The 137,406-nt window shown below is 57.1% G+C and overlaps 5 protein-coding genes across 7 annotated transcripts in view; 1 reads left to right on the top strand and 4 right to left on the bottom strand.

Annotated features, from left to right (window-relative positions):
• The window catches only part of Map1s (microtubule associated protein 1S), a 10,683-nt gene extending 9 nt beyond the window's left edge, over positions 1 to 10,674 (bottom strand). The window contains exons 1-7 of the mRNA XM_078037802.1: positions 10,516 to 10,674; positions 9,168 to 9,269; positions 7,648 to 7,730; positions 6,318 to 6,458; positions 3,457 to 5,806; positions 950 to 1,185; positions 1 to 235 (exon numbers count right to left, since the gene is read on the bottom strand). The exon at positions 1 to 235 is cut by the window's left edge and continues 9 nt beyond it. Of these exons, the coding sequence (XP_077893928.1) occupies positions 80 to 235; positions 950 to 1,185; positions 3,457 to 5,806; positions 6,318 to 6,458; positions 7,648 to 7,730; positions 9,168 to 9,269; positions 10,516 to 10,630 (3,183 nt within the window). The 5' untranslated portion in view covers positions 10,631 to 10,674 and the 3' untranslated portion in view covers positions 1 to 79. The remainder of the gene's footprint in view (positions 236 to 949; positions 1,186 to 3,456; positions 5,807 to 6,317; positions 6,459 to 7,647; positions 7,731 to 9,167; positions 9,270 to 10,515) is intronic.
• A 15,727-nt stretch (positions 10,675 to 26,401) lies between these two features.
• Positions 26,402 to 85,895, top strand: Unc13a (unc-13 homolog A). 3 transcript variants are annotated; one of them, XM_021731508.3, is made up of 45 exons: positions 26,402 to 26,588; positions 34,894 to 34,923; positions 35,767 to 35,866; positions 36,882 to 36,999; positions 38,489 to 38,612; positions 38,904 to 38,977; positions 39,317 to 39,371; positions 40,811 to 40,843; positions 42,574 to 42,781; positions 47,475 to 48,017; positions 48,440 to 48,548; positions 50,589 to 50,635; positions 52,839 to 52,917; positions 53,068 to 53,073; positions 53,501 to 53,572; positions 53,820 to 54,039; positions 55,097 to 55,324; positions 56,116 to 56,257; positions 56,382 to 56,551; positions 57,714 to 57,829; positions 59,000 to 59,163; positions 59,549 to 59,699; positions 60,020 to 60,088; positions 60,338 to 60,427; positions 61,410 to 61,544; positions 63,057 to 63,190; positions 64,482 to 64,567; positions 64,742 to 64,868; positions 65,947 to 66,043; positions 66,359 to 66,502; positions 67,402 to 67,485; positions 68,067 to 68,144; positions 68,347 to 68,435; positions 68,843 to 68,995; positions 69,868 to 69,991; positions 70,874 to 70,879; positions 72,358 to 72,396; positions 73,476 to 73,505; positions 74,782 to 74,838; positions 75,196 to 75,276; positions 75,904 to 76,051; positions 77,141 to 77,197; positions 79,617 to 79,709; positions 80,482 to 80,641; positions 82,102 to 85,895. In XM_021731508.3, exons 1-45 carry the CDS (start codon positions 26,567 to 26,569, stop codon positions 82,400 to 82,402), a joined length of 5,193 nt encoding a protein of 1,730 aa, XP_021587183.2. In that variant the 5' UTR covers positions 26,402 to 26,566; the 3' UTR covers positions 82,403 to 85,895. The 3 variants fall into 3 exon arrangements, with proteins under 3 accessions (XP_021587183.2, XP_077893927.1, XP_077893926.1); XM_078037801.1 differs by lacking the exons at positions 53,068 to 53,073; positions 70,874 to 70,879; positions 77,141 to 77,197 and having other exon boundaries at positions 67,402 to 67,482; XM_078037800.1 differs by lacking the exons at positions 53,068 to 53,073; positions 70,874 to 70,879; positions 77,141 to 77,197.
• A 5,396-nt stretch (positions 85,896 to 91,291) lies between these two features.
• Colgalt1 (collagen beta(1-O)galactosyltransferase 1) lies at positions 91,292 to 110,253 on the bottom strand. The gene is made up of 12 exons (XM_078037798.1): positions 109,871 to 110,253; positions 108,700 to 108,810; positions 107,798 to 107,915; positions 102,111 to 102,245; positions 100,689 to 100,893; positions 99,599 to 99,718; positions 95,931 to 96,007; positions 95,756 to 95,862; positions 95,341 to 95,473; positions 94,131 to 94,258; positions 93,006 to 93,212; positions 91,292 to 92,894 (listed from the first exon to the last, which is right to left on the bottom strand). Exons 1-12 carry the CDS (start codon positions 110,149 to 110,151, stop codon positions 92,627 to 92,629), a joined length of 1,890 nt encoding a protein of 629 aa, XP_077893924.1. The 5' UTR covers positions 110,152 to 110,253; the 3' UTR covers positions 91,292 to 92,626.
• An 884-nt stretch (positions 110,254 to 111,137) lies between these two features.
• Niban3 (niban apoptosis regulator 3) lies at positions 111,138 to 125,301 on the bottom strand. The gene is given in 15 exon segments (XM_078037799.1): positions 111,138 to 112,090; positions 112,092 to 112,150; positions 114,494 to 114,565; positions 115,828 to 115,945; positions 116,579 to 116,686; positions 116,764 to 116,880; positions 117,225 to 117,383; positions 118,215 to 118,405; positions 118,696 to 118,858; positions 118,974 to 119,269; positions 119,831 to 119,998; positions 121,831 to 121,945; positions 122,376 to 122,501; positions 123,092 to 123,222; positions 124,791 to 125,301. Coding segments are annotated over 15 exon segments (2,355 nt in total). The 5' UTR covers positions 125,155 to 125,301; the 3' UTR covers positions 111,138 to 111,922.
• A 2,271-nt stretch (positions 125,302 to 127,572) lies between these two features.
• On the bottom strand, positions 127,573 to 135,510 carry Pgls (6-phosphogluconolactonase). Its single transcript, XM_005333009.5, has 5 exons — positions 135,163 to 135,510; positions 132,114 to 132,221; positions 131,365 to 131,466; positions 130,826 to 130,966; positions 127,573 to 127,922 (listed from the first exon to the last, which is right to left on the bottom strand). Exons 1-5 carry the CDS (start codon positions 135,448 to 135,450, stop codon positions 127,785 to 127,787), a joined length of 777 nt encoding a protein of 258 aa, XP_005333066.2. The 5' UTR covers positions 135,451 to 135,510; the 3' UTR covers positions 127,573 to 127,784.
• Positions 135,511 to 137,406: the final 1,896 nt, after the last annotated feature.

The following is a 137,406-nucleotide window of genomic DNA, read 5'->3' as shown; positions in this document are numbered from 1 at the left end:
TTAGTGGTTTATTTCTGGTGCAGGTCACTTTCAGGACAGAGGCTGACTGGGGGAGAGTGCAGAGGTGCTGGGGACGGGGCTAGAACTCCACCTTGCAGGCCGGGAAGGCCTCGTCCTGCATGGACACCATGCTGTTGCTGCCCAGCACGGTGATGCCCAGCGCCTGGTGCCGGGCGTGTGTCTCCTCGTACCACTTGTGCATCGCCACTGAGTCGAAGGTGGGGATCAAGGTCACCTGGGGGCAGGAGACGGACCACAGGTGATGGGGTGCCCTTGCCCTTCAGGCCCAGCCCCCGAGCTCCTGCCTTTCCCGGCATTCAAGACCATCTGGCCTTGTGGCTGACCGTCTTCAGAGGCCAGTCTGTCCTCAGGCCCCTTCTCTTAGCACCCATGGGCCCTCTGGGCGCCGCAGCCCTCGGCTCTGCTCAGCCCTTCTGGCACACCTGCCCCCACTCCCAGGCCCTGCAATTCCCTCCTGCCAGCTGTGCCCTCTGCCTAGGAGGCTCCTAGAAGCTGCTAGAGCACCAGGGCCACATGCCTGGCTGCTCAGTGTGACATTGTGCGTGCACTGTCCCCATACAGACACCCTCAGACTTTGGGGGTGACCCCAGCCCCATGGCCGGGTCTCGCTGCAGGGCCCTGCACAGCCCCTCCCCCACCCCGCTGGTCATCACCAGGGAGCCAGGGAGCCAGGGTGCCAGGACAGAGGCTGAGCTCACTCAGGCCTGTGCCCCACCCCAGGTGACCACATGGGAACAGAGTCTGAGGGGCCATCTCGGGTGGAGCAGATGGACTCCTACTTGCCCTCATCCCCGTCTAACCTCAGGGACACAGCGTGGTCCCTTTGAACCCTGCTGACCTCCAGGGACTGGGAGTGGAGCAGGTCTGCCCCCACAGACTGAGGGTGTTCACCGTCACCAGGACAATCTGAGGTCCTAGAGGCACGCACCTGGAGGTCCCGGTCCCACTGCTGCTTGCTGGCCAGCAGGGCGTCCAGGACAGCCCGCATGCCCTCCTCCTTGCGCTGGTCTTGGCCGCTGATGACGTAGCAGAGCGCGCGCACACGCCGGAAGAACTCCTCATCCACTAGGCGGGCGCTGCTCCCGCTGGGCAGGTAGGCCAGGTCCAGGTAGACAGGGGAGCCGGGCGGGGTGGCTGGCCTGCCTGGCCGGCTGCCAGCTGCCCCTGTGGGAAGGAGGGACAGGTCAGTGGCGAGCTCTGGTGACTGAGGAGGGATCAAACCCAGAACCCGGAGAGTCCCAGATGGGGACCTTGCCCGTAGCACCAGGCCAGCAGATGGTCGCCTGACCGACAGACACAGCTGGACCTGGCAACGGGAAGCCCGCCTGGTGCCCCTGGGCATCTGGGATCACTCAGGCTGCCCAGCTCAGGCGTGAGCCCCAGGGAGTGTTGCTGCGCATTTGCAGAGTGATCAAGGTCCCCAACTCTGGGCAGCAGCAGTCCCGCCCCGAGCCTTGGAGTCCCTTGTGCGACGGCCAGGATCCTGAGCCTAGGCCAGAGCGCCAGCGTGGCTGCGGTTGGCAGGAGGGGGCTGTCTGGGACGGGGCAGAGGCTGGATGACAAAAAGAAGGGGGACCATGGGCAGCAGGAGGGACGTGGGGAGGTGGGCAGGCCACGGCTCTTGGCGGGCCACCAGCCGCCAGCTGTGGTAGGCAAGTTTCTGTGGAGGCTGGTCTGGCCTTGCGGGGTGCAGGGCGGGTGTAGGGCGGGGACAGCTCAGTGAGCCTGAGGCTGGGACAAGACCCGCCTGCAAAGGTGGGAATGCACCTCTTCTGGCTGAGCCCAGCGTGCAAGTGGGGTGTCTGCTCTGTCCCTGAAGGCTCGCGTGTTGGGAGCCTGAGCTATGCATGGCGACATGAGGGCCGTGGGAGCGCACAAGGTGGGGCCAGCGGGGAAGTGGCAGGTCATGGAGATGTGCCCTGGGTAGGGACCCAGGTGGAGAGCAAGCCTGGCCCCTCCTGTCCCTGGTGTCCATTTCTTCTCTTAGGGAGCCAACAGCTAAGGAGTAGGACTGTCACAAGCAACCCCACCACAGGGAGTTAGAAAGCCACCATGCAGGCACAGGAAAGCCACGGTCTCTGGAAAGACCAGACTTTAAATTTACAGCTCAGGCCAATCCTGGGTCCAGAGTGACCACGTCATTCAATTCAAACACCCGGTTTCCAACAGCACGACAGAGGCACGCGGAGAAGCCCTGACTGCGGCCACCTTAGACACGGGCACAGCCACGGGCAGAGCCCTCGGCCAACTGTGGAGTGGAGGCCGTCTGGATGTCCCCCTAAAGCAACATGGCTCAGAGGGGGAGTGACTGGGTTGAGGGCGCCTTCACCTCATCGGCAAGTCAATCCGCCCGGCTGGCCTGGAGGAACGGGAACCGGGCCGCCCCCTCGGCCACAGCCCTGCGCCATGAGGCCTTGTAGTCACAGCAGTGGAAAAGGTGACTAAGACAGGGACCCTGACACAAACGGGCCCAGTAAAATATACTCTGCTCACCCCTCAGTACCCACAGGGGATCGGTCCAGGACCCCGGGGAACCAAACTCCACAGACCAAGTCCTCCTGTAACACGGACCAGCGCCTGCGCAGAGCCCGCCGCGTCCTGCAGGCTGCACGTCACCTGAGTGATTCCCAGAAAACGGATCCAAAGGAAATGTGATGCTGTGACTATGACAACTGAGATGCTCTGGCACATGCCTTCAGGGCCAGCTACTGGGGGGCAGTGGCAGGAGGATCACCTGAGCCCAGGAGCGTGAGACCAGCCTGGGTAGCACAGCAGGCCCCATGTCTCTCCGTCCCTCCCTCTCCCCGCCCCTCCCACGGCACATTTGCAGTACAGGTGGATTTTTCTTTTTAACAAATATTTCTGACCCGTTCTAATTGAAACCTCAGCTGCAGGACCCGTGCCCAAGGGGGTGAGCCCTATGAAACCGACTTCCCCAGGCCCGGGTGCAGCCGGGGTAGAGCACTCCCCAGCACGTGAGAGGCCCTGGTTCTGTGTCTAGAACCACACAATAAGAAAACAAGTTTGACTCTGTCTTTTTACTTATTGTGGCCACTAGAGAAGCCACAACAGCAGATCTGCTAACAGCACTCTGCAGAACCAGGGGTTGAACCCAGAAGCGCTCCGCCGCTGAGCCACAGCCCCTGCCCTTCTTAATTTTGAGATGAGGTCTCACCAAGTTGCCCAGCCTGGCCTCAAACTCGAAACCCTCCTGCCTCAGCCTCCTGAGCTGCTGGAACCACAGGCCTGTGCTCCTGCTGACGGACGCTCCTACTGCGGCATGGCAGGTGCCTCAACAGCGAGGGCCAAGTTTTTCTTTTCCAGGAGAAACTGAGCCCCCGAGAGAGGGGGGAGTGGCTGAAAGCCCTCAGCCCGCAGGCACAAAAGGGCTGCGCTCGCTCAGCTCAGCACCGGGCTTCAGCCCCAGGTACTCACCAGATGCGCCCTGAGTGGCAGTCTTGGTGACCGAGGACTTTCTGATCAGGGACGCGCGGCCTCCCTTGTCCATGGGCTCACTCCGGGCGCTGAGGGGTCGGCCTGCCCGGTCCCCGCTGGCCAGCCCCTTGCCTCTGGCAGTGGCAGCTGCTGTGGACTTGGGGGCGGCCGGGCCAGAGCTGGGCCGGGCCAGGGGCTTCCGGGTGCGGCCAGGGTTCTCGTTCTGCCGGGTGGACTTGGGGGGCAGCATCTCGGGGTCCACCATGCAGATGCTGGGCGGGTCCGGCAGTGGCAGGGGAACTTTGAGGGGTTCAGGCAGTGGGTCATGGCGAGGGACCCCAAAGCCCACCGTGTCATCGTCTGAGTCCACAGCCCCAGAAGCAGCAGGCAGGGGGTCTGAGTCAGACAGCGTTGGCAGGGACTCGCTGACGGACGTGGGGGGCGTCTCTTCAGCACCGGGGGCCCCTGCCCGCTCCTGGGACCGGGCACTACTGTCATTGGAGCTGCCGGGGGAAGCAGGTGCCGGCGCTGTGGGCACAGCCTTGCGGTGCTCAAACTCACAGGGTGACACCAAGCACAGGTCCACGTCGTGCGGGGACACAGAGCGTCGCGCCCGGGGGCCACGCAGGGGGAGGCTCAGTCCAGCCTCACCGGAGGCTGCTGGTGGCAGTACTTGCTCAAAGGACACGGAGAGGGACTCGTCCACCTCTGTGGAGTGCGGGGAGCCCACCTCGGCAGGCAGTGAAGGAGTAGTCAGGGTGGGTGTGGTGACGGTGGGCGAGGCGTCGGGCCCAGTCTCACCACCCCGCAGCGGGCTCAGTGACAGCGGCCCGCTGCCCTCGGCTGGACTCCGGCGGCTCTCGGTGGGCGAAGGTGTGGGTGGACGGGGTGTGCTTGTGGCCAGTAGCAGCTCCAGTGTTTTGTCCTCAAAGCGGCCACCCTCCTCCCCGGCTGGGCTCAGCCCCAGCTCCAGGCTGCTCCCCAGGCTGGGCGTGGCCACCAACTGGGGTGCAGGGGAGCCCCGGGCTGCAGCAGAGGGGCTGGGTGGGCTGCAGGGCCCATTCTCCATGGGTACAGCACCTGCCTGGGGCACAGCAGGTGCCCTGCGGGCTTTGGGGGCCCCCTGGGTGCCCGCCTTCTTGAGGCTGGGTGCCGCATTAGTTGTGCGGCGCACTTCCCGGGGCTGGGCCCGGGGTGCCACGGGCTTGGGGTCTTTCTTCACCTCCCGGGAGGGCCTGGCCTCTTTCTCGGTCTTTCGTGGGGGCTCAGCCCGGACTGGCTCCTTCCGGGCCACACCAGGTCGCTCTTGGCCAGGTCTGGGGGCTGTCCCTGTCCGACTCTCTCTCTTTGAACTGTCCCGGGAGCCCACGCTCTCTTTGCTTTCAGCTCTTCGGGGTCCTTCTAGATCCTGGGGGGTCACCACGGGCTCCCGCAGGAAACCCAGATGCTGCAGTCGGACTAGCCCGTCCAGGAGGCGAGCGGGCGGTGTGCAGCCCGGGAAGAGAACACGCACCACCTTGTCGGCAGGGCCCGCAGGGTGCCACACAAGCAGGGCACACACAGAGGCCAGAGTGCGGTCGCCAGAGGAGGGCGGGTGCAGCACGTACATGTCCAGGCGGCCCACGCCCATCTTCTCCAGGAGCACCGTGGGCTTGGCGGGCAGTGGCCCGCGGCTCAGGGGCAGGGGCGTGATGCCCAGCTGGGCCAGGAGGCTCAGCGCCAGCTCCGCCTCATCCTCACCGCGCATCAGCCGCGACACGGCCTCGCGGGCGTTGAGGAACACGACCCCCAGGTTGGGGGAGATGAGGCGGCGCAGCCTGTCATCCCAGGAGCCCCCGCCGGCCGTGGCCACCTCGTGACGCTCAGCCAGCTTGCGTCGCAGCAGACTGTTAAGGCCCGGGAGGCTATCGGCACCCGCGTGCGTCACCAGCACGGCGTCCACTCGGTCCAGGTGCCGCACCAGCTTCCAAAAGCTGGACTTGGGGTTTGAGCCACCGTTGACCAACATGGTGAAGCCGTTGACGGCAAAGAAGGCGGCATCCCCCAGGCCTCCAGGGAAGATGTAGCAGCAGGGCCGCGGGAGCCTGAGGAAGCCCCCAGAGGACGGTGGCTCGAGCAGCTCAAAAGGGGACGGCAGCTCCAAGGACTCGGCCACGTACTCCAGGAACTCCCGCAGGCCCTCGGCAGCCGGCAGCCGCACAGGGGGGTTCAGCCGCAGCTGCAGCCGGAGCGGGCCCTGCAGGTTGGGCACATCGGGGGCCAGCCGCGCCCAGTCTCCAAAGGTCGGGCAGGTGATGGTGAGTGTGGGCAGGTCTGCAGGCGGAGGCGAGGAGGCCAGGGTGTCATGGATCTGCAGGGGCAGCGGGTAAGGGCGAGCTGGAGCAGGCAACAGCCAGCCCCATGGAAACCGAGAGAACACCAAGCCCCGCCTCCTGGGGCCAGGAGGGTCCCCCGCCTCCTGGGGCCAGGAGGGTCCCCCGCCCTGCAGCTGCTCCCCTCAGGCCCACCCTACCTCGGTGCCTTTTCCCACCATCTTCAGGTCACTCACTACGGTGTGAACAGCGAGCGGCCAGTGCTTGTGGCCCACTGACCCCGCCCCGAACCAGGGCTCCAGAAAGGACTCTATTGGGGTCTATCCTAGCTGGACCTGAAATCTGGGGGCCCTGCAACAGGCCTCTGGGATACCCGCTGAGTGCCAGGCCCAGCCTCACACCACAGCCTGTCCCAGAAGGTGGCACACCGCTCCCTGGCCACAAGGTGCACACAGGTAGTCCTATAGGAGGGGAGATGGGTCAGGCAGGAGGGCACTGGGGCCCTGTAGCCCCATAGGGACAAGTCAGGATGGCAAGGGGGCAGCTTACCTCTTTGTCCCCCAGGACCTGGAGGAAGTGGTGGGGCGAGAAGCCCCCTGTCTGAAGCAGAAGTTCCCCGGTCTCCTCTAGGCAGGGCCCGGCCAGTACCAGCAGCTTGTGAGGGGCAGGATCCAGCAGGAGGTTCCGGAGCTGGGACAAGCATCAAAGGTCCTTCCTATGCAGCAACACGGCCAGCACCCACCCGCTCCACAGGTCGCTACTCAACTTCTCAGCCCCAACCCACAGGCAGGCTGACTGAGGCTGGGAGGAGGAGTGGCCCTGTCCCTGGCAAGCTCCAGCTCCTCCTACAAGGCTGGACTCTCAGGACCCTCCTCCTGGGAGCCCCCTCCCCAGCCCAGCTCTGAAATGACAGGCTGACTGCTATCTGCATCTGGCTCTGGCTCCTCCAGTCTGAGTCCCTTAAGGGAGCAAAACAGAACTTTTTTTTTAAATATTTATTTTTTTAATTGTAGGTGGACACTATACCTTTTATTTTTATGTGGTGCTGAGGATCAAACCCAGTGCCTCACGCATGCTAGGCGAGCGCTCTACCTCTGAGCCACAATCCCAGCCCCAAGAACATTTCTTTTTTAAAACATTTATTTTTCAGAAGTAGTTGGAGACAATACTTTTATTTTACTTACATATTTTTATGTGGTGCTGAGGCTCGAACCCAGGGCCTCGCATGTGCTAGAGGAGCGCTCTACCGCTGAGCCACAACCCCAGCCCCCAAAGGAGCACATTTTTTAAAAAATTTTTTCTTAGATGTAGATGGACACAATATCTTTATTTTTTTATCTTTATTTATTTATTTTTATGTGGTGCTGGGGATTGAACCCAGGGCCTCAGACGTGCGAGGTAAGCGCTCTACCACTGAGCTACAACCCCAGCCCAGGAGCACATTTTTGATCAAAGGAATCAGCTTGTAAGGTGGTCTCTAGCAGGGTGCCCCCGGGCTCTGTACTGTTCATCGTTCCGACATGCAGTTGGGAGAGGGGTGCAGACAGACACAGGCCAGGAGTATTACTAAGTCGTGTCAGACAACTGCTGGGCCCAGCTGGAGGGAACTCACAGGACAAAGACATCATGTAGGACTTGCCCTCCCCCACCCAGGCCTCTGCTGCTCTGGGACCAGGGCTGGGAATCCTGACCCACTCCCCTTCCTCCCAAACCCCAGCCTCCCCTGCTCCTGCCCTGGAGGAGGCAGTGAGCTGAGCTGGACCCTGGAGAGGGTGCCTGTGTGTGGAGAGGGCTGTGAGGCATGGAGACGGGCACAGGATAAGGGGAGGGACAGTAGCCCCAGCAACCCACTCCCTCCAGGAGGTCGCCTGCTCCCTACCTCATCACAAAGGGACTTGTCTGAGGGGTTCAGGAGGACCAGCGTCTCCAGGGTGTCTCCACGGTGGTGCAGGCTCCGCTGGCCTGGGAGGGGATCAAGCCAGGCCACCCATCAGTGTCAGGCTGTCCTGGAGATAAATCCTGCCTCCCTGCATGGCCTTCAGGTACCTCGATCCCCAGGGAACACACCCAGGGGTCACATGGGACCCGGTAGGGCTGTGGGTCAGGATGAAGGGAGACCAGGAAACCCAAGGAGGTCATCCTGGAAACGGGCAAGAGGCCCATGTGCGCTGGGCCTGATGGGCAGCTGTAACCCAGTGGGCAAAGCCACCATCGCTTCCAGTTTATAGTCAAGGAGCCCAAGTCCAAGGAGGGCCATCAAGGACACGCCCAGGAGAGGGTACAACATGGGCAATGGCCCAGAAGCAGGACAGAGCCGAGTGCAGGAAGGGCGGGGAGTGGAGATGCTTTTGTGATCCCAACCCTGGAGGGTTCCCCAGAGCCCAGATGTGTTTTGATTTATTTTAATTTTTGGTACCAGGGGTTGAACCCAGGGGTGTTACACTACTAAGGCACATCCCCAGTACCTTTTATTTTTTTATTTTGAGAGAGGGCCTAAGTTGCTGAGGCTGATTTGAACTTAGGAACCTCCTGCCTCAGCCTCCAGAGCCACTGGGATTACAGGTGTGTGTCACGGTGCCCAGCCCAGATGGTAAAGCACAGGCCTTGAGTCTGGAGAGCCAATGACCCTCTAGCTCTGTCAACCCTTATCATGCTGTCACAGATATTGCCCCATTCAGGGGGGAGATTAAGGCATAGAGCGGAAGTGGTCATTGAGGTCACAGAGTGCAGACAGGATTTCCAGCCCAGCCCCCCGCCCACCCCACCCCCCACCACCTGCTGCACGAAGGGTCAGGAAGCCACCAGGACCTGCTGGGACAATGAGACGAGGGACATTTCCTTCCCTTCCTCTAGCAGTCAGGAGGTGACTCAACAGGCCAGCCCAGGCAGGGACAGTAGTCAATACCCAAGTCCCACCCAGGGGCTGGTCTGTTCACTCTGGGTCACCCCAGAATCCCCAAAGAGCCTTGTGCCAGGTGAATCTCGCTCCTTAGCTCCCTCACTACGTGGGTAGTAGTAGAACGCCCACTGTGTCCAGGCCACGGCTGCCATCCAGACTCAGACCCTCCGCGCTCCAGCCTCCCAGACCTGCCCAGTGACCCCGAACCCTTCCTACCCACACTCCAACCTCAGCAGTTCTCATTCCGAAAGCCTCACCCTTGGAGTCTTCTGGCCACCCTGCCCACAACACCATGGTCTCCTCTGGTAAATGGAGACAAAACCACTAGGTCCTGTCTTTGGGTTGCTGAGGCCTGGGGTCAGGGCTGCCTGGCTCAGCCACTCGCAGGCCTGGTCTGGATTACTCCTCTGTTTGGTTTTGGTTTTTTTAAACAGCTGCACCCTGCCCCCCGACTGGCATTCTTCCAGCACTTGCCTGGTGAACAAGAGACCCAACCTCACCTTTCACGATGCTGGAGAAGGTGGCTGAGTGCCGGGACACGAAGATCTTGAGCTGTTCATCCAGGCTGCAGACTCTAGGATCAATGTCCCAGGACCGGACACCTGGTTGGGGTGGGCATGGTTCAGCCTGGCCACCCAGCTCCCAGAAACTAGCACCTGACAGTCGATGGCTGTGCTAGCACCCTTCCCCTTCTCAATCATCAAAGCCTGGAGACTCAGAACCACTTAAGACCTACAGATGAGGCATCTGAGTGGAGACCCACCCAGGGTGCACGTGGACAGTAACTCAGGATATCAGCGACGAGGGTGCCCACTTTCTGGATGGTGATCTCATTTCTCCCTCTCCCCCTCCTCACTGCTCCTCTTCCGGGCCAGCCAGGTTGGGTCCACTCTGGACCTTGTCACCAGTTGTTCCCACACCTGGAAGCCCGTCCCCCTGCCTCTCCACCTGTTGCCGCTATCCAGTGGCCCTTCCCTATGTATAACCTTTAGGTGCCAACAGTGACTGTCCTTTCAGCCATTCCCACCTGGTGTACTTGAGACACCATGGGAACTTAAACTTGTTCATCTCCTCATTCTCCTGGGTCCATCCCCACAGGACAGCATGAGCCCCATGAAGTCATGGCTGGGCCTGTCCACCATCCAGGCCGGGTCCCAGTGCCTGAAAGCCTGGCACACAGCAGGTGCTCAGGGAACATCCTCCAAGCACAGAAACTGAGCTGCGTGCGGAGGCCCCATTTTGCAGAGAGGGGACACAGGCCTGAGAGCTCCGACCAATGGGATGTGAACGTTCTCCTGACCCACGGGGTCAGCACGCCAGTCCATCCTACCGTGCCAAGTAGCTGCAGGTGAACCTTGCAGGTGCACCTGTGAGTCACCTCCCCAAGTGCCAAATCGCCCAGGGAAGGCCGCACCCACCCACACCCCAATTAGCTGGTCTTCGGATAGCGAAAGAAAGCGAGCCCCGAGGCTGCAGGCCCTCCCTCCAGCACGTCGAGGCTGCAGAGACCCAGGGACCCGCGGCGACCCGGCCTCTTCCTCGGAGCAGGAAGCCGAGGGGTTGCCCAATCCAGCGGGTCCCGAAATCAAGGGCCGCGTCCCCTCCGCAGTCCACACCCAGGCTGGGCGGGGCAGCCAGGCCCAGGCGCCGCTTCCTCCCCGGGCGCCCTCGGCTGCCCCGCCAAAGCCCGCGCCACGCGCCCGGCAGGAGGGGGAGCCCCGCGCCCCGGGCCCCGCCGCGACCCCGCCGCCCCCGCCCGGCTGCAGGCCGAGCCGCCCCACCCCCGGCCCCGGGAGGAGACGCGGCCGCGCCCGCCTCCCCGGCTCCCGCGCCGCCGGCCGGCCCGACCTCGTTCGAGCTCCTCCAGGACGTAGGCCAGCAGCCCCGGGGAGCCGCACTCGCCGCCCACCACCAGCAGCAACGAGCTCGGCACCTCGGCCGCCACGGGCACCGCAGCCGCCATCTTCGCGCCGCCCTGACGCTCTGGGTGCCCGCCCCGCTGGCCCCGCCCCTTAAAGGGGCCGCACCGGAAGGGCTGAAGACCCTCCCGGAAGCTCCCTCTCCCCCCTTTGTTAGCTCCCTCCAGGTCCTTCCAGGTCTAGGAGAGCCTGGGGTGCGAGTGTTGAAAGGTTTGGCGCACACTCAGGTCTCCGCTTTGTTATGCTCCTCCCAAATAACCAGTTATTTGTTTATTCATTCATTCATTGAGCAAGCTTTTCCGGAGGCCGAGGCAGGAGGATTGCAAGCTTGAAGCCAGCCCAGCACTTGGAAAGACCCTGTCTCAAAATTTACAAACAGAAGAAAGGCCTGGGATGTTGCACAGTGGTGGAGCACTTGCCTAGCATGCACAAGGTCCTGGGTTTAATAAAACAAAACTAAAATAAGCTTTGACCAGAAGCCGACTACCTGTGGATCAGAATTTCTGCTGGGGCGGAGCTCCATTCACAGTGAGCCCAGTCAGAACCAGCTGCAGATGAATGCTCATAGCTTCCTAGCCGGAATTTGAATAGGAAGGAGAAATGTATCTTGTAGGTGGGGCTTGGAGGGATGTGTAGGAGTTTGCTAGGTACAGGCAAGAGCAAGGGAGGCAGCAGTTAAAGCTCAGTTTTAGACATAGGCAAGTAAGTTCGTTTGTGTTTGGGTTTCATCCAGAGCACTCTGGGCCTGGAGCACTGCCACACATTTACTCTGAACCTACTGGGTGACAGGCATTTTACTTGATTAGCTCATGGAGGACATACACAAAGCTATGAGCCAGACACTGTTATTGTCATTTCAGAGGAAAGGAGAGCACACCAAAGTCTGGAGGGCAGACGTCACCAGGCCTGTGTGCGTTACAGCAGATCTGAACCCAAGTGGTGTGACTCCAGATGTAGTCTTTGGCACGGACTCCCTGGGTGTTTCCCTTTGGTACCCCTAACCCACTCAGGACATTCTCATTCGGCTCTTTTGCCTTTGGTGGGCCCTATTTGAAAAGCCATGTTGCCCTGAACTTCTGGGCAGTCACCCAGGGACGAGAAGGATTGGGCTGTTTCCCTCAGGACTGGGTTCCCTGTTTCCGGAGATATATAAGGCAGAACAAATCAGGACAGAATTGAGAAAGGTCCAGAAAGTAGAATCAGCCTCCTATTACTATTCAGTAATTGACTTGTTCAACCCAACTTCCCCCCGATCAGTGTGTAATAGCTGCCAGCCACGTGTGGCTGTCACGCTCCTGCTCTGGGCTTCCTCTTTCTCTTTTCAGCCAGCATCCTTCCTCTGGCCTGGCCCCTCCCACCTGGCTCTCTTCCCTGTGTCCTGGCTGCCTGTGATTTCCTCTGTTATTGCTCTGAGCAATAGTGGTGGCTAGCGTGGCTGTGACAAGCTCTATCTCCCTAAACTGTGGGAACCCAATGACCAGATAGGACTAGGTTGGGAAGGTCATGATAAAAATTAAAAAAAAAAAAAAAAAGCCTGAATGAGTGGGGGAAATGTCCATTCATCCACCATTCATTCATTCACTCCACACATGTCCGTTGATTGGCACAGGATTCAAGCCTGCAAGCTTCCGACGGAAGTCCATGCTCTTCTTTCTGCCCAAGACTGTGAGTTATGCTTATTGGTATTAATTCTCATTGTTCTTAAAGGGCCTGAAGTACCAAGATGTGTCTCCAAAAGGGAGTCTGATTTGAGAGAAAGGTCCCCCCTTAGGCTCTTGGGGGCCAATGTCCTGAGTGTTGTGGTGGTCCATGGGTTTCCTGTCCCAGAGTATCCCCCAGGATGGGAATCCTGATGTGGAGAGTGTGGGGAACATCTCCCAAAGGACTGAGAAGCATTTGGGGGTCATTTATGGAATCCCAGGCCCTGGATTCAGGTCACTGACCTCCTGCATTTATCCATCCCCAGCTCCACGCCTGTTTCCAGGTCAAAAGTCCCCAAGTGGGTCAGGTGACAGCATTTGTGGGGAAAACAGAATCCTGGGCCCTTAGGACTGCTGCATGCTCTCATCTTCTTCCCCTAGCAATTCTCCAGTTCCTCTCTCTCTCCCTATCCCCCCTCCTCTCCACTGCTGCAGGTGGAACCTGAGCTTCACACATGCTAGGCAAGTGCTCCACCACCCAGCCAGACCCCCAGCCACACCCCACTTTTCCATCATTTTTGTCAAGGTTTGCCACTGACATGCGAAAGTTCCCAGACATCGGGAGTGGAGCTGGATGAGGGGAACAGCTTTTGGACTGGAATCTAGTTCCGCTCCAGTTCCTGGTGGTTCCTTGGACCCTCAAGTTGATTCTCTCCCACCCTAAGGTGACCACTTCCCCGACCATCAGTGCAATGGGGGAATTTTACCTGGTTTTGAGCTTCACACAAACAGGATTGCACATAGTTTTCACACCTGCTTCTGATTTTTCTTGCTCCTCATGTTAGTATCATGTCATTCATTTTCACAGCTGTGTAGTATTCCTGGGTAACAATTTCCCCTTTCTTTTTTATTGTGGTAAAGTACATATGACATGTAATTTACCATTTCAACCCTTTTAAAGTGTACTCTTAGTGCTGTGCATTCACAATCTCTAGTTTCAGATGTAGCCATCCCTCGATATTCCAAGGGAATGGGTTCCAGGACACCCTAAGGATACTTGAATCTGAGGATGCTCCAGTCTCTTTGATAAAATGGCAGAGTATTTGCATGGCCCCTACACACATCCTCTCATGGACTCAACTGCCTCTAGATGACTTGGAGCATCTAATACAATGTCAACACTCTGTAATCGTGGCTACTCTGTACTGTTTAAGGGATGACAAGAAAAACTGTGTACGTGTCAAGTACAAGTGCAATTTTTTTCCCAATTTTTCTTTACCTAGGACAGTTGAATCTGTGGGTGTAGAACCCACAGATGCAGAAGGCCCTGCCCCTCTTCTCAGCAGGTACTCCCTTCCCCCAGCCCCTGGGTTAAATCCCACTGATTTACCTCCTGTCTCTAGGGATCCACCTGCTCTGGACATGCATCTGAGGGATGCGTGTCAGGGGCATCCCTCCATGTGGCCTTTTGTCTGGCTTCTGTCACTCAGTCTCATGTTTCAGGTTGTCTGGGTTGTGGCCTAGGTCCGTGCTTCCTTCCCTTTCTGACTGAGTAGCATCCTTGATAGTTATTGTGATTATTATTATTATTGCCTTTTAGACTATTTTTTCCCTGTGGACATTTGTGTACCAATCTGACTACCCACTTTCAGTTCTTATGGGTCTCTACCTAAAAGTGGCACTGCTGGACTGTATGGGGATTCTAGGTTCGGTTTTGGAGGAGCTACCACACTGTTCTATACACGGCAGTACAACTCTCACATCCGCATGGCTTTTCCCCCCATTAAAAAAAATCTTATCAGCTGGGCACAGTGGCATGCTCCTGTAGTCCCAGCTACTCAGGAGCCTGAGGCAGGAGGGTTGTGTGAATCAGGAGTTTAAGGGTAGCCTTAGTAACAAGGTGACCCCATCTTAAAAAACAAATAAACAACAACAACAACAACAACAAAAAACTATACCCACTGGGTACCAATTTTTTGCTATTGATTTACTTATTTATATTTGGGTACTGGGGATTGAATTCAGAGGCATTCAACCACTGAGCCACGTCCCCAGCCATATTTTGTATTTTATTTAGAATCAAGGTCTCCTTGAGTGCTTAGGGCCTCCTAAGTTACTTAGATTACTGAGGAAGACTTTGAACTCACGATGCTACCGCCTCAGCCTCTGAACCCCTGGGATTCCAGGTGTGTGCTACCACACTAGGCTTATGTTGTATTTTTTTTTTTAATCTATTTATTTATTTATTTTTGATGCAAGGCAAGCACTCTACCAACTGAGCTATATCCCCAGTCCTTATGTTTTATTTTGAGACAGGGTCTCTCTAAATTGCTAAGCCTGGCATGGAACTTGTGATCCTCCTGCCTGGGCCTCCCACGTAGCTGGATTACAGGTGTGGGCCAGGGCACCTGGCTGAGCTGCTCTCCTTCTTGGGTCCCTCTCCCCTCCCACGAAGCCCGCTCCTATTTCTCTGCATTCCTTTGCCGCACATACTGATAACATTCCTGTTCTGGGCGCTGGGGAGGGGAAACAAAGCTACCAGTCCCTGGTGTGAATCACTCTCCATCAGAGACTGGAGGGGACCTGAGGTAGGGTCATCACTTTGATGTGCGAGTTCGTTTTTATCTTTGCAAGAACTGAGTTAACATTTGTGTACCAACGTGTGTACCAATTGGGGCACTGAGTAAGCACGTTTCATAGACTGGTTTCCCAGAGGTCAAGAGGCAGATTCAGTGACCAGCGCTCCAGAATGTGAACAGGGCATCTGAGTCCAGGCCCTTGGACAGGTCCATTCCTTGATTCGCTGAACACGTTGTGGCCGACGGACTGCCCGGGGTAGGACTGCCGGCATGATAGATCCTGGATGGCGCAGGGAACTCAGAAGTGTGCTGCAAGCCGCCACTGAACATGCGCTTTGTGTCATCCTCAGAGGTGAGGTCAGAGTTTTTCCCTCGGTGTATTGAGCACTCACCGTGGGCCAGACCCTGTGCCCCGCCCTGCTCTCCAGAGTCGCAAGCTCAGGTCTTCCTAATTTCCTAATCTTAGTCACCCATGAATGCATTAATTATTCCCCTTGACATATGTCTTGAATATGAACGCCGCTCCAGGCGATGGGGGAACAAAGGCTTTCTGAAGCCCAGTCCCGGCTCACTGAGGAGCTCTTAGTCTGCTCTGGAGACAGCAATAAAATCAGATCACAGGATGCGGAGGTCCCCAAGGCGCCGCCACCCAGTGGTGGGAATCAGCGAAGGCTTTCCCGAGGAGGGGATATTTCAGGTAAAAGTGGGAGAGGAAGCAGAGTGTACCGTGGAAAAGAGAAGGCAAGGTGCTTCTGCCCGCGGCCTGGAGCGGGGAGGTACGTGGGAGAAATCAGACTTCCAAAGAGTCTATGGCCCAAAGGAAGGTGGGGAAAGAGGGAGATCGGAAGGGCCAATCACTCCTCAAGGAAGGCTTTGTGGGCGGAGCTTACAACGTGCGTCCTCTCATTGGCCGCTCGCCTACGGCACTAGTCTAATCAGCGGTGACCACAGGGGCATGGTCGGAGCTGCATCCAGACAGTGTGGTCCAGATCCTGAGCAGGATGCGACTTTCTCTGGTGGATTTTAGTGTTTGAGGGACAGATGGGGCCAGGCCGGATCTCGATCCGGTTTCCACCTCTGGCCAGGTCTGAGCTCCTTGGCAGCACCGTGTGTCGACATCCAGACTCACATCAAATTAAACTGGTACAAAGGTTCCCGCATCCCCCATCCCACTAATGACCTCAAGGCCAAACAAAGGTTGAAGGAGTTAGGAGTCAGGGCACAGGTATCACAGATGGCGGGGTTTAAATCCCAGCTCTCTTTGTGGGTCTCCCCTCAGCGGTATGACGTCTCTGCCTCAGATTCCTCGTTGCTTGAGCTGGTGTAATGATAACTCCTATTTAGAGTGATCATGGGGATTAAACAAGTTTTAGGAAGTATGCAGCCCAACGCCAGCAGGCTAAGCGTCTAACACTTCCCAATGTTAGTTATTCTTGTATTTTCTCATTTTGCTTTGGAAACCGACAAGCCACAAGTAGCTCTTTGAGTGGCCAGTTGGCTGCGATCTGACTGGGATCTTCCTAGGGAGAGCATATCCAATCCCAGCCCTGTTTCCAGATACACCAAAGGAAGTCCTGAACATAACGAACCATCGGTTCATTTGGACTTTGCACTTCCTTTCTTGCACTTTATAGCCAAAGCGTGCGTGCATCTGGGTCTCAAATATTTTCATAAGACCCTGGAGCATTTGCCAGGGCACCCAGCATTTGCCACCTATGTTCAAAGTTCTGCCACTCACTAGTTCTGTAATCTTGGGCAAACAACTTCAAGATTTTGTTCTCAATTACCTTATCTGTAACATAGATTCCAGGGTTAAACAAGTGAACATTTGTAGAGCTCTGCACAGGACTTTGCAGGCACTTGCCAAGTCACTTTTCTCAGGGGATTCATGAATCCTGGCAGCCCCTGTCCGGGATCTCCCACAAGCCTACCGCTGCCCCCTGCTGGCCACCCAGGGAACGTGGGAACTGAGCCTCCATCTCCGGGCCCATAGCCCCGCCCTCATTTAAAGTGGACCTATCATATTCCTTCGCTTCCTTATAGTTCCCGCCCCGTCTCGTTCCCCTGACCAATCCAGACGCCCCTTTTTGCTCTCAGTTCTCATCAGGCTAATGCAATCCCTTCGCTTCCTTGGCTTGATTCCAGCCTGCAGCTTTCAGGGAAGGGCCAGGAATTTTCAGTCACTACTGCCCAAGTCTCCTTCGATTTCCTGGAAACCAGTGATTCTTTTTTTTTTTTTTTAATTTTTTAAATTAGTTACACATGACAGTACAATGAAAACCAGTGATTCTTTATCCCCACTTATTTATCCCCCATACTTGACTTCATCGATTTCTCTTTGTCACAGCGGATCTGACGGTCACAGTGAAGTTCAGTAGGAAGTCCAGCCTGAGAAACAATTGCCCCCTGCCAGGAATGAGCATCCTTCAATTCCCACGATGCTGAGTGAATGAGACTGTCCTGCCTCTCAGCGTCCCCTCTTCCAGAAAGCCTTTGGCAACATCCCAATCAGAGCCTCCTTCCGTCCTAGTTCCTTTCCTTTGTCCCAGTCTTGACCTTAGAGATTGACTTCTTTTGCCCCTCTCTCTCAGACTTAAGTCAGAACCCCGGACTTTGGACACAGCCTGGGCATGCATATAGAGCCAGGTTGAGTTCACTGAATGACTAACCGATTACATGGACATCTGCTTTACGCGAATGGTCGGTGCTCTGAGCGTTGGTTCACCCTCACATCACATCTCAGCCTTGCTCCTCCAATCTCTCAGAAGCTCAGGCTTCCTGTTTCTAAAATGAGCCAAATATATCCCCCTCCTCCGATGGTAGAAGATTAAGGGAAACTATCTGTCAGGCACGGAGAACACTGCCAAGGCACAGTGTGCCTCGCGAACTCCATGCTCTCCCTTCCCGCCTCCACCAGCAAGAACTGCCACCCTGGGACTCATGCTCCACTTTTCCTCCATCAATACAGCCTGCCTCTGCCTTTGCCCAGGACCACTGACAATAGAACTGTCAGTAGAAGAAGAGGAGAGCAATAGCAGTCCTAGAGACATGAAGTCCATGTGCCTGCACACACCGTCACCTGCTGATCTGATAACAGGGCCTTGAGTGGCCAGTGGACCAAAGTGTGGAAGGTGAACTCCTGGATTCAATGTCCTGGGTTTGGTTGGTTCTGGAAGCCAGGGAGGCCCTTTGCACTCTTCAATCTTCTTGTCCAGCATGGCCATTCGTCACCTCATGTTGATGATTATTCTATTTGTGTCTCCAGTCCCACCCCTCCCTGAGAGCCCCACTGAATGACCCAACTGCCTGGGTACAGTAGTCCACCTTGTCCATGGGGGATGCATCCCAGAATGTTCTGCAGATGCCTGAAAATGGGGAAAGCAACTTCCATGTGTACAGTGGTCCCTTATTAGTGGGGAATTGGTTCTGGGACTTCTAGAAGACACCAGAATACCATTATGCCCAAGTGCCTTCTATAGAAATTGTTCAACATTTGCATAGAACCTACACATACTCCTGTAGACTTTAAATGGTCTCTAGATGACTTTTAGTACCCAATACCAAGAAAATGTTGGATACATAGCTGTACATTGTTTAGGGAATGATGACAAGAAGAAAAAAAAAAACGAAACCAAGCATGGTGTGCACGCCTGTATTCACAGAAACCTGGGATCACAAGTTCGAGGCCAGCCTCAGCAACTTAGTGAAACCCTCTCTCAAAATAAAATTGAAAAAAAGGACTGGGGATATAGCTCAGTGGTAGAATGCTGGTTACCAAAAAGAAGATTAAAAGTCTATACATGTTCAGTACTGATGCAATTTCCCCCCCAAACATTTTCCATCTGTGGTTGGTTGAATCCATGGACTCGGAACCCACGGATATGGAGGGAAGACTCTATTGTGCTTTTTCTTCTACTTATGATAAAGCTTCATTTAAGAATTTTGGCCCAGTAAGTGATTAACAATACTAACTAATAAAATACTACACATCATACTAGAAGTTATTAAAACTTGTGAATTGCTTACTTCTGGAATTTTCTGTTTAATATTTTTGTAACTCAGTTGACTGCAGGTACCTGAAACTGCGCAGGAGGGAAGCTCTATGTTCCTATTTGATATTGCTTGGGGTGTTGGGGGTGCTGGAGGTGGATACAGAGCCTTGAGCCTGCTAAGCCAGGCTCTGCCATTGAGCCGCAGCCTGCACCCTTGGGTGTCTAGTAGACAACTCAGACCTATGAGCCCAAAACACGGCTCTCAGTTCCTCACTCTGAGACCTGCTGCTTCTGCATCTTGTTAACAGCCCCATTTCCAACATCCGGGCATCCAAGCCCCGGCCCTGACTCTCCTTTCTTCCCCTCCCATCACCACGCCTGCGCACTCAGGCTCCAGACAGACCCGGACTCCCGGGCACTCGCACGCACGAGCCCTGCTGCCTCCCACCTGGGTGCTCCCCTGTCCTTGTCACATCTATGCTCCTGACTGTCCTGGCTCCCTTCTCCAGTCACAAACACGTCCCTGAAACCATAAAGTGGCTCTGAGGCCGACGCCTTGGGAGACGGAGGCAGGAGGATCGCAGGTTCAAAGCCAGCTTCAGTAACTTAGTGAGGTTGTCAGGGACCTAGCGAGTCCCTGTCTCAAAATAAAGAAATAAAAAAATAAAAAAGGCTGGGGAGGTGGCTCAGTGGTAAAGCACCCCTGGGTCCAGTCCTTGGCACCAATTAAAAAAAAAAAAAACCATGAAGCAGAACAAATCCCTCCTCTGCTCAAAGCCTCCCGCAGCTCCATATTGTCCTCGAGTATCAGCGCACTGCCCCTTGCAGCAGGACCAAGGCAGCCTGTGCCCTCCTGTGCTGCCCACCCTTCTCCCGCTCCGCCCCGCTCTTCCCCCTCCGATGTGTGCTCCCTTCTCAGTACTCAGAACTGCCCCTTCCAGAGCAGGGGATCAGAGAGATGAGTTTGCAGGAGAGACGTGGGTAAGAATAAAACCTCAGCAACCACCTGGGTTTGGGCTGGAGTCTTGGGGCCTGCAGGGGCCTGTCCTGATCCATAAGGCTGAGACTCTCTCTCTCCCTCCTGCTTTCAGTGTTTCTCCCTCTATGTCTCCTTCTTTCTATCTATCTCTCTGTCTCTCCATGTCAGAAAGTCTCACATCCCTCCTCCATGCCCCCCAAAGCTTCTGCCCATTCCCCCCTCTCTTTTCCTCTCTCCCTTCTCATTCTGCTCCAGGCAGAATGTCTACTTCAGTTCCTCCAACCTCAGGGCCTTTGTACCTGCTCTGCCTCTGTCTAGAGCGCCCCTCCCCCATTTCTCTCCAAGCAAGACGCAAGGGCTCCTTCTCTCCCTCTCATCTCCTGCATGAGTTCCTCTAGAAAGCAGCTCTTCCCTCCCCTGCTGTTCCTCTCTATCAAGGGACCCTCTTTGTTTTCCTCCCAATTTCGCTTGATTTCCTTTGTGTGTGCTTATGTGTTTCCACCTCCCATGACGCGGACCATGTCACTCTGTATACAATCTGATGACAAGCTTACTTCTCAGCATCCAGATGGTGCCAACAAATGTTTCCTGAACAAGTTGACTGACATTTCATTCACATCCTTCCCCTTGGCGGAGCTTCACACGGAGCCAGGAACATCAAATGTACCCAGCCAGGACCGGGAGTGTATTTGAAGACCAAGCGGCTTGGCCCGGGCAGAGCCTGCTTACAAAAGCTTTCTCTTTCCCCATGAAAAAGCTGAGCTTGGCAGATGCCGTGGGGGGCCCTTCTCATCTGAAGCCCAGCTGTGTCCATAGCTGCTCTTGGCACCGGGGATGGGCCATGTTAATAAAAGCAGGGTACCTGGGGCTGGCGGCCGGGAGGGGGGTGGGTGCGCATGCGCGTGCTGCACGTGTGCACAGGCGTTGGGTTAGTGGGGTGTGTTCCCGAGGAGCTGGGCTGCGGGGCGGGGGTTGCGCTTTTCCCCAGTCCCTGCTCCGTCTCCCACCTCTCTTCTTCTTGCAAAGATTTCTCTTCGTGGGTTTCACTCGGTGGCGAGGAGATACATCAGAAGAGAGAGAAGAGAGGTGGGAGCGGGGGAGAGGGCTGCGCATTGCAGACCAATGAGCAGCGAGGATGGAAGGGGGGAGGTGTGGGGGGGAGAGGGGGCTGGAAAAAAGAGGGCAAGGCCAGACCGAGGCAGCTGGAGGAGAGCGGGAGCAGACGGCGCCAATCAATAGCCCTGGAATTCGCTGAGCTGCTAGGGGAGCGCCAGGGCTTCGAAATTAATTGGATCCAAGTGATCAATGGTGAAGGTTGAAATGTTCCCTTTAATACTGAGAACGAGGCAAGGATGCCTGTCACCACGGAGCCTGGCATTTTAGTGGGGAAAAAATATATATAAAAAGAAGTGAAAGCTAAAGGACTGGCAAGAAATGCAGAGTATGTTTGTTTGCCCAAGGCAGGCAGCCTCGTGTACCACGAACCCCAAAGAATGTGCAAATATAATTGCTGGATTTATGAAAAGTGGAGAAAGCCTGCCAGATGCTCGAACCAATTGCAGTCCACACTTCTGCAACAACAGGCAAAACATGTCATTTTAAAAGCCCATTGATCGCCAGGCGCAGTGTCGCATGCCCATAATTTCACCGGCTTGGGAGGCTGAGGAAGAAAGATCATGAGTTCAAAGCCAGCCTCAGCACAAGGGAGGCCCTAAGCAACTCAGGGAGACCCTGTCTCCAAATAAAATACAAAATAGGGCTGGGGATGGGGCTCAGTGGCCGAGTGCCCCTGAGTTCAATCCCCTATATCTAAATAAATAAATAAATGCTCATGTACTCATAGCTTCACATACACCAAGGATCTGGAAATAAATCTAACAGTTACAAGCTTTATTGAAAGATAGAGGGCTGGGGATGTGGCTCAAGCGGTAGCGCGCTCGCCTGGCATGCGTGCGGCCAGGTTGGATCCTCAGCATCACATACAAACAAAGATGTTGTGTCCACCGAGAACTAAAAAATAAATATTAAAAAAAAATTTAAAAAAAGAAAGATAAGTAGAAAGATTCGACATGCTTGAACCTCGGAAGGTGCAGGATTGTATAATACACTGACGCTCTGATTTGTCTGTGGATTCACTGCGGTCAAGGTCCCCACCGGCCTGTGCTCGTCTTTTCCCACAGACTCCAACCAGCTGAGATAAAGGCAAAGACTAACTCAGAGGTCCTGACCGGGAACAAGATGGGAGCTGGTAGAGATGAAGGACCCATTTGAGAACTGATGGCCACTGGGATACAAGAGAGCCCAGAACAGACCCCCAGCTAGGAGGGACCCGGTGGCAGTGTCCGAATTAGTCGCGCTCGCTGAGAACTGCACCCCGGCAAGAGAACTTGCCTTGGGACCCTTTCATTAAAGGGCACTGGGAGGGTGGATCACCCTTACTGGATCCTACCTCACTTCACTCTCTGACATCAGTTCCCAGAGAAGCCAGGACTTGACCGCCGGGGACAAAAGCCCAGCCATACAGGACACGCTGGGAACGTGTGGCAGGTGTGGCAATTCCAGGGCGCTGTCCACTGCGCCACACAGCCGGTCACCCAGAAGACACTGAGAGGACCTTTAAGATACCTGGGCAGGGAAGGAGTCCTTGAACAAGACAGTGTGCCCACGGCAAAGGCGGAAGACTCTGGAATTAAATCCTGACAGACCAGATTGAGTGACTGAGGGGGCTGGGGGAGGGGAAAGGGAGCAGCTGCTAATGGGGAGGCATCAGCCTTGGGGTGATGCAGAGGTTCTGGAACTAGATAGAAGTGGTGGCTGTGACTCTGGGAATGTGCTAAGCACTGCTGAGTTGTAAATTTTAAAATGGTAAATGAGGTCATGTGGTTGGGTTGGTTGGTTGGTTGGTTTGAGCACCAAGGATTGAACTCAGGGGCACCCGACCACGGAGCCACATCCCAGCACTATTTCCCATTTTACTTAGAGACAGGGTCTCACTGACTTGTTTAGGGCTCGCTGTTGCCGAGCCTGGTTTTGAACTCACGATCCTCCTGCCTCAGCCTCCCATGCCCCTGGGATGACAGGCGTGGGCCACCACTCCCAGCTGTAATGTGGATTTTATGACAGTTTAAAAAAAAAAGAACTTAAAATTAAGAGCTTTGTAGACACACCACCTTCCAGATACAACCCCCCCCCCAAATAATACAGTAAGAAAAGGGAAACTACAACTTCACAGTGGGTAAGCCTGCAGTCGCCACCTTAACCAGGTCCCCAAGGCTCACATCACTGATGATGTCGTGGGGTATTTGGCACAGCTGGTATGATGTAATGAAGAAGGTGTCCCCCCCACCCCCCATCCCCCACCCCCGTTTCGGGTTTTCCCTCAAAACTGCACCTAATCTTAAGTAAACATCACACAAACTCCAGTTGAGGAACTTCCTGTGAAATAACTGACCAGCCTGCCCCCAATCTGTCAAGGTCAATGCCATGTAAGAAAGACTAGGAAGAGTCTGGGGTGGCGGCTCAGTGGCAGAGTGCTGACCTAGCACATGTGAGACACTGGGTTTCATCCTCAGCACCACATAAAAATAAATTTAAAAAACCAAAGATACTGTGTTCATCTACAACCAAACACCCATGTGTGTGTGTGTGTGTGTGTGTGTGTGTGTGTGTGAAAGACTAAGAAAATGTCACAGATCAGAGGAGGCCAAGGACACAGTGAGGGGTTCCTGGGGCAGAAGGAGAACACTGGTGGGAAGCCCAGTGAAATCAAAATAAGGGGCTGGGGATGTGGCTCAAGCGGTAGCGCGCTCGCCTGGCATGCGTGCGGCCCGGGTTCGATCCTCAGCACCACATACCAACAAAGATGTTGTGTCCGCCGAGAACTAAAAAATAAATATTAAAAAAAAATTCTCTCTCTCCCCCTTTCTCTTACTGTCTCTCATTCTCTCTTTAATAAAATAAAATAAAACCTGCAATTTATTTGCTAATGAGCACCAGTGAGACTGTTTTAGTTTTGACATCTGCACCCTGTAGCCATTTGTTACATGTTAATTGGGTGGAGGCTAAGGTGCCCAACAGCTTTGGCAGCTCTGTGCCTCTATCATAGTATTTACATTTTTTCATAAATTTTTTTTTTTAGAAAATTAAGAGATTCAGGGGCTGGGGTTGTGGCTCAGCGGTAGAGCGCTCACCTAGCATGTGTGAGGCCCTGGGTTCGATCCTCAGCACCACATAAAAATAAAGATATTGTGTCCATCTACGACTAAAAAATAGAATATGATTTTTTAAAAAAAAGAAAATTAAGAGATTCTGCTGGGCATGGTGGCACACACCTGTAATCCCAGAGCTCAGGAGGCTGAGGCAGGAGGATCACAAGTTCAAAGCCAGCCTCAGCAACTTAGCAAGGCCCTAAGCAACTCGGTGAGACACTGTCTCAAAATAAAAAATAAAAAGGGGCTGGGGACATGGCTCAGTGGTTGAGTGCCCCTGGGTTCAATCCCTGGTACAAAGAAAAAATCAAGAGAGATTCTGTTGAGAAAATGATGCAATAAATAGCAAAGACAAGGCACAAAATTGGAGATTTTACAACACATGAAACAACAAAGGATTCATAACTAATAAGAAAAACTCTTACAATTCAACAGGAAAAGATAAACAGCCAAAGTTTTAGAAATGAATGAAAGGCTTGAACAGGCATCTCACCTGAAGAAGCAGCCAGCCATCACATACAAATTCAGCTGCGTGAGCAATCAGAGAGGAATCCACTCCAACCCTCTGCATGGGTGCAACCCCAAATCCTGGCAATTCAAACATTAGCAAGGAAATGCAGCCACTGATGCTTCCCCCCCCCCTTGGTACTGGGGATTAAACTCAGAGGCACTCAACCACTCAGCCCTTATTTATTTATTTATTTATTTATTTATTTATTTATTTATTTATTTATTTATTTATTTTTGGTACCAGAGATTGAACTCAGGGACACTTGACCACTGAGCCATATCCCCATCCATGTTTTGCATTTTATTAAGAGACAGGGTCTCACTGAGTTGCTTAGGGTCTTGCTGTTGCTGAGGGTGGCTTTGAATTGCAATCCTCTTGCCTCAGCCTCCCCAGCTGCTAGGATTACAGGCATGTGCCACTGCACCCAGCATCACCTCTTTGATGCGAGTATGATGAAAATTGCTGGAGTCACTATAAAATTGTTTTTACATTATCCAGTGAAAGTGAGCATACATGGGTTTTATGACTTAGCCATTGTCATCCATGTGAACCAGCACACAATACTGAGCATGGTCATAAATTTGTGTGTGTGTGTGTGTGTGTGTGTGTCTTTGCAATAAATCCAAATTTAAAATAACCCAAAGACCCACTAAGTGAAAAAAAAAATAGGTCAATTACTACTGTTGTACTCATTAAAGGAATATTATATAACAGTGTAAAAGGACTGCATTACAACCAGCATTGATACAGAGGAACATCAGCAGAATTATGTTGAGCAAACAAAACAGGTTGGTAAAGAATGTGAATATTAGTGTCAGCTACATAAAGGTCATAAATAATCAAAATTCAAACGTTTGCTGTCAAGCATGTGTAAGGAAAAGCATGTAAGTGAAAAAATTGGGGGAAATTCTCCTTTCTGACCTGAGGGATGAGATTGGGGAGGCACCTAGGAGCCTCCCACTGTGTGGTGATGCTTTTCACCCAAGCCTGTGGCTCTACTGCTCATCCCTCTCCTATGCACATCTAGTTGAGATGCAGTGTGGCCAACAGGAGACTACAGTGCCCAGCACCTTCAGGTGTTCACTCATATGACAGCTCCTGCCACCTGAGAGGCGGGTCTGTTGTCATCCCCTTTCACAGGGAAACTGAGGCACAGAGAAGTCATGTGACTTGGCCAAGACCATGCTGGCAATGAGAGGCAGAGCTGGGTTTTAAACACAGGCCTCCCCCACTGTGAACTCCGTACACATTCTGCATTTATGAAGGTCTTTCCTGTGTGTCGGGGACAGGCTGCCCTGTGGGGCTCGGCCTCTGGTGCCATTCCAGACACTGGCACACACGTGGACAGGTGTGTAGGGTAGGGGCCATATGGAGGCTCCCAGCTAGGTGCATGCAGAGGAGTTCGAATCAGGGCCCAACTAGAGGAAGGGCTGGGAGCAGGGGACCCAGAGAGGTCAGTGCAAGGGAAGTCAAGGAAGGCTTGCCGGAGGAGGAGGAGTGGGCATTGACGGATGAATAGATTTCTAGTTACACAGGGAAAGAAGGATGGGTGGCTTAGAGAAAGTGAAACGGGTCATTGAGACCTAGATGGGACCTAACAGAGCACAGAAAAGGAACAGAGAGGGGTTCAGAGGAAGACATGATTAAGAAAGGCCTGGAGAGAACAGGAGCAGAGAGCGGGGAAGAGAGTGTTGGAGAGACCGAGACCCAGAGCCTGAGGAGCGGAGATCCTCCGGGCAGAGCCGGCAGGCGACATGCGTGGGGGCCGCCCAGTCCCCGTGCGGGGGAGGCCTGGAGGCGGGGATCCGGGGCTCCACGCGGGGCTCTTTAATGCACCCCCAGGCTGCGGCGCCCCCGCCCCATCAGGCGTTCCGGCCCCGCCTGCCGCGCGCCGGCGCCACGTCAGGAGCTGTCCGCCCCCCGGTGCTGAACCAAGATGGCTGGCGGCGGCCGGGCCCGGGCGTGAGCAGAGCGCGGGCTGCAGCCGCGAGATGCACGGAGCCGGCGGCCGCTGAGCCCGACCCCACCGAGCCGGCCTGGCCACCCCCGGCCCGCCGGCGACTCCGGAGCCATGTCCCTGCTCTGCGTTGGAGGTAGGCGGGAGGCTGCGGGTCGGCACCCGTGCGGGCGCGGGCTGCTCCCGGGGTCCGCGTGGATGCGGCTGGGCTCCTCCGGGGGTGACCTGAGCACACGCGGCCGGATCGCCGAGGGGCGAGCGCTGGGCGCTGCGGCAGGCCGCCTCGGGGGGTGACCCGTGTAGACGCGGCTCGGTTCTTCGGGGGTCCCCGATCGCCTCTGTTGGGGGTCGTGTGGACGCGGGTGGGGATCTCGGGTTCTGTCCCGAAGCGGTCCAGACTCGGGCGACGGTGTAGACCGGGTTGTTGGTGTAGGGGTCCGTGTGGAGCGGGCTGGCTGGGTAGTCCGAGTCCTGCGGGGCGCTCGGAAGGAGTCCCGTCCTGTGCGCTGGGCTGTGGACCCTCGGGGACGCGGACCCGGCTGGGCATTCGAAGGGGCGCGGGTCCCCAAGCCCCGGAAATGGAAGGTCTGGGTGGGCGGGCGTCTAGGCCCTCAGGACGGCGGAGAGTTCTAGGACCCCCTAGAAGAGGGGGAAGAGGACTAGGGGGAGGGGGCCAGGGAGACCCCCAGCGTCCAGAGAGCGCGATGACTGGGGGTGTGGGGCTGCTTCTCCCAGGAACTCTTTGGCCTCCCAGATGGGGACTGGGAGGACAGCGGGAGGGACTTTCCCCCGCCCCCTCCAGACCCCCTGAAGACGCACCCAGCCTTCTCTGTAGGGAGCAGACCCTTTTGGAAGAGCAGTGACCCCCGCACGACCCCCCGCCCTCGACCCCGACCCCTGTGGGTCCATCCTCACCTCACCCACTTTGGGCTGCAGGGAGGGAAGGGGGAGCTATTTTGGGGCCAGAGCGCCATCTGCACTGAGGCCCACGCCCAGGCCCACGCTCTGCGTTGGGGTGGGGGGAGGGAGAGGAACGTGGGAGACGCATGACCCCCCAACACACCTTTGAGCCTAGGGTTGGGAGAGGCCAGCTCACCAGGGCCCCGGCGTCCGAGGCACTCCCGCAGAGAACTCAGGCTCTGGGAGACCTTGGGCGGGGAGCGGGCTGGCGGTGGGTGGGCTCGAGGCCCACAGAATTCTGAACCCTGACTTTTAAGGATTGGGGTTCGCGGCTCCCCGCGCCCACTTCATGAAGACTGCGGTGGTGGAAGGAGGGTGTCGACCGAGTGTGAGAGGCCAGGCTTCGGGAGACCTTGGGCGGCGGGGAGTGTGAGAGTGTGTGCGCGCGCGTGTGTACGAGCGCGCGCGTGCGTGCCGAACTCCAGCGGCCGCCTGGACCCGGGTGGGCAGGCCCGAGCCGGGCCCCGCCCCCGCCCCTCCCCCGCCCCTCCCCCCGCCGCTCCATTCACAAACCCAGCCCCGCCCGCCCGCTCCCCGCCGCGGCTTCCCGTGTGCAAATAGGGTCCGGCCGGCGGCGTGGACGCGGGTGTTCTTAAAGGGACAGGAGCCCCCTTTCTCTGAGCTTATTTCGGTCTGACGAGGCTGGGGGTGGTGGGAGAAGGGTCCCTAATGTCAAAGGTCACACCTCGAGCCCCTGACCTCCAGGCCTGTGGAGCTGGTGTTGTCGGGAAATCCAGGGGACCCCCGTCCTATCCCCACGGTTACGCCTGAGGAAGGATGGAGGGGAAGTTGGCTCTTCCCTGGCACTCCAGGAAGCGGCGCCGGAGCCGGGGGTCGTGGGGTGCTCCTGCTGACCCCCGTCCTCTCCCTGGCCCCCTCCCCGCCCCCACACCCCTCGCGGGGCTCCTGGGGAAGGCCCGCCTAGTGCAGGGGGCGGGATCTCACGCTTAGCTCTGACGCAAACGGGAGGCTCGGCTGCGGGGGTGGTGTGTGGGGGGGTGTGCAGTAAGAGGGAGGAGGCTTCCAGAAAGGGAGGCCCGGGGGCAGGATTGTGCTGGATTCTGTGGACTTTGTGGGAAGGAGTCCCGGGCAGAGTGGAGGGCTGATGGGCGGGGCGAGGCTGGGGCTGCGGTGGGGGCAGGGAGACCTGGTGAGGAGGGGGCTCCTGGTCCCTGGAGCAGGAAGGGGGGGCGGTAAGAGCTGGAGGCGGGTAAAGCCCCGTGGTGAGGGGTGGGCCAGGAGGATGGTGGGGAGAGTTGGGGTGTGAGGAGGGCTGGGCGGGAGGGAAACTAGGCTGGGAGGGGTGGCCCTGGGGTGTGAGCTCATCTCTGGAGTTGGAGCACCTGCCCCTCCTCACCCAGGCTCCACCGCCCTACACACATTCCCACCAGGCTTGCTGCTGTGCAGTAAGCCAAAGTTTGAAATACAGATGGGTGTGTCTGCGGGTGCACAACTGGAAGTATCCATACTTGTGCAGAATACACAAGATCTCCTCACCACCTCACACCCAGACATGCACCCGTTTGTACCCGTTAAGGTACTAAGTCTCATGAAGTAACTTATATACACATAAGCACATACAAAGACCATATGTATACACACAGGACAATGCTTGCTCCAACATTCGAAGCAGTCTTTTTGAATGGACGAAGGATGTTACATACATTCACTTAGATACGCAGGTACACATGAGTGTGCGTGTATGCAAATACACAAATACATGGGTCATGGAACTGCATGGCATGCACACATGTGCCAACATGTGTGTGCTACTAACTCATTGTCCACAAGATTGCACATGCCAGTACATCTTCATCTCTAGGCACATATGTGCAGACCCTCACCTGCACACAAACAGTCCCATGTCCCTCTATACATGCACACACATCCGCCTGCCCTGGTTATGCAAGTGAACTCCTCCCTGCAGACATCCAAGCAAACAGGCCGATGCAAGTGCTCAACCGTGCCCCCCAAGCCAGCAAACGGGAGCCCGTCTGCAGAGGCCCCAGAGGCTCTGGGCTCCTGCTTCCTTACCTGTGTGGAAACACATGGCCTCCTCTTAATCGGCCTGCCAGCTGTTGGCAGTGTCCTGAGGTTGCCAATGGTAAATGCACCTGGTTCCTTTATGAAGTTGCTCATATTTACGTGATAAGCAGTCATTGAGCACCTGCTGTGTACCAGGCACTGTTCTTGGTTCTGGGGACCCAGTCCTACCCCTGGCCACTCTCCTAATTGTGTTAGGGTAAAAGAGATGGGGAAAGGCTGAGGAGCGGGGGAGGGGTCCAGGACACTCTTCCTCTAGAAGCCTGCCTTGAACGTGGCCCTGCCATTTGCCTGAGTGTCAGAAGATGAGGGGAAAGATAATCGGAGGGAAGACAGTGGTCCAGGCAAAGGAACAGCATGGTCCAAGGCGCGGCGGTCAGGATCAATTCCAGGCTTTCCTGTGCTCTCGGCATTTTGCATAGACCATCAGGTTTTAAAGGGTCCATAAATATTTGATGGGCGAATAAGGCAAACACATCAGTGAATGTGTGCGAGGAAAAAATTTGCCTCACGACCAATAATAACATCCACAAGTCCCACCCATCCAGCATGCTGCAGGCACGGTTTCGAGGATTTTTGTGCCCACTGCCCTCTTGAATCCTCAGAGCAGCCCCATTTTGCAGATGAGCAAAACTGAGGCTCAGAGAGGTCTAGCAACTTGTCTACTGCCACAGAGCCAGAGGTGAAACTAACGACTCCCGAGCCTGCTGTGGGCAAGGGAAGGCCGTTGAGCCTCCTCTCAGCCTCAGAACCTGGGAGACAGCCAAGTTCCCTCCATGGGTGAGAGTCTGTCCTGATTGCCTTCTTCCCGTATCCACTCAGTAAACTGGCACGTCACCACCTCCTCATTCATAATGGCTATTTTCCTCCTCTCTCCCAGGAAGACTTTACAGATCACTCTCCTGGGCTGCCCCATCTGTGATGTCACCCAGCAGGGGGCATCTGTATCTGGGTCTTTCCTCTCACCTGTGAGGTGCTAACGAGGGCATTCTGTCTTGAGCAGGTCTGGGTTTGAATCCTGCATTCATCACTCTCTGCAAGTCCCACATGCTCTCCATTCCTCAGCATGCCCATCTGTAGAATGGGCACACCAATAGCGCCAGTGCCACCTGGGTTTGCCAGGATGCTCTAATGAGAGGAGGCAGGGCCCTTTGGCATGATGCCTGGCCTATGGGAAGGCCCAATAAGTGTGAGCCAAAGAAATGGAAAATCAGTGATGGTGTTTTTATTAGTGGAGCCTAAGAGCTTTCGGGAACGTCAGTGTAGGGCACTCTATGTAGACCCGAGGAGAGCTCCAAGAGGGGTCTTCAGCTCTTGAGCAGCACAATGGAAGCCAAGTTCATCAGGGATACAAGAGCAGGGATGGAGGGTTCAGAACCACGGACAGCGTCCAATTGCACGCAGGGTTGGTCTTAGCGCAAGTCAACCATAGGAGGAAAGGAAAAGCCTTTAGCGAATCGCCATTTATTGAGCAACTACGACTGTTTACACTGGGCCTAATTCTTAGTGGTCCGTGGTAAGCAGCACAGGATCACTGATCCTTGGGTTCTTGGCATGTTTGTTTTTCACACAGAAGGCTTCAGTCTGCCTCCAGCTTATTTCCTCCAGTAGAGTCTGAGAGTCCTCGCTTATTCTCTGCCCCGTGCAAAACCCGCAGGGTCAACGCCCTATATCATAGAGCTCATCCGTCTTCCTCTGAAGTGTCTGCCAGCAGCATCACACGGGAAACCGTCAAATATCCTGGAATCTATTTCTGGATTTTCTATGTTCCCCACCCCCATGCCAAAGCCACCCTTTGATATGGTGGCCTTGCACTGTGTATATTCTGACACTCAGTGAGCACATCAGGGGAGTGGGCTTTCGGGTCTCTCCTTGATGGCTGGGTTCCCCTCCCCCTTCCCTTCACACTGCCCCCCTCATCTGGCAGGTCACAAGTGCCCCAAGACTGGAGGCCCCTTCAGTTAAAATTCAGGATCCTAGAATCTTAGCCAAGGGCACGCTGAAAAATCAACCAAATAATAAAAATAGTCATGATACTAGTCCTAATAATAACGTGTTAATACTATTATTAATTATTATTATTAATGACACTATAATAATGACAAGGCAGAAGGGGGAGAGGGAGGAAGAGGGGATCAAAACCACCCAGTTTGACCTCTCCCCATTTCCCAGATGCAGAAACTGAGGCCTCGAGCCCCGCAGTGCCCATGGGGATCCCGCAGCCTGAACCCCCGCTCCAGCCTCCCCAGGTTCGGGGAGCATCTGTAACCACATTCATCAGTCCCGGCTGAGGGGCCCCAGAGACATCCGAGGCCGCGCAGGCCACTGGCTGCGCGTGACGCGGTGTCTCCACCCACCCGACACCCGCCGTCAGAGGGCGACAGCGCCCGCGCCCCCCCTTCCCCCGCCCGGGCCGCTCCCGCCACCTCCCCGCCGTCGCGTCGCTCACGCCCTCCGCGCCCACGTTATAAATAGCCTTGTGCCCGCTTGTGACTCGGAGCCCGCTGGGGAGGGCTGGCGCTTCCGCCCCGCTGACCCTCATCCAGCAACTGGCGCGGCGTGAAGGTGGCGGGACGTGACGGCGAGGACGGCGCGTCTGGGGAGAGCCTGCGCCGGCAGGGAAAGACACCAGCGGAACCCGTTCCTTCTCCAGCCCCTTGGTCCCCCTCTGAGCGCCCCGCCACCTTCCTCCAAGCCCCTCCTCACTCAGACCACCCCTCCCTCCTGCCCTGTACCCCTGACCACCCTCCCTAAGCCCCGCCCCGAGACCACCCTCCCTAAGCCCCGCCCCGAGACCACCCTCCCTAAGCCCCGCCCCGAGACCACCCTCCCTAAGCCCCGCCCCGAGACCACCCTCCCTAAGCCCGGCTCCTATAAGCCCCGCCCCCATACAACGTCCCTAAGCCCCGCCCCGAGACCCCCGCCTCCAAGCCCCGCAGCCTTCTTAAGACCCTCCTTTACCCTCTGAGACCCCTGTCCCCAGCCTGGGCGGCTTTGGGTTTTCCCTTTTCTCTGAGGGAAAATCCCGCTGAGCCTCCTGAAGGATGAGCAAATATTGATGTCCTTCTGCAGGGGCTGAGGGCCCGAGCTGGCCTCAGCCAGCAGGACAGAGCCCTCCAGCGAGTCCCCACGGCCTGAGGCCCTCCTGAGCCCCGCACCCTCGGTCCGGACAGCCTGCGGGGAGGGGCCGGCTGGGGTTGCAGGGAGCCGAGAGCCAGAGGGAGGAAGAGGGGACCAGAGAGACCGGGAGGAGGAACAAGTGACAGGGTGGGGAGAATAGAGCAGGGAGACATGAGTGACTTGGTGGGAGACCGGCGAGAGCCTCTGGGAGGAAAGACACAGGGAGGGAGACAGACGCACGCCAGAAGGCTTCAGGGCTGCCCTGAGCCGGGCCCATGGTCTGCAAAGCGGGCATTGTCCACGGAGCCGGGCACAGCTTGCCCCTCCAAGTGCCCCCAACGCACCCCTCCCCCACCCAGCCCGGCACCTCCCGAGCCTGTCCCCAACAGTGACCTGAGGGTTCCTGCCTGCTGTTCAGTCCTCCTCCTCCCCTCCTGCTCCCCCTTCCCCTTCTCTCCTAGGCTCCATCTGCCCTGTAGGTGCCTTTCCCAGCCTCAATCTGGGTGCCTCCCCCCCGCCCCGCGGCTGCCCACCTTTGCCAGAGCCTCCCAGGTGTGCTCTCCCCCGAGGAGGCCTGGGCCAGGCTGGGGCGACTGGTAGGAGAGCTCCCTGGGAGCTGGGTGACAAGGATTCCACAGGGCAGTGGGACAGGGACTGATTGAGCAGGCAAGACAGGGCCCTTAACTCCATGCAGCCATGTGCCTTGAGCAGAAAAGTGAGGACACAGGGACTGATACTGATTTCAGGTGTGGGGGAAAGAAACAGAGATGAGGACAGGAAATAGGTACAGGGGAGAGAGGGAGGGAGAGAGAAAGAAAGAGGGAGAGAACCAGATCTAGAAAAGCAGGGAGGGAGAGTAAGACAAAGATGGAGGCCCAGAAAGGGGGATTCACTAGCCCAGGGTCACACAGCACTGAATCTGAACCAGCTCTGTTTGGCTCCCAGCAGAGCCAGTGCTCACCTGTCCCAACGCCCAGTCAAAGGCTCCATCCACACTCTACCTGCCAAGGCCAAACTCAAGTGTGGCGGGTGTGATGCCCCATCATTTGCGTTTAAAGTCTGGGCCTTTGGGGTGAGGAGGTTGGCGCTGGCTTAGGAAAGCGCCCTCTCATTGCCGACTCCTCTGCTGCAAGGGACCCGACCACAGTCACCACCCCGTGTCAGAGTCACCGGCTCCCACCCTGGATGGACTCCTGTGTTCCCTGGCTCCCGTCAAGCGTTTCGCAAGGCAGAAACTCAAGTGATGGGGACAGAGATACAAACCCAAGAGGCTGTGGCACCTGTCCCTACACGGTCCTGTTTCTAGGAATTCATTGCTCCACGGCTTCCACGCACCCGTCCAGAGACCGGAATGCTGGGCGCAGCTGAGGCAGGAGGGTGCGAGTTCCAAGCCAGCCTCAGCAACATCGAGGCCCTAAGCCACTCAGCCAGACCCTGTCTCTAAATAAAATATAAAAAGAGGCTGGGGAGGTGGCTCGGTGTGACTCGGTGCCCCTGGGTTCAATCCCCAAATAAATAAATAAATAAATACAAACAAACCCGAGGGCGCAGAACAGAGGGTGGGCGGTGAGAAGGGGGTGCGCGACCATCTCTGGGGTCAGGAGGACCCGGGTTCCCTGGGGCGGGGGGCAGGGGAAGAACTTCTTCTCCAGGCATAGTCCTTCGATTGCTTCGGTTTGGTCCAGGTGCTGTGGAAAAGAAGGGGGCGGTGAAAGGAGGGAGAAGGGAAGAGGGACTAGGGTCCCACGGGGAGCAGGTTCGGGAGGGGCCGAGATGCTGTGAAGGGAAGTTCCTGTCCTGTAAACCAGTCGCACCTGGACCTCGAGGGCCCCTGGGCTGCAGCCGTCCTCACACCCACCCCTTCCACACTGCTCAGAGGCAATCAATCCTGGAGGGCTTCCTGGAGGAGGCTTCTATGGTCACCTGCCCCGTTCCTTCTTAGGACTCTTACTCCATTGCAGATGAAGGCTCAACTCCAGGAGGGCTGGGGCTGTGGGAGGTGGGGGACTGTGGGGACTGCTCCCGTGGTCCAGTTTCCTCCCACCCTAGGTCTGCCTGTACTCATCTATCTGATGACCTCTCTCTCTCTCTCTCTCTCTCTCTCTCTCTCTCCCCCCTACCTCCTTCATCCTCCTTGTTGCTGTCCCTGGCTTTGCCTCGTTCATTTGTTTGGTTGGCTGTGGCTTTCTCCCGTGTCTCTCGGTGTCTGTGACTCTCTGTGTCTCTCCTCTGCGTCTGTGGCTCTGGCTTGGATGTCTGTCCATCTGTGTCCCCTCCACCTCCCCCCTCCTCTCCTCCCTCTCTGTCTCTCTCCACAGTCAAAAAAGCCAAGTTTGATGGTGCCCAAGGTAAGCGCCGCTCCGATGTTCTGTCTGTCTGTCTGTCCCTGGAGAGGCTGGGAGGCTGTCTGGCTTTGCATCCAGACTCAGACTTGGTTTCTGCACAGGGAGGAGGGGCGTGGGAGGGTGGAGCTGGGAGGGGGCCTTTGGCCTGGGATGGCCCTGTTTCCACCGTGTCCCCACCTTCCACCCCGCTAGCCCAGGCCAGTGGGGCTCACTCCGAGCCTTGGCTTCCCAGGGGGTCTCGGGAAGCCCGGCAGGGACAGACCTGCTACAGATGAGGATACCGAGGTCCAGAAAAGCAAAAACCAAAGGGAGTTTTTTTTTTTCTTTCTTTCTATTTAGAATAAAATCTTTTTTGTAGTTGTAGATGGCCCCATGCCTTTATTTTATTTATTTGTATGCGGTGCTGAGGACCCAACCCAGTGCCTCTCCGGTGCCAGGCAGGCCCTCTGCCACTGGGCCCCAGCCCCAGCCCCAAAGGGAGTTTCTCACGGTCAGTTTTGTCCCTTTTCTGGGACCCTGGTCTTCCCAGCCAAAACCAAAGGCCTGGTCTCAAGAGGAACCCATGTTCCCGGGCGGACCTGGAGACTTCAGGCCAGCAGGGGCTTCACCAGCCGGCCACGCCCCCAGCCCCAGAGCTGGTCATTTCTAGGCAGCTGGGTGAGGCCCCAGATGCCAGGTCTCCCCATCTCAGGTGTCCCCTCCCCAGCCCGGCCTGTCGCCTGGGGGCCTGGCGTGGGGAGGGCTGGCCGGGCAGGAGCCCCTGCGGGTCACCTCGGGGACCCAGAACTCGGGAGCGGGCAGTGCAGTCCCTGAACTGCGTCGCTGACTCTGCTGTCACCGCCACAGAGAAATTCAACACGTACGTGACCCTGAAGGTGCAGAATGTCAAGAGCACGACCATCGCGGTGCGCGGCAGCCAGCCCAGCTGGGAGCAGGACTTCATGTTGTGAGTCTGCCCGTCCAGCTCAGCCACGCCCCTGCCCGCATCCCGGCCACCTCGGGCAGTGCCTGGCACCGCCAGGGAGCCGAGTGGCCTGTCCCTCCCTGCCCCGCCGGCCCTTTCCCAAAGCGCATCCAGAATCCAACCGCTTCCCTTTATCTCAGCAGCCACCGGCCAAGTCCCGGCCTCCGCCCCCGGCCTCCCGCTGCGGCCCGCCCCCCACAATCTGCTCTGCTCCAGGCAGCCAGGGGGATATTTTTAAAACTGTAAATCACATCCTGTCACTCCTCTGTTCCAAACGTGTCCGTAGCTTGTCGACCTCAGAATAAAGCCACACTCCTGCCCACTGTCCCCGCCAGCACCTCTCCATCTCCTCCTCACCGGCCCCAGCCACAGGTTCCCACAGCCCAGGTTGGTCCTGCCCCAGGGCCTTAGCACTTGCGGTCTTCTCCTCGCCCCAAGCAGCAGCCTGTCCTTTGGATCTCAGCTGTGTCCCCTCCAGGGAAGCCCCACCCCCACCCCCCTGGGGTGGGGGGTGGGGGATGGTGTGCGGGGGAGGGGCAGGCAGTCCCTGAATTGGCCCATTTCCAGGGTGAACCCTCAGGGAAAGGGCGGGAAAGTGCACGTGTTCATGTGCTCAGGAGCGTCCCCACCTGTTCAGCAGAGGTGACACTGCAAGGCTGGAGACACCCAGATGCTGTTATGGGGTACAGTGGGGCCAGGTCGGGGTTTCAGCAGCTTCTTCACGCTCCTGCGTCATCAGGGTCGAAGGCTCCAGCAGGGCTCAGAAGACAGACGTGGGAGACATGTGACATGTGTCCCCGCTCCTTCCCTCCTGGCTGGCTTCTGTGGTACTCAAAGCCAGTCAGTGCCCACCTCTGGCCTCAGTTTCCCCTCTTGCCATCCAGCTAGGGGGGTTAAATTGCAGTATGCTGTGCATCCTCAGGCAAACGAACTAACCTCTCTGAGCTCCCATGCTCTCCCCGCTGCTCCCCTGATACCCCGTCTCCCCTTTCCACAGTGAGATTAACCGCCTGGATTTAGGACTGACTGTGGAGGTGTGGAACAAGGGTCTCATCTGGGACACAATGGTGGGCACTGTGTGGATCCCACTGAGGACCATCCGACAGTCCAATGAGGTGAGTGGTGGGTGGGCTGAAGGTGGGGAAGAGGAGTGCTCAGAGGCTTGTGGCCTAAACAAGATGGGCATTTACTCTCTGCCCCCGACAACATCTATGTATACCTTTGGGGTTGTTAAGACAGAGCCACTGGGGCCCAAGTTCCTTCAACTTGTGGCTCTCCCATATGACTTCTACCTCATGGTCCAAAGTGGCTGTTTGAGGCTCATCGTTGCATTTTCATTCCAGCCAAGGAAAGGTAGTAAAGGGGAGTGCTCACCTGCTTAGCTAAGGCCCAACCTGGAGGCTGCTCCCAGCATTTTAAATACATCCCATTGGCCAAAACTGAACTGTGGTTCCACCTGGCTTCAGTGAATTCTGGGAAATGTAGTCTTAAGCCATGCCCCATCACAGCTACAAATAGATTTCTATGGAAGGAGGGGGATGTGGGCAGCTAGTGTTCTGCGCCCCCGGAGGGCAGCAGGATGACACCAGCCAGAGGACAGTGTAGACAGAAGCCCAACACCTCTGCCCTCACACCACACCAGAGGGTGGGGACCACTCTGGTGACCTCCCTGTCCCCACAGCTCAGTTCTGGCCTCCCCTCTGGGCCTCCTGACCTGATTCTTACCCACTCTGTGCTGACCGCTGCAGGATCTTAGGGCCTGGAGCTCTGAGCTGTCCCTGCCCTGTCCCTTGGGAGGCCCTGGCTCGGCCTGCTCACTGTGCAGATCCTGGCCTCTGAGTCTTTGCAGATGCTGTTCCTGGGCCCCAGTGCCCTCCCTTCCACTCCCCTCTGAGCTCACACCTCCCTCCTGAAGCCCTGGCCAACGTCCCTGCAGCCCTCAGGCCTGGCCCTGACCTCAGGGGCCCAGCGTTGCTTCCCAGGACTGTGAGCTCTTCAGGAGCCAGACTGATGCCTGGGGCCCTTGGGGACCCTGGCGTCACTCAGCATGAAGCTGGCACAGAGGTGGCTCCAGGGAGCATTTGGTTTTGAGTCCATGATTGAATGAACCAGGACAAGGGAGGAAATGAATGTGACAGTTCAAGCAAATGAGCCTCAAAAGAGGCCTCGAGTGGCCCCCCAAGTGTGAGGGGGGCCTGGTCACGCGGGCAGCAGTCAGAGGACTCCACAGGAGACTGTTCTCATTTAAGAGATGAAAACACTGAGGTTCAGAGTGGACCCCCTTGCTCACAGGGCCCATGTCCCCGAATCATCAGGGAACAGGCTCATTCTCTTTGGGCGTTTCCTCCTTGGGCGGTGGGAGGAGTGTGAAGCCAGAGTCCCCAAACCCCTCGTGACAAAGCTACACCAGCGCCTGCCTGCTCTCCTGGGTCCTCGCCTCCCTGACCTGCCCCATGGCTCTGGGCTGAGGCCTTCCTCACTATAAAGTGGGGACGGGACCCTTGCCCTCCGGGTGGGGGTGATATGGGTGAGGGGTGCCTGCTGGGGACACGATCCCCGTAGCTAACCAGAGCCCTTGGCCCCGTCACCCTCCCACGACCCCAGGAGGGCCCTGGAGAGTGGCTGACGCTGGACTCCCAGGTGATCATGGCCGACAGCGAAATCTGCGGCACCAAGGACCCCACGTTCCACCGCATCCTGCTGGACACGCGCTTCGAGCTGCCCCTGGGTGAGTCCCGGCTTCCCCATGTCCCCCCCAGTCCAGGGGAGTGGCCGGGTCCAGAAGGGCGTCTCCAAGGGGCACCGAGTTGGCAGAGGTGTCCCCACTGCATGCCTGAGACCGTCCTGTCCCCTGTGCGTCACCTATGAGTGGCTGATGCCCCCGACCCTCGGGGCTCAGGTCTGGGGGTCCCGGCTGGGCCTCGGTGGGGCCTCAGGCTGCCGGGAGGAGAGACGGCCAGGGGCAGGGAGCCCTCAGCTGGGGCCACCTGCCCGCCGCCTCAGCCCGCTGTGCCCGCAGACATCCCCGAGGAGGAGGCGCGGTACTGGGCCAAGAAGCTGGAGCAGCTGAACACCCTGAGGGACCAGGACGAGGTGCGGCCTCCCCTCCCCTCCCCCTCCCCCTCGCCCCCTCTGTCCCCAGTCCTGGCCTGTTCTTCCCTGCGTCTGTTCAGAGGGCTCCGTCATGCAGCTGCGGTGGCAGGGTGGGCACGGTGGTGGGGGACGGGGACTTGGGTGCCAGTTGTGAAGCAGGGGGACGGGACACGCAGTGCGGCAAGGACAGAGCCTCCCCTTGGCACCTATCTGCTCCACTCCCTCCCCCCGCCCCCTCCCCTGCTCTGTCCCCTCTTTCTCAGGGGCTGGAGGCCGACGGGAGGGGACACAGAGCTGGGGACCTTCTTGGCCCTGAGCGCCTCCTGTCCCTCTCTGCAGTACTCCTTCCATGACGAGCAGGACAAGCCGCTGCCCGTGCCCAGCAGCCAGTGCTGTGAGTTCCTCCCCCTGCCCCAGGACCGCCCCCCGCAGAAGAGTCCTAGAGGGACAGTGTCCCTTGATGGGGGAAGAGAAATGATCGGGGGCTTGGGCCCAGTCCCCTCCTGCAGTGTGGTCACAGGCCCATCCCTGTCCCTCCTAGACCCCTGGGGTCCTCCCCATAGGGACAGGGCATCCGACAGGGGCCTCGCCCTGCGGCTGTCGGGCCCAGAACCCGAGGCAGAGACGCTTGCGGACCCCTGAGCTCCCAGCAGCCCTGGCCAAGGGCCCACAGCTCATCTGGCAAACTAGGCACAGGGCCACCAGACCCCAGGCCACCAGACCCCAGGCCACTCGCGGTCCGACGGTGGGGTCCACGCAGCCAACACCCGGTCAGAGGACGTGCATCCTGGGGCTGTGGCTCCTTCGTGAGCGTTTTCTTAAGTGAAACTGGAGGCACAGGAAGGGGGACCCGCCCCAGGTCACACGCTTGGCCAGCCAGGGCGCACTCGGCCCAGGTCTGTAGGAGCCGAGGCGACTGCCCACGGTGGCCCCCACGACCCCCGCCCACTGCCCTCCCTCGGGCGGGAGCTGTAAAGGTGCTGCTGTCCCTTGGTCCTCCGCACCTCCTCTCCACTGGCCAAGCCAAAGTCCCCTGCCCCACGGAGCCCTCAGTCCTCTGGAGAGGGACAAAGGGACAGATGATGTGGCCCTAGGGCGGGTCCCCTGCTCCCTGCAGCTCTTCAACCTCCTCTCCTTTCCACCTGCTCTCCCTCCTCCTTTCCTCCCCTCTTGGTCTCCCCCGTATCCACGTGTCCCCCCTGTGCCCAGGAGGGTGGTGAAGGGGTCGGGGGTGGAGATCCTGGGGACGGCTAGGGGACCTCCCTCCCAGACTGACTTGGGTTGGGTCTGATTGGGGAAATGGAGCCTGGATCCACTCTGTGCCGCCTCTGGGAGTGTCTCCTCACCCCTCTTTCCCAGAGGAGCCAGGTTCCAGAGGGACTTTCTCTGAGGTGACAGTATTGCGGATAAAAGGAGAATGTGGGTTTTTTTCCCTTGGCCTGTTGCTCAGAGCCTGTGTGACTTTGGGCTGCTCACTGACCCTCTCTGAGCCCATTTCTTCACTTATTAAAAAAAAAAAAAAAAAAAAAAAGCCAAATGATGGAAGCCACCCAACAGGGTGTCTGGGAGCGTAGGGTTCCCGAGGTCACGTGATTTTCTGTCCGTGAGCTGGGGGGAGGGAAGAGGTGGGCAACTCTGACCCCAGACTTCAGAGTCTGCAAGCCCTGGGTCCAGATGCCCTCACTGCTGCTTTCTGGCTGAGGCCAGGGAAGAGGGTCCAAAGGAAGCAGATGTCAGCCATGAGGGGGACCCTGGGGGACCCGGGGAGGGGAGGACGCAGGGAGAGCCCCTCCCTCCGCCCCCCTTTATCATCTCTGCCCCTTCTCTTTGTAGGCAACTGGAATTATTTTGGCTGGGGTGAACAGAGTAAGTAACCCTGACCGAATGGAGGCTCACGGGGAGGCGGGCATCTTGGTGACCCCCAGGTGCCCCACCCAGCGCCCCCTAATGGGGAGCTGCTGCCACATGGGGCTCAGAGGGCTGGCAAGACCCTCCCCTGCGCCCTCCGCGCCCGTCCGTCAACACCAGTCTCGGGGTCACGCTCTGTCTGGTGGGGCGCAGGCATGGCCATTGGGTGCGGGGACTCGGCAGGGAGGACTGGACAGGTGGAGGCCCGCTGGGCACCAGGACCCTCTCCTCTTGTCCCCGTGTATAATCCATCTCCCCTCCTCCCTCTGTGTCCCCCGTCTTCCTCCTGGAAAAAGACCCCCTCACTCAGAGGCTGCAGGAGGGAGGGAGGGAGGGAGGCGGGCGCCAGGGCTGAGCCCAGGGGCACCTGGACGCCTCCCCGGGCCACGCCCGCCACACCCCCACCTGCCGGGGAAGGAGGCCACACCCCCCAGGCAGACCCGCTCCCGCTAGGAAATGGCTTCCTGTCCTTCCTTTCTAGAAAAATTTCTTCCTGTCCTCCACCCGCTGGAGGCCCCGTCCCCTTCCCCACATCCTCTTTGATCCAGGGGAGTCTCTCTAAAGCCAGGTCTCTCTAAAGATCCTCCTGCCTCAGCCTCCTGAGCTGCTGGGATTACAGGCATGATACACCGCACCTGGTCAGAGTCACATTTTTGATGCTGTTGGTGACATCACATCTCCCTCCTAATGCAGCAAAAGCCTAAAGGTCCCCCTCACTGGTCAAAGATTTGGGACCTGGGATTTGCCCCCGACACCACACTTTCCCCTACTTTTCTGGTTTTCTACATCAACTGAATTTTGCTTTGCTTTCAAAAGAAACATAACTATCATTCTTTTAAATTAGAGAAGTAACCTGTGCATTATTGAAATAAAGACTTCCCATGGGGCTGGGCTTGTGGCTCAGCGGTAGAGCGCTGGCCTAGCAGGTGCCAGGCCCTGGGTTCGATCCTCAGCACCACATAAAAATAAATAACAAAATAAAGGTATTGTGTCCAACTACTTCTTTAAAAAAAAAAAAAAAAGACTTCCCAGAAGGTACAGAAAAGGAGAGAGAAAAAAATGTTTGCATCCTAATTACTCTACTACCCGGGTGTGTGGCTTTAAAATTAGAATCCTCTTTCTTTAGAATTTAGAAAATAAACTGTTTTCTTTGTACTAGGAGACCAGCCAAGCCAGTGTGCCTCCATTCCAGCCATACTCAGGGGCTGGGGCGGGGAAGGTGGTCTTGCTGGCCTGAGCTCCAACCTGGGGGTGGGTGCAGGTTCAGGCCCAGGGCCCTCCTCAGACACCGGGCAATCTCGAGGGCTGAAGGGCAGCTGCTCCTCCTGATCTCCCTCCGAGTATGTAGCTTCTCTAAAACCCACTGCCTGATGGGGAAGGAAAATCCCATCTCAATTGCCAGAGCGTCTGGACTTTGACAAAGTTCATCCTTACATTTCAGCTGAAGGACACCCTTTAGATTATCCCTGTCCTCTTCAAATCATAGGACACTCAGACTCTAGGTCTAGTGTGACCCTTGCTCCTCAGCCTATGCCTCTATTAACATGACCCACGTCCTTCCAGCATTACCAGGGAGCATTCTCTTCTTGGGAGTAGCCAATAAAGACTCCCCAAGGCTGGGGACTGCACTGACCCCCTGTGTGCCCTCTCTCTCCTCACTCTCCCCATTTACCTGCTCTCTCTTCCAGACGATGACCCCGACAGTGCTGTGGATGATCGGGACAGTGACTACCGCAGTGAGACCAGCAACAGCATCCCGCCGCCCTATTACACCACGTCGCAGCCCAACGCCTCTGTCCACCAGTATTCTGTCCGCCCGCCGCCTCTGGGGTCCCGGGAATCTTACAGCGACTCCATGCACAGTTATGAGGAATTCTCCGAGGCGCGGGTCCTCAGGTAGCTGCCATGGCGTGTGGGAGGGTCGCTGTCCCCGGGAGTGGGGCGCAGTAAGCGGATCTCGGAGAAGGGGGTCCACGCTCTCTTGTGGGTGGTGGAATCCTGCTTTACCAGAGGGCAAGAAAGTCCATGGGGTTCCTGAAAGGCGGCTTGTTTGGGCTGAAGCGAGAAGGACCTTCAGGCCCGAGAGGTTTTCTGGACCTATGGGACCTCTGTGGCATACCCTTTAGAAGCCACTGGTCCCTGCATACTGTGTGACTGGGCAGAGGAGAGGGGATGACTGAAGGGGAAAGGTCTAACCGGTGTGTGGGGGTGGGGCGCAGTGATGGCCCCGCCCTTCCCCGTGGCCCCGCCCTTCTTCCATATGGCCCCACCCTTCCCCGTGGCCCCGCCCTTCTTCCACTTGGCCCCGCCCTTCTCTGTGGCCGCGCCCTTTCTCCACATGGCCCCGCCCTTACCCATGGCCCCGCCCTTCCCTGTGGCCCCGCCTTCCCTCCACATGGCCCCGCCCTGTGTTCTCCCATCAAGGAATTGAAAGTTAGCCCTAGATCTTGAGCCCAGGAACAAGAAACTCATTTCAGGTGTAAAATCTAAGGGAATGCCAGCCAGGCATGGTGATGCACACCTATAATCTCAGGGACTCTGAGGTTAAGGCATGAGGAGATCAGGTTCAAGGCCAGTTTCAGCAGCTTAGCAAGATCCTGCCTCAAAGTAAAAAATAAAAAGGGCTGGGAATGTGGTTCAGTGGTTAAGCACCCCTGGGTTCAATCCCCAGTGTCTCTCCTGTGCTCTCTGTCCCTCACACACATGTAAAGAAATTAAAGGATGCCCAAAAACTCATTCAAATAAGTAATATTTTAGTGTTTTATTGCATACAAATATAATATACATATCTATATTTATATAATATAAATTATACCTATAGTATATTCTATATAATATGTATATTTATGCGTGGTGCCGGGGATCAGAACCAGGGCTTTGTGCTTGCTAGGTGAGTGCTCTGTCACCGAGCTCCATCCCAACCCTTAGTGTTATATTTTGATAGATCCATGAATTAAAAAAGAAGCGACCTAGCTGGGTGCTGGGACACACACCTGTAATCCCAGCAACTCTGGAGGCTGAGGCAGAAGGATCATGAGTTCAAAGCCAGCCTCAGCAACATAGCAAGGCCCTGAGCAACAAGCGAAATCTCTCTATAAAATATATAAAAGGGCAGGGGATGTGGCTCAGTGGTTAAGTGCCCCCGAGTTCAATCAAAATATAATTTGAAAGAAAACCTTCCTACACTTCCTACTCAATCTTTAGCATCAAGGATTTCTTTGCAGGTATCGAACAATTTTTTTGAAGTTCCTATATTTTGTATAGGACACTAGACACAAAACCTGTCTAGTTTATAGATAAAACATTCTAGAAGAAACTTTTTAAAAGCTGGGACACATACTCTATTCTGTTGATATTTAAGATCCAAGGAAATGGAAGGATACACTCCATGTGACGCTTTTAGGTCGGAAGTGGAGGTTGAATCACACCCAGCTGGGTTTTCTCTGGCCATCCTTCCACAAATCTTGGAGCCATCTGTGATCTTTAACTAAAAACGAAATCCCAGATCTCTCTTTATTTGTACTTACAACTTTCTCAACCTCTCTAGCAGTTCCCGCGACCATTTCTGCAGTCAGCATGGTCTTTAACGCTTTGTTCTTGGAGGGCATGGGCTCCACTTATGCAATTATTGGAAGAAAGTTTCAATGCATTGGAAGCAGCCCAGAGGAAAGTGAGGCATTGCACATAAATAAAATATTAACTCTTCACGAAGAAGGAAGTCTTTATCTTAGAGGAAACAAAGCAAAGTCGTAATCAGCCTGGTGTCATCCACAGAGTTCTGGGAAGAGTATTTGCCTGGAAATATTTTCCTTAGAGGGAAAATGGATTCTCCGAGACTCTTCTTCCTTGGACTGGAGGGTGCACAATGCCCCTCACGATCTCTGTGAATGTCCCTGAAGCTGGGAAGCACAGGTGGATTGTGCCCATCTTACAGGTGGGGAAACCGAGGCCCACGGGGCAGGGGTGTCGCTCACGTCTCTAGGCTGCTGTGCATGGAGCTGATGTCGTTCAGCTCTGGCTGGTGCAGCTTGACCTTCACCTCTTATCTTGTGTATGTGACCATTTCTCATTTTTCTCCGGCCTGATGTCTATCCATCTGTCCCTGATGGAGTCCTGTCTATTGTGCAAATTTCTGAGAACACACAGGGGTTGGTGCAGAGCAGGAAGGAGGAGACCCCCAACCCAAGCTTGGCCGCGCATGGGTGAAGGAGACTTTCCAGAATGGGGGATGGACGCAGGGGCAGGAACCACCTTCGTTCCCTGAGCAACTCGCGTCACCCTCTGTGGCCATCCTAGCCGATGCTGGGCTCCAAGAGGCTGGCCACCGGAAGTGTCATCCCACGGGCCAGGGCTCAGCTGGAGGGAGGGACAGGGCGCGGCATTATGGTGGTGTGGGAAGGCAGGGAATGCTTCCTGGAGGAGGGTGAGTGGATCCACCCTTCAAGGATGAATACGTCATCCCAGGAGGGGAAAGGGATTTCAGGCAGCAGAAACAGTGGCTCGGGGCTGCAAGGGTGAGGGGGCGGAATCATGCAATTGAAAGTTAGCCCTAGATCTTGAGCCCAGGAACAAGAAACTCATTTCAGGTATAAAATTTCAGGGAATGCCAGCCAGGCGTGGTGGTGCACACCTATAAAGGATGAGTAAGAATTTACCAGGTAAAGCCAGCAAGGAAGGGTGTTGGCCTCTGAGAAGGCTGGTTCAAGGGCAGCGGAGCCTGCGGAGGCACCTGAGCGGTATCAGCCTCCGAATGTCAGAGCCTGGGCCGGGAGAAGTCTTGGGGATCACTGAATACCACCCCTCAGTTTGAGAAGTGGAAACGAAGCCTGTTAAACCAGTTTATATGGCGGCCGAGTTTGCAGGTGGATAATACCTAGAATGTGCCGGGGTGGACTTTGAAGAATCCACCAGCAGAGGGCGCCCTAGTCCTTCAGTGCCCGCTAATCGCTGCTGCTCCCTCAGCCTCTCTCTGGTGGCTAGTAGGTCAGTGCTAAAAAGCAACTAACTAAACACACAATCTAGCAAAAAAGGGCTTGAGGGAGAAGCCCCTCGTATGATCCCTAAAGCACCCCCAGGACTGGCTGGGGAAGAGGGTCCTCAGCACTGAGGCTGGAAACAGTATTTAAGATGGGGACAAATGATATGCTTTGAATGACCAGAGCTTCTGTTGGAAGGTTAGTGGTGGGCCCCGGGCTGGCTCGCCTTTCCTAGGGCAGAGACAGGTGATTTTCTCTGGTCATGCAGAGAACAATCCAGGGTGCACATGAGGAGCATATAATGGGGGCCTGACCTGGCCAGTGGGTGTGAACACATCCAGGAAATGGACATTTCAGTGCGTCCTAAAGGATGAGTAAGAATTTACTAGGTAAAGCCAGCAAGGAAGGGTGTTCCTGGAGAGGGCTTGGCCTCTGTGGAGGCCTGGTGTTGGGCGTAAACGGAGGGTGTTGAAGGAACAGTGAGGAGGCTGCGGTGGAGGGTGTGGGAAAGTGGAGGGAGGTCGGGGTGGGAGGCTGGGAGCCTGAGCCCCATGAGGCTGAGCACAGGTTTTATTGCAAGGTACTAGGGAGCCATGGCAGGATTTGCAACAAGAGAGGGATGCAATTTGCTTTATGGTTCTAAGAACCCCTTGTGGCCTTTAAGGGAGCAGGGTCCATTGGGGACAAGAGTAGATGTTGGGACAGAGTCTAGACCCAGGACTCAGGAAAGTGGATGCATTTCCTATTCTTTTTTTTTAATATTTATTTTTTAGTTGTAGTTGGACATAAACCTTTTTATTGATTTCTGTGTGATGCTATGGATCGAACTCGGGGTCTCTCACATGCTAGGCGAGCACTTTACCACTGAGCTCCAACCCCAGCCCCAGCATTTCCTAATCTTTATTTTTATTTTTGTAGTGCGGGGCCTCCCACGTGCTAGACAAGTGCTCTGTCACTGAGCCACCCCCCCCCCCAGGGCCTCCCATATGTATTTGAGGCGGAGGCACGGGGACCTGCTGCGGTGGGGGTTGTGGGTGGCTGCAAGGAACAGAGGCAGGCGGGCCCAGGTACTGGTGAATCCAGGGGAATTCATGGTGGGAGGACACAGGAGGCCCAGGCTAAGGTTGGGGACACCAAGAGCCAGGCGTGGTCACATTCGAGTTCTGGAAGCACCAGGTGACCATGGAGGCTGTAGCGGGGAGCTGATCTAGGACCCCCAGACCTGAGCAGCACCCTCAGGGAGCACAGAGACCCCAGAGCCTCACAGGCAGGTGTACTAGCCTAATGACATCACCAGGGACTGGGGCGTGACTCAGTGGCAGAGCGCTCACCCAGCATGCACCAGGCACTGGGTTCATTCTCAGCACCAGAAAAGAAAGAAAGGTAATAATGTCATCAATCTGATGTATTGCCCGTCCCTCTACCCAGATGTAAATGCCACAAGAGCAGGAACTTGGGTCTTTTTTGTTCTCAGCTGTGTTTCTTAGTGCCTACTGTATGCATGCACACAGTAGGTGCTCAGTTGATGCAGAGTGAACGCCAGGGTGATGATGGGGCTCAGGGTCAGTGGTGGGGCACCCCAGCCCTGAGCTCCAGCCCATCCCATCCCGCAGCCCCACCGGCAGCAGCCACTACGCCTCCTCGGGAGAGCTGAGCCAGGGCAGCTCCCAGCTGAGCGAGGACTTCGACCCCGACGAGCAGAGCCTGCAGGGCTCCGAGCTGGAGGACGAGCGCGACCGGGACTCCTACCACTCCTGCCACAGCTCCGTGAGCTACCACAAAGACTCGCCCCGCTGGGACCAGGATGAGGAGGACCTGGAGGAGGACCTGGAGGAGGACCTGGAGGAGGACCTGGAGGAGGACTTGGAGGATGAGGAGCTGCCCGAGGAGGAGGAGGAAGAGGAGGAGGAGGAGGAGGTGGAGGAGGAGGAGGAGGTGCCCGACGACCTGGGCAGCTATGTCCAGCAGGAGTCAGTCGCAGCGGAGCCCAAAGACTTCAAGCGCCTCAGCCACCCACCAGCTGCTCCCGAGAAGGAGGACAAGGCCCCCGCCTTGCCCACGGAGGCCCCCGATGCGCCCAAGGCGACCTCCAAGCCACCCACACCTGAAGAGGTGCCTGGAGCACCCGAGCCCGAACCCCCCAAGGCTGAGGAGAGGTAACAGACGGGTTGAGGGGCCTGGAGGGGCTGGGTCAAGGTCACGGGTCAGCAAGGCCATGAAGGGTGTGATTGTGGACCTGGGCAGCTGTGGGTCTGGAGTGTCACAGGGCCGTGCATTTATTGAAGGACTCAGAGGTGACAAGGTGGGTGAGTGGGTTCATGAAAGGCTCTTAGGGGCGTGACCTTAGGGGCTGCTGAGACAGGAGAGGCCTCAGAGCATCTGAATGACCAGGGACAAACGGAATTACCAAGGGCCATAGCGGCCGGGGGGTTCTGGCGGTGAAGGGATCAGGGGGGTGAGTCCGGAGGGTGATAGCGATTCTAAGGAGCCAGAGAGGCCGCAGCGTGCATGGCTTGGAAGGCAGAGGGTCAGGGGACAGGATCATGGCCCTGGCAGCTCATCACGTTCCCTGTCTCAGTTTCAGGCCACGGGAGGATGAGGAAGGCCAGGAGGGTCAGGACTCCATGTCCAGGGCCAAGGCCAACTGGCTGCGAGCCTTCAACAAAGTGAGGATGCAGCTGCAGGAGGTGAGTGAGCGGCACGCAGCCCCGCCCACACCAGCCTGACCACGCCCAATACCACACCCTCACGCAGCTTGACCCCACCCACTGACCCCTTCAGGCTAATTGCCACGCCCAACTCCCCTCTCCTGTTCCTGCTGGTATTCAGAATGGACGCACCTGCTTCCCACATCCCTCCGCGCCTCGCCCACCCTGACCCTTTCCTGCCATGCCTTCCTCATGCTGCGCGCCACCTCGCACCCTTGCCAACTTGACCCCTGTGCCCTGGCCTTGCCCACACCTAGCCTAAGACAGCTTGGCCATGCCCATTTTCCCACCTCCTGCAGCCCTGCCTTCACCTCCACAGCCAAGTTCTTGGCCCCACCCACACCTGCTTGGCCCCGCCCATTGCTGCTCTGCCTGCTGGGCAGTGCTGCACCTTTGCAGACAGGGGATGTGAGGCTGGGAAAGGAAAGTCAGAGACCCTAGGCTTTAGCCTCCTGGAGGTAGGCACGGACAGGAGGCCAGAAGGAGGTGCCCAGCCAAGGCTTCCGTTCAGGGCTTCTGCTTGGCACAGGGAAAACTTTCAAGGACGTTAAGTGGAAAAAGAGGAATTTATTATGAGAGCGTTAGGTTAACACAGTGGAGGAATATTCATGCCTTTAGGGGCCTGGGCTGAGATCTCCGGGAACTGAGGTGCCACCTCTTTTTACTCCTTGCTGGCTAGTAGGTGTCTTGAGCCTTGAAGGCAGAGAGAGCCTAGGTGGAGTTAACCCTGTATTCTAGATCAACATGTCAACATGCAGAGCTGAGCAGAATCTGACCCAAAGATTAAGACAGCAGGGGAGACAGACACCAGTAAGCACGGACGCCTACAGGACCAAGGGAAGAGTCGGCGTTTTTCCCAAAAAGTGACCTTCAGGTCCTGGAAGAGTAACCTGGGCAACTGTCATGATCACATAGCCAGACGTCAGGGATGTGATCTACAGCAAAGCTAGTGGGAGACTAACGATGTATTTCCCGGCTGCATGCCCTCCAAGATTAGTGATTTTTAGATCTATTAAGAGAATGTGAAGCCAGAGGGTTTATTTAGGTTTCCCTGTTAAAAAATGTAGGTCATTGTCCAGATTAGAGAAAGATGTGAGGTTGGGTCAGCATCAGAGAAGAAATAAAGTGAAAGATTTAACTTCTGGGGTGACTGCAAATGGGCAGTGGGGTTGAAGCCACTCATTATTCCTTCATTCCACCCACCTGGGCTGTGTCATCCACAGTGACCTTTCAAGCTGGGGTGAGGCTGGCAGAAGACCCTAAACAAACACCTGAGACCATTAAATATCAAAGTCTCAGAAATTTAAACCAAATGCCTTATTTGCTTTGAAATGGAATTTTATATTATTTTTGATTAATTAATACATTCACATGATTCTAAATTCGAAAGAGAAGAAAGAGTATATAGTAAAAAAAAAAAGTCTATTGAGTAACTTTCGCTAAGTCAGCAAGTTAAATGCAGCCTTCACTGTTGCCGGTGGAACTAGTGATATGACAAGAAAAATAAATTTGGGCAGGTTATCTGGGTTTCACAGAAGAACATAAAACTACCCCAAGGTTATCAGGAAAGCTTCCTAGAGGAGGTAACACTTAAAGATGAGTGACATTCTGGCTGCGTGTGCCTCAGTGGTGGAGCAATTGCAAGGTTTGGGTTCCAGCACCACAAAGGGAAGAAATTGGATATGCAAAATATTTCAACATTATTTCAGAAGAGCACTGCTTCCTTTCATCCCAGAGCTACAGAGGACAAACTCTTTTGGGGGATGATGCTAACAAACCCCCAGGTTTGACAAATGAGGTTTGATTGAGGTTGGTGACAGAGAGAAATCTCCCCCAGCCTACTTTAAAGATGGACAAACTAAGGCTCAGAGAAATCCTCAGAACTCCCTAAGGACACACAGCTGAGAGTAGGACCCAGGTTCCTGACTCCAAGCCCAAAGGGGAGACAGAATTGAATTGCAGTCTGCCGTGGGGTTGGAGGACAACCACACTGACCATGTCCATCTGTCTGTCCTGCAGGCCCGAGGAGAAGGAGAAATGTCCAAATCCCTCTGGTTCAAGGGTGGGTAAGTAACAGTACTGAAGGAAATGGAAGTAATTTTTGGACTCAGAGCTTAAGGCTCATCTGCATGTGAGGACCAGCCTAGTGGGGGTGAGGAGTGGCCTCATTTAGAGAGGAGATGGATATTGGGCAAGGTAATGTGGCCAGGACATGGTGGTGAGTGCCTGTAATCTTAATTACTCAGGTAGCTGAGGCAGGAGGGTAGCAAGTTTGAGGCCAGCCTGGGCAACTTAGCAAGACTCAGTCTCAAACTTTAAAAGGGCTGGGGTGTGGTGGAGCACCCTCGGGCTCAATCCTCAGAAATGAAGGGGTTAAAAATAATGTGGCCACGACCTATGGCCCTTAACCACACTCATATGCTTAAAGCCGGCAATCTTTGAACTGATCTAAAGATATTGAATAATTGAGAGGCTCTGCTGCTTTTAGGTTATGGACGGGGAAACTGAGTCCAGAGAGATGTGGGCTTTGTTTCAGGCACTTGTATAATTCAAGGCCATTTCTCCTTGGAAAATTGTTTTGTTTTGTTTTGAAATTGGGTCTCCCTATATTGCCCAATATTGCTAGCCTCGAATCACTGCGCTCAAAGATCCTCCTGCTTCAGCCTGTCAAGAAACTGAGCGAGACTCCAGGCACATGCCATCACACCCAGCAGAAATAAATTTAAGATAAAGCAGAAATGAATTCCCACGTCCTCCATCTGCAACCCTGGAGCACATTTTTTGCTTCGATTCTGTTTTTAAATTTCTCAATTGATGGCTTTTCAATTGACGACAGTCATTTAGATTTAATTGGAGCATGCTGTCGGAGCTGACGTCTTAAGATTTGCAGGGTGTTGGCTGGTGAGGTTACCGGATGCACAAGATAATTTTTAATGACATTCGTGTTTGAAAATAGCAGCAAAAGAATGACCTCTTTCCCTTCCTTGCACATCCTTTGTGAACAGTGGCTATGATTAAATGAGCCGGTGCCCCTGCTGGGGATTGCCCCAGATGCAGAGCCTGAGAAGGGGATTCCTGCGCTCGTGATTTATGAGGCAGGGGCTCTCAGGAGAGACCTGCGAGGCAGGCGGTGCTGGACCAGGGAAGCAGCCCAACACACCTGTGGTCCAGGCGCCTTTTAACTCTCAGTCTGGAGCCACTGGGAGGTGGCTCCACAGTCATTGGCTGCCAGGGATCTCCCATTGACCAATGGAAACCTTCAGAGAGGAGCCACGCCCTGAAATCTCAAAGGATGGCCACACCTCTCAGTAAGAAGGGTTCTGAGAAATCACTACCACATCTGCCACTGCAGCCCTTTTTGGCAGCTGAGGCAAAACTGTGAAAAGGCAATAATAGCGCAAACAATTCCTGTTCCCGCTTCCGTCATCTTGGGACTCACTCCTTAGATAGATTTTTAAAATTCACACGTATTTCCAATGTTGAGCATCAGAAAGTTTCCTTATATATTTTAGTATAGCATTGAGACTTGCTTTAATTCAGTTTCTCATTTAATGTGGACACCTGCTTCATCGCCCCATTTCCCAGCCGTGGAAGTTGAAGTCTTCATTTCCTAGAATTGCTGTAATAAATTATCATAAACTCAGTGGCTTAAAACAATGGGAATTTATTCTCTCACGGCTCTGGAGACCCAAAGTCTTAAATCAAGGTATTGGTAAGGCCATATGTCCCGTGAAATCTGTATAGGGACAGTCTCTCTCTCTCTCTCTCTCTCTCTCTCTCTATCTCTCTCTCTCTCTCTCTCTCTCTCTCTCTCTCTCTCTCTCTGCCTCTTCTGATTTCTGGTGTTTGTTCCAAATCATGAGCCCTTTGGTCTGGGAATGCATCGCTCTGACACCCATCCACGTTGTCACATGACTATCTTTCAATAAGGACACCAGTCATGTTGGATTAAGGGCCCCCTACTCCACTAAGACCACATTTTTAACTAATCACATCTGCAGTGACCCTATTTCCAAATAAGGTCACATCTTGGGGTTGAGGGTGGAGGTTAGTGGGGCTGGGGGTGTGGCCCTAGGTTCCATTCCCAGCACCACAAAAAAACAAAACAAAGTCACATCCTCAACTATTGGGGGTCAGGGCTTCAGCATATCTTTCTGTGGGACACAGTTGAACCCCTGACTCCTGAGTGTCCTGCACAGGCTTCAGGTGATACCTGCATGGGAGTTGGTGACACCTGGGCCTTCCTTCACGTCCTTGTGTGTCTTACAGCCCTGGGGGCGGTCTCATCATCATAGACAGCATGCCGGACATCCGCAAGAGGAAGCCCATCCCACTTGTGAGCGATCTGGTAAGGCCTGTGCCTTTCACTACCGGGCAGATGTGAGCATGCGCAATCTGTACAACTACTCATGGTGGTCTTGGGGCAGGGGCCTGGCTAGGCGTTTTCTGTGACTAATGTAATCTGATTTCTATCCCACGTGCTTCGTGGACACTTCAGGCCATGGTGAGTGATGGTGAATTGGGCCCCCCGGGGTCTCCTCTCCGAATCCACCTACATGGGGGATCTTCCACCTTTCCCCTAATCGTGGGTTCTGGGGGAACCTTGATTCCCACCTCTGACTTCTCACCTTTCACCTACCTTGGTTCACAGAGTGGCTGATGGTTTTGCTCTGTGGCTGGTGATCACAGCCAAGTGTGACCCCTATCTGTGGTGGGCAGTTGCGAGTCAGAGGTGCAGGGCTGCTCACCTCCCAGAGCAGCTCCTGACTCAGCCTCTGTCACTTCTTATTCTCTGCTGGGTCTGCTGTCGCTGCTGTCTGTGACCTGTTTCCAATTGGTCTTGGTGACTCCCATCTGTGGCTGCTGGCCCCAATCTGCGCTGACCTTTCCCATCTGTGGCTGTGACTCCCTTTGTGACTTTCCTGCCCCAGTCGCTGGTCCAGTCCAGAAAAGCTGGCATCACCTCGGCCTTGGCCTCGAGCACATTGAACAACGAAGAGCTGGTGTGTGGGGCACCACCCCTCCCTGAGTTAGGGGTGAACTGGGGGGTGGGGGAGCTCCTGGAACTGTCCAAGCCTCTCATGTCCTCCAGGAAGAGAAGGGGTGTGACACAGATGAGCAACGTGGGGAAGGGAGGGACTGGGACTTTACAGCGCTCAGCATGGGGGTGAGGGAGAGGACACAAGACGGGCAATGCCCCCCAGGTCAGGGCTGGCGGGGACCCACGCTGCTTTCCCTCCATCCTCGCAGAAAAACCACGTTTACAAGAAGACCCTGCAAGCCTTAATATACCCCATCTCCTGCACGACGCCACACAACTTCGAAGTGTGGACGGCCACCACGCCCACCTACTGCTATGAGTGCGAGGGGCTGCTGTGGGGCATCGCGCGGCAGGGCATGCGCTGCACCGAGTGCGGCGTCAAGTGCCATGAGAAGTGCCAGGACCTGCTTAACGCCGACTGCCTGCAGCGTGAGTTCGCCGTCTGCGCCCACTGAGTGCCGAGTGCAGAGTGCCAGGGCGCCCCTGGGCGGGGCGGTGGGCGGGGCCAGACTAGGGGCGGAGCTCCGGGGAAGAGGGCGGAGCGGGCTGCTGAAGAGGAGGGGCGCCTCTGGGCGGGGACCTCTGACTGCAGTGGGGACCTGGGCGGGCTTCCCAGGAGGGACAAGGCTAGGAGGAGGAATAAGGCAGGCGGAACAGGAGGATTAGGAGGTTGAGTTAGGGGATCGAGGGCGGGGACGGGAGCTGTGAGGGGTCAAAGAGGGGTGGGGCGGAGCAAGGGGCGGAGCTAATGGAAAGAGGAGCTTTCCTTGGAGAAGAAGAAACCTAGTGTTTGGGTCTGCCGGGAGGAGGGAGGGATCCCAGGGAGCAACCCGCTCAGAGTGGGAGAGGCTGCGGAGGAAGAGGCTTGGAAGGGGCGGAGACGCGGGAGGGACTGGGGAGGACTGGGCGAAGTGTCTAAGAGGGACTGCGCCTCAGGTGGCGAGGATGTGCTCAGTTCAGGATTGGGGAGCAGCTGGCTGGGACAGGGGTGACGACTCACAAGGAGCTGGAAAGAGACCGTGTGGGGCTCAGGGAAAAGGATTTGGAGAGGGCCAGACACCAAGGACACCTGGTTCAGAGAGGGGAGAGGACTCCACGTGAGGGGAGGACACACAGCGGGCAGGGACTCTGAATGGGTGGGGACTCCAAGTGGGTGGGGACTCAAAATGGGCGTGGTTCAATGGCGAGGAGGAGGAGGAGGAGGAGGAGGAGGAGGAGGAGGAGGAGGAGGAGGAGGAGTCTCCTGGGAGGCGTGGCCTAAGGAGGGGTGAGGACAAGAGGCGGGGCTCAGAACCAGAGGACCTCAGGGTGAAATGCCTGTGTAGGGGCGTTCAGGGAGCAGGTAGGAAGCTAACTTCTGAAGGTGACTTCTGAGTCCCCATGGCATAAAATGCAGGTGGTCCCAGCCAAGGGAGCTCTTCGGGTGGGGCTGCTGGCTCCTCTGGGTGGAACGCATGGGGACAGTGACAGCCATGGACGTCCGCAGGGGCCGCGGAGAAGAGCTCCAAGCACGGGGCGGAGGACAGGACACAGAACATCATCATGGTGCTCAAAGACCGCATGAAGATCCGGGAGCGCAACAAGCCGGAGATCTTCGAGCTCATCCAGGAAATCTTCGCTGTGACCAAGACCGCGCACACGCAGCAGATGAAGGCGGTCAAGCAGAGCGTGCTGGACGGCACATCGAAGTGGTCGGCCAAGATCAGCATCACTGGTGAGGCGCAGGGCGCGGCGCGGCCCCTCCTTTTCAGCCCCTGGGCTCTACTCCACTCCCTGGACTCTCTGCTTTGCTGCTGTTGTACTTGGGTGTGTCCCTGTCTGTTCCAAGTTCTTGCGTGTGTCCTCCATGTGCTCAAGCTCAATGAAGGAGACCCTCAAGAAAGTTGAGGGCACGTGGTTCAGAGGCCCAGGGGAAGGCTGGGGAGTGCGACATCAAAGAAAGTATCCCTGCAGGTGGTGCCAATGAGCAGGCAATACTGTGACAACTAGGGCTCAGATTCTTGGAGGACCTTAGGGGACAATGTTTAGTGTCTGTCTCTGAGTGGTCCCACCCAGGGCAAGGGCCCTGGGATGTTTATCCGCACCCAACTGCATTTGAACTTGAGGAGGAGAATTTCAGGGCAAGTAGGTGTTCCAGGATTTGACCCCAGGAGATCCAGGTGGGAGACTGGGACTTGAGTCTAGGGTGGAGCCTGCAGGGGGCGCAAGTGAGCAGATGATTTCCTGTGCAGCTGGGACTCAGTCCTCCTGGGGACCTCAGGGAGACAGCACAGAATGTGCATGTGGCTGAGAGCAGTCCTACCCATGGGCGAGGTGGCTGGGTACTTTGCCATCCTACATGGGCTACGGGCACCATCTGTGTTCAATCTCTGGCAAACCTAGTGTGCCCTGCTGTTGTGCTGAGGTCAGGTCACAATGTCCCCAGTGAACAGCCTGGAGCATGTGGAGCACCTGTTCTTGACGTGCCTGACCCTGATCTCCATGTCTGTCCTGTGTGTCTTCTAGTGGTCTGTGCCCAAGGCTTGCAGGCAAAGGACAAGACGGGATCCAGCGACCCTTATGTCACAGTCCAGGTCGGGAAGACCAAGAAGCGGACAAAAACCATCTATGGAAATCTCAACCCTGTGTGGGAAGAGAATTTTCACTTGTAAGCGCCTGGCTGGGTCGCCAGCCCCACCTAGAGCTTACTTCTGGGGTAGCTAGAGAGGGTCCCAAGACCCAGCATGTGCCAGCTGCCTGATCCCTGTCCCTGCCTCCTCCTCCCTGTGCAGTGAATGTCACAACTCCTCTGACCGCATCAAGGTCCGCGTCTGGGATGAGGACGATGACATCAAATCCCGCGTGAAGCAGAGGTTCAAGAGGGAGTCCGATGACTTCCTGGGGCAGACTATCATCGAGGTTCGGACGCTCAGCGGCGAGATGGACGTGTGGTACAATCTGGGTAAGCGAGGCAGGGACAGTCCCCAGGTAACCAGACAGAGCAGGGAGCCCAGCGGAGTGGGGAGCTGGGGTCTCAGAAGGAGTTTGGTTGAGAAAGTTCATCTGGTGGGGAAGGCAGGGTCCATGTGCCCAACTTGGTAGGGGCAGGAAACACCAAGGTTGAGAAGGTGAGCAGAGCCCAGGAACTTCTTAATTTGCTATAGGAAGACAAGAAGGAGAAGGGCAGAATCTCCAGAGCCAGTCTCACGGGGGAGACAGGAAGCAAGACCTGGGAATCCAGTCTGAGGGGAGAGATGCAGACCAGAGACCCAATCTGAGAAGAAGGATTGAGCTTTGAGAATCTAGTCTAAGGAGGGGGCTATGCTTTGGGAATCCCAATCCAAGCGGAGCCCCACAGAACCTAGACCCATGTCTAAAAAGATGCGTAGAAGCTGGGGAGCACCATCTGAGGGAGGAGGAGTGTGCGTGAGTATAGTCTGAGGGTGTAGGAAGAACACAGTCTGGGAGGGATGAGCAGAGGTCACGAGCATCATTCATGGGTTAGGAGACATCCGGGGATCTCGTTCTGACTGTGGAGGCAGAAAGTGAGACCTGGAGACCCTGGACTGAGGAGAGAGGCCTGAACCCGTGAACCCTGCCTGGGAAGATGACCAGTTGCTGGGTAGAGCGTCTGAGGGGAGCTGGGTCCTGAGACTTCAGTTTGGGGATGCTGCTAGTCTAAGGACAGAGACTCAGACTCAAGATCTTAATCCTGCCCGGTGCTTTGGCGCTCGACTGGAATCCCAGTGGCTCCGGAGGCTGAGGCAGGAGGGTCTCAAGTTCAAAGCCAGCCTCAGCAAAAGTGAGGCACTTAGCAACTCAGTGAAACCCTGTCTCTCAATAAAATGCAAAATAGGGATGGGGGTGGGGCTCGGTGGCCGAGTGCCTCTTAGTTCAATCCCTGGCAGGCCCCACCCCAAAAAAGAACTTAATCTTAGTGAAGAATCGAGGTCTAGGACCCTGTGTGAAGGTAGAGGCAGGGTCTAAGGAACTCTAGTCTGAGGGAGGAGACAGAAGCCCAGGGAGACCCCCAGGCCTGGAAGGACAAGAGAATGGTGCAGATATAGAGGAGCCCAGGGTTGTGCCCGGGAGGTCCGGGATCACCAGCCCCTTTTGCCCTGCAGATAAGAGAACAGACAAATCCGCCGTGTCTGGCGCCATCCGGCTACACATCAGCGTAGAGATCAAGGGCGAGGAAAAGGTGGCCCCCTACCATGTCCAGTACACCTGTCTGCACGAGGTGAGCCCCGCTGAGCCACCGTCAAAGCTGCTGAGACTTCTGTGCTGGGACCTCCCGGCTGCCCGCCCCTTGCCATTACTGCCGGCCACTTCCGCCCTGTCCTCTGGAGCTATGCACACCTCGCCCCTGTCCCTCTCAGACAGTCCCTGTGCCATCCCCTCTACCTGAAGGCCTCCTCTCCACCCCTCAAGGTCAGACTCCAGGGCCCCCTCCTCTGGGAAGCCCTCCTTGACTTCCAGGCCAACTCCCCCCCCCCACTCAACTCCGTGGCCCTCCTTCCATCCTGGGCTGGACTCTGAGTGTCCGTCTGTCTCTTTCGGCTGCGTGGGAGCTTCTGGAGGAAACTATATACTCAGGACTCATTTTTTTTTAAATGAATGCTGATAAATGAATGAGTGATTGATGGATGAGTGAATGTTAAGTTAGTGAACGGACAGGCGAGATGTGGTAAGGGAATGAGTGAGCTGAATAGATGGATAAGAGCAGAGGGGGCGGAGTCAGGAGCCTGGTGAGTCACTCCAAGTAGAGGTGACTGGGTGGAAAGATGGATGATGGCGGATGAGTTGACAGGTGCTGTTGGCCGATGTCAATGGGTGTGGGAGGCTGGATGAACCCTTGGCTGGAGAGAGCATGCTGGGGGAGATGGCGGGGCTGGGGGCGTGGTGCTGACTTATTGGAAAGTTGCGCAGCTAGGTTTTGGCAGGTGGAGGAGGGAACATGGGTGGTGAGCGGAGATCAGGACAGACAGATTGGATAGATGGGTTAAATTGTGGACAGGTTATGGGATGGATAGGTGGATACATGGTTGAATTATAAAAAGAAGGATGAGGGATTTGGGGGCAGTGGGATAGATGGGCCAGACGCTGGATGGACAGGCGGGTGCATAGATGGGTGGGTGGGCGAATCGACGGATGGATAGATGGTGGATGGCAGCTAGATGAGTGGCAGAGCCGTGGGTGGACGTGGATGGGCAGGGCCTGTGTGGCTGGGTTACTGGAAGGCTGGGTGAAATGTGGAGGGGCCGGGCGGACGGCGGGGTGAGTGGATGGGTGAACCGGCAGCTCAGTAAACAAAGGCACGCACAGGCCGGCAGGCGACATGCCGCCCAGGCCGGGGGCCCCTGCTGCCCCTCGCGCCCTCCATCATGACCCCGGCTCCCCGTGGCCGCAGAACCTGTTCCACTTCGTGACGGACGTGCAGAACAACGGGGTGGTGAAGATCCCCGACGCCAAGGGGGACGACGCCTGGAAGGTGTACTACGATGAGACGGCGCAGGAGATCGTGGACGAGTTCGCCATGCGCTACGGCGTCGAGTCCATCTACCAAGCCATGACGTGAGGCCACAGCCCGGGACGGGGGCATGCGGAAAGCGGGAGGGGCCGGCCGGAGTGGACGCTGGCGGATGTGGGCCGGAGAGGTCTTAGGAGGAGGCTCCGGAGAGGGAGTGGGCGTGGCGGGGTGCAGTTCCCGGGGAGGCCAGTAGGGCGCCCTTGGTAACGGCGAGAGGACAGGGAGGAGACTGGGTTAGAAGCCATAGTGCCACCCAGACGACTGGAAAGGTGGGGGCAGGAGGCACAGAGAAATGGGGACAGAAGGGGCAGAAGGATGGAAGCTGGTTTGGGGGGCGAGGGGTGCCATTTGCTGGTGCCCTTTGGAGGCACCTAGGGGGGCCTCCGCCCATCTTGGCCGGGTCCCAGTGCCTCCCACTCCTCTCGCCAGCCACTTTGCCTGCCTCTCCTCCAAGTACATGTGCCCCGGTGTGCCAGCCGTCATGAGCACCCTGCTCGCCAACATCAACGCCTACTATGCGCACACCACCGCCTCCACCAACGTGTCTGCCTCCGACCGCTTCGCCGCCTCCAACTTCGGGGTCAGTCCCAGGGCTGGGTGCGAAAGGGGGAGGGGGAGCCCAGCGCATTGCTGCCAGTGCCAGGTCTTGCTTGACTCCTGGTTTCCCAACCTGCACCTGACTTGCTGTGTGACTTTGCACCAGCCACTCTCCTTCTCTAGGCCTCAGCTTGGTCTTCTGTAGAATGATGTAGAAGGAAAATAGATGTGATGAGGGTTCTGTTCATGAGGACTGGGGTGTGGACAGCCAGCCCCCAGCCAGTGTGGCAGCCACTGTCAGTGACTTCTCTAGACCGCTAAGGCCCGCCTCCATCAATCCTCCATCCTCCCCTGCCTCCTCAGAAAGAGCGCTTTGTGAAACTCCTAGACCAGCTGCACAACTCCCTGAGGATCGACCTCTCCATGTACCGGGTGAGAGGCGCAGGTGTCCTGCCCCTGTGTGTGCCTGGAGGGGCCCTACCCAGAGGCTTGTGCACAGAGGAGCCTCCTCACACGTGGGGTGCCCCCGGGAAGCAGTGTTGCCCGCTGGCCTGGGGCAGCCGGGCACACCCTGTCACCCTCCAGCCCGCCTCTTGAAATCTGGGAGCTCCTGAACCCCACACGCCCTGACTCCCGCCCCCCAGCCTGCTTCCTAGCCCGCCTCTCCTCTTGCTCCAACAGAATAACTTCCCGGCCAGCAGCCCCGAGCGACTCCAGGACCTCAAGTCCACTGTGGACCTCCTCACCAGCATCACCTTCTTTCGGATGAAGGTAGAAGAGGGGACCTGAGCCCTGGAGTGCCATGGGGAGGGTCCTGCAGGACTCTGGCTCCCATCCAACTGTGGCCTCATGTCCTCGGTCGCCCCTCTCAGTCCCCACCCGCCACTCTAATCCGACCTCCTAGGAGGTCACATTCTAGATCTGCATGTGGTGAGGCCAGGGCCTCGGTCTTCCTGTGTCTGGATCCTTTCACTTAACTCGGTGGCCTCCAGCTGCATCTGTGTGGCTGCAGGGGCCAGGATTTCGTTCTTTTTTTTTTGTGGCCAAATGGCATTCCGCTAGGTGCATACACTGCCCCATTTTCTCCACCCACCCCTCGGTTGACGGCCACTCGAGTTGTTTCCACTCCATGGCTCTTGTGAGTGGTGTGCAGTGAGCCCAGGGCGCGGGTGTCTCTTCTACATACTGATTTCGTTTACCCTGGATGCATACCCAGGAGGGAGGCTGCTGGGCCATTTGATAGTTCTGTGTTTCATTTAAAAAACAATTTTGGGGGGTACCTGGGATTGAACCCAGGGACGCTTAACCACTGAGCCACACCCCCAGCCCTATTTTGTATTTTATTTAGAGACAGGGGCTCACTGGGTTGCTTAGCACCTCAGCCTTGCTAAGGCTGGCTTTGATCTCGCGATCCTCCTGCCTCAGCCTCCTTCCAAGCTTCTGATATTACAGGCGTGCACCACCGCACCCGGCTGGCTATCTTTAACTTTCTGAGGAATCTCTGTAGGCTTACATGGTGGCTTCATAGTGGGACTGACATTTCCAGTGTGGGGGTCCCCTTTTTTCCATGACCTCCCCAGCTCCCTTCGGTCCTGGCAATGGTGGCCGTTCCAAAGGGTGCGTGATCTCTCCTTGTGGTTTTGACCTTCTGCCTCACGCTGCTGCTTCCTTTCCTTGAACCCAAAATGATCGTGAGTACTTCCTGGGTGCCCCTGCCCAGCTGTGCCCACCCCTGCCCGCGTCCTCCTTTCAGGTACAAGAGCTCCAGAGCCCGCCCCGCGCCAGCCAGGTGGTGAAGGACTGCGTGAAGGCCTGCCTCAACTCCACCTACGAGTACATCTTCAACAACTGCCACGAGCTCTACAGCCGGGAGTACCAGACCGACCCGGTGAGGAGCCTCTGTGTCATCTTTATGGGGAGCTCTGAGCCCCCATCTCAGGACTGGGGGAGAGGTTTGATAAGAGAAGCTTCAGATCCAGTCCAGTTAAGCGCTGAGCCTTGGGCATACAGTAGGCGCTCAGGGAATTTGTTTGCCGAGTTGAGTTGGGCACAAAACGGTGAGCCTGGGAGAAGATCATCCCTCGATTCAAGTTGAATCGAATTTCTTAAATAGAAAATTTATTTTTAGGGCTGGGGCCGTGGCTCAGCGGTAGAGCACTGGCCTGGCACGTGCGAGGCCCTGGGTTCGACCCTCAGCACCACAAAAAGATAAATCAACGATAAAGGCGTCGTGTCCATCTACTTCTAAATTATTTTTTAAAAAATTCATTTTTAACCACTTGAACTCAACTGATTTGAGATCATTCAACAAACACTTGTCTGTGCATACAATGTCCTGGGATGGCCGATGAGGCTGAGGGACTGGGTATTCTAGAAGGAGGAAAAGTTGTTCAAGTTGGAAATTGACAACCAGGTAATTAGCACTGAGATGGGGGAGTTGGGGGACGGTGGGAGCCAGGGTGTCCCCTGGCCCAGCTGCTGTTAGGACGTGACACCCTAGCTGAGATCATCCCTGGACCCCGCCGTGTCCCCTCACACTCAATTGATTTGGGTGACATCGACCACTCGGCTGACCTGGGTTGAGGTGAACGGGGCAGAACTGGGTTGGGTTCACCTGGATCAGTGTCCTTCCGTTTGTCACTGTTTGGCCGGCTGGGGTCGAGATTGCTCTTGACAAATTAGTCAACAGAATTAACTGGACTGGGCTGAGCTGGAGCTTGAACTCGTTCATTTCCACCCGTCCACTGTGTTCCACTCGGGACCCGTTCCCTCCGTGGGGTTGTTCTACGTGGGGTTGAGTCTGGTGAGCCGGGTGTGGCTCAGGTGCAGCTGCTGTCAGTGAAGTCGGTTAGCGGGATCTTGTCTGATCTTGTCTGTGGAGGGGGCTCATTTCTGAAGCTCTGCTGGGCCGAGAAGAGTGGGTGCCCTGCAGGGACGCCTCAGGTGGGTGGGTCCGGCTGAGTCGGAGCCTGTTTATTTGCAGTCTGTGGACGTTGCTCTTGGACGCGTCCATCAGAAGGAATCCCCGACTTCACCTAGTTTCCCTCAACCCAGTGAAGTTCCATTCCCCTCCATTCAGTGCGGTTGGGCCGAGTTGGGTTCCGCGGCACGGGCTCAGGGGCTGACTTCTGTCCCTCCGGGGGGCTTGGCTTGCATTCCTTCCCGTTCCGCCCGCTCTGCAGGTCTCGGGCGCATGCAGGTCTCTGAGTCGAGTCTGAGAGTCCTGAGCTCACAGGGCCCTGGGGACATGAGCTCTGTGGGGCCAGTTTTCCTGAGTCCGGGTCCTTTCCAGGCAGGCTGTGCCCCAGCCGGTCACCTGCCACAGGGCCTCGCCTCTCCCACCTCTGCCCTCTGTAAGCACTGACTGGGCACCAACCCATGTCGCCTCTGTCCCTCCCAGGCCAAGAAGGGGGAGGTTCCCCCCGAGGAGCAGGGGCCCAGCATCAAGAACCTGGACTTCTGGTCCAAGCTCATCACCCTCATAGTGTCCATCATCGAGGAGGACAAGAACTCCTACACCCCCTGCCTCAACCAGTGAGTCGCGGCCCGTGGGTTCCCTCTCCTGGGCGCTTGTGAGTGTGCGTACACACAGCTTTGTGTCTAGTGTGTAAAGGGGACCGTGTCTCGTTACAGACAGGCTGTGGGTGGTGGGGCCTGGGTGTGGTTTTGCCCATGTGAAGTCAGGTACATAAGTTCGCGTGCAGGTAGATAATATGCATTTTCTAAGTGCTGATTTGTGTGAATAACTGTGTACACACGTGTGTGATTTTGTACGTGTGCATAAATTCATAAATAATAATAGACAGTGTTGTTCAAATATTTGCTAAAGGTTAGATACTCTACCGAATGTTTTGCATTTAAATTGCTTTCTATCTGAAGTGTGTGTGTGTATGGGAGTTCGTGTACAGTGGTAGTCAGTGGGTTGAATTGTGTCTACGCGTGTAATTGTGGAATACATTTAAATACACAATATTACCCCCATGTAAATATTGTGTATTGTGTAATATAAATATTGTATGATATTGTATAGTGGTGTGCATGTGGGTGCAGGTCTGTTGGGGATCTACGTATCTGTGAAATACTCATCCGTATTAGCTCTGTGAGCTGTTGTGTTTAATTTCTTCTGAGGTGAGTGCTAAAGGGGCCCCTTATTTTGGGGTGCTAACAGCTCCTGGTTACTTAGATATAGAGTTAAGATAATGGATTTAGCTGGATGGAGCACAGTGGATGTTTGGGTGGATAGACAGAGAAGAATGGATGGATAGGTAAATGGAAAGACAGGTGGGTGAATGGGTGGGCGGATGGTGAGTGAGTGGTAGGTGAAGGAATGGGTGGGCATGGGTGGCTGGGTATATGAATGGGTGGTTGGATGGATGATGGATGGATGGAAAGATGGTTGGATGGAAAGATGGATGGATGATGGATGGAGGGATGGATAGAGACAGGAATGGAGGGAAGGGTGGGCAGGTGAGTAGACGGCCGAGTGGGTGCAGGTAGATGTGTGGATGCGTGGTGAGTGAATGAGCAGATGGAGGGACAGATGGAGAGGTGACGGACGGTTGGATGCACAGATGGCCAGGTGGGTGGACAGGCAATATTTGGGCCAGTGAGTGAATGAGTGGACGGAGAGACAGAGGGACGAGTGGGTGGGCAGAGGCTGAGGTTGGTCCAGGCCTTAGCGCAGCTGCTCGGCTACTCAGTGACCATGGGGGACTTGGATGCAGACCCCTGCCCTGCCCACACGGCCACCTGGACAGCGAAGGAGGAGCAGCCCGTGCCCTCTGGCTTCGGTCGCCTAGAGTTCATACTTCTGTGACTTTGCCAGGTTCCCCCAAGAGCTGAATGTGGGGAAGATCAGCGCCGAGGTGATGTGGAACCTGTTCGCCCAGGACATGAAGTACGCCATGGACGGTGAGTCCCACCTGCCCTGGCCACGCCGCTGCCCGAAGGGGGCCCAAGCATCCCCTCCAAGGCTGCCAGTGCCTGGACTCTGCCTGCGTCGGACACCAGTCGTCACCTGTCTGCTGAGGCAGAGGGGAGGGTGGTGGACCCTCCCGGCTGAGCGGTCCCCTCTGTCCCCATCAGAACATGACAAGCACCGCCTGTGCAAGAGCGCCGACTACATGAACCTGCACTTCAAGGTCAAGTGGCTCTACAACGAGTACGTGGCAGAGCTTCCCGCCTTCAAGGACCGCGTGCCCGAGTACCCCGCGTAAGTCCTCCACCCAAGCCTGCCAGAGCCAGGACTGCGCCACAGCCAGGGGACCCCGAGCAGAGGTCAGATCCGCTAAGGGACGCCTGGGTGTCAGGGCACAGTGGGGCTCACGCCCCGTCTCCTTGACTCCCAGCCACTGGACTGGGGACCCCCACAGCCCAGAACGTCGGTGGTCAGAGAGGCCGAGGACGCGCAGCGCTGTCCCTGTGCCTTTCCTCACCTAATCCTCCTGGTGATTCCGTGAGGTGACACGAGGGCGTGACCATCCCCACTTTCTGGGTGAGGAAATGGAGGTTAAAAGATGCCGGTGACTTGGCCCAGTGAGGTCAGTGATGGACTCAGGAGGTGAACTTGGGGTGACCGACACCTGCGCTGTGTGGGGGACGGGGATGGTGGCCACCGATTCCTCAGGACCTACTGAGTGCCACACTGGTCACTGCTCACAGCAGCCCCGTGGGACAGTCTGCTGTGCGGTCATCCCCCAGCGTCCACTGGGAGTGGTTCCAGGACACAAAGTCTGAGGTGCTAGGTCCCTTCTACTAAACGGTGTGGTGTCTGCACACTACGGTATTCAATTTGTTAATTTATTTATTTTTGGTACCAGGGATCGAACTCAGGGCACCCGACCACTGAGCCCCATCGCAGCCCTATTTTGTATCCGGGTCTCACTGAGTTGCTTGGCGCCTCGCCATTGCTGAGGCTGGCTTTGAACCCATGTTCCTCCTGCCCCAACCTCCCAAGCCGCTGGGATGACGGGCGTGGGCCACCGCGCCCGGCTCTGCACACTAATTTTGAACCCCAGTGGGTTGAATCCATGATGCAGAATGCGGACCGGGTAGGGAACAGGACCTCAGAGGGCGAAGGAGGTGTATCTGAGCCGGGGCTCCTGAAGTCTGGGCCTTCCTCTGATGGCTGCTGCTGGGTCCATTTCATGGGCAAAGTCCCTGAGCCCAGTGGGGGAGGGGAGCCAGGGCCACCCGAGGCCACAGGCCGACACCCCCCAGTACTGGGTGGGAACAGGCAGAGCAGGGCCGGGGAGGGGAGCGCTGGGCCCCACCACAGCCCTCCATCGCAGGTGGTTTGAGCCATTTGTCATTCAGTGGCTGGATGAGAATGAGGAGGTGTCCCGCGACTTCCTGCACGGCGCCCTGGAGCGGGACAAGAAGGATGGGGTAAGGGGGTCAGCGCGGGACCACGCTGCCCGTTTGCCCACAGTGGCCTCGTTCCCTCGGGGCACCCACTGGGGTCCACTGGGGCATCCGTTGCCCTTGAGGTGAGCGCACGCGGTGTGCCGTGGGTGTCCACCAGCAGACCTGACCTCTCCACCCTCCCCGTGGCCTCGTGGCCGACTTTAGAGGTGGCAGTCTGTCACCCGGCTACTCCGAGCCACCCCTCCCGGTGGTCAGTGTGCGCTGTCCCCCCGGAGGCCAGGAGGGCGGGCTCGGGGCCTGCCCTGCTCTGACCGTCCCCTCCTGCCCCTCCTGCAGTTCCAGCAGACCTCGGAGCACGCGCTCTTCTCCTGCTCCGTAGTGGACGTCTTCTCCCAGCTCAACCAGAGCTTCGAGATCATCAAGAAGCTCGAGTGCCCCGACCCCCAGATTGTGGGGCACTACATGAGGCGCTTCGCCAAGGTGTGGGGTGGGCACCGGGGGGCAGCGTGGGTCAGAGGGGGTTGGGCTTGCTCAGGGTGGAGGCGGGGGTGCCGTGGAGCTGGAGCCATGGGATTGAATCCCGGGTTTAGGTCAGAGCTTGGGTTTGTTGGGACCTGGCCTTGGGCCAGACTGGGGCTGGAGAGTGGATGGGGCTGGGGCTGGTGATGCTGGGGCTGGGGCTGGGGCTGGGGTTGGTGCTTGGGCGGGGGGGTCCTTCTGGATTGGGTTTTTGAGTCGGCATTGAGGTTGCAGCGGAGGCTGTGGTCTCTGTAAGTTAGAAAGGTTTCCAGGTGAGTTTGGTTTTGTTGGATTGGAGTTCAAGTTTGGATTGCCATGAGGCCAGGATGACCTTGGTGGGGATTTCAGGTCAGACTGGGATTCAATTCGGGATCAGGTCATGATTGAGTCTAGGTTAATGTGGTGGTTGGTCTCTTTAGAGAGCGAGAGCGAGAGTGAGAGAGTGAGAGAGAGAGAGAGAGAGAGAGAGAGAGAGAGAGAGAGAGAGAGAGAGAGAAGAGCCGAGCAGAGTGGCTCACACCAGGGATCCCACTAGCTGGGGAGCTAAGGCAGGAGGATTGCAAGTTCAAAGCCAGCCTCAGCAACTCAGTGAGACTCAATCTCTAAATAAAATACAAAAAGGCCTGGGGATGTGGTTCAGGGGTGAAGTGAACCGGGTTCCATCCCCAGCACCAAAAATAGAAAGAAAGAAAAAAAAAAAAACCTGGGTCTTCATCTGGACGACGGTATTTTGATGGTCGTCCTGGGTGGAGATCATCCATGGAAGTTCTGAGTGGAAGTTCATCCATGGTCTCACTAGTGGTCTTGCTGGGACTGGTGACCAGCCCTGCCCTGCTCTCACCCACCCCGTGTCCCCCCAGACCATCAGCAACGTGCTTCTCCAGTACGCGGACATCATCTCCAAGGACTTCGCCTCCTACTGCTCCAAGGAGAAGGAGAAAGTGGTGACCTGCGGGCGCCCCGTCCTGTGCCCTGCCCACCCCCACCCAGCGTCCCCAGGGCCCCACCCTCCCCGCGCCCTGACACCTGGATATCTGTGTGTCCAGCTGGTGTGGCCTCACTGTCCCGGCAAGATGCCAGCTGTTGAGTGTGCTGATTGGTGTGTGTCGGGTTCTGTGTGTCTGGGCACAGGGCACCTGGGCGCCAGGTCTGTGCCTTCTCTGGCTGTGTGATGGGTGTGGGGTGAGTGTGTCTCTGGGCCTGGGGTCTGACTGGGGTGGAGGCTGGTGCCTTCAGTGTCGTTGTCGTCTGGGTGTTGAGTGGTGGGTGTGAGTGCGGGGCTCTGGGTCCACGGGGGACCCCCACCCTCTTCTGGACCCGCCCTGCCCAGCCCAGCTCGTGGGGCAAAATCACTTCCATCCTCACCCCGCCCCAGCCCCAGAGGCGAGCTGCCCAGGGATCCCGGGAACCTGAGCGCACTTGACCTGCGGCCCCGGGGTCCCCCGCCCCAGCCCCTGAGCCCATGCCGCGGTCCCTGGGGGGTGGGCAGCGCCGAGGCCTGACCCCGCTGCCCGCCCCCCCGCAGCCCTGCATCCTCATGAACAACACCCAGCAGCTCCGCGTCCAGCTGGAGAAGATGTTCGAAGCCATGGGAGGGAAGGAGGTGCGGCGCCCCCTGGGTCCCCGCAGCGCATCCCCTGGGTCTTGGGCTGGGTTTTAGCCCCATTTCCCCTTAGACCCAAGCTGGCGGCTCCACCGGGTCTCCCATCCTCTGCCGCCCCTCGGGCTCCCTCTTCCTGGTGAGATGAGAAGTCCAGGTTCGTGGATGCTCCGTCCCCCTGACCTGCTGTCCCTTCCGCTCCCAGCTGGACGCCGAGGCCAGTGACATCCTGAAGGAGCTCCAGGTGAAACTCAACAATGTCTTGGATGAGCTCAGCCGGGTGTTCGCCACCAGGTGGGCATCTGCAGGGCCGGGGCATCGGGGAGGGAGCCTGGGCCATCGGGAGACTCAGCAGAGGCAGAGGAAGAGACCAGGCTCAGCGCCAGATGATGCCAAGTTCAAATCCTGGCTCCACTGCTTACTAGCTGTGTGTCCTGGGGAGAATCACCCAACCTTTCTGAGCCCTAGCCTATTCATGGGTCAAGTGGGGATGATGATAGACAGGACCCCAGCAGGACTTTTGAGAATGAAATGAACAACACGGATCAATGCCCCGCGGTTCTGCCCGTCCCCAACATTGCCAGCTGAGGGTGGCCTTGCTCCCTGGTGTGGCATTAGACCACCACACAGGTTGGCGCTGGCCGCCCCACCCTCTGGGTGCCAGGGGAGTGGGGTCTGAGCCCTCCCCGCTCTGTCCCCAGCTTTCAGCCACACATCGAAGAATGCGTCAAACAGATGGGTGACATCCTCAGCCAGGTGAAGGGCACAGGCAACGTGCCCGCCAGCGCCTGCAGCAGTGTGGCCCAGGACGCCGACAACGTGCTGCAGCCCATCATGGACCTGCTGGACAGCAAGTGAGCTGGCAGGGCCTGGGACGGACCAGGGAGGCCGGAGCCGGGCCAGGGAGCCAGGCTTGGGGTGGGGGTGGGGGTTGTGTGAAAGAGTGTGTGAGTGGAGGCAGGGAGACGGGGTAGATAGTTGTCAGGACTGGTGAGTGAGTATCTGCAGGGATGAATGGGTGGTGGCTGGGTGGATGAAGGGCTCCAGGGCTGGGCATCGAGATGACGAATGATTGAAGGAAAAAGGCTTCAAAGGTTAAAAAGGATGGTGGGCGGACAGATGGGTGGAAGAAAGGAGGAAGGAAAGGAATGGATGAGGAGGGGGAGGTGGAAAGAGACAGAAGAGAACGAGAGAAGGCTGGGCGGGGTCTGGTGGATGGCGGGGTAGGTCGGTGTGGGTCATGTGGACTGTCCCTCTCTGTCCTTGGCCCCCCGCACATCCACTCACAAACCTTCTGCTGGCTTTCCTCCCAAGTGCGCCCTCCTCGGGCCACGCCCTCCCCCTGGCGGCGCTCGCCCCCTCCCAGCCCCGGTCTGCAGGCTCCTGGGCCGGCTCACCCCACCACGAGGTTGCTCCCACGAATGTCAGGGCGTGCCCCTCTAGAGCCCTCCATGGCTCCCGCCGCCCCATCCCCACGATAGGTGCAGGTGCGAGCCTCCTCCCCAGGCCCCCAAGCCACTTCCAGTGCGGCTCCCGCTGACCTTCCCAGCACCAGGGTTCTGCACGCGCCCACACGGGCCGCTCTGTGGGGCCTCGGGGCATCTCGGGGCTGCGCGTGCGCCGAGTGCCCCCTACCGTGCCCCCTACCGTGCGGCGCAGGGGGAGCCCTCCACTGCCAGCCTCAGGGCCCCTCTCAGACCCTCTCAGACCCGCCCTCCGCCCCCAGCCTGACCCTCTTTGCCAAAATCTGCGAGAAGACGGTGCTGAAGCGGGTGCTGAAGGAGCTGTGGAAGCTGGTCATGAACACCATGGAGAAGACCATCGTCCTCCCGCCGCTCACCGACCAGACGGTGAGGCCCGCAGGGGACCCCAGGCCACGGGGGCCAGCTCCCTGTGAGGGCCTAGAGAGCTTTGGTGCCTTGAGGTTGGGGGACCAGGACAAGGGTATGGAGGCTCAGAGAGGTCATCTGAGGCTCAAGGGCCAGCCGAGGGTGGTAGAGGCCACCAGAGGTCAGACAGGTCAGACATGGGTCAAGGTCATCAAAAGGTCAAAGAGGTCACTCAGGAATCAGTTGGGGTTACTCCAAGGTCAAAGAGGTCAAACAGAGTCAAGGGATTTCAAAGGACCATTCAAAGATCAGAGGTCACCCAGAAGAAAGGTCAGCTTGGGGCTGAAGACATCTGCAGATCAGTAGAGTTCAGGTCTCCAAAAGGGTCTTGGGGTCAGTAAAAGAGAGACACTCAGGCCAGAGGTCACAGAGAGCATCCAAGGTCAGAGATGGCCCAAGCAGAGGCCAGTGGCTACCCAGAGACCAGGCTGTGCATCTGGTCTCCCAGAGATGGGAGAAGAGACCAGAGTCCCCAGGGATCGGGCTGCCCAGGAGAGTGGAGGCAGGTGCCCGGACGGACCCCTGGGAGGCACGCGTCCCTCGGGAGGCTCAGAGTCTCACAGACAGAAAATTGCAGGCGGCAGTGACACGCTGAGGGCACAGTCCAGAGTGCAGAGCGGGAGGACACTCCCGGGTGGATGGGGGAGCTCAGGGAGGGGTTGGGGACCACAGAGAAGCAGCGGTGGGTGGAGGCCCGAGGCTCCCCAGCCTCCCCTCTCTGTGGGCAGGGCGGGTCAGGGGCCTGCCCCTCGGTGCCATCTCCACCCCCTCCTTGGCCTTCCCTGGACACTCACGGTGCCTTATTCCCCCTCCCTACCGCCCCGTCCCCAACACGGCTGACAGATGATCGTAAGTAGAGGCCCGTCTGTCCGTCTGTCTGTCCGTCCGCTCTGTGTCTGGACTCGGCCCACCGCGTGGCTGCACCCCCACCCCACCCAGCGCCCCCTCCCCACCCATCAGCCCTCACCTACCGTCCCACCTCCCGCCTAGATGTGCGTGTGTCTGTCTGGGGCGGGGCATGGGGAGGGGAGGGGCCGGGAGGGCGGGAGGCCACACCCACCTCCCCCCACCCAGTTAGAAGTCCAGAGGAGGAACATGCGGGCTCCTAAACCCGTGTCCCAGCCCCTTCGTATCCGTCCTTGCCCTCTAGTTGGATGCGACCCTTATTCCCTTGCCCAGATACCACCGGGATCCTGGATCTCTCTCCAACGCTAGAAAGAGGGTCAAAGTCAAGGGGGCCCCTCTGACCTCCCCTTTGGGCCTTGAACTGTTAGCCTCACCCCAGAAGGCAGGATTTTGCCCCGTGGCTCTCTACTCAGCTTCTCAGGGCAGGCTCCTACCTCTGACCCCCCAAGTGCCAGCGCCAGGCTCTGTTCCTCTGTCCACTGATGTCCCCACCTGCCCCGTGCCTGCTGTGCACAGATGCTCAGGTGGAGACCCAGATGGGAGGCTGCAGGGGGGCTTTGGTGTCTGGTAGACTTGGGGTCAAATCCTAGCCCGGCCACTCTCTCTCTTCGTGATCTTGGGAAATCGCTTCACCTTCTAAGCTCCATTTCTTTGTCTGAAAAATGGGGTGACTGCAGTGGTTCTTGGGGTTCAGTCACTGGAGTGTTCCTCAGGGCCTGGCCTGGGGGCAGCAGGCTTGCTAAATCGGGGCTGCCCCTGTCAGTGGTACCTCACCCCTTTGTGGGCAAGCAAACCTTCACCTGCTCGTCTCTCTTCTTCGCGGGCACATCTGGGGTTTCTGGCTGGCAGCCATGTGCCAATCCTAAATAATGCCCTTGTCCATGGATAAAGGAATTCGTGTTTATTGGTGACTCCATATAGGCCAGGCCTGGTCACAACAGCTGTTTCTGATGGCCTTCGCGACAACCCTTTAAGTGAAGTGGATGTTGTTATTCCCATTTTGTAGATGAGGAAAGCTGAGGCCCAGAGCCGAGTCCCTTGCTCAGGGCCATAGAGTGAACACATGCCAGAGTCAAGATTCAAATTTAGGTCTGGCTGGGATGGAGCCTGTTTGCTTTTCTGATACTCCAAGAACCCAGAGCCTCATATGTACACTAAATGTAAATGGACCAATTTGGTATTGACTTCTCTCTAGCTCTTGATCTTTCTCTCTCTCTCTCTCTCTCTCTCCTTCCTCTCTCCTGTGTCTCTGACTCATATCTTTGAGAGTCGGCCGTGAAGGCCAGCACACAGTCCCTATGTACTTGTCGCTGGCCACCTGTGCAGTGTGGGCCCCCATCCCCACAGTACACCTGTGACTATCCTGGGCCCCATGCTGCACGACGTGCCAGGTTGATCACCCTGTGACATTGTCTCTGCAGGGCACCCTCTTGAGAAAACATGGCAAGGGATTAGAAAAGGTAATGAGGGCCTCGTCTTGCTGAGGTCCCCAGCCGTGGTGTTTGGGCGTGAGTGTGCCTGGCCTATCTGTGTGTGTGGGGGGGTAGGAAGCTCAGCTGGGGGTCATGGGTAGAAGGCAGGGGTTCTAACAAAGTCCCACAAAGTCGGAAGTCAGAGAGGAATGAGGAATATGAGTGCATGAGCAAAACTGTATGCAGACAACTCCTGCCCTCACACAGCAACACCCTGCGGGCTCCTCCTTGTCCTGGGTGCCACTGACACTCTGTGGTCTCTCTAGAGGCCAAAATTGGATCACTGCCCTGGACTGGGACCTGTGTTGGTTTTTCTGCAAATTCTTTTGTTCTAATGGGTATTTGCTGTAGGGAGATGGGAGCTGTGGCAGCACGTAAGCAGTTGCCTTGGTGTGCACTTGCACAGATGACGCCATCCCTGTGCACACACATGTGGGGTCTTGGCTTTGTGAACAAGGTCCATGTCCACTCAGCCAGCCCTCTGAGGGGCACCTTTGATGTTCCAGGCACTGCATACATGTATGTGCACCCACAAGGGTGTGAGTGTGTGTACGTCTGTGTGTGTGACTGTGTAGGTGGTGAGGATGCACACGTGTATTTCAGCGTGTGAGTCCTGCATGTGTGTTTCTGTGTTGATCTGTGTGTGTGCACACGTGAATGCCTGGGTGTGTGCCTCTGTTGAATGTACCTGCAGTACCCAATAGTATGTCCTGGGTTGTCAGGTGCCACGGAGGCTCAGGGAGTGGGGGAGGAGAGACCTGGAGCCCTCTCTCCCCACCCACCCCCCCAGGCCCCTGCCAGGCACTCTGGCTGTCGGGTGGGATCAGGCACCTGTCCCCAGGGGAGGGGCTTATGCCAGCTCACTGAGCACCCCCAGGATGTCAAAGGGTCTGGCTCTAAGCCCTCACTCGGGGACAGGGACAGTACCTAGCTGGGGAGGGGACCCAGTGTTAGGTTCAGGACTGGGGAGGGAGCTCAAGGGCTGGGCTTCCGGGGGACAGGGAAGTCCCATGAACGGCCTGCCAGCAGCCACCAGAACTCTGACCTCCGCCTGGTTCTCTCCGCAGGGCAGGGTGAAACTGCCAAGCCACTCAGACGTAAGAGGCCCCTCACTGTCTGTCTGGCTCCCCTCCCCACGCCCTCCACCTCTGTGGTCCTTGCCGTCTGGGGCCGTCCGTGACCCTGTCTGTTGGTTTCTTCTTCCTTTGTCTGTCTGGCTTGCTCTTGGGGGGCAGGTGGGGGGCAGTGGGCAGGGCCGAGGGTGCCAGGAGGGCCCCGGCTCCCTGCCAGACTCTAGGTGGGTGCCACAGGGAACCGCTCAGACAGCGGGGCGCCTGGGGGACTGCGTGGCATCAAGTTCCAGCTGGGGTGTGGCCCAGAGGTGGAGCACTGGCCCAGTGCCCTCCCCCAGCACCACAGGAAAGAAGAAAAACAGACCCCAGTGAACGGGTCCTCTCCCACCAAGCCCACCCAGGACCCAGTAATGCGAGACTCGTCACCCCACTGCTCCTCAGCCCTACCCCCTACCCTCATTAGCCAGTGAAGGAAACCAGGCCCAGAGAGGCTCGAGGACATGCCTGAGGTCCCCTGGCACAGTGATGGAGGAGGCTGGACACAGGGCTTCCAGGCTGGGATCTGGTCTCAGCATTGCCCGTGACGGAGAGGAAGCAATGATTAGAGTGAACACTGGGCAAAGACACAAAGCCACAAGAACGGGTGTTGTTTCTGTCATTTACAAGGGAACACTGAGGCTGAGAGAGGTTAAGTAACTTGCCCAGGGCCACACAGCAGAGCTGGGAATTGAACCCAGTCACCTGACTTGGCAGAGCCATAGCCATGTTGCCATCTTATTTTGTCTATTTTGGGGGAGCAGAGAGGGTAGGGGAGGACCCTTCATTTTAAAGGTCAGACTAACAGCCCCCGCCATTACAGAGTGAATCCCCCACAGAGGGGATGGCTGTGGGGGCAGGGTTCATCAGGGCCATTTCCCGAAGCCCAGCCCTGCCCACGGCGTTCCCAAGGCCCCCTAACTCCAGAGCTCACACCCCCAGTGTTCCCATCTGGGGTTCCCCCCACCCACTGTCCCCCACGGCCCAATCCTTGCCTGTTTCTCTTCTGTGTCCCACAATCCTGGGGTCATGGTGAAGGTGCAGTGGTGGGTAGTGTTCCCATAGGATTGGGACTTCCAGGGTCAAGGTCGTGACCTTCTCCTTGGCACTTTTGGGGCGGGTGGCTCCAGACCTCTGTCTTTGGGACATGGCTATTGCCCTTCCCAGAAACCAAGATGGTGTCCAGGGCTGGGTGTCGTCTGGGTGGATGGGGAGTGGGTTGGGGGACCCCTCCTCACCCAGCTGTGTTTGTTGTTACCTGCAGGGGACCCAGATGATCTTCAATGCCGCTAAGGAACTCGGTCAGCTGTCCAAACTCAAGGTGAGTTGAGAGGTGGGAGCAGAAGAGGCAGGAGATCGTGGGATGGTGACATGCTTTGCAGGCTCAAGGGACAGAAAACTTACTCAGTTTTCTGACTTAAACACGATTTATTTGCTTCATTGTGTTGGGAAGATGTGCATGGTTCAGCTTCAGGTACAATTTGATCAAGAATGCAAATAATTTTGCCTGCAAATATGCATGGAGCACCTACTCAGTGCTAGTCGCTTGCTGGGCACTGGGATCGAGGAAAATGACTCACAGTCCAACTCCCCAGTGTTTAGCAAGGGTGAGACCTATAGGTAGATCCTGAAGTTTGGATCTGCCCTGCCCACCTGGCCCATCTCCCCATCCATCTAGGACCACATGGTACGAGAAGAAGCCAAGAGCTTGACTCCGAAGCAATGTGCAGTTGTTGAACTAGCCCTGGACACCATCAAGGTGAGAGTCCTGTCCAGGTGGGTAGGCAGAGGGCATGGCTGGTATGGACGTGACCTAGGCTCACCTTGGACCCTCATGAATTTATTCAGTTTCTAAACACTCTGGGTTCCTTCTCCTGTGCCAAAGCTAGACGGACTGAGGCCAGGGCTTTGAGGAGCCCAGGTGAGAGGACATGCTGGACAGACATCCTGAGCCTGGCAAGGTCAGGATTGGGAGGGAGGCACGATCCGGGCAGCCCAAGGAGGGAGTAACCAGGGCTTTTGGAGGGAACTTGGGGAGATGGGTCTGCGGAATGCACAGAGGTTCAGATTCAGCAAATGGGCAGGGGGCAGAGAGGGCCTTGCCCCCAGTGAGCACAGGAGGTCTGAGTCCCCATGATGGGAAAGATCTAGGGAAGGCCTTGGAGGGAGGCCGGGAAAGGTCTGCATGGGTGCAGTTCTGAGGGTGCTGGGAGCCATGGAAGGTTTGGGGGGCCGGTGGGGGAGTAGCAGGGGAATCATCCAAATGCTGGATGTGGAGGAAGGGGAGGGGACAGTGGGAGTGCCTAGTCTCATGGCTGCGCAGGGCTCCCCCCTCAAACCCCACCCCACCACACGCCCGCCCCACCTCCCTCATTGTCCCCCACAGCAATACTTCCACGCCGGTGGAGTGGGCCTCAAAAAGACCTTCTTGGAGAAGAGTCCAGACCTGCAGTCACTGCGCTATGCCCTGTCCCTCTACACGCAGGCCACCGACCTGCTCATCAAGACATTCGTGCAAACGCAGGGAGCACAAGGTGAGGGTGGGATGGTCGCCACCACGCCCCCTGCCTGCGGAGGCAGCCCCGCCCCGTTTTGCGCAGCAGCCACTGGCCCCGCCCCTTATGACATCATGAGCTTGGGTCGAATTGACCGTGAAGTTCCACTGCCCTAAGTCAATGAGTGATCGACAGCATTTGGGGGTGGGGCCCCCGACCTCAAGGACCTGAGAGAGATGGCAATAATTTAGAGGTGGAACCCAGGACAGCGGAGGGCTCTGAAATGATTGTCATCTGGTAGAATCTATGATGTCCCAGGACCATTGAGAGGTTGACAGCTACTGGGACGCCTGCGTCCGTCAGGGAATGGTTGACAGCTCCAGGGGAGGGTAACTGGGGATGATTGACAGCTCGTGATGGGCGGGACCTTGGAGGTCCTGGAGGCAAGGAATGATTGGCAGCCCGGGTAGACCTCTGACGTCATGGACGCAGACTGCCATTACAGTCTCCAAGGGCGGGATCTCTGTAACGTCTTGGGGCTGATTGACAACTCCAGGACCGGAAGGACCCACCTGGGAGCGGGGAGCACGGAGGAGGCCCCATTTCTCGAACTCTCTCTCTCTCTCTCTCTCTCTAGCTCTTGTCTTGTGCTTCCGCCTCTGTCCCTCTGGAGCTCACACCGCAGCTGGGGCTGAGGGCGGGACTCTAGGGGCCTACTTCCCCTCCCTGGGGACCCACCTTTTCAAAACTGGTGTAGACAGGACAAAGAAGTTTGGCCCCTGACCACAGGCTTTGCTCCAGCGGCGGAGGGGGAAGGAGCCCGGTGGCCTCCGGTGGCCCCTTCCCCCACCGCGGCAGCCCGGGCCCTCCCCGGGCGTCGGCTCAGTTTCCCCCGAGTCCTCACTGCTTTTAGTGTCCTTGGTGTTCCCCCCGAAGCGGGAGGCTGTCTGTCCGTTCGTCCGTCCGTCTGCCGCTGACGTTTTTCTCTCTCTCTTGTTTTTCCTCCCTCTCGCTCTGCTGTCCCCTCTCCGCGCCCCCCGCCCCGCCACGCACACTCCTCCATCCCCACCTGTCACTCGCTCTTCTCCCTCCTCCCCGCCCCTCCCTCCTCCCTTGCCACCCGATTAGTCCATGGTGGAAAGGGGACTAGGTTTACCCTTAGTGAAGACATTTATCCTGAGAAGGGTACGTGCCAATGCCGCCCGCCGCCCGCGCCCGCGCCCGGTGCCCGGTGCCTGCGCCCCTCCCGGCCCGGCTAGTAAAAGGCCCGTCCTTCCGCCTCCCGGGACTGGGGTGCCCCGGCCAGGCGGGCGAGGGGGAAGGACGCTTGCTGGTTCCACATGGAGAAGGAGAAGCGATTCCCCAAGAAGCGTCTCCTAAGCCAGATCCCGGGTCCCCAAACAGGCACCTGCAAGGTTAAGAACTGGGCTCAGGTCCTGAGTCAGCCATTCCGCCTGCGGGGCACTACCAGGCAGATGAGAATCCACCTCCCTGCGACCTCCGTTTTCCCATCTGTAAAACGGGGACAGGCAAGGAATTAATCCCAGAGCATTAATTTCCAGGTTAGAAGAAATTAAATTGAGAGCCATTCCTGGCACACAGGAAGCTCACGATTGTTAGCTAATGGTGTTAGACTCAGCAGCACATTTTTTGAAGTAGACAGCAACCGACAAGCTCCAACCCACAGCCAGACCCTGTAGGGTGTATTTCTTGGAAAAATCTCAAAAAGAATTCTCCAGCTGTCCCCGGACAGCGTCCATCACCCTCCACATGAGGAGACAGAATGTCCAACAAGGCTAAACCACTTGCCCAAGGAATCTTCTTCCCCTGCAAGGGGACCCGGGACTTGGGGAGCGGGGTGTGGGGCTAGGGGAAGCACAGACAGGCCCATAAAAGACCCTTCTCTGTGGAGCCAGCAAACCATGGGAGGGGGTGCTCCGCACTGCCCCCTCCCCCTTCTTACTAGCTTTGGCCTTGGTCTGACCTCTCACCTGACCCACCACCGTCTAACTCACCCCTGGCACCTCAGTTTGGCCCGGATTGAGCTTGCTATGAAGCATCAGCCTTGGGGGAGGGAAGGGTGGGGAGGCTGAGCATGTGACTGTGGGGGGTGGGAGCCTGAGACGATAAGGAAGGTGGCCTGGGGTGGGCAGCAACCAGGGGTGATGAGGGTCTCCTGGCCCCTCTACTCCATGACCCTCAGTCACTTCCTGTCCAGTGTGAGGTAACCTGGATCAACCTCTTACTGACCTTTCCCCCACCCCTCACCTCCAACTTTCCTGTTCCTGTCCCATGCATGGGTGCTCCAGGACTAGGGAGCTGCCTGGGGGGGGGGTGGGGAGGGTCTCGGTGGAGGTGCTGGCGGTCACAGGTCCACAGGCCCAGCAGGATGCCCTTCCAAGTCACAGGGGCGGAGTGGGACTGAGACAATAGCTTTTTTAAGTTGCACCTTCCATAATCCCCATGAGGACGTTGGGGATACTATGTTAGTTAGAAAGAGTGACGTCACCATGACTCAAGCTGGCTGTGGAACTGAAAGATCAGGGGGTTGAGATGGCATCAAGGAGGCCTCTGTGGGACAGGCTGTCTCCTTATTGGGCAGAGACAGCCCTGCCCACTTAGCACCAGAGAGGGACACAGCGCAACTCGGGCTGTGCAGCCAAAGTCCCAAGTCTAACTCTTATTGGCCCGGCTTGGGTCATGGGACGGTCCCAGAGCCAATCACTTTCAGCCATAGGCAGGGACTGCTTTGATTGGACAGCCGTGGTTCATTCCGCCCTCCCTGACTGGACACGGGAAAGGCCCCGCCCTATCTGAGCCCCAGGGTCTGAGCACAGGTCGGAGGTGAGGCCGGGAGCCTTTCTCAATGGAAATTTGAGAATCTGTTAGACGGGAAATCAGGACCAGGAACCTCAGATGTGTCCAAACAAGCCGTCACTTCAGGAGGGGTGAGGATTCTGAGCCAGGTGATCCCAGTGTGTCAGAAGAGCAGTGAGGAGGCCGTGGGGTGGAGAGGGAGGACTGGGGGAAGGAGAGCAGTGGGGGAGGTTTGAGGCAGGGGAGGTGGTAGTACTGGGGGGCGGGCCGCAGATCCCACAAAACACTGATTATCCCAGCGTGAGATGGGAACCTCGGGAGGGTTCCGAATAGAGGAGGGATGTGACATTGAGGCCCAAGAAGTCTACTGCAAAGTCCAGATCCGCCCTGATAGAGCTAGATCAGGATGGAGGTAAAAGATCTGGGTCAGATTCGGGGCGTGTTGCGAAGGTAGGGCCCTGGGACCAGAGACTGCCAGAGTGTAGCAGAAGATGAAGAGCCTGACCACATGAGAGTCAGTGGAGTGAGAAAAAGGAAGGCAGATGCAGAGGCTCAGAGAGGTTAAGAAATGGGCCTGCCTGAGGTCACACAGCAAAGTAGTGAAAATCCTAGAACCCAGGATTCTTCGATTTCCAAAAGCACCTGCCATCCCGCCCCCTTCAGTGCCTCCCTGTCAAGGCTGATGACCTGGTGCCGCCAGCACACGGTGAGGGGGAGGTGGCCAACGGCCCTCCCAGGCGGTGGGAAGGAACTGAGCTCACGGCTGTATTCTCCCCTGTCCCACCAGGCTCTGGGGTAGAAGACCCTGTGGGTGAAGTCTCGGTCCATGTAGAGCTCTTCACCCATCCAGGCACTGGGGAACAAAAGGTCACGGTGAAAGGTGAGTGGCCTGAGGCAGGAGAGGAGGTGCCTCAACCAGGAGTCACCAAGTCCAAGACAGAAACCAAACTCCAGCTGGCTAAAGCGTCAAACATTTTGCTTAATGGTTCATAAAAACGTAAAGTGCAAGATGGATGTGATGGTGCACGCCTGTAATCCCAGCAGCTCGGGAGGCTGAGGCAGGAGGATTTCACGCTCAAAGTCAGCCTCAGCAATTTAGTGAGGCCCTAAGCAACTCAGGGAGACACTGTCTCTAAATAAAATAGAAAAAGGGTTGGGGATGAGGCTTAGTAGTTAAGCACCCTGGGGTTCAGTCCTCATTACAAACAAACAAAACAAAAGAACTGAAGGGTGCAGACGTGGGTGGGCTGCTTCAGGCATGACCGGGCCCAGAAGTGCATTCACAGGGTTCAAGCCCCTTTCTCCATTTCTTAGCTGTGTTTTCATTAGTTTTGGTTTGTTTTTGTGGGACCAGGATTGAAACCAGGGCCAGACAGGGGCTAGGCAAGCGCTCTGCCACTGAACTACACCCCCAGCCCCAAAGAGAATGTGCATGTGTGTGTGTGTTTATTTTTTGCTATTATTTTGTTAACCAGAACATGAATTGGGCTGGGTATTTTTTGTTTGTTCGTTTTTATTTTTATTTTTGTTACCGGGAATTGAACTCAGGGGCACTCAACCACTGATCCATATCCCCAGCCCTATTTTGTATTTTATCTACTTCTGTCATGCTGTGTGACCTGACCAGCCTCCTCTTCTACTTCCCCCAACAGTGGTGGCTGCTAATGACCTCAAGTGGCAGACTTCTGGTATCTTCCGGCCATTCATCGAGGTCAACATCATTGGGCCCCAGCTCAGTGATAAGAAACGCAAGTTTGCAACCAAATCCAAGAACAACAGCTGGGCCCCCAAGTACAACGAGAGTTTCCAGTTGTAAGTCTGGGGTGTTTGGAAAGCGTGGAGAGAAGGGAGGGGCATCTTTCCGGGGAACCTCAGGGCCAGCTAGGTAGGAGAGATGTCTGATGGGCCAGTGGCAGCTGGCTGTGGGAGTGGGAAGGGCCACGACCTTCGTGTGAACACTGAAAAGTGAGGCACCTTGGTGCAAGAGTGATCAGGGAGGTCCCCGAGTGGAGGTCACCCTCTGGGTCAGGCAGCCCCAGGGGAGTGAGTGGGATAAGGCGCATGGTGTGGGGTGTCACCCGGGTGGTGAAGGGGAGAGAAAGTCTGGGCAGAAGGGGTATGATGGGCAGGACCATTTGGGGGCTGGAGACTAGCCTAAGAGATGTGGGTGATCACGTTGAGCCATAGGTGCTGAGGGGCCTGGGGACAGGACAGGTCACCGGGCAGGACAGAGGGTTGGCTCTTGGAATGAGCAGCCAGCTTTGTTGGGACTGTTGGGTCAGGTCATCTGGAGGAGTCAACTCTAGGAACACAGTAGAGGGTGGCTTGACCTAGGGCATGAGGTGGGTGTCACATGATGCCATATCTGCATTGGGCTTGTTGGAGTTGGGAGTCGTATTCCAGGTATGCGAGTCTAGAGGGGACTGAAACCTGGGGAGTAAGATCAGTCTGATGGGGGATATGGTGTGTGGAGTCACTGGGGTAGCGCTCCATTCCTAGGGGCAGATACCTGGGTCAAGTGGGAAGGGGGCAGTGTTGGGGTGCTCTTGGGGGACGAAGTGTAGAAGGCAGGGGGCATCAGAGCCCTGTTATCTAGAGAGAGGTGGGTGCTCCCTCTAGATCCTGTCAGGACAGGACTCTTGGTCGAGAACTTTGGGGTGGTAGGTCACCTGAAGGAATGCTCCAGAAGCAGTTTCAGGTCCTCATGGAAAGGCAGATGTGTCGCCTGGGTGGCCAAATACTTCAGATAAGGGTGCAATATGGCAGGCTCTTGGTCTGGGAAGGTCACTTGGGCTTAAGGGCAGGAGGGAGTGGGGGATGTGCTAGTTGTCATCCATGGTGAGGTACCAGGACAGGGTCACATCAGGAGGGATGGCGCGTGGGGGGGGGGATAGGGGCGGGGCCACATCAGTGAAGAACTTGGTAGGATGTGGTGGGGGGCTTCTGCGTGGGTCAGGAAGGGCCACTTGAGAGGGGTGGTGTTTGGTGGGTGGGGACAAAAGACAGGCTAAGCAGAAATATTACTGACGTATGGAGGTGGCCAGCTTGGGGGCCAGCTAATAGGGGCGTGATCAGGCAGGGAGTGCAGCGGGAGAGTGGGGCAGAGGAGGGGTACCGCCTGGGGTGGTCGTGACGCGGCGCCGCAAGGGCGGAGCCACCCGGGGCAAGGCCTGGTTTGGGCGATTTCCAGGCGGGTAACGGTGTGCGGTACCCAGCCGGGGCGGAGTCAGCTGCGGAGCGACTGGCGCCCTGACGCCCCACCCTTCCCCTAGCACGCTGAGCGCGGACGCAGGCCCCGAGTGCTACGAGCTGCAGGTGTGCGTCAAGGACTACTGCTTCGCGCGCGAGGACCGCACGGTGGGGCTGGCTGTGCTGCAGCTGCGCGAGCTGGCCCAGCGCGGGAGCGCCGCCTGCTGGTTGCCGCTCGGCCGCCGCATCCACATGGACGACACCGGCCTCACGGTGCTGCGTATCTTATCCCAGCGCAGCAACGACGAGGTGGCCAAAGAATTCGTCAAGCTCAAATCAGACACGCGCTCTGCCGAGGAGGGCGGTGCGGCGCCTGCGCCTTAGAGTGGGAGCAGGCCGGCGGGCGATACTGCGCCTGCGCAGAGCGCGGGGCGGGGCGGGGCGGGACGGGACTTGCGCGCTGGGACCGCCCAGAGGGCAAGTCTCCGGGCTCTGCGCAGTGGGCGGGCTGCGTCTGCGCCCTAGACTTCTTAACTTCTCCCTCTGGGGAAAGGCGAGCGGACGATGCCCCGCCCCGTCGGGAGGGCACGCCCTAGGGCGCGAAGAAGGAAGAAGCCACATCCCCTACTTGAGGCCACGCCCTCGTCATCTAAGGGGCCTTTCGAGCTGGGATGGGAGGGAAACCTGTCCCTTTGAAGGAGGCCATATCCCAGGGCTCTGGTTCCGGGAGATCCCGTCTCCTGTCCCCTGGAAAAGCCATAAGATGGGCTCCAAATCCTGGGGCCCAAGACCAATTGCCAAGTATGGAACTCTCAGCTCCCTCGAGGAGCGGGCCCTGGGCAAGGGATAGGGCTTCCTGGAGTCCCCTGAGATGGGCTGAGGGGCTGTAGGGACCAGGATGCCTGTTGGAGGGACCCGGGCAGACCGGTGTCCCTATTGATGTTTGTGCAAAAAATAAGTGGGGGGAGGAGGAGGAATGGGATTTCAAAAGCACATGCGCCCTCGGGCGCCCAAACCCAGGGGGCCAAGGGGACGGCTCTGGGGCATCTGCACTTCCCCCACTACCCTGTGGGGATTTGCCTCCCTTTTCCCCCCAACAAACCCAGTCCTCATCTCATAGAGTTTAACACATCCATTTTACAAATGGCGAAACTGAGGCCCAGAGAGCTGCTTGAGACTTGGCCCAGCTTCCCAGTGCCATGCCCCCTCCCCAGTCCCTTAGACCTGTGTGCCCCGTGGAAGGGTGGGCTGAGATCGGATGACCCGACAAAGCTCCCCATTGCTGCTAACTCCCCCTCAGGGGACCTCCCCCAGTACTTACAAGGTTTGGGGGTTATGGGCCAAAACCCCTGTTGCACCCTCCCTCCTTCGGCTGCCAAGCAAGACCCCTGTCCTGAACCCTTTTTCCTGAGACTCCAGCGGGGAGTCCCTGAGAACTCTTGACCTCCCACCAAAAGAGAGTGAGAATTTGGGATCCCCTGGACCCAGGCTCCCTCAGCCCCTTCTTCCTTTGCCAAAATTCTCCAAGCAGGAAAGAACAGGAAGAGACCGGAAACTAGGTGTGTGTGTGTGTGTGTGTGTGTGAGAGAGAGAGAGAGAGAGAATACACAGACATGCTCAGAGCTTAGTCTCCAGAATCTCATTCATTCAGAACCCAGGGCCACACGAGCTCGTGCCCAGATCGAGCCTCTGCTGCCTGAAGCTGCTCCAGTAGTGGGCACAGTTGGGTAACTTGGATGGAAAGTCAGCTCATCCAAGTGGGGCCTTTTGGAAAAGTTTGGCATGGCCTGTGTGCCCCACACATGGACCCAGGCACATACGGGAAGGGCAGGGTTGTGCTGCGCTAGGAAGAAATTAAAATGGGTTTGAGGAATGGGAACTTCAGGAGGGAGCAGGGGATTGTCTGCTATGAAAACTGAGGCATCCCCCCACCAGAGCACAAACCACCAGGTAGAGCCAGCCGCAGGTGCAGATGCCAGGAGGTGGACTTTGGGGCACAGCAAGAAGGTGCTGTGGCTGAAGCCCAGGCATTAAAGAGGACCATAAGGAGCGAGGCGGTTGGAGAAATGTCATCCCAGGTGAGGCTCCCCATGCTGCCCTGAGAAGCTTTGCTTTTATTTTGAAACATCTGGGGATTCCCCAGGGGATTTTGAAGCCAGAGACTCTAGTCCAGGTCCCAAAAGCTGCTGGGTGGAGAAGAGATCAATGAGGGGGGGGGGATGCTTTGAGGATGTTGACATTGATTTCTGGAAATTTTTTTTGGAGGCTATATTAAAAATAAAAGATAAGCCAGGTGCAGTGATGCACATCTGTAATCCCAGCAGCTCAGGAGGCTGAGGCAGGAGAATCACAAATTCAAGGCCAGCTTCTGCAACTTAGTGAGGCTCTAAGCAACTTAGCAAGACCCTGTCTCTAAAATATTTTTTAAAAGGGCTGGGGATGTGGCTCAATGGTCAGTACCCCTGAGTCCAATCCCAAGGGCCCCTCCAAAATAAAGACAGATTCTGCCTTTAGATGAGCCACGGGGCCACCGGGCGCTGCCTTGCAGGTTGTGCCCTGCTCCAGGGTTTGCCATTTCCAGTTACTCCATCTCAAATCCTAGACGTTGAGTGACTTGTGTTTATGATGGTCTCCCAATACTTGAATGGAAACATCTGGAAGGAGAGGAATTGCTTGAAGGTGCTTTGTGGCCCCTAAATTCAGGCAAGGTTCAAGTGACCTGAATTCTTGTACTAGGATGTAAAACACACTCGGGGTTCCATCCGGGAGCAAGGTGGGGAACATGACCGAGGGGCTGATTGGAAATCTGGGGTTGCTGGGGGTGCAGCAGCCATAGGATGGATGGGTGACTCAATTCAGAACACAGAAATACCCCAAGGGCAGGTAATGTGTGACCTGGGACAGGCACCGAGCTGCCTGGCAGGATACTTCCCAGAAGATCCCAAAGGAGTATTTCTGGTTCAAGTCCTCCGTGTGTGTGTGTGTGTGTGTGTGTGTGTGTGTGTGTGTGTGTGTGTGTGTGTATACACACGTACACGTGTGCGCATGCGTGCGTGCGAGCCTGTGAGTCCCAGCACTGGCCCAGGCATGTGGCGAGCCTCTGGGAGTGCGTTTTTGCAACTCCCAGAGTAGGACTGTTTTTGGAATCCCTCCCACGTTTCTTTACTCAGAATTCCTATGCATCCTTCCAAACTCATGATTAAAATGCTGTAGAAACCCTCCCCCCTCCCACAGGACGTCCCAGCTTCTGTCCCTTCCCCAGTCTAACCCTGGTGTCTGTGTCTGGCTGTTCCTCCTGGTCCCGTGGGCTGAGGCTTCTCAGGAGCCCCAAGTTGACCCAGCATGAGCTGGGCACTGGGGGATGGCAGGGAGGTCGCACCCAGTTGGAAGACGTGCAGGAGTGGGTAGGGGTCTACAGGGATGTGGCCAGGCCCACGCTGCCTGCCAGCTTCCCCCTCCCCAACGTCCTGGACACGTGAGAGGTGTCCAGACAGACTGCAGCTGAGTCCCAGTGCGGCACAGTGGGATGACAAGGTACAAACAGGGGAGTCCAGGGGCCTGGCAGCTATTTGAATTCAGGAAGTTCCTGTTTTGGCACAAGGCCCAGAGAAGGGCAGGGCTTCCCCCAAGAGCCACCCAGCAAGTGGACACAGAGGCCAGCTTTGAATAACACCTCTGGATTTTTGCCTTCACTTGGGGTTCCAGGCGGTGGCCCCAAATTCCCATAGAGCAAGGGAAAAAATAAAGGAGGGTGCCCCTGGGCAGGGTGGGGACCCTAAGGGTTCCCTGCTTCCGCGCCAAAGCCCTTTCCCGAAAAGGGATGGAGCCAGAGATTCAAGACCCAGAGAGAGGAGGTGCAGATGGGCGAAGTGCAAAAGGGGGTCAGGAGCAAGAGGGACCTCCCCTTCCGCTCCCACAATCTGTCCTCCAAGGATTTACGTAGACTAGGAGGTGCCCGCCTGCACCCCCAGTTCCTCAGGCCCCCCAGCCTGCAGCCTCATCGTGCCCCTCCCCCCATCAGAGATGCAAAAAACTTAACACCCAACTAGAAATCCTTGGGACCTCCGAGACCCTCCGCTCTCGCCTGCGCTGTCCGTTTTGCAGATGGGGACACTGAGAGCCGGGCGGAGCGAGGACAGCCTGGCACCTCCTGCCTGGGTGGGGCGGGCGGGGCGGCAGGTGAGGGGGGCGGGGCTCGGCCTGGATCTCCATCTGGACCTGGGTCCCGGTCCCGTCTCTCCCTGAATGAACATCCTTTCCTAAGAATCGTTAAGGACCAAAGTCGTCTTCGCTGACACGTGTTGCTTTTCTCTTTGCGTTTTATTCTTTTCAAGAGAGAAATCGAGTTGACGCTGTCAACCAAGACCTGCCCCCTTCCCCATCCTCCCACCCCTGCCCGGCCGCAGTGTCTCCTGAAGACACAGGTCACGGGCAGGGGCTCCGCGCCCCCCGTGCATCCCTGGTCTCGCCGCCAGGGGGCCTCAAACCCCACCCCTGCCCCAGACCCCGTCAGGCCCGCCCCCAAAGCCCTGCCACCGCAGTCCAGGGACGCCCCCCCCACGCACCTTCTCTTAGCATGTGATTGCAAATGTGAAAATCAAAACGTTTGTTTGTTTTGTTCTGTTTTTTAATTTTTTTTTAATTTTCTAATTCCACCCCGTTGATCTGGTGTCCTCGCGGATGCCCTCATTTCTCTGTAAATATGTGACTTGGAACATGTTTAAAACAAACGAGAAGTGGTCATGAACGCATGGTGTCGAGATGTTTTGCACTAATCTGATTTTTTTGGTCTCTGTAAAAATATTTTACTAACAGCAGACATTAAAAAAAAAAAAAGAAAGAAAGAAAGAAAGTACACAGCCTGAGATTTGTGGTGGATGTTCTGTCCCTACGCGGCCCTAACCTCTCAACTACTCAAGAGGCTGAGTCAAGAGGATCTTCTGAGGCGGGCAGGCCAGCCTGGGCAACATCATATGATCTGTAGAAAGAAATAGAGAGAGAGGGAGGGAGGAAGAGAGAGAGAAGGAAGGAAGATGGGACACTGGGGGGTGGCTCAGTGGTAGAGAGCATCCCCATCATCAAAGCAAAACCAAAATATTAGCATCTCTCATATAACGTTGATCATGCTTCCTGAACGCAGATGCAGCTTATCCCCATGTTATTGACAAAGAAACTGAGGCCCAGAGGAGCAACATCACAGAGCTAGGAAGAGGTGCAGGTGAGATTTGAACCCAGGACATTAGGCAGCTTGTTACTTGTAACTCAAGTTCAGGCACAAACACCAGGGACTCAACCCACACCACTAAGGTTGTCTGTTTTAGTCACAGCAGATGGCAAGGAACTAAATTTTGTGTTCCTAAAGAGAAAGCAAGGAGAAAAGAAAAGAAAACCTCCACTTTCCTACAGCAGAATTAATTTCTGTTTTCAGCCCCCATCCTACCAGGGAGCAGAAACAGGCTCAGTTCAGTTTTTTCTTGATCAATTCAAGGGCAGCCCCCTGATGTTTGAGGTTGTTTCTACATGCCAGTGGCCAGGGCAAGGACCACGGGATCCACGTCAGAGAATGCTTTGGGCTGCAAGTAACAGTCAACAGGACTAAACCAGGGACAAGAGGGAGAGGCGGTGGCCTGATCTAGAATGAGATGCACTTTTCAGGTCTCAGGCTCTTCTTTTAAGGGAAACATTGTAAATAGTGAACATGAAAGGTCCACGGGGGTCAGGTGTGGTGGCGCAGGCCTGTAATCCCAGCGGCTTCAGAGAAGAGGCTGAGGCAGGAGGATGGCGAGTTCAAAGCCAGCCTCAGTAAAAGCGAGGCGCTAAGCAACTCAGTGAGACCCTGTCTCTAAATAGAATACTAAATAGGGCTGGGGATGTGGCTCAGTGGTCAAGGGCCCCTGGGGTACCAACAAACAAACAAACAAACAAAAAAACAGATTTCTGTTACTTGACTCACCTTAAAAAAAAAAACAAAAAAAACCTTATATAACAGAACACAGGCTGTGGCTTCTCACCTCTGACTCCACCCATTGCTTCCCACTGTTACCTCCTGTTTCCCACTTTATTCAACCTCAGGCTAAAGTCTGGCACTTTCTCAGGGCCTTCCCCAGCCCCCACTTGCTCCCGAACCCCAACCCTGTGATGTCCCCTGATCCTAACCCACTTGACCCTGTTCCTGGTGTCACTCCACTTGCCACCACAGCCAAATTGCTGGGGAATGTCAAAAAAAGGCGTCTTCCATTTCCTGGAGAATGTAACAATTAGGCGGTGGATCATCTGTCCCTGATTACATTTTATTATATCATTTTTTTATTGCATGATAATTGCTCTGCTCCTGATCCTGCAATTACACGTAATGGTTCCTGTGATTACGCATCCCCCAGTTACACAGTCCCTGCCTTCATTATGACATACGGTGAGAAGCCATGGGGTTGACTTGAGTCCCGCCCTGCCCAATCCCGTTCCCGTCGGAGGTGACAGAGCCCCAGCTGTGCTCACAGACCGCCCTGCCGCTGGGCACAGGCTCAGATTCACGGTCCAGAGGCGCCTGTGGGAGTTTAAATGGCAGCAGGGACCAGAGTCCTCTTCCCTTTCCCTCTGCCGGCAGCCAGGTGTGCAAACAGCTTGTACTTCAGAACTAGCGCCCCCTTGCGGAGTGACAAGCATGGTGGGCGCGGGAGGGCCAGTTCCGCAGTCTTTCCTGCAGGAGGAGACGCTCTGCTGAAGGGCCGGCTCTGCCTGCTGCTTGGTTTGTTGTTTGTACTGGGGATTGAACCCGGGGTGTTTTATCACGGAGCCACATTCTCAGCTCTTCTCTTGTATTGGATTTACAGATAGGGTCTCACTGAGTTGCTTAGGGCCTCGATAAATTGCAGAGACTGGCTTTGAACTCATGATCCTCCTGCCTTAGCCTCCTGAGTTGCTGTGTTTACAGATCTGTGCCACCGCATGCAGCCTATCGCTTGTTTTTTTGTTGTTGTCAATAAAGTTTTATTAGCAGTTACTGAGCTGCTTCATTTGTATATCCCCTGCATCTGCTTTTTAAAAAATTCCTTTTTTTAGTCGTAGATGGACACAATGACTTTATTTTATTTGTCTTTATTTTTAAGTGGTGCCAGTGCCTCACGCCTGCTAGGTAAGCTCTCTCCCCTGAGCCACACCCCGGCCCCTGCACCGGTTCTTACAGGACAAGAGCAGAGCTGAGTTACTATGGATTTCCTGTATCAAACCCATCTGCTAAATGACCCCAAGTGGGATCTGTTTCCCCGCCTTGACCGGGGGCTGAGGACATTTTGATACTTATTATGATACATCCACAGGGCCAGATGTGATTGCAGCCACACTAAGGGACAAAGTAGTAGGAGGCTGAGGAATGTCCCTCAGAGATACCTGCATTTATGGCCTGGTACTTGCGCATGTTACTTTAAATGGCAAAAGACACTCTGCAGATGTGATGAAGGATTTTCAGACAATGGCAAGGTTCGGGTGGATTCCCCAGAGGGCAAGGGGGTGCCTGGACTCCCAGCTGCTGGGGAGGCTGAGACAGGGGCGTGAGCCTGGGAGTTTGAGGCCAGCCTGGGCAGCCCAGGGGGACCCATATTTTAAAAGTCCTGGATTAAGACACGAGGTCAGGTGAAGAAATAGAAATGGAGGCAAGAGTTTGGAGGAATGAGTAGGAAGGGGGTCGCAAGGCCAGGAAGGATAATGGCTCCAAAAGCTGGAAGACACCTGGAGAGGGACTGTGCTGGGTTCTCCCGAAAGAAGCACCCTGCTGAGCCGAGACAGCCCAGCCAGATTGATTCTAGACTTCTGGCAGGGGACGAGCATGGTGGCGCAGGCCTGCAATGCCAGCCACAGTGGATGCTGAGAGACAAAGATCAAAGTTTGAGGCCCACCTGGGCAACTTAGTGAGACCCTGCCTCAAAATGAAAAGTCAAAAGGGCTGGGGGTGCCAGGCACGGTGGCACACACCTGTCATCCCAACGGCTCAGGAGGCTGAGGCAGGAGGATCCCAAGTTCCAAGCGAGTCTCAGCAATGGCGAGTCACTAAGTAACTCAGCGAGACCCTGTGTCTCAATACGATATAAACAGGGGCTGGGGATGTGGCTCGGTGTTAAGCGCCCCTGGGTACCCAAACAAACAAAGAACACGGGAAAAGATGTGGCCCAGGCTAGAGGTGTGGCTCGGGGTAGAGGACGTCCCTTCCTAGCAAGGACAAAGCGCTGGGTTCCAGCCCCAGTATTACAAAACTAACTAAATATGATAAAAGAAGAGGAAAGTTGTTTTTTAAAATTTTGTCTTTTGTATGACAAAGATGACCCCCCTGCAAAAGAAATCCCGCAGATGGCTGCAGTTTAGGTAGCAGGATTCTTCTCTTTGCCAAGCTGAGGCTGGAATCCAAGACTTTGCTCATCTTGAGCTAGTGCTCTGCCACTGAGCCACATTCCCAGCCCCCATCCATTTTTAAAAGGTGCGTGCACTTGTGGGTTCTGAGAGCCACCGGTAGTAGTACTGGGGGCGGGCCCCGCGCATGCGCTGCACTAGACCTTCTCCCCCACCCACCCCCCCAGGCGTCACTCCGTGCATTGCAGACACCGTCAGGTGTTCTGTCACACGGCGAAGATTTGGTGTGGGGATGTGTGTGGGTCCTGGAGCCAATCCTCAAGGACAGTGAGGGACAACGGTGTTCCCCTGTGCAAACGGGAGGAGCCGGAGCACGGTCACCACCTCAGCCGTGTCCGGAAGGAGGTTCGATCCTTGGTCCCTTTGCTGCGTTGGATGTTCTGGTTTTCCACGCGGACCACTCGCCATCTGCAAAACCACACACACACACACACACACACACACACACACACACACACACACACACACACACTCCACGCACCCAGAGGGTCTGCTAATCCTGAGAGCTCGCCAGCATTTGTTCCAGAAAATCCAGACGCACCTGGGCGTGGAGAGCTGCCCGGGACCTCTGCGCGGCCTGGGTCCCGGCACCAGCTGCCAAGGGCGGCGCCTGCTCTCTGGCGCCCCCTGCCGGGCTCCTTTCTTCCCTCCCACGGAGTGCCTGGGGTCACCCCCTAACTCGAATCCTCATCTTGAGGTCTGTTTTCTGGGGACACAAACCATGTCTGTGCCCCTCCCTTGAAGTCAGTGGACAGTACTGTGGCTGACCCCAAGCTAGAGGAGGCCTCCCTCTGTCCCAGAGCCCAGACTACTTGGGACAAGGACACTGGGTATGGAGCGTGGGAGGCGTTTGGGCGGCAAGAAGACCAGGACTTCGGTGGAAACCAACCAGGACCATTTAATACAAAAATAAGCAAATTACCCGAGACCCACCCGCGAGCAGGGCTGCCCCGGAGGACGAGGCCACGCTCCAGCCCTGAGGGTGGACTTGGAGGGAAGGCACAGCAACCCCGCGGTCCTGCTGGGAACACAGCCCAGGCCAAGGGCAGCACCCTATGAGCTGCGCCCACCAGGCCCCGAACACACGCTCCTCCCACGGAGGCGTGCAGACAGGCAGCTGAGGGAGCAGGCAGAGGAGACTCCACGGCAGGCGCCAAGCGCACAGACAGGAGGGCTGGGCAGGAGGGAGGCCCAGCCCCCATCTGCCTCCTGAGCCCCCTCCAGGGGGGCTCAAAAGTAGCCATGTGGCCACTGGGACCCAGAGGTTACAGCTGGTGGGGGAAGAGCTACCTCCCTCCTGGACAGTGGGGGAACCAAGCATGCTGCAATCCAGCTGGGAGTCCACAGAGGCCTGGCACACAGTAGGTGCTCAATAAATGCTTGCTGCATGAGGAAATGAAGGACAGATACACAGTGAGATCCCAGGCCTGATGCAACCCCTGGAGGAAATGAAGGGACCTATCTCACACACCTCTGTGTCCTAGGACTGCTGTGTGGCCTGGCACACGGTGGGTGGTGACAAATGCTGACTGAACAGCTGTCACACTGTGTGGTGTCATTAGTGCTTTGTGCACAGCAGGTGCCCAAGGTGAAGGGAAGAAACCAATTAGAGAAGCACCACATTTACATGCACCAGGCTGAAGTCCCAACACAGTGGGTGCTCAATAAATGCCCTGAATCAAGAACTTACCTTTGTGTCTCAAATACCAGGCATGTGATAGATGCTTGGCATGTGTCTGAATAAATGAATGTCTTATTTATCTCAGTATTCCCAGAGCCCAGAATGGTGCCCACCACACAGTAGGCACTCAATAAATACTTTGAATGAATTTCAAAGGTGAATACATATCACTAATACCTGATTCTTAATCTGATCAATAAATGCTTGATGATCGATTCAATCTCTGATCAGAGGAATCATTATGCCTCCTTCATGGCCATAACACAGAAACCTGGTACACAGCAGGTGCTTAATAAGTGTTGGGCACATGATAGATGACCCAGTCTTATTCCCATCCAATTCCCCTGTGCCCAGCCCTGTTCCTGGCATACAGTAGGCACTCCACTAATGCTGCCTGTGGCAAGGACCGCAGAGCAAGAGCTGGCTGGATGCCACCCCGTGGTGTGCTCTGTGGTCCACGGGGCCCCAGGCGACCCCGTGGTGCCCTGCAGCACAGAGAGGGTGGCGCTGCGCGGCTCCCGCAGCCCTCACAGCTCGTCCCGCGCGGTGCTGTCCAGCGGGGACTGAAGCACGTCCGAGTTCTTGGCCTCGCGGCTCAGCGCCTGCTGCTCCCGCATCTTCTGGGACTTGGCTCGGTCCCAGTCGGTCTTGACGTGCTCGTTGTTCCACACCACTGAGGTCTCCGTGTCGCTCACGTAGCCGTCGTCCCCCGTGTAGTGAGTGGGGTAGACGAGCAGCGGCTCCACGGAGAAGGCGCGCAGGTCGCGGGGCGAGAAGTGGGCTTTGTACTCGGACCTGGGGGGGAGCAGGACAGGGTGGCCCGGGGAAGGGACGGAGAGCTGGGGGCGCGGGCAGAGGAGACCCTCCTGGAGTCCCACCCCCTGACCCCCTCCGTCAGCCACTCACACCGGGTGCTTGTCAAACATGACGGGCAGGAACTCGTCCACCGGCAGCATCTTGGCCAGCGGCCTGGCGGCCAGCAGCTTGCGGGCCCCTTGCAGGGAGATGACGTAGGCCAGTGTCCAGTAGGAGTAGTCGGCCTCCACCAGGTTCCTCACGCGGGGCACGGCCTTCTCGGGGTGCTCCACCTGCATCCGCTTCCGGCCCACGTAGCTGGGGGCAGAAGCAGCGCTCTCACTCTCACCCTCCAGAGGACGCCAACCCAGATCCAGGGACCTAGTGACCCCGCCAGGCTCTGAGACGGCACAGGCTCAGCACGTCTGGGGAGCAGTGACGAGGCCACTGTCACTGGACGCGGTGAGGCGGGACCACAGGGTCTAGGGGTGGGGGCACAGGAGGGTGCTAGGGAGCCATGGGAGGGTTTGGAGCGGGGAACAGCAGATCATCACTGGAATGCTCCAGGGTGAAGCTGGTTTCAGAGCTGGGGGTGGGAGCAGCCAGGAGGGAAGGGTGCAGTCACGCACGACCCGCCGGACCACAGGGCCAGGCCTGGGCGGTACCCTGCGCGTAGGAGGGGAAGAAAGGAGGGGCAGAGGGAGGACACCCTGCCCACCTGTGACATTCTGAAGTACCACCCAAGAGCTGGCCACCTCTACCCACATTCTTAAACTGCACTCTTGGCTCTTGACACACCCCAAACCTGACCATGCCGAGCAGGCCAGCAGGCTCCCCGGCCACACCCCCGGCCTCGGCCCTCCCACCACCCTGTGGGCCCAGTGTAGTGGGCGAACCCTGACCACGCCTACAGGCTTCCGGCCAGGCCTAGACTCTGGGTCACCCTCCCAAGGTCCTACCTGAGACCACACCTGACATGCCCTCAGGCCCAGGGACTACCTAAGCCCTTTGGTCAGGCTGCCAAGAGTTGGCTGTCCCAGGCCACAACTCTTACCCCCAACCTCACCGACTGACCACAGGCTCTAGGATTCCCGCAGGGCTCCGGCCACGCCCCCAGACTTGCCCCACCCACGGACTCACAGGCCACGTCCCTGGCTCTAGCTCCCAAGCCCCAGGGCACACCTCTGTCCCTGGCCACGCCCAAGGCCCAGCTGTGGGCCCCAGACCCCCACTTACATGAGGTCCCAGTCCAGGGCCTCTCGCTCCACGTCCCGCATGAGATTCATCAGGCGCCTCTTGAAGAAGATCTCAAAACGCAGGTCATCCTCAAACACCAGCGATTTCTGCAGCCCTCGGTCCACGACCTGAGGGAAGGTGCCCCAGAGGTGACAAGGAGACCAAGGCCCAGCCTGTGCCTGAAGCTAGCGACTCTGCTAGAAGGCTCTGGGGACCCAGAGAGAAGCAAGCGCACCCATCCCTCCAGGGTTCAGCTCTCCTGGCTGCGACCTCTCGGTTCCTCCCTCCCACCCGGGCCTTTCCCTGTGCTGTGCCCTCCACACTGAGCCTCCTCCCTAGCAGCCAACGGCAGGCTCCTCGTCACCCTTCAGGCCTCAGCTCAGATGTCACCCCTGATCACCCAATGCCACCAGCTGAGGACAATCCGAAGCCCTGAGCCACTCCTATGAGTGCTCATCGCATCTATCATGTTGCTGCTGCTGCTTTGCTGCTTGTCACCGCTGTCCCCACCTCCCCAGGCTCTCCCCTGGGTGGGGGCAGGCTCACTCCTGGTGGCTGCCATGTCTCCAGTACAGGCTGGGTACACAGTAGGCGCTTAGCAATTACTTGATTGAATGACCTTGAGAATCTTCACGACTGTCCCCTGAGACCATGGCCACCTGGAGAAGCCAGGAAGCACCTTTCTTGCTCAGAACCTCCACCCACTAAGGCAGCAATGGACTTGAACCCAGGTCCCCTGGCTCCAGGGCCACCTGGCACGGCAAGCTCTGCCCTGGGCCCTCCATGATGAACTGCAGGAAAGCAGGGGACACACATTGGGTACCCGTCACCTCACACCCCAGATGCCCTCACCACACACCCCGCAGCTGACACGCCGTCTGGTCCCCAGTCTGAATCCCAGCCTGACATCTGCCCCGCCACAGCCTCCTGTCCCCTGGCGAGCGGCTGTGCTGGCTGAGGTCACTGTGGCCACACTGCGTCAGTACGCGCCGCAGCACCAGGCTGTAGGAGGGGCCCACCTGCTGCAGGGCCAGGCTTGCTCCGCCCCCGCCTGTTTCCACAGCAGGACAGCCCCTGTCCCCTCGGAGGCTGGGGCCACCCTGACGCTGCTAAGGCAAAGGGGCCAAGGAACAGCCCAGGGTCCCCGCTGCTGACCTGCCCGTGACCCCTCAGGAGACCAGGCGCGGTGGCCTCAGGGCCCGCCACCCACCTCCTTCCAGATGTTGTAGTGGCTGAGGAAGCAGCCCAGCTCGCCCTTGGTGAGGGGCCGCCCGTGGTAGGGGTCCCGGTAGCCGGGCAGCATCTGGATGCCCAGCGCCTCCACCTGGCTGCTGTTCATGGCCCTGGACACAGAGCAGGACGTCGGCGGGGACATTGGCAGGAACACCGCCCACTGCCAGGCCGCCATCGGCCACCGAGCCAGCACCCGCTGCCCTAGGAGGCCCACCAGGCGAGTGACAGCGGGGCTTCACGCACTCCACCTTAGCGAGGACTCAGCCCTCCGGGGCCAGCGCGGCCTGGGGACCGACCCACCCCAGATGGGACTCGCCCCCCACCCCCACAGGCCGGCGACTCGCGTCCCCCTCCAGTGTGGTCTACACTCGCACATCCCAGGGCAGACTCACTTGCCGTCCACGGCCTCCACCAGTCGGGCCTCAATCTCCTGTTCGTGCAGCGCCCGCAGCATGCGCTCCCGCCGGTCCTGCCGCCGCTTCAGGTTGATCATGAAGACCTGCGGCCAGAGCCTCGTGGGACCCCCATCAGGCTGGCCTCGCCCCCCCCAGGGAGAACCCAGCCCACCTCGTCAAAGCCCATCTTGTCAGGGGTCCTGGTAGGTGCCGAAATGAACCGGGAGTGCTCCACGGGGGGATGCTTCACTGCGGGGCAGAGAAACCAAGGGTCGCTGGGGTCCTGGGGCCCCTGGCACCCTGCCACACACCTCCCTCATCTCCTCCCAGGCTCCGCCCCTTCCCCAGAAACCACCTCACTCTAGCTGCTGGCACTGCCCCACCCCAACACACATCCCCACCCCAGGACCTTTGCACACACACTGAAACAACCACCCCCCTCCACCCCCAAGTTACAATGTCAAGGGGACAGGAAGGTCTCCTGACCTCCCTAGACTGGGCAGGCACCTGGGCCTCACCACCAAGCCCCCATTCTTGCTCTCCTACCTCTCTGGCCCCACGACTACCCCTTGTGAGCTCTCTGCTTGCCCTGGGTTCCCACCACCCAACACAGGGCCAGGCCCACGGAAGGCGCTCAGTCGTCACTCAGAGCAGAAGACATGATGGCAAACTGTGTGTGACCCTGACCCGTCTGTGCCTCGTTCATAAAGTGGGATGATAAATGAAGAGATGCCGTTGGACCACGCAGGTCCTGACAGGTTGAACTGTGTCCCCAAAGCGTATGCTGGCCGTCAACCATCAGGACCCGGGACGCAACCTCTTTGGAAACGGTGTGTGACAGAGGCCAAGGGCCAAAATGAGGAGGTGGGCCTGCGGGCGGGGCTGGGGGTCCTGGCCCCTGCGGTCGGTTCTAGGGGAACGGAGCCCAGGCACGGCGGGGGGCAGCAGCGTGCACAGTGGCCCCCGCTGAAACCCCGGGCGCACCGTGAGGCCCTGGAACTGGCCAAGCCCCGGCCTCTGCCCCGCCGTGACCTCCAAGCCCCGGGGCTGTGCTGACCCACAGCAGCGCCCAGGCTTGCCCGGGGTCACACCACACAGTGACACTGTGCCCGAGGGTGGGGGTCTTGGGCCACATGGTGTCAACTCCACTTCTGGGGGGCCTGGGGACAGCTCAGGCACGGGAGGGGGACAGCCATGTCTAAGGACTCAGCCCAGTGCAAACGCTGGCGAGCATCCTGCCCCAGAGCCTCGCGGGGAAGCGGTGCTGTCCACGGCCACCAGGAGGGGACACCCGAGAGCTCTGCAAGGAGCTTTCCAGATTCGCCCCCCACCTCCTCCCCTCCTGAGCTGCCTATGGGTGCTAGAAACTGAGCAGAACAGCTCCCAGTGGCTCCGGGCCAAACCTGAGGCGCTCTCGGGGACCTTGCGCTGCCACCGTGTGAGGAGGGCGCGTGGCCTCAGGGACTGCACTCTAACACTGCTCATGCAGACCTGGAACTTTCTCACACATGCAACAGCAAGCTCATGGGCCCCCTGGGAGAACCAGGAGAAAACTGGCTGAGGGACGTGGTGGTTGTTGGGCCAGCGGGACATGTGACTTGGCCAAGAGCAGGTATATGAGTGGCTAAATGGCTGTGTGGAATACTATACAGCAAGGCAGAGTGAGCAGGCCACCGCTGCACACGGCACCATGAATCAAAGGGAAGACGCCGAGCTCTGTGATTCCACTCATCTAATGCACCATACTGAGGCTGGGGATGCAGCTCAGGGTAGAGCACTGGCCCAGCACACCAGAGGCAAGTTCCACCCCAGCTCCACAAAAGAAAGGAGGGAGGGGGAAAGGGGGCGGGAGAAGATTTGGGAGCAATACCACGTGCATAACACATAACTGCATGTGGACAGAATTTTTTTTTTTTTTTTTTGTACCAGGGATTGAACCCAGGGGCAGTTAATCACTGAGCCACATCTCCAGTCCTTTTTATTTTTATTTTTTTAGTTGTAGATGGACACAATGCCTTTATTTTGTTTATTGATTTTTATGTGCCTCACAAATGCTAGGTAAGTGCTCCACCACTGAACCACGACCCCAGTCCCCCAGGCCTTTTTATTATTTTTTAATAATATGGTCTCACTAAGTTGCTGAGGCTGGCTTTGAACTCGAAATCCTCCTGCCTCAGCCTCCTAAGTCTCTGGGAATACAGGGGCACACCACTGCACCCAGCCAGAAAATGGAAGTATTTGCACAGATATCTAAAACTGCCAGGCCATCGCCATCTGTTCTGCGAGTTTGTTCTGGCTCCTGAGAATGAGCAAAGTAGCCACACACTGTCATGTTCTGAGGTTTTAACAGCAACATGAGTTGTTTTCCTACCGGAAATAATAGAAATAGCTGAAAACTTAAACTCGGAGCGCTGTGGCCGCCCTGCAGGTGCTACACAGGCCCACTCCCTTGACTGCAGCCAGGTCAGCTCTGGACATCTGCGGGTGACAGAGCCTCAATCCTGGTCAATCCTAGGTGGACGGCCCCAGGGACAGCAATCTCAAAAGGACCCTAAAGTTTTCCCAAAAGCAGAGGGCAGGGTGACGTCCCACCGTTAGCCACCAGGGGGAGCCACAGACAGACTATTCTAGAAACAGTGAAGGCTGGGGCAACTGAGTCCTGGGCAGAGCCCCTTCCAGACCCTCCACATCTGTGCCCTGCGACAGCCTCACAGGCCTCCACAGGCACCTGCATGTCCATCCCAGGACAAGGCCGCGCCACCCTAAAGCTGCTCAGCACCCTGTGTTCGTCCTGTTTCAGGCCCGGGAGGCACAGCCGCTAGCTTCGTATCTTATGGGCTTGTTTTTATACATGCAGTTGGTCCCCTGTATCCGTGGGTTCTGCATCCACGGATCCGACTGACCACTGAGGTAAATTATTCTGGAAAAAAAATGTCACCAGTACTAAATACATACCGGCTGTTAATCCCTAAACAAGACAGCACCCACGTACAGACCACGCGCACTGTATCAGGGGCTGTGAATCCTCTGGAGGTGGTGAGCATCACAGGCAGCGGGTGCAGAGGGTCTATGCAAAGGGCCTTGCACATGGGTGGGTCCTGGCAGTGGAGGAAGCCCTGAGCCCACAACTGCGGCCAAATGTTTAGTTTCCTGTCCCGACGTCCCTAATCCCAGTAACTGGGAGGCTGAGGCAGGAGGATTGCAAGTTCAAAACCAGCCTCAGCAACTGAGCAAGGCCCAAAAAACTCAGTGAGGGCTAGGATGTGGCTCAGCGGTTAAGCACCCCTGGGTTCAATCCCTGGTACCCCCCAAAAAAGTTGTAGAGTTTTCTTTATCAAACACATTTATATAAGTAAAATGGGAGGAGTAAAACCCATTCCAGTTAAATAGAAGGTTGTGGGTTTGGCAGGAGCAGGGGGAAGAAACGCCCTGAGATGAGTGTTTCCTGACGCTGACATATTTCCAACGTCCGTCAGAAAGAACCTGCTGCCCTCTCCGCTCCCACACCCTCTATGGCTCCCTAGGGCCCTAGAGGGACAGGCCTTCTCTACGGCCTGATGTCTGAGGCCCCCTGCTGCCAGCCCTGTCCCTGAACCCTGGGATCACCTGCCCTCCAAGTTCTGTCCCCTCCAGCCTTGCTCTGGCTGTGATTCCCTTCCTAGTAAACTCCTATTCCCGCTGCACTTACCAGCACCTCCTCCAGGAAGCCCACCCTTGCCTACCCTAAGGTCCCAGCTCACTGCAAATCTGCAGCGCTCATGGATGAGCGTTGTTCACGGCATGGATGCAAAGTGGCAGAGACAGGGAGGTAACAGCCCCGGGCGGCAGGCGCAGACTCACCCATGACCTCCAGCTGCACGTGCAGGAAGCTCTCGGCCTCGTCCTGGAGGGTGCTGTGCGCGCGCAGCGGCACGGGCAGGAAGCCGTACACCTCCTTGTTACACACGTACATCTGCACCTCTGCGGCCAGGAAGGACAAGTGAAGGCCAAGCAATCCGCGGCGGGGCCACCGGGCAGCGCTGGCCGCCTCTGGCCAGCAGCGAGCTGCCCAGAGCGAGCCGCAAAACAGCCCGTCTGGCCCCAGCCACCGGTGACAGCCCTGGGCATCCCACCCTCCGCCCCGGGGACCTGCGGCAGGACAGCCTCACGCCTGCGCAGACCTAAGGGATCAGGACCCCCTGGAATGCCACTGGGCAAAGTCACAGAAAACTCGGTGACACCCAGCGAGCATCTCAGCAGCTAGGGGACTCCACAGAACGAAGCCCAAAGGCACAAGACGGGGTAACGAAGCAGACCCGACACGCCCACGCGGGGGGTGGAGGGGACGCAGCAGGCGCAGGGACCCAGCGCCTCCCGCGCTCTGCGTTCCTGTTGGTGGTTGAAAGATGTTTTTTTTCTTTATTCACTACAGCATCTGCAGTAGTGTCACTACCCCTTGTTTACAGACTAAACTTTCCCATAGGTTCCTCTAAAAAGGGAAACAATTCATGTGGTTTGGTCCTCCGCAGTTGAGGCACCCACCGAGGGTCCTGGACTGTTTCCCCACAGATAAAGGGAACCACAGATGCTCAAATGTGGAGGATCGAGAGAAGATAGAAACGCACCGAGAGGGAAGTCGCATTCAGTAAACAGGCCTCCGAGAGCTGGGCATCTACTCAGGAGACTGAGGCAGAAGGACCCTGTTTGAAGCCAGCTGGAAACTGAGACCGTGTCTCAGAAAAGGGCTGGGGAGGGAGTGAGGGAAATGAGGGCTGGAGACTGGGTCCCAGAGAGTTAGCGGAACACCTGGATACAGCCACGCCTGAAGGCAGTCTAGTACCCTGCAGCTTCAGCTCCTTGAACATTCCGGGTGCTGTTCGGACTTGCTCAGCACGTAACCCAAAGAACCAGGCAGGCACCCCAAAGACAGAGCCCTCCCTCTCTCACTCACCTGCCTGCTTGCAGGAGAAGGCGAAGACGATGATGTCATCGAAGGACCAGGTGTAGTCGGGGTGGGGAGGGTAGAAGGCCAGGTTCCGGGAGGCCGCCTTCCGCAGGTCGATCAGGAAGGTCGAGTGCACCATGGGAACCGCGAAGCAGCCCCTGCGGTCGCGCTTGCGGATGGGGATGTAGGCGGGCGTGCGCTTGTAGTAGCCCTGCGGGAGGCCGAGGCGGAGGTCTGCACCCTTCGCACTGTCCCGTCCCCGCCCGGCCCCAAAGCGGAGGCTGGAAGCCTTGACTGCAAGACTGGGAGGCGGCCTCCAGCTTCCACGGGATCCCCCCAGGACCATCAAGCCTGTCCCCACCCAGACCCTTCACAGATGGCAACAGCAGCAGCGGGCAGACGGATGGATATGGGAGCAGGCGGCGGCGCGGGCAGAAGGGGCGGAGGCCAGGGGAAGCCGCAGCAGCTGCTCTGACCCCAAGAAACCCAGGCCAGAGGCCAGCGGGCGGGAGGGGGGCCTCTAGACAAGTTCTCAACCCTGGACACCCTCGAGCTGGCGTCCTCCCTTGGGCCCTTCAGAGACCAGAACTGTGACAGTGCAACATTTGGATATTATTTTTAAAAATCAAGCCACTGAACAGTTCACTTGAAAATTGTAAATTTTTTGTTACATGAGTTTTCTCTTCAGTTAAAAACAAAAAGAGGGCTGGCGGGGCTCAGGGGCAGAGCGCTGGCCTCGCATGCATGAGGCACTGGGTTCGGTCCTCAGCACCACGAATAAATAAAGATCCTGGGTCCACTACCACTAAAACGGAAGGTTAAAAAAAGGTCAGGAGCCGGGGGTGCGGCTGGGTGGCAGGGTGCAGACTACCATGCGGGGGCCCAGGGTTCCATCCTCAGCACCCCAAGGTCGTGGTGGTGGGGAGGAGACAGCACGGATTAGTGTCCTGGCTGCAGTCCCCCAGCCCCTTGCATGCCCCCAACCCACCCGACCTTCCACTCCTGTGGCTTTGCTTAGTATCCTACACTCAAACCTGAGGGTGGGACTTGTGACTAGGCCTGACCAATCATAGTTTTGTATTTTCCTGGCTTTAATAACTGGCTCAGGACTGTCCCCTGGCTGGACACTGATAGGTTCTTTCCAGTGCTGTCCGAGAATTAAGCCAGTCAATGAATGGTGGAGGAAAAACTTGAACATCTGGATCAAACCACGCCTGAACCCCCATCCTGGTACCATCACTTCCTAGCTCTGGGCTTTAAGGCAAGTTTCCACCTCAGTAGTGGTAGGGAAGTCACTGAAGACACTGCCTCAGTGGGCTTTCTAAGGGTTAGCATGAGGGCATTTGTACAAGGTTGTGTGAAGACAAGTTAGACTGCAGCTAGGGCCCCCGCTTGTCACCTGGCCTCCATCCCCGGGCCCCGTCCTACCTGGGAAGTCATTCCACACCAGAAGTTGGAGTACGCGGCCCGGGAATCCAGCATAGGAGCCACCACGGTCTTGTTCTCGGCGATGAGCAGGCTCAGGGTGTCGGGGTTGATGAGCAGGTTGTCTGCGTCCACAAACTGCAAAGCACCCGCCGGACGTCAGCGTGGGCCACGTCAGGCCGCAACTCGGAACCACTGGGCAGAGGCCAGCGCCTTGGGTCCTGATGAAGGCCCTGGCTCCTCACCTACCAGCTCAGCCCTTGAGAATAAGCCGCCTGGGGCTGAGTGTGTCCCCAGTTTCCCTGCTGGGGCTGGGGCTGCTGTGCGGTATGGGGGAGGGGAGGGCTGTAAGAGGTGGGGCCTGGTGGAGGTGACTGGGTCACTGGGTCAGTGTGCCCCAGGGCCAGGGAGTTCCCCAGGAGGAAGTCGGTTCAGAGAGCTCCTGGGCACCAGCACTGCCATGAGGCTCCGGCCACCTGGTGGCGCACTCAGCTCCCAACTGTGAGCTACATGACCCTTTCCTTATCTTGACTCCAGCATCAGGTATTGTCACAGCAACACAGAACAGACTGTGACCCCAAAGACTGTCATCAGCACCTTCCACGAAGGCCACACAAGGATGTTCGGGGACGGCAGTGTCATTACCCCACCAACCGCGAGCAACCGGAATCCAGCAGCAGCAGGTCAGGTAGGGGACAGACCTTGACCTGGTCCCAGGCCGAAATGAGATGCCACCCACCACTGAAGGTCACGGACACGTGTGGCCAGATGCAAGTCAGGCTGCACTGGCCTCCACCCGGTCACCTTGCATGGATCCAGTGGTGGCTTTGTTTTTTCCTGGCTTCTTTTTTTTTTTTTAATGTTCGAGAAGACCGTGAACACCGACCCGCCATTAATGAAAGCAATCCTCTAGGGAAGGCACGGGGTTTGTTTTGGTACCTCAGATTGAACCCTGAGCCACATCCCCAGCCCTATTTTGCATTTTATTTAGAGACAGGGTCTCACTGAGTTGCTTAGCATCTCGATTTTCCGAGGCTGGCTTTGAACTCCCGACCCTCCTGCCTCAGCCCCCCGAGTCGCTGGGATCACAGGTGTGGGCCACTGCACCTGGCAGAAGCGCAGTGCTTTAGAGCTGTCACACCATCCCGTTCCCTGGGCTGGAAGCAGGCCTCAGTGCCCCCACGGGCTCCTCTGGCCTCCCAGGTGCCGGAGGCCCTGCGGCACACGGTGCTGTGTATGTACCTCCTGCTCCTGCCGACGGCCCGGCGCAGTGACCTCGCTCCATCTGAGCTGTTCATGTTACCCTAGAGTATTTTCTTTTCGGATGACAAGCTTATCAAAAGAGTCGTGCAGGAGTCTCAACGCTAACAACTGGCTGATTGCTGGGGTCTGGCTGGTTCCCCTTTGGTCCCCTCCTGTTTCAACTCAGTGGCTGGAGTCCCCACGATGCCGCTGGGCGACCGCTGAGCTCGGAAGGCTGTTTCAATGAGCGACAAACAGCTGCGAGCGCTCTCTTATATGAACGTAAATTTGGGGAAAACTGTGGCTGTGCTGTCAACGTTGGCAAAAGTACCGCAGCCACGGTGAGGAGCAGGCACTGCTCAGCACCGGCACCAGGTCTGGAGAGGCGCAGCTTGAGACTCTCCCCTCTGTTGGGAAGCCGCTGTTAAGTACGTGCGTCTTATCTACATGGGGTCGATTACGGGAGCTAACATTTTCTAAGTAACAAAAAAAGAAAGAAAAAATGAAAAGAAAACCGCCCCACAGGAAGCAAAGCCGTCGGGAATTCCCAGCTCCCCGGACATAAGGACACGCAGGTCGGGATGCGCCCCAGAACCACGGGCGGCACCTCCAACCCAAAATCTGAAATCCAAAATGCAAGATTTTTGAACCCGACATGGCGCTACAGGGGGAAGTTCTGTTTGGAGAACCTTGTCTCATGCACAAAGTTATTAAAAGCTGTTACACAAAACGACCTCCAGGCTGTGGGGACAAGGTACCCTGTGAAGCAAAGGAATTTAGACTTAGATGTCAGCCCCACGCTATGGGGCTCCACATAGGCCATACTCCAAAATCGGAAAACTCCAAAATCCAAGATCCTTCTGGTGCCTGCCTTTCAGGTAAGAGCCACTGAGCTGCAGGGAGGCTGGCTTCCCCTCCCCCACAGTACTCTAGAATGCGGGGTCCACTGCCCCACACAGGAAAACGGGGGTTCTCCTCCCTGGCAATGAGGGGACCCGCTCCCGCTGGCAGCCCTCCGCAGGGGAGACGGCTGTCCCAGGCTCCTGGTAGGAGCCAGGATAGTGGCTCAGGTGCGTGCTGTATGCGCATGCTCAGAGCAGCACTGCTCATCAGCGCCAGAAGGTAGAAACCACCAAGTGCTGTCCCCGGATGGACGGATGCACGGATGGACACCACGTGGTCCAGCCACACAGCAAATGTCACTCAGCTATAACCTCAAGAACAAGACATTCAGCACGGCACAGTGGCACAGCCTGTAATCCCAGCCGCTCAGGAGGCTGAGGCAGGAGGATGGCAAGTTCAAAGCCAGCCTCAGCAACAGCGAGGCCCTAAGCAACTCAGTGAGACCCTGTCTCTAAATAAAACACAAAATGGGGCTGGGGATGCCACTCAGTGGTTGAGGGCCCCTGGGTTCAGTCCCTGGTACAAAAAAAAAAGATGACACTGAATGACAGCCCCTCAGAGAGCCCAGGTGTGCTGTTCCACTGACATGAAATACCCGAGCAGGCCCACCGCCACAGGAAGCAGGGGAGTGGCTGCAGGGGCTGGGGCTGGGGAGTGCCTGCTGGGTGCCTTCTGGGTGAGGCAAATGTTCTGGAAGGAGATGCCCCGTGTAGCATCAGGAGGCGCTACCGTCACCAACTGGGCATTGGACTGGTTCATTTCACGTTATGTAAATTGCACCTCAATTAAACAAACACAGCTACAAAGTGGTCTCTCTGGAAGGCGATATTAAGGTTTGTCCATTTTTTTCCCTTCTTATGCTTCTTAATTTTTTTTTTCCTGCTAGTAACATCCCTAACTTTTGAGGGGGGGAAAGGAGTGGAAGCCCTTTTAATAATAAGTCTAAAACGTCAAACAGTTTCACTCCAACATGGTTCTCCAAAGTCCCCAACTAAAAAATGTAACTTTGTGTCAAAAGCTGCTTTGAGCTTCCTCTGCAGTTCCACCCGGGGGTGCTGAAGGGAAAGAGTGAAACTCCCGGGCCTGGGGATGTGGCTCAAGCGGTAGCGCGCTCGCCTAGCATGCGTGCGGCCCGGGTTCGATCCCCAGCAGCACCACATACCAACAATGATGTTGTGTCCGCCGAGAACTAAGAAAAAATAAATAAATGTTAAAATTAAAAATAAAAAAAAATAAAAAAAAAAAAAAGAAAGAGTGAAACTCCCGATCCCCAACCACAAAAGCAAAGGCCAGCGGACGGACAAGGCGGCTCTGTGCCGGAGGGGTCTAGGAGGAGCCAAAGCCACCTCTGAGCTGTCCCCTCCTTTCCTCTGCCTGCTCCTGTATGTGTGAGGAGGAACCCGCAGGCTCACTTGGGGGCTGGGTCCACGCTCACTCCTCCCAGGACAGCAATGTCCTCCAAGGTGCTCGGTCCTCCCCACAGGGCGCAGGCCAGGGACTGCTCCGGCCTCCACCCTGGGCCTCCTGTTGCCCACGGCAGCCACAGGGAAAACCCTGGAGCACACACAGCCCTGCCCTGCTCCGCCCCCCATGGCTCCCCAGCACCCTGCAAGCTTGCACAGGAGGGTCCCCACCCCAGTCACTCAGTAGCACTGCTGCACTCCTATCCCAAGTGTGCTCCCTGCTCTTACTGGGGACTCTGCCCCCGGCCCCACTCGGCGGGCTCCTGTTCTCCTTCAGGTCTCTGCGTGGGCCCTTCCTCCGGGTCCCACGACCCCTGCTCATTCACTACGTGCCCTGGTTGTGGGTGAAGGTGGGCCACCAGATTCCCTGAGGTCCTAACCCTGGCTCCTGTGAACGTGACCGGGGTCTCCTGCACCTACAGGAAGGCGCAAATTAAGATGAGGTCCCGGGCTGGGGATGTGGCTCAAGCGGTAGCGCGCTCGCCTGGCATGCGTGCGGCCCGGGTTCGATCCTCAGCACCACATACCAACAAAGATGTTGTGTCCGCCGAGAACTAAAAAATAAATATTAAAAATTCTCTCTCTCTCTCTCTCTCTCTCACTCTAAAAAAAAAAAATAAATAAGATGAGGTCCCCCAGCAAGAGGTGGCCTTAAGTCCACTGACTGGGTCCTCTCAAGAGAAAAGGAGGGGACCGGGAAGCCATGTGACCAGGGCAGAGGCGCTGCCTGTCTCCACCGCATCCCAGTAGCATCGAAAGGGGAAGAGGCGGGGAGGACTGCCCTGAGGCCTCAGGTGGGGTGCAGCCTGCGGCACCCCGACTTCCCACCTGCAGTCCCCACAGTGTGGGAGCCACCTGGGGGGCTCGGGCCAGCCTGTGCCCACTGCAGATGCCGCAGGGCTGTGGCCCCTCCAGGTGCTCTGCGCGGCACGCCCTGCCTGCAGCGTCCCCTGGCTCTGTTCTGTGGTGTTCAGCGTCTGTCACCTTTCCTGGGGGATCAGGAAGGCAGGCTCAGCTGACCACTGTGTCCCCAGGGCCCAGCTGAGGCCAGCGCATGTGGACGCTGGCCAAGGGACAGCGCAGGTCGTCCCCGCGATGGCAGCAGCACGGAGCCCAGCACCAGCCCCAGCACGTCGGGTGGCCTTACTGCTCTCCCGCTCTGCGGGGCCCAGCCATCGGCACCCTCCCCTCTGTCCCAGCGAGGGGACAGGTACCGTTACACCCAGGCCAGGACAGAAGGCGCTCACAGAGGTCCGTGGACACTCCTCCTGACACTACCGCGTTCCAGACTCAACGGTTCCGAGACGCAGCTGCCAGCCAGGGAGAGGGAGAGGAATCAGGCCTCCCTCCGCAGCCCAGCCCCAGCCCCTGGCCTCGTCCCCTTGCCTCTGAGAAGTGGCCCAAAGAATGTCACCGTGGGGTGTGCACAGAGCTTGGCTTTACTTGTGATGGGGTGACAAAAGCACAAGGGACCACACGGGACTGAAGCTCGCCCTTTTGGGGGCAGCGGGAAGTGGGGCTGAGCCCAGGGCGCCCGGCCACCGCGCACACACCGCCTCCCCATTTCCCGAGACAGCGTCTTGCCAAGCTGCCAGGCTGGCCTCGACTTGCCCTCCCCCTGCCTCGGCCGCAGGGATCGCGCTCTCCTGGGGACTGAAGCCTGCACCAAGGACCAGGCGGCCCAGGGTCCCAAGGCCTGGGTCCTCTGCTCTCCAACTGCATGAAACTGGAGGAACTGGCACCTCCTCCTGCAGCCTCAGTCTGCCCTTCTGCAAAGTGGGTTACACATGGCCCCTGAAGCAGTGGCGCACACCTATCACCCCAGTGGCTCGGGAGGCTGAGACAGGAGGATTGCAAGTTCAAAGCCAGCCTCACCAACTGCGAGGCGCTAAGCAACTCAGGGAGACCCTGTCTCTAAATAGAACACAAAATAAGGCTGGGGATGTGGCTCAGTGGCCGGGTGTCCCTGGTTTCAATCCCCAGTATCCACCCCCTCAAAAAAGATGGCCCCGCATCCTGCTGCTCTGCCTGTCCCTGGCCGTCCAGCCTCCCTGGGCCCACAGCCATGGCTGAGCAACTCACCAAGATGTAATCAGCCCACATGTCCCGAGCTGATTTCAGGGCAGCCTGGCGCAACTTCATGACATGCTCATAGCGAGAGTCGGACCAGTGTTTGGGGCCCTCTTCGTCTGGGTAGGACCTGCGAAGGGAAAGTGTGATGTGGGAAGCATGGGGCGCGGCCAGAGCCCAGAGAGGGCCTCGGCCACCCTGGGGATGATCAGAGGAGGCTTCCTGGAGGAGGAGGCCTGCGAGCTGAGCTGAAGGCTGGGCAGCAGTGGGAGGTGGAAAAACCCTGGGAGGTGTGTCCTCACGGGCAGCAGGGCACACACAGGGGACCAGAGGGAGCGAAGCTGGAGGCAAACGGTCAAGGAGAAAAGCTCAGAGTGGCTGCAGAGGGCCTCCCGTGCCAAGCAGAGCACCACTGAGGAGGAAGGGGAGCCGCTGGGAAAGGGAGGGACACAGACACCCCTCAGATTACGGGAGCCGGGCGTGGGAGGGGCGCCTGGAGCCCCCTCCCAGCAGTTTGGGGGCAGCCTGTGCGACACCGTGAGAGCCTCTCGAAAGAAGCCAGAGATCCTAAAGCGATGGAAGGAACCTGGCGGCCACATGGGCCAGGGCTCTCATGGAGGCTCCATACAGAGCGGCTCCTGGGTTCACCCGAGACAGGAACAATGCAGTGGGCGTCACCAGGACAAAGGACTAAAGAATTCCAGGTGGAGGGAAGAGCTGGGACAAAGGCCTGGCAGGAGGATTAGGGCCTATCAGTGATGGGAGGAGTCAGGGCTCCTGTCAATGGTCAGGCTGGAAAGTCACAGGCTGAGGGCCTGTGAGTCCTGTTCCAGGGCAATAGGGAGCCATGGAAGGTGTATGAGCAGAGGGGCAGCCAGTCAGACCTGGGGGCTCAGGCAGGACCTGGCGCTCACCTGGGCTCCTCCGCCGGACGCCACTCCACATAATGGTACAAACTCTTCACGGCCACCAGCCACTCCCGCAGCACAGCTGATGTGTTGTCTGCATTGTGGTCCGTGGCCACCCTGTGGGCACAAGGGGACAGTCAGCACAGTTGGGGGGAACAAGACAGTACCACGTGATGCAAGGCTCCTAGGGCTGCTTTCCTGGCTTGGCCTCCCACCAGCCATGTGGCCCTGGACAGAACACTGCCTCTCCATGCCCCAGTTTCCTCATCTGTAAAAAGGGAGTGGGGACAGGCCCGGTCGCTGGGTGCATAAACAAGCTGGCTTGGAAAACCACATGAGCCACTGGGCTTCGCTGCTGAGCTTGGGGGTCTTATGACCAGGTACGCGCAACTTAATAATTAAAAAAAAATCTACATTTCATAAAGTCACCCGGCCTGCCTTCCTTCTCTCCTGTGAGTGACACACCTCATAGTGGGCTGTGCTCACGCATCATTCAACAAACAATTGTTAAGCACCACATGTATGCTTGGATGATCCAGACTGGGGAATGTGGGGCAGCCCGGAGAGGGACGCTGAGGAGTCTAGTTTGGCCACGAAGCGGAAAGTTAACTGTCCCTAATAAATTGTTCAACCTTAAGGGCACCAGTAACGTCGACACCAGGAAAGACAGTGCCCCAGCTGTGGCTCCTGAGGCCAAGCCTGCGCCAGGCACGACGGCCGCCGGCGGGGCGGCCCCAAAGGCAAGCGCAACGAGTGGCCTTGACTCGCCCCCTTTCCACGGGGGAAACCGAGGCAGAAGAGCAGAAGTCACCAGTCAGGCGTCCTCACGGCGCTGGCCTTCCGCTTGCCCCTGTCATCTGGTCCCCTGCTGGCCCACGAAATCAGAGGTCGGGTCCGCCTGAGCCCCAACTCCTAGGGCCACCCTGGAACCAAGGAAAGTTCAAGACCCGACAGGGCAGCAAGAGCCGGGAAGCCTCTCCCTCAGATGTGGCCACGGCCAAGCCCAGGGGCGCCCAGGCCTTGTGGAGCTGTGGGTGCCCCCCAGGTGGCGGCCGCCCAGCGGGGACAGACGCGGGGCCTGGGATCCGTCCCGAGCGCGGGTCCCGCGCGTCCTCCGGGCGTGGAGTCGGGAGCGGCGGCGCGGACCTGTCCCCCGGGGGCTGCAGGGCGGGCTCACCACAGCGCCGTGCGCTCCCGCGGGTGCCGCAGCCGCTCGAGGGCGCCCAGGGTGGCGGGCAGCGCGTGGGCCGCGTTTCGCGCCAGCAGCGCGATGAGCACCCGCGGCGCCTGCAGCGGCGACTCCGGGCTCCAGCGCTCCTCGGGAAAGTAGGCGGCGACACCTGGCGGGCCCCCGGGAGGCGGAGGCGCCAGCAGCAGCAGCAGCAGGAGTAGCAGCGGCGGCCGCAGGCCCGGGAGTGGCTGCCCGCGCCGCCGGCACGCGCGTGGGGCCGCCGCCATCGCGCCACGCGTCGCCTTTAAGCCGCTTTTCTGCCGGCGGACGCGGGCCGCGCCTTAAAGGGTCATCGGTCATCCAGGCACCGCCTCTGACGCGCGACTTAAAGGGGAGGAGCACGCTAGGCGTCCAGTTAGCCGACTGGGCTTGTCTCCCAGGCTCCGCCTCTGAACAAACTTAAAGCCCCTCAGCGCCGCTGACCCGCCGACAACTCGAGGCCGCCCCTTCGTGACGTCACGGACCAGCCCCCCCCCAGAGCTCCGCCCCGCGTTGCCTCCTTAAAGGCACAGAGAGCTGCTTGCGGAGCCGGCCTGGCGTGGCATCCAGACGTCCGCTCACTCGGGAGGTCAGCCTGAGGAGCCGTCTAACTTCCACGTGTTTAAGACCCGCGTTGCCAGCAGACGGACCTGGCTAGATAGGACCCAAAAGATCTGAGTCTCAGTTTCCTTGGCTGCAACATGTGATCTACCATCCTGGTTCCTGACCTCTCCTTAGGGGGTGTTGAGCTTCCTGGCACCCAGAAACCCGACTTCAAATCCAGCCCCCGCGGTGGACGCGCTGAGGCTGTCCGCCTTCTGTAAAATGAGGTCAGAGAGAACCCTCAGGCCTGGCGCGAGCGGCCAGACACTGCAGTGCCCAAGCAAGTCCTCCCGCAGGGTCATCATTTCCATGGAAATCCGCCCAGGAGATTGTTTTGCAATAGATAATGTATTTTCTCTTCTTTTCTTTCTTTTGGTACCGGGGATTGAGCCCAGGGGCGCTTAACCACTGATCCACACCCCGAGCCCTTTTTTCTGTATTTTACTTAGAGACTTGGCATCTTACTGAGTTGCTTAGCCTCGCTGAGTGGCTGAGGCTGGTTTTAACTCTCGATCCTCCTGCTTCAGCCTCCCGAGCTGCTGGGATTACACGTGTGCGCCACGGCGCCTGGTTCTGTAATGTTCTGCCTAATCGTGTTTGTGTCATTCTTTAAAATGAACTTTTAAGCCGATGCTCAAACACATGTTTATTTACGAAGATGGGGGCGAGAGGGTTCAATATTGTCGAATTCAGGGCACGCGCGGAGTGCAGCCCCGTGGGCACCACAGGTAGTGGGACCCGAAACCCGGGCCAGGCCCAACTACCTGGGGCACAGGACACCCCTTCTGCATCCCAGTCTTCCCGGTTTTGCCCACAATACTCCCCACGACAAGGTAACTGTTTGGCTCTTCTGAAAGAATCTTGATTGGTGACATGATTGTGTGGGTGGGGGAGGACTGGGAAAGGGAATGTTGCCCACCGGTCACTGCTGAATCTGTGCAGGGCCCACGGGGGTCTGTGATGTGAGGAGTGTGTTTGAAACTTTCCACAATAAAAAGGCAAAAAAAAAAATACTCGGGATTGGATAAGGAAAGAGCTTAAGAGCTTTCATATTATTAACAAAAACAAGGTGACAGGATGTCTCATTCCATCTGGAAAGATTTAGACACCCCTAGGGCAAATAATGGCTTTGTCAAAAGGGGAAGGCTAACAAACTCTTACTGCTACAGTGTTTCCAGAATTAACAGCTCCACCCTGTCCCGGGAAGGGGAACACAGCTGGAGGCTGTAAAGCCTCTCTTTGGGCAGAGCTGGGGATGGCCCAGGGTGTCCCATAGGCCAGGCAAGGGCTCTGCCACCGAGCCACGCCTCCAGCCTGAGAGGCGCAGCACAAATTTAGCTCAGAAAGTAGAGTTGGAAGAAAAGTCTGGAAAGCTCAGGCTTCTCTCATTCTCTTGGGAAAGACGGAAAACCCAGATCAGAAAGGAAGGAAATCATCCGGAGTGTACAGGCCCCTCTGAAAGCTGACCGCAGCGGAACCCCAGGGAAATCCCTCGGAGGCCAGCTCCGGAAGCCGCTGGACAGGCTGTGACACTGGAGAGGCTGCCAACCTCCGGTGAACAGATGACTTTTTTGGCAAGCAGAGGGAAGTCAGTAACTGAGCTCCTGTCTCAGCAGAAACCTGATACCCAGTTAAGACTGGGGACTGAGGAAAGCTCTGGGTAGAGGGGCTGCTCAGAGGCCCTGGGTTCCAGCCCCAGCACCCTTCCTTGCAAAAGAAAGTTTTGGAGAGAGAACTAAACCCGGAAAAGCTCACAGCAAGCTGAGGAGGGAAAAAAAATCATGACCTGTATCACAAAGCATTATTATCCTTAATATACAAAGAGTTGTTCTTTATCAACAAGAAAACACTAAACACTACTGAAGGAAAAAGTAGGTAAAACACAGGAACAATTAGCCTTAAAAATAACAACAAAAAATCACAAACGTATGGCCAATAACAAGTTCAATTTAGCTATCAAAGCAATTTTTAAAAGACAATGAGGTAGTTATCTATCAAATTAACAGGTTATTTTTTTTTAATGAAAAGTCCTCATATGGAAAAAGATGTGTAGAAAATGCAGAAATGCTGGGGCTGGGGCTGGGGCTCAGGGGTAGAGTGCTCGCCTAGCACATGCGAGGCCCTGGGTTCGATCCTCAGCACCACATAAAAATAGATAAAATAAAGGCATTGTGTCCAACTACCAAAAAAAAAAAAAAAAAACCTGCACAAAAGAAGTGGGCGTCTAAAAGAACACAGTTTTTCCAGAGGCTCAGGGGTTACAAAAGTGTAGAAATAGCCCAAAATTTCTATGTGGAGACATTGAGCCAGTGGGAATGCGGGTGGATGTGGGTGAAATCCGCTCCAGGTGTCCCTGGGGAGGTGGTGGGTGCAGTGGCTGGCGTTGGCACCAGAGCCTGGCAACTTGGGGCAAGTCCTTTTTCAGACCTGAGCCTGGGTTTCCTCATCTGTAAAGTGGTGAGCATCATAATAGTGCCCCCAAACTTAGCATGTCAAGGGCCTGGTGCATAAGGGATGCTCTATGGGGACTTAATGAACACGTGATAGGAATGGATAAGCATCCAGGGGGTACGTGGCTAAGGACTTGGACGGAAGGCTCTGGAAAAAGGAGCTAAAAATACTGACCAAGCTGCCCGAGTGCAGGAGAGTGCTTTGGAGACCACTGAGGATGTGACAGACGCTTCCTCTACATCCTGAGATTTCCCCCGGGGAGTTACCCACAAGGCTGTGCGCTTGCATGAGAAGTTGTTCCCTGGAATCTGGGGATTGATTCCAGGGCCCCCCCTACAGATACCAAAATCTTTAGATGCTTAAACTTCTTATATAAAGTAGCATTAACATTTGCCTCCTGTAGACTTGAAGTCATCTCTAGATGCCGTGTAATATCTGACCCAATGTATATGCTCATTAAATAGTTGTTCCGTTGTATTGTTTAAGGAAATAAGGGACAAACAAAATGTCTGGGGCTAAGAATGTAGCTCAGTGGCAGAGCTTTCCCGAGCTTCCCCCAGCATGAGGAATTCCTGGGTTCCATCCCAGTTCTGCAAAGGTCTCTACATGTTCATTCAGATGCAATTTTTTTTTTCTCAAATATTTTTGATCCATGGTTGGTTAAATTCCCAGATGTGAATCCCACACCTTCAGAGGGCTGACTGTACAAGGTTATTCCCTGGGACTTGAGCTGTTTGTCTGAAAGACGAGGAACAAAACACCCAGGAATTTAGTTCTGGTTAAAAAGTCTCAGGGGGCTGGGTACAAGTGGAGCACACCTATAATCCCAGCGACTCAGGAGGCTGAGGCGGAAGGATGGCGAGTTCAAAGCCAGCCTCAGCAACTTAGTGACCCTGTCACAAAATAAAAAAATAAAAAGTGCTGGGGATGTGGCTCAGTGCTCCTGGTTCAATCCAGAGTTTAAAAAAAAAAAAAAAAGAGAGAGAGAGAAAGACTCTTTAACCATTTGTTCTAGTTAGTGCGAATATTCATCCATTTATCTCATTTATCTGCAGGAATTGGTGACAGGGAACTGCTCCAGAACAGCTGGGGAGTGTATCAGTTAGCTATTGCTGTGTAACAAATTGACCCCTTAATATGCCCATCTCACAGTGTCCTCACTGATGATAAACTCAAAGGTCATCCCATGGCCACAATGTCCCCTCCTCCTGTTGAGGACAGGAAGCAGCTGATGGGAAGCACCCTGCTTTGTCCTGGCTGGAAGAGATGGGTCACAGGCTCAGCACCAGTCCAGCTCCCAGGGCTGAGCCCACATGCCTGTCAGAGCCGGGGCCCACAGGGTCCTTCTGCAGCTCAGAGAATCGACGGTGGCTTCTCATCACCTTGCTGGTCACCAGCTTGGCCCACCTAGCAGTGCAGGACAGGAGAGACGTGCTGTTCCATCCCCAAAGCCACACTCCCCAGAAGACCATGCCCCCTGCGCTGCCCCCGGCCCCTTAGAACCCACTGAGCGCTGGGGAGACTTCCAGGTCTTACCTGCTCCCTCCTGGTGCCACGGGGCCTCCTGAGTGCAGGGCGAGTCGCTGGTGCCAAGGCCCTTTTTCAATTCTGAAGTAAGAGATAAGCCCCTGGATGCAGCTGGGGAGGCCCAGGGGCTGCCGCGCACTCTCCTAGAGAGGCCAGCGGACACCAAGGCTCCAGGCCAGGTCTTCACCAGGATCCTGAGACAGGTGCTCAGGGAGCCTCTTGCCATGCCCCCCTCACAGCAGACATTGCTAACCGAGCCTCGCACCCCTCATCCAACCCGGAGGCCACCAGCCCCTCCCAATACACTGGTCTGAACAGACATCAGAAATCAATCGACGATGGAGTCTTAAAGGACCCACGGCACCCCCAGGACCAGAAACTCACTGAGGCCCCTGGATGGGGACGGAATGTTGCAGTCAGAGAATAGCTTTTTTTTTTTTTTTCATTTAAAACTCCTGCTGTTCTAAGGCATCCTGGTGCTGTTGGGCCACCCACAGGCAAGGACAGCCTCACCCGGATCCCCTGGCTCCTGGGATGGCAACGTCCCTGGTTTCTGCCACCTCGCTGACCTCCTATGCTCCCTCCTCCCCTCTGTGTCCTTCAAATACAGGCTCTTCTGAGCTTCCTCTCTGCTCCTGACCTCGCTCTGGCCTCCCCTTGGCTGCTCCCTCTGCTTGGGCCCACTCCTTGTCCCCAGGACCAAGGGGACCACAGCCTCCTTCGTAGCTTCCAGTGGGACTCTCTCCCCCTCCCCTCACAACCCTCTCTGGCTCCCTATTGCCTAAACAATAAAGTCCAAATTCCTCTTCCTGTCCTCAAAGTCCCTGCCCATCGGCTCCAGCAGCCTCCAGCCTCCCCCTCACACCCGTGTGCCAGCAAGATGGCACACAGATGCCATGACATCGCCAGCCGCCCAGCCCCCAGCCCACTGCGCGCGTGCACACGTCTCTGGGGTCACAGGCTCATGGGCAAACGGACCGGAGGGAGATGTTTCTAGAGTTGCTCCCCAGCCTGGAGCTCCGGGGGGGTCTGCCCACGTCTGAGTACCCCGGGAGCCTGGGCACCAGCCCAGCGTGAAGCGGGGGTGAGAGCCATTCCTAGTCTTATCGTGGGTTTGATCTGGGGGTCTGTCCCCAGCTCTTGAGCTCTGCCGCCTCCCCCTGATCCCGAGGACCCCACACAGCTCTCATGGCCTCCCTCAGAGGCCCCCTCCCTCAGGGAGGCCCTCACTGTCCCCCTGGGAGCCCGGACCCCAGTCCCGACCCAGGTTAAAGGGCAAGTGTCACCAGAAGTGGGGGCAGCCAGGGCCTCCAGCCTCCTGCGGCTCCGCGGGGCGGGCTCACCTCGGTCGATCCTCTGCAGCAAGGCTTCCCGGATGACATCCTCGTAGATGCCCTCGATGGTCAGGGCCTGGCTGCCCATGGCAAGGACGTCCCCCTCAAACTCGGGCAGCTTCTGGAACTGTGGGGAGTGGAGGCTACCCTGGGGACAGGGACCTCTACACACCCAGGATGTGGGTTTGGGCCCCGATTAGCTGGGGGAACTTGGGCCTCCGTTTTCCTTATCTATAAAACGGACTCGGTGACCCATATCCCCGAGGGTTGTTGTGCAGATGAACAGCATTAGCAAGGTCTATGGTCTGACCCTGTCCCCCAGAGTCATGAATCAGAAATTTAGTCCCTGGTGCCTGCGACGAAAGATGGGTCCTTTAAGAGGTGGTTAGATACACTCCTGTCTCAGGGCCTTTGCATGTGCTGTGCCCTCTGCCTGGAACACCCTCCAGGGACACACAGCTTGTACCTTTAGTTCCTTGCTTTTCAAGCGTCATTTCTCAAAGAGACCCTTCCTGACACCTGGCAACTCACCTACTGCGCATCTGCCTCTTCCCTCCTCCATCTGGCAACACAGGGACCCGCCCAGCCGTCAGGTGGCAGGTCAAGGGTCATGAGAAAGGCAGAGGACCCAGAAGAGCCACCTGGTCCAGCCCCAGGATCGGGGAAGAAAAGCCTCTGATGGGCACAGTGGCTTTGCCAGGGAGGAAGCGCACTGTCCCCTTTATGGAGAGCGCAACGCCCACCCGCCCCCGGGACTCACGGTTCTGCAGTTCCGCTGGAGCTGGCTCAGCACGAAGGGCAGGCAGATGCTCAGCAGCCAGCCCCGGACGCACCTGCGCTGCTCGGCCTCGCCGTCCGACTGGAACTTCTGCACCAGACGCCCAGGGGCCGGTCCAGCGGCCATTTAGGCAGCCAGGCCCACCCCACCCGCCCCGCAGACCTCACCTTCAGCACCCGCCCTCCCACTCTCCCCAGCTGCTCAGCCGCCTGCTGGCAGTCCAGGGAGGTGGTCAGACACTGGTCCGCCAGCTGCAGGAAGGTGGCCACGGCGTTGGCCATGAGCTGTGGGAAGAGGTGCTGAGGTGACATGCCTGCCCAGCGCCCTCCAGCCTGCCCTGGTCAGCCAGCTCCCCACCCCCTCCTCCACCCACCTCTCATCTCAGGAAGAAGGGAGGTGCCAGGGCACCTGGACTGGGAAGTAGAGACCCAGCTGGAGTTCAACCCCCACTGCCAAGGGTTCTTGTGCAGTGTGCAAACTGAACAACTGTGCCAGGCAGCACCGGATCATCTCAATCCCTGCCTCTGACGTGCAGGTCAGCTCTGCCGGTCACCCGGGTCCCCCCAGCACAGCTTGGCCACTGTTCTGTGGAGGCCACTCTTCCCCCACAGCCTCCTGCCACCCTCACCTGCTGTGCAAGATCCTGGACCCCAAACACCAAGCTCTGTGTCCCCAGGAAGCCGAACGGTGCTGCCAGCTGCCCCAGGGTTCCAAGACTGCGCTCGGCCTCCCGATAGCACTTCCGCATCAGCTCTGGGTCCCAGGGCATCTCCCCAAACTCGTAAACCTGTGCTCCAGGGGGTTGGGTGACAAAAACCCATCAATGGATAGAAAAGCAAGGCCAAGGTCCCTGTGGCCAATTTGCTGAAGGAGAAATGAGAGTGGAGACACATCCCACCTCAGTTGTCACCAAAAAAACTTGTAGTAAGTAACAGGTTTGGTGAGATGGACATAAAATAGAAAACCTGAGAAAAAATGATAACTAGTGGTGTTGGCATGAATGAGAGTAAATGGACACACACTCCCTGCTGGAGTCACCTCTGTGAGCAACACCTCATGTCCTTTTCCTGCTGGGGTCTGGGGCTGCATAAATGGAGTCTCTCACCTCTCTCTCTCTCTCTCTCTCTCTCTCTCTCTCTATTTTTGGTAAGCAGCATTGGACTCAGAGGCGCTTAACCACTGAGCCACATGAGCCCTTTTTATTTTTTATTTAGCGGCAGGGTCTTAGTGCCTCACTGTTGCTGAGGCTGACTCTGAACTCGAGATCCTCCTGCCTCAGCCCCTGGAGAAGCTGGGATTAGCCACGCACTCGGCTCTGCTCACATTTTTGTTTTTGTTATTTTAGTTAGTGGTTACTTATTATTTCCTTATATGCAGAGCAGAGAATCGAAGCCAGTGCCTCGCAAGTGCTCGACCCTGAGCCACAGCCCAGCCCTCGGCTCACGTTTCAAACTGAGCCAGAATATCTGTGGCGTGGTGCTGAGGGGACTGCCACCAAGGTCCACAAGAGATAAAGAGCAGCCTGAGGCAAAGATCAGAGGAGGCTTTGCAACAGGAAGGAGGCTCTGGGGTACAGCTGACCTGCCACCCGAGGGTCCCAACTCCCCCCCTGGCTCACCTCTCTGCGCAGCCGCGCGCTGGAGGGGTTCCCACGCAGGTGGCGGGACAGGCGGTCCATGCCCTGGGCCAGGAGGGTCCGCACCGCGTCGAGCGCGGCTTCCACGGTGCTCAGCAGCGTCTGCGTGACCTGGGACAGCTGCGTGTCCACCTTCCGGCGCAGGCAGGCCTTCAGCGGGCCCTGGACATCCGCTGCTCGTGGAAGGCACCGGCCTGAGGTCTCCACAGAGCACCCCAAGGCCGGGTGCGGGCGGGACCCTGGCTCAGCAGGGCCTAGGGGACGCGGCCACTCCAGGCCCCCACCTTCCCTGAGCCACCTGCTCCCAGGCCGGGCTCCGCCCCAGGCCCCGCCCACTCGGCCTCTGGGCCCCGCCCCGCCCCCTGCCGGCGCTGCCCCTCCAGGGTTCCCAGGCCCCGCCCTCTGCTCTGGCCCCGCCTCCACACCCGGCCTCCGGTGGGCGGGCCTCACCCCGAAGCCTCACCCCGCAGCCTCCCCGCCACGCGCGCCCGCAGCTGCAGCATCTGGTCGAGGTCCGGGCGGAGGCTCCTGTCCAGGGACGCCAGCAGCTCGTCCTTCTCCGGCTGGAAGGCGCGGAGCCCCGCCGAGGCGCCCGCCAGGACCGCGGCGTAGACGGCGTCCGCGAGCTGCCGGACCAGCGCCCAGGACCCGGAGCGGGAGAGGACGCGGGAGTTAGGCGACGTCGTGGGTCGGGAACCGGGCCACCGCCCCTCACCTTCCCACCGGCCCCACCCCGGGTACCTCGGTCCAGGCCCAGGCCCGGGCGCGGCCAGCTCCCCGCAGGTCCCGCAGGCTCTGGGCCCGCGTCGCCGGCAGCAGCCCCCGCACCAGCACCGCCGTCAGCACCTGCAAGACGGGCCGTGGGCGCCGGGCCGGCCGCAGGCGTCCCGGGCTCCCGATGCCGCCGGGTGGAGCACTGACCTCCGCATCGGAGCCGAGGGTCACGTCGTCCTCGCCAAAGTGGCCGCGGTGCTGCCGGTAGAGGCGGACGGCCTCCAGGAAGGCCCGGGCAGCCGGCGCCTGGCTCCGCTGCAGGACTGAAGGGCGGCTCCTCAGGGCACCCCCAGCCTGGCCCCCAGCTCACCAGGAGCACCCAGGTGCCACCCACCTCCGCATCTGCACAAGCACAACCCTCCCGCAGGAAACGCACTCCTGCGGGACCACCTCCGCCACAAGCACCCTGACTCCACTGAGGAAGGGCAACCCCATGCGCAGCCACAGCCCCTGGTCAGCAGCTCGGGCCCTACAGAGGCCCCTAACTGCCCTCGGAGCGGGGTACGTTTGTGCAGTCAACAACTGGTTCAACTGCCTGTGCCCATCCTGTTTCCCTTCTTCACCTGGCTGACCCCTCGTCTCTTCTAGACTTCAGCTTCAACCTCTCCTCCCTCACCCCAAAGGCTGAGCTCCCGCAGGGCATGGTCTGTGTCTCCCTCACAGCCCTGGTGTTGTGTTCTCACAGCTGCCTGGGGTCCCTTTTATCTTCCCCAGCAACCCATTTTATGGATGAGAAAACTGAGGCATGAAGATGTCCCACGTGACAGAGCCATCTGATCCCAAACCCCGAGCCCCATGACTGCCTAAAACTTCCTGCCACCTACCTGTGCCCCGAAGTCGGATGCCACCCTGCAGGGCTAGACGCCAGGCACGCTGTTCCTCTCTGGTGGCTGCAGAGAAGCAGAGGTGCCTGCGGAAGGGGTGCTGCAGGAATAGGGGGAAGCTCACCGGCGCTTCCAAGAGGGGTTCAGCCTCTTCTTGCACCTGGTCCCCTGAAAGCAGCCCAGAAGTCAAGTCACCATCCATCCGTTCAGTCACTAAAAGATACCCACAAACTACATACATAAGCATGAACCCCCTCGGGGTGGCTGCCAGTCTTCAGGACACTCCTGAGGCCGGCCCTGTTCCTCCCCGTATGCCCAGGGCAGACATCACCAACCCATCCCAGCCCTCCTTCCCCAGCCCAGCTTCCAGGCAGCCATCACCAATCGATCCCCGGCTGGGATGCATCCAAGCGCTGTTTCCGGGAGTACTGGAGTCAGGCCTCGGGTCAAACCTGGCTGAACTATTTTCTGACTCTACAAATTGGGCACACTTTTTTTTCTCCCCATACTGGGAATTGAACCCAGGGGCACTGGACCACTGAGCCACATCCCCAGCCCTTTTTGTATTTTACTTAGAGATGGGGTTTCCCTGAAATGCTTCACCGCCTCACTATTGCTGAGGCTGGCTTTGAACTCATGATCCTCCTGCCTCAGCCTCCTGAGCTGATGGAATTACAGGCATGTGCCACCGTGCCCGACCAAATAGGGCACACTTTTTCCTCATTCTGAACCTCAGTTTTCTTGCCTGTAAAATGGACTTAATATGATACTGATGACCTAGAACTGGAAATTGGGCAAAATGAGTGTATCCATTTTTGGTGAATTTACTTGGGGTCTCCTCAGTCCTCAGTATTTTGCTCTAATTTCCAGAGAGACACATACAGACTGTGAAAAGACCTAAAAATCCAGGTAGTGGAAATTCCTGGACCTCCCAGTTCAGAGATAAAAATCTAGACACGATCCAGATTTTGAAGTCTGCTAGTGGGTCGGGGGCATGGCTCAGTGGTGGACATTTGCCCAGCACCATGAGGCCCTGGGTTCCTTCCCCAGCCTGCAAAATACATTAAAACTAAAAAATAAAGTCTACATGCAAATGTGGGGGGCATCTGTGAAACAGATGGGGTCTTGGGTCTGTCACTGGCTGTTCTGCCCCTCGGTGTTTGGGGCTCCCTCGGCAGGTGCAATGTCAGGGCCATCATTGACTCAAGCAGCCGGAAGGAGGGCGTGGGTCTTAACAGCAGCCACGCACTTCCTCTGCTCATTTGCTGGTGGAATGAGCTTGGCTGTGAAGCCGAGGGTGGGATTTTGGCTCTGTGCCTTACCCACCGTGGGTCGTTCCTCAGCCTCAACGTCCTCATCTGTGAAATGGGGTCATCAGTGAAGAGGCTGCCGGCTGGGCAGGCACAAGATAGCACCCCCAAGCCTACCCTGGCCCAGGGGTGTTGCTTCTCACCCTAAACCTTTTTTTGCACCATGTTAGAAGAGCAAGAGGAAGAGAAAGGGAGGAAGAGGGAGAGAGAGGGAGAGAGAGAGAGAGAGAGAGAGAGAGAGAGAGAGAGAGAGAGAGAAAGGGACACACACACACACACTCACACTTGCACACTCAGGAGCCCTCAGCAGGTAGATGAATTCTGCAGCCAAATCTGGGCGACCTCCCCCCCCCCCATTGCCCGTCTCCCCACGAGCCTGCTGACTCTGGGTTTTCTGGCTTTTACCAACTCTGCTGTTTGGGTTCCCCTCGGGTGACCTAACTGCTCCTCTCAGCTTGGAGAGAGTGGGGGGTTTCTTCCCAGAGGGGGACAGCTCCCCGGGGCAATGCTGCTCTCTCTGCCAGGGGACGTGACATCTGGAGACTCTGTTGGGGTCACGTCTGGGGGGGGATTGCCGCAGTGTGTGAGGCCAGGGGTACTGCTCAGCTCCCGCCGCGCACCCAGGGTGGTCCCCGGCCCCAAGGACGTGCTCAGCGGGGAAACCTACTTCTGGGGCCTCGGGAGCCTTACCGGAGGAGTCTGGGCACAGCGCGTCCAGGAGGCGGAGGTACTCAGGCTGGGACGTCAGGAGCGTGTACCCCGTCAGGGCCGTGGAGCCGAGGACTGGGCGCCCGCTTTCATACTCCTACCGAACCCGGGACAGGTGCCGTCGGCGGAAAATGCCACCCGCCCCTCCCCCTGCCCCAGCGCCCCTCCCCCTGCCCCAGCGCCCCGCCCCCTGCCCCAGCGCCCCGCCCCCTGCCCCAGCGCCCCGCCCCCTGCCCCAGCGCCCCGCCCCCTGCCCCAGCGCCCCGCCCCTGCCCCAGCGCCCCGCCCCTGCCCCAGCGCCCCGCCCCCTCCGCGCTGAGCGGACCCGGTCCCCACGAGCATTTTCCCTGCGCAGCGGAAGGAACGCCTTCGCCCCATTTCACGGAGGCGCAACCGAGTCCCAGCGAGTGATCTCTCCCAGCTCAGGCGAGGGGACGAGGCGGTCGCCCACCCAGGCCAAGCGCATGGTGCCGGGGAGGGCAGGACGGAAGACGCCAGAAGCGGTCCCTTCTTCTGCACTCGCGCACCTCTTTGTGCCTGAACCATTCCAGACGACCGTCCCCACGGAGAACGCAGAAGACCGGCTGCCACCGGGGCGGGTGGCCCTGCAGGTGCATCAGGGCCCCTCGGTGCTCGCGGACGCGCGGCAGCTTCTGCACAAGAAAGGACCAGGGGGTGCTGAGCTCCCCACCACCTGGACAGCTCTGGCTGCGGTGTGATGTTTTTAAGTCCAGGTGAAGGGCGCACCGACCCCCCTCCCTCCTCCTCCTCCTGAGCTGTTGCCCAGCTTGGCCTCCAACTGTCGAGCTCAAGGGATCCTCCTGCCTCAGCCTCCTGAGCAGCTAGGACGGCAGCCAACACCACTCTCTAACAGCCCCCCCCTCCTGTTCTTCTTTGGGTACTGGGAATTAAACCCAGGGGTGCTCTACCACTAAGCTGCAGCCCCAGCTCTTTTTATATTTTATTTTGAGAAAGGGTCTCACTAAATTTCTGAGGGCCTCACTAAGTGGCAGAGGCTGGCCTCAAACTTATGATCCTCCTGCCTCAGCCTCCTGAGTTGCTGGGATTACAGGCTGTGAGCCTCTGCCGCCACCATGTGTCCTTAGGGACCTAACCAGGGATGCGGTGTGAAGCACACACACAGGGAACACTTGTTCCAAAGATGAATATTGCTAAGGCCCTGGCAGGGCATGTGGGCTGAGGAGGCCGGGACACTCAGGCCCCTGCACCCAGTGGCACCCACTTTGCTGCGAAACAGCTGGCATCCGGCTGGCTCCTGGGGGCCCAGCTCTCTGGAGATCTGCCTCAGGACAGACGCGGCCAGCTGCCTGCGGTAACAAGGCAGGAAGTTCCTCAGCAGGACGTCCACCTCACCTGCGGGGACAAAGGGACAGCAGCCCCATTGGGCCCTAAACAGCTGCCTGGGAAGAGATCAGATGGGGCCCTGAGGCTGCCGAGGAGACCTGTCCTGAATCCCGTTCTCCCTCGGCGCCCCGACCCTCTCCACGGGCTCCGGGGAGTCCCGACTGTCTCCACGGGCTCCGGGGACTCGGGCCTCGCTGGTGTCTTTCTGTAAATGTCATTCAGAGTCTAAAGCACGGAGCCCGGTCACACATCCACGCCAGGGTCACCAAGTTCAGAGCTGGAGCAGACCCCTCACCTCCCAGGAGCCCTCCCGCCCCTTTGCCTGGGGACTTGCACAGGCTTTTATTGCGGAGTGACATTCCCTGGTGTGTGCGCCAGTCTCTTCGCCCACTGAAGGGCATGAGGGCAGCTCCACAGTTCAGCTGCTGTGAATTGTGCTGCTATAAACATGGGTGTGGCTGTGTCCCTGTGGTATGATGTTTTTAAGTCCTTTGGGTATAGACGGAGGACAGGGACAGCTGGGTCAAATGGTGGTTCCATTCCCAATGTTCCCAGAAGTCTCCACACTGCTTTCCAGATTGGCTGCACCAGTTTGCAGTCCCACCAGCAGAGTCTGAGTGGGCCTTTCCCCACATCTTCACCCTCTTTATTTTTTGAGACAGCGTCTGACTAAGCTGCCCAGGCTGAAACTTGAACTTGCAATCCTCCTTCCTCAGCCTCCCAAGTAGCTGGGATTGAAGGTGTACAGCACCACACCCAGCTAAATCGTAACCTTGTTTAAACCACTACAGAAAAAAAAAAAAAAGTCCCAAGTCTGCACAGGTGAGTGACTCACTGTGACCTCCAGCGGCTCTCCAGGACAGGCTTCGCTGCCTGTCAACAGTCTGAAGAATAAGTCCTAGACAGGGGACAGCACTCACCGAGGGCACAGTGAGTGAGGCCAGCGCCTAATTCTGAACTTGGGCAGTCTGCAACGTGCGCCACAGACCCTTGCACACGTGCAGTTCTCCCATGACGCAATGCTCTTCCCACATGTCCTGCCTGCCCACTCCGCCACGCCCCAGCCCTCATGTGACCCCGTCTCCCCTTTTCCATCTCCATCTGTCACTCCCACCGTGATTTCCAGTCCAACTGCCATTTGGTTGACCATGACTTGTCCCTGTTTCCTTACCATGTCCCCAGGACTCAGCACACAGTAGGTGCTCAATCTCAATATGAGGGAACAGAGTAACTCAGACAGCACCAACTCTGGCTCTGATTCCTCAGTCCCCAGGGCATGCAGACGGACCTGGTGGGCCCACCTAGGAGGGCCATCCTTGGGGGCCCAACTGTGCCCAGAACACCTCCCACCTGGTCCCATGCCCCATACTTTGAAACCTTGCCCCAAACAGGTCATCGGAGTCACCAAATAAAAACGCAGAACATTAGTCACATTTGAATTCATTTAAATAAGGAGCCTTGTCCAGCATAAGTCTGTCCCATTTATATTTACAAATCACCGCTCCGTCTGGAGGTCACTGTGCCCCGGGCTCACCCAGTGCCGGCCGCGCCCCCCCGCCCCCCCACCCCCGGCTCACCCTTCAGTTGCTGCTGCTGCTGCTTGTCCAGGGGACTGGAGGGCCGGGCCCCCATCCTGCTGTGGTCCCTGGGCCCCTGGGGTGGAGAGGGCACGCTTCTCCCCACAGCCTCCCAGGTTGTTGGGCACAGGACACCCCAGGAACAAGGTGCCTGGTGGCCTGGGCATGTGGCCATGCAGAAGCCGGCAGGGCGGGGTGTAGGGGTGCAGATGCCAGCCTGCCCCGCCCTGCACCTGCGTCCTCCTCCAGTCCCGGGGGGCCTCGCTCCCAGAGCTGGTGGTTTCTCTGGGGCAGTCCCAGGGGGAGGTTGTGGGGACGGGGGAAAGCCCTGAGTGGCTTTGGGGGAGAGATGCAGGGCAGACATGCAGCAGGACAGGACAGCAGTCGGGTGTGGGGGCAGGGAAGGGGGATGGACACAAAGGGCACCTCAGTCCTGGCGTCCACCCCCACCTGTGCCTCCCGGTGCTGGGCGACGCTGGGTCTGGAGAGGACCCAGTTCTGGCTTAGAAGTCCCCACAAGGGGCTGGGGATGTGGCTCAAGCGGTAGCGCGCTCGCCTGGTATGCGTGCGGCCCGGGTTCGATCCTCAGCACCACATACCAACAACGATGTTGTGTCCGCCAAGAACTAAAAAATAAATATTAAAAAAAAAAAAAAAAAGAAGTCCCCACAAGTCCCCAAGCTGGGGTCCTAGAGGATGGGGACCCTCGAAGGAAAGAGGGGGGACCCTGAGGCTTCACCCCAAGTCCTTTGGCACTGCCCCACCCCCCAGCCCATCACCCGCCCCTTCCCTCTCCTTGCCCTGCCCCCAGCCCAGGGGCTCTGGTCAGTGCACAGAACACATTCCCTGGGGTCTCCATGACAAGGCTACTAAATGGACCATGTCTCCCAGCCTCCCTGCCGCTACACGGGGCTGTGCTGCACAGTCCAGCCATGAAGATGTGAGCAGAAGTGTCTGGGGTAAATCCCGGGATGTTTCCCTAGAGTCAATCTCCTTTTCCTCTTCCTCTTCCAGTGGCTGAGATACAGACACAAAGGCTAGAGCATAAGCAGCCCTCTTGGACTATGAGGTAGATCCCACATGATAGTGTTGGCACAGCAATAATGTAGCAGGAACTGGGGTCCCCAAGAGTTTATGACATTGCTCCATCAGCCCTGGCTGCCCTCTCTCCAGAGAAAGACATGAACTTCTATTTTGTGGAAGCCATCCGTCACATCTGAACGTGCCCTGCATGAATGCCACAGGATCCATCTTCTCTTTCAACATCCCTCCTCGCAGCAGAGGGTGCAGAAGTGGCAAAAAATAGACCTCCAGGGACCATCAGTCACAGGGGAGCAAAATAAACACAGTGACCAAACTGTCAGATAACAAGGGTGGGAGGAATGGAGGGGGGATGGCAAATGCCTAGGAGGAGGGGGAGGGGGCCTGAGGACCTAGGGAACGAGGGCCAAGCTGGGCAGAGAGCTGGAAAAGGGGACAACTGGGCAGCAGGCACAGCACATGCAAAGGCCCTGCGGCTGGAATGTGGCTTAGCAGGGACGGAGATGGCCACAGGCCCGCAGGGCCCTTGCCGGAGGTCCTCACACCCACCTTCCTCAGCCCCTGCCCAGCCTCCACCGCAGCTGCCCTACTGAGAGTGCGGCCCTTCCCTCCTGCTCAGTTCTCAGGCAGTTTCCGCCCAGGCTTCGCTCCACTTCCTCTACTCACATCTGAGCGACCCACAGGGACCAGATGCCCAAGGGAACTTCACTTTCTGTGGCTCTCCCTCCCTCCCTCCCGTGCAGCTGCCTCCAGAGGCGGTTTCAATTCCCACTGTGCTCAGCCTTCGGGGCTGCCCCAGGACCCCCACACCCCCCAGAGCTGCGCAGGGCTGAGCGGTCCAGGTGCCCACCAGCCTCCTGAGTGGGGTCCCTGGAGCTGGGAGAAGCTGCAGGGTGGGCAGCGGCGGGCACTCTGGGCAGAACTGGGCACATTGGTGGCCTCAGGTGCTGAGCAGGCCGGCCGTCAGCCAGACCCAGGGGCCACCGTGGCCCTGCGGGGCAGTCAGCACTCGGGGACGTGGGCTGAGGAGGAACTGTGGCCCCCAGAATATCCACGTCCTGACCCTGAAACTTCAGAATGTGACATGGTTTGTAATAAGGGTCTCTGCAGAGGGGACTCCTTAGGGTGGTCCCAGGTCCAACCTCGGCCGTCCTTTTAACAGGAGAGAGGCCGAGCACGGTGGCGCACACCTATGATCCCGGCCACTCTGGAGGCTGAGGCAGGAGGATCGAAAGTTGAAGGCCAGCCCGGGCAACTCAGCAAGACTGACCCAAAATAAGGTCAAAAGGGCTGGGCGCGACTCGGAGGTGGAGCCACTACCGGGTGGTGGCCTCGCAGGTGCGAGACCCTGGGTTCACCTCTTGGCACCGCAGAGGAAGGAGGAGGAGCGGGAGGACAGACAGACAGACATACAGGGTGACAGAGGCTGTGACTGCAGCAAGGCGTCCCCAGCCCAGGGACGCCAAGGATGAAGGCAGTGGCCACCAGAAACAGGAGAGGCCTGCGGGGAGCCTGCCTCGGGGCCTCTGGGAACCCGCCCCCACACTGACTTGGGACTTCCCACTGCCACTTGAGGACAGGGTGACTCTCCTGTCCTCGGCCACCCAGCTTGTGGAACTTTGTTTGGCCACACCAGGTGCCCTGGCCTCGGGGACATCGGGCCCCACCCTCTGCCAATGGGCCAGGGCTGCGGGCGGGGTCCCCGGGCTGCTGTCGTGAAGGACCACAGGACAGTGGGGACTTCCAGCAATGCTCCCTTTAATACGCAGGTCACCCGGCCCCACGGTGTGGCTGACCCCGCCAGGCAGAGCTGGCGGCCGGTCCCTTCCTTCTCGCAGCACCACGTGGCTCCTCCCAAACGCAGCTGGGAGCGGTGGCCAGAGGGGCCCAGCCCCGGGAGGTCCCTGGCGCACAGCCTCGGTGGCCCTGGTGGCCCTGGCGTCCCCCTGCCGGCTACAACGTGGAATGCTTCTCAAAGGGCACCGACAGGAGGCGGGCGGCCGCCTCGTCCAGGAACCAGCGCAGCGTCCCCGTGTGGGGCTGGACCAGGGCGGCGGGCAGCGGCTTCTCCTCCTTGTCCTCCAGAATGCGCTGCGAGGAGGGGACAGAGCGTGAGACCCCAGCGCCCTCGGCCTCTCAGAGCCCCATGGTGACTCCTGAAAGGGACCCAGTGGTTGACAGTCCCTGCCACAGCGCCCGACCGGGAGAGCGGCAGAAGCTGTGTTTTGGATTCGGGGACTGTGCGCACCCAGGTCTAGGGTGGAGCATCTTGGGGACAGGACACTGGTGCTCCGTCCCCCCCTCCCATACGCACTGATTCTTGCATCTGGAGTGAAAAACTGAAACTTCACGTCTGTGCAGGGGACAGTTTCCGGGTGTGGGATTGTCCACTGGGGCCTTCTGCTGGAGCTCAAGAGGTTTCACACTTGGGGACACTTTGGATGGGGGATGCTCAGCCTCCGCCCTCCTTAGCTACCTGGACCCGCAGCCGTGGGCAGGGCTCGCAGCGATGGCCCGGTCCCTGCTACAGCAGCTGCAGCTGATCTGTACCAAGTGGTGGGTGCGCTAGAAAGACTTCACTAAGGGCAGTGAAATCAGAATTTTCTAGAAATTTCTTCTTTTTCATTTGACTTTTGTGCCCAGTCATCTACCAAGGTAGGACCATGCCCAGCTGGCGCGAAGTGGTCTGGGAGGCCGTGGGGTGCTGACCCTGACCCGACCCGTTGTCACTGGGAGTTATGAATGCAGATGGCCGAGTGTCCACCCACCAGACACCCAGCACATTCCAGAAAAAAGAAAAGTGTGTTGAACCCGTTCCGACATCTTCCTTTGTTGTGATTCCCTAAACAACACAGTGACAACTCTTTTTTTTTTTTTGGTACCAGAGACTGAACTCAGGGGCACTGACCACTGGGCCACCTCCCAGCCCTGTTCTATACTGTTTTTAGGGACACAGCCTCCCTGAGTGGCTTGGGCCCCACCGTGGCTGAGGCTGGTTTGAACCTGCCATCCTCCGGCCTCAGCCTCCCAAGCCACTGGGATGACACGACACCTCTTTCAGGGCTGTGACACTATATCTGGTTTCCTAAGTCCCCAAGGGACATTTGAAGGCCACAGAGGATGTGCCCAGCTGGGGTGCAATAGTGCATGATTTTACAGAAGGGACTTCGGGTGGATTTTGGTCTCCAGGAGGTTCTAGACCAATCTTCTGTGGACACTGAGGGACACTGTGCTGCCTTCTCTCCCCCAGGCCCTGTGTCGTCACCTCTGCGACAGCTGTGGGGACCTCGATTCCTGCCACCGCCCAGGGAGGCAAGTCGCTGGCCTGAGCTCCCACTCACAGCAGCAGCCACCTGGACCCACCTGTGGGGAATCCCTGGGGACCCCCCACCCCCCTAAGGTGGGAGAGCTGGGGCGTGGGGGGCTCACGCAGGCCATCGCTGGCAGGGAGCTTGCCTACAGGATCCAGAGTCGTGCACCTTGAACCCCAGCACTAAGCCACCCAGGGAAGACGTCCGGGCTCGACAGCTTTTATTTTTATTACATATTCAAAAAATATTCTAGGGCTGGGGATGTGGCTCAAGCGGTAGCGCGCTCGCCTGGCATGCGTGCGGCCCGGGTTCGATCCTCAGCACCACATACCAACAAAGATGTTGTGTCTGCCGAGAACTAAAAAATAAATATTGAAAATTCTCTCTCTTTCAAAAAAAAAAATATTCTAGTGTCTTCCACTGTTGCCCATTGGCACTTGAACATTTTTAGAAATTACTTACAGCTTATTTTTTTAACATTCATTTTTTAGTTGTGGTTGGACACATTATATTTATTTCATTCCTTTATTTTTATGTGGTGCTGAGGATGGAGCCCAGGGCCTCACATGTGCTAACAAGCGCTCTACCACTGAGCCACCACCCCAGCCCAACTTACAGCTTATTTTTAATATTTTATTCTATACTTTCTTAAAATGTTCTGTGTAGCTATATTTTATCTTATTCCTAATGCAACATTGTTTTTTCTCTTGATTAGCACTGACAGGGCTTTGTCCATCTTTTGGATCTACTTATTTTAGACTTTAAAAATTATTAACCAACCCATCAACTTCTGATTTTAACTGCACTTACTCCTTCTGCTATCTTTTCTTCAATTTAATATTTTTTAAAAATATTTTTTAGTTTTAGTGGACGTACTATCTTTATTTTTTGTTTTTTTGTAGGGCTGAGGATCTAACCCAGTGCCTCATGCATGCTAGGCAAGTGCTCTAACACTGAGCCACAACCCCAGCCCTCTTTAATTGAATATTATTGACCTCTTCCTAATTCTAAAATAAAGCATTTACTGTTTCCTCTTTAATAATTTTAAAAATGCATTTAAGTTCTGGGAATGGTGGCACACACCTGTAATTCCAGCAACTCAGGAGGCTGGGGCCAGCCTCAAGAACTTACCGAGACCCTGTCTCAAAATAAAATGGCTGGGGGCACAGCTCAATGGTAGGGACTCAATCTCCAGTAACAACAACAAAAAATTTTTTAAATTATGCATTTAAGTTGGGAGTGGTGGCACACATCTGTAATCCCAGCAATCTGGGAGGCTGAGGCAGAAGGATTGCAAGTTTGAGGCCAGCTTCAGCAAGTGAGGTCCTTATCAATTTAGCAAGGCCCTGCCTCAAAATAAAACAAAAAGGGCTAGGGACGTGGCTCAGTGGTCAAACACTTCTAGATTCAATCCCTGGTACAAAAAACAAACAAACAAAAAATTATGTATTTAATGCATGAATTGACGTCTGAGCACATCTTTGGCCATGCTACATCAATTTCATTTCATGTGTGTTAATTCCTAACTAGCCCATAACTGCAACTTTGATTTCCCCCTTTGACTCAAGAATCAGCGAACTATTTTCAGATCTGATTTCTCTAGCACAATAGCATTTGGGGTCATATTTTGGTCGTATCCCTGGTGCCCATAACCCTCCTGGGACTGGAACCCCTGGCCATTACCTTCAGAACAGCAGCCTTGCCTTCTCCAGTGGCCACAAAGATAACAGTTCGGGCTGCATTTAGTACAGGGAGCGTGAGGGTCACACGCTGTGGAGGTGGCTTTGGGGAGTCACTGATGGGGGCCACGATCTTCTCTCGCTCCTGGGGAAGGAAGGCCCGTGTTGGGGAACAGAAGACAAGCGTCACGTGTACTGCCTGAACACGCGTGCACACCAGGCCTGGCCCATCCCTCACCCCATGCTCTCCCAACAGTCCTAGGGCAGGTGATTTAAGGTCCCCCCACCTTTTTTTGCAGAGATGGAAATCAAAAAACATGGAGATGGAACACCTGCTCGGTCAGTGCTCCCTGCTGAGCTGCTGGAGGTCTCTGTTTAGGGCGGGTCCCGTGGGGCTCAGCAGGGCTGGGAGGTGGGGCTGGTGCAGGCCAGTGTCAGCCCTGGCTTTGGCCACCACCGCCACCTTGGGCCACCACCCTCTGGAAGCTCCAGACACCAGGGGCTCAGGACACAGGGCCGCAGGGTCTGCGCGGGTGCTCTCACCTGCAGGAGCGGGTGGTCTGGAAAGAGGGAGCAGGTGTGGCCATCAGGGCCCACCCCCAGGATCAGCAGGTCGAAAACTGGGACGGAGTCTCCTTGGAAGGCCTGGGCAGAGGAGAGGGGTTGAGAGCGGGGATCGGAGCAAACGGGGATTTGTCGGAGGAACACAATGCTATCCGCCCTCTGCTCCCCGCCTCCGGGTTGTCCGATTTAACTGACAATGAATTGAAAACAGTTTCTAAGCTGCGTCCACACTGAGCAGCGCCCTCTTCCTCGTCATCATTCCCTAAGTAACAAGTGCCACCCGACGTGCTTAGTATTTGCATTCTGTTGGGCATCACAGTCACCCTCTCTGCTGACCTGCAGTCACACGTCAGCACCACGGCACTCGGTAGAAGCGACCTCACGGGTCTTGGCGTGTGACGGGGACTACAGGAATCAACACCCCAGAGGGTCCCACGGGGCAGCTGCAGCTGGAACCCAGGAGTCAGCACTGTGGTGCTTGTGAGCGAGGAGGTTCTAATCTGAGGTTCCACTTTTCATGTGTCCGACTGGCTAAGAGTCCTGGCCTGGGTCTGGGGACACAACTGTCCCCAAGATGTAGGGACCTGGACCCACCACTGCATGTCAGCAGCCAGGCAACCCTAGAGCTCCCCCACATGGGGCCGAGTCCTCTGGGTGTTTCCTCTGCGGAGCGGCCCCAGGGCCACCTCTGGTTGCTGACGGTCACAGGGCTTCTCGGAGGGACCCACCTGTCTCAGCTTCTTGGCGTAGTCCTCGGCCGCCTCCTCCACGGGCAGCGTGGGGTCAATGGTGATCACTTGGCTGTCTGGGATGGGCAGTCTGGAGAGCAGCTGCGTCTGTGGAGACAGAGGGACAATGTCACCAGCAGCGACGTGACCACCTGGATCCTCCGGCTGAGGCACTGACCCGTTCCCACTTACACCCGGGGAGACGCAGGCGCCCAGACCATTCCTGGCCAAGACCAGATTCCTGGGCCCAGGTAACACGGCCCTCGGGACAAGGTTCACTGGGACCTCAGCTGCCCTTGGGGCAGAACAGGAAGGTCCCCGCAGTGGGAGAGTGGCCACCTTGGGCGAGCTGGAGTCACAGTGGCCAAGTGCTACCAGCAGCTCTCCACCGGGGGTCCTTCAAGTCCACGGTGATGGCCCCGCCCTCCGCCCTACACAGCTCCAGGGTCTCCTCCTGGGCCCCGCACTTTTCCCACTGCGGCTGCAGGGTCACCCTGACCTGTGGCGGGGAGGCGGCCCCAGACCTCTGACCTGCTGAGACAGCCCATGGCGTCTCGGAGCCCAACCTCAAGCCAAGGGCAGCTCGGCCACCGCAGGCCACAGAGGAGAAGCGATGACACTCCAGTGTCCCCAGAGCAGGTGGGGACAGGGATGTAGGACCTGCCAGCTGCCCCGCCCACATGGAGGAGCTCCATGTGGGGACAGTAGGGAGCCACGGAGGGTGTGTGAGCCGAGCGGGGCAGGGTCAGATTCACTGTTGGACGGACGTCCCTGCTCTGTCCCTGTCTGTCTGCTGGACTGCGTGACAAAGGAGCAGATGGGGCGGCCTGAGGACAACAGCTCTGGAGCGTGGGAAGCCCAGGCCACCGGCGGTTCAGACGGTCCGCTGGGTCCTCGTGCCCTGGAAGGGACTCGGCGGGTCTCCTGGTCTCTAAGGTGGGCCTTCGTCACCTCCCCAAGGCCCACCTCCCAGGGCCACCTCCTTGGGACTTGTGGGGACATGAACATCCAGGCCCAGCAGCGCCACCTGTGCACCCTCGCAGGGACTCGCTGGGCAAACCCAGCTGGAAGCGCCAGGCCCGTTTCTGTCACCTCCTTCCAGGTCCTCCCTCAGCACGTCACATTGTCACATGGGCTACAGGCCCCGGGCTGTCCCCTCCCCAGGGCTGTGTGACTACACACCACCCTCCTGGGTGGCCTCGAACCGACGCCCCACAGACACAGTGGACACAGAAGCCCAGAGGAGGGACACCCTCTCGGGGCCCTTTCCGACCCAGGGCTCCTCCTTTCCGACTCCTGAGCCCTCACTGACTCCACCCCTGCCCCCCGCCAGGTTCTCCCGGGAGTTGCCCCTCTGTGGTCACGGGACAGGGCGCCCCAGGTCAGGCTGGGCTTCCAGGGAGTCTGGAACAGGGCCTGGGTGGCTTCAGGGGATCAGGTCCCGAGAAACAGAACTGGGCGGGTTCCTTCTGAACATGCTGCAGGACTGTCCCCAAGAGGGCAGGACTGTCCCCAGGAGGGCAGCCCCAGCTGATTCTCCCACAGCAACAGGGCCAAGGCCTCTCAGCAGAAATGCAGACGCCTAGAGGACCCAGGTCCCACCTCAAGGAGGGAAATGCCTCTGCACCCTGTAGTAGTGTGAATGGTGTACCTCCAGAACTCACAACCACCTAGAACCCCAGAATACGATGTTGCTAAGAAATAAGGTTACAACTGGGGTGTGCTGGGGCACATCTCTACTCCCGGCTACAGAGGAGGCTGAGGCAGGAGGATCACAAGTTTGAGGCCAGCCTCAGCAACTTAGTGAGACCCTGTCTCAAAATAAAATAAAAAGGGCTGGGAGTGAAGCTCAGTGGGAGAGAGCTTGCTCTGCGTGCGCGAGGCCCTGGCTCATCCAGTGCTGCGGAAGAAGAAAGAGTGTAACTTCCGATGAAATTAGTTAAGACCCATTCATTCAAACTGGGTTGTCCCAAAGTCACTTAGAAGACTGGCATCCTAAGATGAAAGGAATGAGAGAAGGAACAGAGGGGGCCGCCTGGAGGGAGGCTGCCACTAGCCAAGGAACCCCGGCAGGAAGACCCTCCCCCAGAGCTCCCAAGGCAGCATGGCCCTGGGACCCCCGACTCCAGCTCTGACCATCAGTGAGTGAGGACATAAATTCCTGTCGTTTTTAAGCCCCTCCGTTTGGGGTCATTTGCTTCGCAGCCCTAGAAAACCAGCAGAAGGAGCAAGTGCCGGCTGGACATGGCCTTTGGTTTGGCAGCGTCCCCTTGTGCCAGCTCTCCGGTGCCAGCTCCTGCAGCCTTCCAAGCCAGCTCTTCGCACTGGGTGGGGGGCCGTCCATGCTGCAAGCCCTGGAGGAAACCGCCCGGCTCCCCTTTGCAGCCCTAGCACAGAGCACAGGACCCCACAATGGGGCACTCAGAGAATGGCCACATAATTTCTCTTTTGATGCTTTGTCAGAATTTTGTCTCTTAATGTTAAAAAATGCAAAGTTTTAAAAAAAAGTTACACAAGGAAAGGAACAACACACTTTCTTTTTTCTTTTGGCACTGGGGATTGAACCCAGGGCCACTTAATCACTGAGCCACATCCCAATCCCATTTTAAAAATATTTTTCTTTAAGACAGAGTCTCTAAGTTGCTGCGGCTGGTTTTGAACTCGCGATCCTCCTCCTCAGCCCCAGATAAGGAACAGGGCCAGGCTCCACCCGGATCCCAGACGCCTGGCTCTTGGAACTTGTGATACAAAGCGTTATTTAGTGTCTCTTCTAGCTCTTTGGCCAAACTTGTCCCTCTGCCTAGTCACACTGGACCACCGACGTAGAACTGGAGAGTGGTGTGGCCCAGGTGGCACCTCAGGACACCCATCAGTCCCCGGACAACTGCAGAGGGCAAGGCGAGGCCCTGAGTGACCCCACCCACAAAGGCGAGGCTCGGGCGGTGGGCGGGGCCCTCTCGGCGTGATCCCCGGCGGCGCCCGTAGCCGCAGTTCAGGAGGTGGGCGCGGCCCTCTCGGCATGACCCCCGGCGGCCCCCGTAGTTCTCACCCGGTAGAGGCCGTACGTGCTCTCGGCGTGCTCGAAGGGTACCAGCCGCTCGTCGCAGAAACCCAGCGTCCACCGCGCTAGGCTGGCGGGCCCGGCGGGGGCGGCGGCGGCGGGTAGCTCCCGGGCCAGCATCGACACGAGGTTGCCGCCCGACAGGCCGAGCGCGAAGCGACCCTGGGTCCCTTCCAGGCAGCACGCAGCCCGCTGCGCCACCAACTGCGCTAATGACGCGCCCAGTTCCTGCGGGCTCGAGAACACCGAGATGAGGCCCGAGGCGGGCGCGGCCATGGCGACGGCGGGGCGGCAGGGAGACGGAAGCGCTCCCGGCGGCGGCCAGTGCGCCTGCGCGAAGGCCAACACCTGTCTGAGCTCTTGGATCGGTCTGCGCTACGCACATGCGCAGTCCGGCAGGTGAAGCCCCGACAGGGAAGGGCGATGTCTTCTGTGCCCACCCTTTGAATCTTTGCGAGCTATGCCTGAGCCCTTCCCTGAGCTGGCTTAGGAGGAGCTCGGAGGCAGGCCTGCGTCCCCACAGAAGGGGACATGGGGTTGGGATGGCGTGAGGAGATTTGGGAAGGTTTCCTGGAGAAGTGATATTTTGGTGGGCTTTGACATCTGTTAACTTTATTTATCTGTTACATTTGTTGTCTCTGCTAATTAAAATATAAGCTCCCTAAGAGTCAAGGTGTTTGTTTTGTTTTATTCATTGATGCCTGGCGAGCCTCCAGAACTGTGTCTGACACAGAGTAGGAGCTCAGTACATCTGTTGAATTGCGTTAGCAAACACTGGAGGCTGCTGGGTCCCTCCGAGGACCCAAAAAGCCCTCCCGCCTGATTGCACCTGACGAGCTCCATGACTTGGCTAAGGAGGGATTTGAGGCTGCAAGGCCTGGGGGTGTAAGGAGCGGCTCCTTCCAGTGCTGAGGTAATTCGGTGGAGTATAGTTAAGTGCAATGAGACTCACTCAGTGCATTTTAAAATCAGTGTCAAAACAATTCCATTTGCCATAGCATCACAGAGAATAAAATACTCAGGAGTAAACAACAGAAGTGCAAGACCTGTACACTGAAAATGAAGATTTCACTGAAGAAAGTTAAAGATGTTCATGGAAAGACGTCCCATGTTCATGGATTGGAAATAAGATGGCAGTACTCCCCAAGTTGTAGAGATGCAGAATAATCACTATCAAAATGCAAACTTTTTTTTTTTTTTTTGTAGAAATTGAAAAGCTGGTCCTAAAATTCACAAGGAATTCACACTTCCTAGTTTTAAACTTACTACAAAGCTACAGTATTCAGGCCAGTGTGGTATTGGCCTAAAGACAGACATGTAGATCAGTGAGTAGAACTGTAACAAGGACTGATTATCTTCATTTGTGTCTGCAGTTGTCTGATGGGTAGCTAAAACCAGGATTAAAGACTTGGCATCTCTGTCCCGGTATTGCATCTGTCTCCTGTGCTCTGAGTCACCACGTGTAAAGATTCAACCTCACTGATAAACAGCGTGAGATGAGTTGAAGCTGTCCTTTCTTATTGTGGACGAGGCTCCACTTGACCAATCCTGAGATAATGATGGGCAGCCCACACCTCAAGATCATCTGCTTTGGCAGCTGTGAAAAGCCTCCAACTGTACAAACCCCAAGTGCTTGCCCTCATTCTGCTTTCTGTAGAAACTCAAAGTCATTGTCAGTCCCTTGAAGACATGGCTAAGGACATGATTCTAATCAGTTCATTTCACACCTTTCTCCTTTTCTGTTTGGTGTTTGGGGCTGGAGGCCAGAGCTGCTTGGTTGGATCTCCAGAGTCAGGCCTCAAGCAACAGAACTGAGATGCAAAAATAAACTCATGTTGTGGTCAGTCTTTAACCAGGGGCCAGGTCTCTTCAATGGGGAAAAATGTCTCTTCAGGGCTGAGTGTGTGGCTCAGAAGTAAATTGCTTGCTCAGTCAGCATTTACTGGGAAAAAACAAAGTCTTTTCAATACATGGTGCTGGAACAATGGGATAGCCACCCAGAGAAGGAGGCTGGACTCTGCTACATAGAATAATGCCCCCCACAAGATGGCCACCCCTAACCCTCTGAATACGTAAAGGTATGAGGATAGTTTACAAGGGGGGACTGTGATGGCAGATGAAATTAGGTTGATACCCAGTTGTCCTTAAATAGGTTTTCTGGATGGCCCAAGGTAACCAAAAAAGTCCTTATAAATAGAAGAGCAAAGCAGAAGAGGGATGCCCAGAGGGGTG

Source organism: Ictidomys tridecemlineatus, chromosome 2, assembly GCF_052094955.1.
Source record: "Ictidomys tridecemlineatus isolate mIctTri1 chromosome 2, mIctTri1.hap1, whole genome shotgun sequence".
NCBI lineage: Eukaryota > Metazoa > Chordata > Mammalia > Rodentia > Sciuridae > Ictidomys > Ictidomys tridecemlineatus.
The sequence above is the reverse complement of the archived record's forward strand: the minus strand, read 5'-3'. Positions and strand labels throughout refer to the sequence as shown.

Excerpts from the sequence above, each read along its gene's own strand:
- Unc13a (XM_021731508.3), top strand. The coding sequence starts at position 26,567 with ATGTCCCTGCTCTGCGTTGGAG. Across the intron at positions 56,552-57,713 it reads GGACGTGTGGTACAATCTGG|ATAAGAGAACAGACAAATCC; the intron begins GTAAGCGAGGCA and ends TTTGCCCTGCAG. Across the intron at positions 64,568-64,741 it reads CATGAAGTACGCCATGGACG|AACATGACAAGCACCGCCTG; the intron begins GTGAGTCCCACC and ends TGTCCCCATCAG.
- Colgalt1 (XM_078037798.1), bottom strand. The coding sequence starts at position 110,151 with ATGGCGGCGGCCCCACGCGCGTGCCGGCGGCGCGGGCAGCCACTCCCG. Across the intron at positions 99,719-100,688 it reads CTTCTCCTGCAAGCAGGCAG|AGGTGCAGATGTACGTGTGT; the intron begins GTGAGTGAGAGA and ends TCCTGGCCGCAG. Across the intron at positions 94,259-95,340 it reads ACTACAACATCTGGAAGGAG|GTCGTGGACCGAGGGCTGCA; the intron begins GTGGGTGGCGGG and ends ACCTTCCCTCAG.
- Pgls (XM_005333009.5), bottom strand. The coding sequence starts at position 135,450 with ATGGCCGCGCCCGCCTCGGGCCTCATCTCGGTGTTCTCGAGCCCGCAG. Across the intron at positions 132,222-135,162 it reads GCACGTACGGCCTCTACCGG|ACGCAGCTGCTCTCCAGACT; the intron begins GTGAGAACTACG and ends CTGTCTCCACAG. Across the intron at positions 127,923-130,825 it reads GCAAGGCTGCTGTTCTGAAG|CGCATTCTGGAGGACAAGGA; the intron begins GTAATGGCCAGG and ends CCCTCCTCGCAG.